The sequence below is a fragment of the Dendrobates tinctorius genome, unplaced genomic scaffold (genome assembly GCF_039654945.1).
Source record: "Dendrobates tinctorius isolate UK_male_01 unplaced genomic scaffold, ASM3965494v1 ptg000062l, whole genome shotgun sequence".
Taxonomy (NCBI): Eukaryota; Metazoa; Chordata; class Amphibia; order Anura; family Dendrobatidae; genus Dendrobates; species Dendrobates tinctorius.
The window spans coordinates 15854277-15998455 of record NW_027361730.1 but is presented as its reverse complement, the minus strand read 5'-3'; the positions used below and the strand labels follow the sequence as shown (position 1 = coordinate 15998455).

The following is a 144179-nucleotide window of genomic DNA, read 5'->3' as shown; positions in this document are numbered from 1 at the left end:
ATTGAGGAAAATGTTTTTTCAAACGCAAATTGCGCAAAAACTCCAAATCCGATCTACATGAAAAATACTTAGCACACCACTCGTGGACGCTGGCTTCGAAGCAAGGCCTCAACGGAGTCTGTGCGTGTAGCGGTTCAGGCCGCATTAATTGCGGAAATCAACTGAATAGTAATAATAATACTAGATGTGTATTTCCTGAAGGAAGTACAGATAGTGGTTTGAAATGGTGCCCGGGCTGCCCCTTTAAGAGAGACTTGCCTGCTGTCACTGCAAGACTTTCAACTCAGGATCTGTTTTAACTGTGAGTGCCTCTCAGGGGCCACTTTGGCCTCAGTGTCTGATTTGGTGGGTGGGGCCCCTAAGGATCCGATTCAGTGGCCTGGGCTCCTCTTGGCTTGAATTCGTGGCCAGGATCCCTCAGGGTCTGATTTGGTGGGTGTGGCCCCTCAGGGTCTGATTTTGTGGGTGGGGCCCCTCAGGGTCCGATTTTGTGGGTGGGGCCCCTCAAAGCTGATTTTGTGGGTGGGGCCCCTCACGTCCGATTTTGTGGCCGGGGCCCCTAAGGGTCTGACTTTGTGGGTGGGGCACCTCAGGGTCCGATTTTGTGGCCGGGGCCCCTCAGGGTCCAATTTTGTGGCCGGGCCCCTCAGGGTCCGATTTTGTTGGTGGAGCCCCTCAGGGTACAATTTGGTGGACGGGCCCCTCAGGGTCTCATTTGGTGAGTGGGGCCCCTCAGGGTCCGATTTGGTGGGCCGGGCCCCTCAGGGTCCGATTTGGTGGGGCGGGGTCTCTCAGGGTCCGATTGTGTGGGTGGGGCCCCTCAAGGTCTGATTTGGTGGGGCGGGGCCCCTCAGGGTGCAATTTGGTGGGCGGTGCCACTCAGGGTCCGATTTGGTGGGCGGGGCCCCTCTGGGTCCGATTTGGTGAGCGGGGCCCCTCAGGTCCGATTTGGTGGGCCGGGCCCCTCAGGGTCCGATTTGGTGGGGCGGGGCCTCTCAGGGTCCGATTGTGTGGGTGGGGCCCCTCAAGGTCCGATTTGGTGGGGCGGGGCCCCTCAGGGTGCGATTTGGTGGGCGGTGCCACTCAGGGTCCGATTTGGTGGGCGGGGCCCCTTTGGGTCCGATTTGGTGAGCGGGGACCCTCAGGTCCGATTTGGTGGGCGGGGCCCTTCAGGGTCCGATTTGGTGGGCAGGGCCCCTCAGGGTCTGATTTTGTGGCCGGGGCCCCCCAGGGTCCGATTTTGAGGGTGGGGCCCTTCAGGGTCCGATTTGTTGGGCGGGACCACTCTGGGTCCAATTTGGTGGGCGGGGCCCCTCAGGGTCCGATTTGGTGGGCGGAGCACCTCAGGGTCCGATTTGGTGACCGGAGCCACTCTGGGTCCGATTTGGACGCCAGGGTGGCTCAGCCTCCGATTTGTAGGCCAGGATCGATCATCCTCCGATTTGGAGGCCGGGGCGGCTCAGCCTCCGATTTGGAGCCTGGGGTCACTCAGCTTTCGATTTAGCACGCTGGCCCTTTAAGACTCATTTCGGTGCACCAGCCCCTTAAGAATCACTTTGGCGTGTCGGCCCTTTAAGAGCCAGTTTGGCTTACTGGGCTTCTAAATCCACTTTGGCGCACATTCTCTCTCAGGGGCATGCGTCATGTGATGAAGTTAGATTTGCATTTGTGCTGTAGGTTTTGCTTTAAGAGCAGAAATTATCTGCCAGAAACTGTGTCCTGGAAAGGTCATGTTACGTTCGAAGGCGTTGGCATAGTAACTGGGTGTGCCTGCGCATATCAATGAGCATAACTGCCATTTCAATCGCCTCAGGGCATGTTTTGTCTGTGGCAACATTTCCCCATTGAAATGCGTTGAGGAAAATGTTTTTTCAAATGCAAATTGCACAAAAACTACAAATCCGATCGACACGAAAATTACTTAGCACACCTCTCGTGGACGCTGGCTTCGAAACGACACCTCAACGGAGTCTGTGCGTGTAGCGGTTTGGGCCGCATTAATTGCGGAAATCAACTGAATAATAAGAATAAGTTAGCTGCGTTCGGATTACAACATTAATACTAGATGTGTATTTCCTGAAGGAAGTACAGATAGTGGTTTGAAATGGTGCCCGGGCTGCCCCTTTAAGAGAGACTTGCCTGCTGCCCCTGCAAGACTTTCAACTCAGGATACGATTTAACTGTGGGTGCCTCTCAGGGGCCACTTTGGCCTCATGGTCTGATTTTGTGGGTGGGGCCCCTCAGGGCCTGATTTTGTGGGTGGGGCCCCTCAGGGTCCGATTTTGTGGGTGGGGCCCCTCAGGGTCCGATTTTGTGGTTGGGTCCCCTCAGGGTCCGATTTTGTGGTTGGGTCCCCTCAGGGTCCGATTTTGTGGCCGGGGCCCCTCTGGGTCCGATTTTGTGGCCGGAGCCCCTCTGGGTCCGATTTTGTGGCAGGGGCCCCTCTGGGTCCGAATTTGTGGGTGGGGCCCCTCTGGGTCCGATTTGGTGGGCGGGACCACTCTGGGTCCAATTTGGTGGGCGGGGCCTCTCAGGGTCCGATTTTGTGACTGGGGCCCATCAGGGTCCGATTTTGTGGCCGCGGCCCCTCAGGGTCTGATTTTGTGGCAGGGGCCCCTCTGGGTCCAATTTGGTGGGCGGAGCCCCTCTGGGTCCAATTTGGTGGTCGGGACCACTCTGGGTCCAATTTGGTGGGCGGGACCACTCTGGGTCCGATTTGGTGGGCGGGACCACTCTGGGTCCGATTTGGTGGGCGGGGCCCCACAGGGTCCGATTTGGTGGGCGGGGCCACTCTGGGTAAGATTTGGAGGCTGGGGTCGCTCAGCCTTCAATTTGGAGGCTGGGGTCGTTGAGCTTCCGATTTGGAGGCAGAGGTCAAAGAGCCTCTGATTTGGAGGCCGGGGTCGATGAACTTCCGATTTGGAGGCCGGGGTCGATGAGCCTCCGATTTGGAGGCCGGGGTGGCTCAGCCTCCGATTTGGAGGCCGGGGTGGCTCAGCCTCCGATTTGGAGGCCGGGGTGGCTTAGCCTCCGATTTAGAGGCCGGGGTGGCTCAGCCTCCGATTTGGAGGCCGGGTTGGATCAGCCTCCGATTTGGAGGCCGGGGTGGCTCAGCCTCCGATTTGGAGGCCGGGGTCGATCAGCCTTCTATTTGGAGGCCGGGGTCGATCAGCCTCCGATTTGGAGGCCGGGGTCGATCAGCCTCCGATTTGGAGGCCGGGGTGGATCAGCCTCCGATTTGGAGGCCGGGGTGGCTCAGCCTCCGATTTGGAGGCCGGGGTCGCTCAGCCTCCGATTTGGAGGCCGGGGTCGCTCAGCCTCCGATTTGGAGGCCGGGGTGGCTCAGCCTCCGATTTTGAGGCCGGGGTGGCTCAGCCTCCGATTTTGAGGCCGGGGTGGCTCAGCCTCCGATTTTGAGGCCGGGGTGGATCAGCCTCCGATTTGGAGGCCGGGGTCGATCAGCCTCCGATTTGGAGGCCAGGGTGGTTCAGCCTCCTATTTGGAGGCCGGGGTGGCTCAGCCTCCGATTTGGAGGCCGGGGTTGATCAGCCTTCTATTTGGAGGCCGGGGTAGATCAGCCTCCGATTTGGAGGCCGGGGTCGATCAGCCTCCGATTTGGAGGCCGGGGTGGCTCAGCCTCCGATTTGGAGGCCAGGGTGGCCCAGCCTCCTATTTGGAGGCCGGGGTCGCTCAGCCTCCGAATTGGAGGCCGGGGTCGCTCAGCCTCCAATTTGGAGGCCGGGGTGGCTCAGCCTCCGATTTGGAGGCCTGGGTCGATCAGCCTCCGATTTGGAGGCCGGGGTGGATCAGCCTCCGATTTGGAGGCCTGGGTGGATCAGCCTCCGATTTGGAGGCCGGGGTGGATCAGCCTCCGATTTGGAGGCCGGGGTGGATCAGCCTCCGATTTGGAGGCCGGGGTCGATCAGCCTCCGATTTGGAGGCCAGGGTGGCTCAGCCTCCGATTTAGAGGCCGGGGTGGCTCAGCCTCCGATTTGGAGGCCGGGGTGGCTTAGCCTCCGATTTGGAGGCCGGGGTGGCTCAGCCTCTGATTTGGAGGCCTGGGTCAATCAGCCTCCGATTTGGAGGCCGGGGTGGATCAGGCTCTGATTTGGAGGCTGGGGTGGATCAGCCTCCGATTTGGAGGCCGGGGTGGCTCATTGTCCGATTTGGAGGCCGGGGTGGCTCAGCCTCCGATTTGGAGGCCGGGGTGGCTCAGTCTCCGATTTGGTGTGTCGGCCCTTTAAGACTCATTTGGGTGCGCTGGCCCTTTAACAATCACTTTGGCGCGTTGGCCCTTTAAGAGCTAGTTTGGCTCACTGGGCTTCTTTTAAATCCACTTTGGCACACACATTCTCTCTCAGGGGCATGTGTCATGTGATGAAGCTAGATTTGCATTTGTGCTGTGGGTTTCGCTTTAAGAGCTGATATTATGTGGCAGAGGCTCTGTGCTGGGGTTCAAGTGAAGTTCGTAGGCGTTGGCATAGTAACTGGGTCTGCCTGCGCATATCAATGAGCTCAACTGTCATTTCAATCGCCTCAGGGCACATTTTGCCATTTCCTATTGAAAAGCATTGGAGACAGTGCATTCCAATGACGGGAAAAAAAATTTTCAAACGCAAATTGCGCAAAAACTACAAATCCGATCGACACGAAAAATACTTAGCACACCTCTCATGGACGCTGGCTTCGAAACGACACCTCAACGGAGTCTGTGCGTGTAGCGGTTCGGGCCGCATTACTTGCGGAAATCAACTTAATAATAATAATAAGAAGAAGAATAAGTTAGCAGCGTTCGGATTACAATATAGTGGTTTTTTCAAACCACTATAACTAGATGTGTATTTCCTGAAGGAAGTACAGATAGTGGTTTGAAATGGTGCCCGGGCTGCCCCTTTAAGAGAGACTTGCCTGCTGCCCCTGCAAGACTTTCAACTCAGGATCCGTTTTAACTGTCGGTGCCTCTCCGGGGCCTCTTTGGCCTCAGGGTCCGATTTTGTGGGTGGTGCCCCTCAGGGTCCGATTTTGTGGCCAGGGCCCCTCAGGGTCCGATTTTGCGGTTGGGGCCCCTCAGGGTCCGATTTTGTGGCCGGGGCCCCGCAGGGTCCAATTTGGTGGGCGTGGCCCCTCAGGGTCTGATTTGGTGGGTGGGGCCCCTCAGGGTCCGATTGTGTGTCAGGGGCCCCTCAGGGTCCGATTTTGTGTCAGGGGCCCCTCAGGGTCTGATTTTGTGGTTGGGACCCCTCAGGGTCCGATTTTGTGGTTGGGGCCCCTCAGGGTCTGATTTTGTGGCCGGGGCCCATCAGGATCCGATTTTGTGACTGGGGCCCATCAGGGTCCGATTTTGTAGCCGAGGCCCCCAGGGTCCGATTTTGTTGGGGCCCCTCAGGGTCTGATTTTGTGGCAGGGGCCCCTCAGGGTCCGATTTTGTGGGTGGGGCCCCATAGGGTCTGATTTTGTGGGCGGAGCCCCTCTGGGTCCAATTTGGTGGGTGGGACCACTCTGGGTCCGATTTGGTGGGCGGGACCACTCTGGGTCCAATTTGGTGGGCGGGGCCTCTCAGGGTCCGATTTGGTGAGCGGGGCCACTCTGGGTCCGATTTAGTGGGCGGGGCCCCACAGGGTCCGATTTGGTGGGCGGGGCCCCTCAAGGTCTGATTTTGTGGGTGTGGCCCCTCAGGGTCCGATTTTGTGGGTGGGGCCCCTCAGTGTCCGATTTTGCGGGTGGGGCCCCTCAGGGTCTGATTTTGTGCCCCGAGCCCCACAAGGTCCGATTTTGTGACCGGGGCCCCTCAGGGTCCGATTCTGTTGCCGGGGCCCCTCATGGTCCGATTTTGTGGCCTGGACCCCTCATGGTCAGATTTTGTGATTGGGGCCCCTCAGGGTCCGATTTGGTGCTTGGGGCCCCTCAGGGTCCGATTTGGTGGGCGTGGCCCCTCAGGGTTCGATTTGGTGGGCGGGGCCCCTCAGGATCTGAATTGGTGGGCAGGGCCCCTCTGGGTCTGATTTGGTGGGCAGAGCCCCTCTGGGTCTGATTTGGTGGGCAGGGCCCCTCAGGGTCCGATTTGGTGGGCTGTGCCACTCTGGGTCCAATTTGGAGGCCAGGGCTGCTCAGTCTCCGTTTTGTAGGCCAGGGTCGATCAGCCTCCGATTTGTAGGCCAGGGTCAATCAGCCTCCGATTTAGAGCCTGGGGTCACTCAGCTTTCGATTTGGCGCGCTGGCCCTTTTAAGAATCACTTTGGCGCGTCGGTCGTTTAAGAGCCAGGTTGGCGCACTGGGCTTCTAAATCCACTTTGGCGCATATTCTCTCTCAGGGGCATGCGTCATGTGATGAAGCTAGATTTGCATTTGTGCTCTGGGTTTCGCTTTAAGAGCTGATATTATCTGCCAGAAACTCTGTCCTGGAGGGTCATGAAAAGTTCATAGGCGTTGGCATAGTAACTGCGCATATCAATGAGCTTAACTGCTATTTGAATCGCCTCACGACTGCCCCATGTTTTCCCTATGGCAAAATTTTCCAATTGAAATGCATTGAGACAGTGCATTCCAATGACAGGAAAATGTTTTTTCAAACTCAAATTGCCCAAAAACGATAAATCTGATCGACATGAAAAATACTTAGCACACCTCACGTGAACGCTGGCTTCGAAACGAAACCTCAACGGAGTCTGTGCGTGTAGCGGTTCAGGCCGCATTAATTGCGGAAATCAACTGAATAGTAATAATAATACTAGATGTGTATTTCCTGAAGGAAGTACAGACAGTGGTTTGAAATGGTGCCCGGGCTGCCCCTTTAAGAGAGACTTGCCTGCTGCCCCTGCAAGACTTTCAACTCAGGATCCGTTTTAACTGTTGGTGCCTCTCCGGGGCCACTTTGGCCTCAGGGTCCGATTTTGTGGGTGGTGCCCCTCAGGGTCCGATTTTGTGGCCAGGGCCCCTCAGGGTCCGATTTTGCGGTTGGGGCCCCTCAGGGTCCGATTTTGTGGCCGGGGCCCCGCAGGGTCCAATTTGGTGGGCGTGGCCCCTCAGGGTCTGATTTGGTGGGCGGGGCCCCTCAGGGTCCGATTTTGTGTCAGGGGCCCCTCAGGGTCCGATTTTGTGGTTGGGACCCCTCAGGGTCCGATTTTGTGGTTGGGGCCCCTCAGGGTCCGATTTTGTGGCCGGGGCCCATCAGGATCCGATTTTGTGACTGGGGCCCATCAGGGTCCGATTTTGTAGCCGAGGCCCCCAGGGTCCGATTTTGTTGGGGCCCCTCAGGGTCTGATTTTGTGGCAGGGGCCCCTCAGGGTCCGATTTTGTGGGTGGGGCCCCATAGGGTCTGATTTTGTGGGCGGAGCCCCTCTGGGTCCAATTTGGTGGGTGGGACCACTCTGGGTCCGATTTGGTGGGCGGGACCACTCTGGGTCCAATTTGGTGGGCGGGGCCTCTCAGGGTCCGATTTGGTGAGCGTGGCCACTCTGGGTCCGATTTAGTGGGCGGGGCCCCACAGGGTCCGATTTGGTGGGCGGGGCCCCTCAAGGTCTGATTTTGTGGGTGTGGCCCCTCAGGGTCCGATTTTGTGGGTGAGGCCCCTCAGTGTCCGATTTTGCGGGTGGGGCCCCTCAGGGTCTGATTTTGTGCCCCGAGCCCCACAAGGTCCGATTTTGTGACCGGGGCCCCTCAGGGTCCGATTCTGTTGCCGGGGCCCCTCAGGGTCCGATTTTGTGACCTGGACCCCTCATGGTCAGATTTTGTGGTTGGGGCCCCTCAGGGTCCGATTTGGTGGGCGGGGCCCCTCAGGGTCCGATTTGGTGGGCGTGGCCCCTCAGGGTTCGATTTGGTGGGCGGGGCCCCTCAGGATCTGAATTGGTGGGCAGGGCCCCTCTGGGTCTGATTTGGTGGGCAGAGCCCCTCTGGGTCTGATTTGGTGGGCGGGGCCCCTCAGGGTCTGATTTGGTGGGCGGGGCCCCTCAGGGTCCGATTTGGTGGGCTGTGCCACTCTGGGTCCAATTTGGAGGCCAGGGCAGCTCAGTCTCCGTTTTGTAGGCCAGGGTCGATCAGCCTCCGATTTGTAGGCCAGGGTCAATCAGCCTCCGATTTAGAGCCTGGGGTCACTCAGCTTTCGATTTGGTGCGCTGGCCCTTTTAAGAATCACTTTGGCGCGTCGGTCGTTTAAGAGCCAGGTTGGCGCACTGGGCTTCTAAATCCACTTTGGCGCATATTCTCTCTCAGGGGCATGCGTCATGTGATGAAGCTAGATTTGCATTTGTGCTCTGGGTTTCGCTTTAAGAGCTGATATTATCTGCCAGAAACTCTGTCCTGGAGGGTCATGAAAAGTTCATAGGCGTTGGCATAGTAACTGGGTGTGCCTGCGCATATCAATGAGCTTAATTGCTATTTGAATCGCCTCACGACTGCCCCATGTTTTCCCTATGGCAAAATTTTCCAATTGAAATGCATTGAGACAGTGCATTCCAATGACAGGAAAATGTTTTTTCAAACTCAAATTGCCCAAAAACGATAAATCTGATCGACATGAAAAATACTTAGCACACCTCACGTGAACGCTGGCTTCGAAACGAAACCTCAACGGAGTCTGTGCGTGTAGCGGTTCAGGCCGCATTAATTGCGGAAATCAACTGAATAGTAATAATAATACTAGATGTGTATTTCCTGAAGGAAGTACAGATAGTGGTTTGAAATGGTGCCCGGGCTGCCCCTTTAAGAGAGACTTGCCTGCTGCCCCTGCAAGACTTTCAACTCAGGATCCGTTTTAACTGTGGGTGCCTCTCCGGGGCCACTTTGGCCTCAGGGTCCGATTTTGTGGGTGGGACCCCTCTGGGTCCGATTTTGTGGCCGGGGCACCTCAGGGTCCGATTTTGTGGGTGGTGCCCCTTAGGGTCCGATTTGGTGGACGGGGCCACTCAGGGTCCGATTTGGTGGGCGGGGCCACCCAGGGTCCAATTTGGTGGGTGGGGCCACTCAGGGTCCGATTTAGTGAGTGGGGCCCCTCAGAGTTCAATTTGGTCAGCGGGGCCCCTCAGGGTACGATTTTGTGGGTGGTGCCCCTCAGGGTCCGATTTTGTGGTTGGGGCCACTCTGGGTCTGATTTGGTGGGCGGGGCCACTCTGGGTCCGATTTGGTGGGCGGGGCACTTCAGGGTCCAATTTGGTGGGTGGGGACACTGAATCTGATTTTGTGGGTTGGGCCCCTCAGGGTCCAATTTTGTGGCCGGGGCCCCTCAGGGTCCAATTTTGTGGGTGGGGCCCCTCAGGGTCCAATTTTGTGGGTGGGGCCCCTCAGGTTCCGATTTTGTGGTTGGGGCCCCTCAGGGTTCGATTTTGTGACCTGGACCCCTCATGGTCAGATTTTGTGGTTGGGGCCCCTCAGGGTCCGATTTGGTGGGCGGGGCCCCTCAGGGTCCGATTTGGTGGGCGTGGCCCCTCAGGGTTCGATTTGGTGGGCGGGGCCCCTCAGGATCTGAATTGGTGGGCAGGGCCCCTCTGGGTCTGATTTGGTGGGCAGAGCCCCTCTGGGTCTGATTTGGTGGGCGGGGCCCCTCAGGGTCTGATTTGGTGGGCGGGGCCCCTCAGGGTCCGATTTGGTGGGCTGTGCCACTCTGGGTCCAATTTGGAGGCCAGGGCAGCTCAGTCTCCGTTTTGTAGGCCAGGGTCGATCAGCCTCCGATTTGTAGGCCAGGGTCAATCAGCCTCCGATTTAGAGCCTGGGGTCACTCAGCTTTCGATTTGGTGCGCTGGCCCTTTTAAGAATCACTTTGGCGCGTCGGTCGTTTAAGAGCCAGGTTGGCGCACTGGGCTTCTAAATCCACTTTGGCGCATATTCTCTCTCAGGGGCATGCGTCATGTGATGAAGCTAGATTTGCATTTGTGCTCTGGGTTTCGCTTTAAGAGCTGATATTATCTGCCAGAAACTCTGTCCTGGAGGGTCATGAAAAGTTCATAGGCGTTGGCATAGTAACTGGGTGTGCCTGCGCATATCAATGAGCTTAATTGCTATTTGAATCGCCTCACGACTGCCCCATGTTTTCCCTATGGCAAAATTTTCCAATTGAAATGCATTGAGACAGTGCATTCCAATGACAGGAAAATGTTTTTTCAAACTCAAATTGCCCAAAAACGATAAATCTGATCGACATGAAAAATACTTAGCACACCTCACGTGAACGCTGGCTTCGAAACGAAACCTCAACGGAGTCTGTGCGTGTAGCGGTTCAGGCCGCATTAATTGCGGAAATCAACTGAATAGTAATAATAATACTAGATGTGTATTTCCTGAAGGAAGTACAGACAGTGGTTTGAAATGGTGCCCGGGCTGCCCCTTTAAGAGAGACTTGCCTGCTGCCCCTGCAAGACTTTCAACTCAGGATCCGTTTTAACTGTTGGTGCCTCTCCGGGGCCACTTTGGCCTCAGGGTCCGATTTTGTGGGTGGTGCCCCTCAGGGTCCGATTTTGTGGCCAGGGCCCCTCAGGGTCCGATTTTGCGGTTGGGGCCCCTCAGGGTCCGATTTTGTGGCCGGGGCCCCGCAGGGTCCAATTTGGTGGGCGTGGCCCCTCAGGGTCTGATTTGGTGGGCGGGGCCCCTCAGGGTCCGATTTTGTGTCAGGGGCCCCTCAGGGTCCGATTTTGTGGTTGGGACCCCTCAGGGTCCGATTTTGTGGTTGGGGCCCCTCAGGGTCCGATTTTGTGGCCGGGGCCCATCAGGATCCGATTTTGTGACTGGGGCCCATCAGGGTCCGATTTTGTAGCCGAGGCCCCCAGGGTCCGATTTTGTTGGGGCCCCTCAGGGTCTGATTTTGTGGCAGGGGCCCCTCAGGGTCCGATTTTGTGGGTGGGGCCCCATAGGGTCTGATTTTGTGGGCGGAGCCCCTCTGGGTCCAATTTGGTGGGTGGGACCACTCTGGGTCCGATTTGGTGGGCGGGACCACTCTGGGTCCAATTTGGTGGGCGGGGCCTCTCAGGGTCCGATTTGGTGAGCGTGGCCACTCTGGGTCCGATTTAGTGGGCGGGGCCCCACAGGGTCCGATTTGGTGGGCGGGGCCCCTCAAGGTCTGATTTTGTGGGTGTGGCCCCTCAGGGTCCGATTTTGTGGGTGGGGCCCCTCAGTGTCCGATTTTGCGGGTGGGGCCCCTCAGGGTCTGATTTTGTGCCCCGAGCCCCACAAGGTCCGATTTTGTGACCGGGGCCCCTCAGGGTCCGATTCTGTTGCCGGGGCCCCTCAGGGTCCGATTTTGTGACCTGGACCCCTCATGGTCAGATTTTGTGGTTGGGGCCCCTCAGGGTCCGATTTGGTGGGCGGGGCCCCTCAGGGTCCGATTTGGTGGGCGTGGCCCCTCAGGGTTCGATTTGGTGGGCGGGGCCCCTCAGGATCTGAATTGGTGGGCAGGGCCCCTCTGGGTCTGATTTGGTGGGCAGAGCCCCTCTGGGTCTGATTTGGTGGGCGGGGCCCCTCAGGGTCTGATTTGGTGGGTGGGGCCCCTCAGGGTCCGATTTGGTGGGCTGTGCCACTCTGGGTCCAATTTGGAGGCCAGGGCAGCTCAGTCTCCGTTTTGTAGGCCAGGGTCGATCAGCCTCCGATTTGTAGGCCAGGGTCAATCAGCCTCCGATTTAGAGCCTGGGGTCACTCAGCTTTCGATTTGGTGCGCTGGCCCTTTTAAGAATCACTTTGGCGCGTCGGTCGTTTAAGAGCCAGGTTGGCGCACTGGGCTTCTAAATCCACTTTGGCGCATATTCTCTCTCAGGGGCATGCGTCATGTGATGAAGCTAGATTTGCATTTGTGCTCTGGGTTTCGCTTTAAGAGCTGATATTATCTGCCAGAAACTCTGTCCTGGAGGGTCATGAAAAGTTCATAGGCGTTGGCATAGTAACTGGGTGTGCCTGCGCATATCAATGAGCTTAATTGCTATTTGAATCGCCTCACGACTGCCCCATGTTTTCCCTATGGCAAAATTTTCCAATTGAAATGCATTGAGACAGTGCATTCCAATGACAGGAAAATGTTTTTTCAAACTCAAATTGCCCAAAAACGATAAATCTGATCGACATGAAAAATACTTAGCACACCTCACGTGAACGCTGGCTTCGAAACGAAACCTCAACGGAGTCTGTGCGTGTAGCGGTTCAGGCCGCATTAATTGCGGAAATCAACTGAATAGTAATAATAATACTAGATGTGTATTTCCTGAAGGAAGTACAGATAGTGGTTTGAAATGGTGCCCGGGCTGCCCCTTTAAGAGAGACTTGCCTGCTGCCCCTGCAAGACTTTCAACTCAGGATCCGTTTTAACTGTGGGTGCCTCTCCGGGGCCACTTTGGCCTCAGGGTCCGATTTTGTGGGTGGGACCCCTCAGGGCCCGATTTTGTGGGTGGGGCCCCTCTGGGTCCGATTTTGTGGCCGGGGCACCTCAGGGTCCGATTTTGTGGGTGGTGCCCCTTAGGGTCCGATTTGGTGGACGGGGCCACTCAGGGTCCGATTTGGTGGGCGGGGCCACCCAGGGTCCAATTTGGTGGGTGGGGCCACTCAGGGTCCGATTTAGTGAGTGGGGCCCCTCAGAGTTCAATTTGGTCAGCGGGGCCCCTCAGGGTACGATTTTGTGGGTGGTGCCCCTCAGGGTCCGATTTTGTGGTTGGGGCCACTCTGGGTCTGATTTGGTGGGCGGGGCCACTCTGGGTCCGATTTGGTGGGCGGGGCACTTCAGGGTCCAATTTGGTGGGTGGGGACACTGAATCTGATTTTGTGGGTTGGGCCCCTCAGGGTCCAATTTTGTGGCCGGGGCCCCTCAGGGTCCAATTTTGTGGGTGGGGCCCCTCAGGGTCCAATTTTGTGGGTGGGGCCCCTCAGGTTCCGATTTTGTGGTTGGGGCCCCTCAGGGTTCGATTTTGTGACCTGGACCCCTCATGGTCAGATTTTGTGGTTGGGGCCCCTCAGGGTCCGATTTGGTGGGCGGGGCCCCTCAGGGTCCGATTTGGTGGGCGTGGCCCTTCAGGGTTCGATTTGGTGGGCGGGGCCCCTCAGGATCTGAATTGGTGGGCAGGGCCCCTCTGGGTCTGATTTGGTGGGCAGAGCCCCTCTGGGTCTGATTTGGTGGGCGGGGCCCCTCAGGGTCTGATTTGGTGGGCGGGGCCCCTCAGGGTCCGATTTGGTGGGCTGTGCCACTCTGGGTCCAATTTGGAGGCCAGGGCAGCTCAGTCTCCGTTTTGTAGGCCAGGGTCGATCAGCCTCCGATTTGTAGGCCAGGGTCAATCAGCCTCCGATTTAGAGCCTGGGGTCACTCAGCTTTCGATTTGGTGCGCTGGCCCTTTTAAGAATCACTTTGGCGCGTCGGTCGTTTAAGAGCCAGGTTGGCGCACTGGGCTTCTAAATCCACTTTGGCGCATATTCTCTCTCAGGGGCATGCGTCATGTGATGAAGCTAGATTTGCATTTGTGCTCTGGGTTTCGCTTTAAGAGCTGATATTATCTGCCAGAAACTCTGTCCTGGAGGGTCATGAAAAGTTCATAGGCGTTGGCATAGTAACTGGGTGTGCCTGCGCATATCAATGAGCTTAATTGCTATTTGAATCGCCTCACGACTGCCCCATGTTTTCCCTATGGCAAAATTTTCCAATTGAAATGCATTGAGACAGTGCATTCCAATGACAGGAAAATGTTTTTTCAAACTCAAATTGCCCAAAAACGATAAATCTGATCGACATGAAAAATACTTAGCACACCTCACGTGAACGCTGGCTTCGAAACGAAACCTCAACGGAGTCTGTGCGTGTAGCGGTTCAGGCCGCATTAATTGCGGAAATCAACTGAATAGTAATAATAATACTAGATGTGTATTTCCTGAAGGAAGTACAGATAGTGGTTTGAAATGGTGCCCGGGCTGCCCCTTTAAGAGAGACTTGCCTGCTGCCCCTGCAAGACTTTCAACTCAGGATCCGTTTTAACTGTGGGTGCCTCTCCAAAGCCACTTTGGCCTCAGGGTCCGATTTTGTGGGTGGGACCCCTCAGGGCCCGATTTTGTGGGTGGGGCCCCTCTGGGTCCGATTTTGTGGCCGGGGCACCTCAGGGTCCGATTTTGTGGGTGGTGCCCCTTAGGGTCCGATTTGGTGGACGGGGCCACTCAGGGTCCGATTTGGTGGGCGGGGCCACCCAGGGTCCAATTTGGTGGGTGGGGCCACTCAGGGTCCGATGTAGTGAGTGGGGCCCCTCAGAGTTCAATTTGGTCAGCGGGGCCCCTCAGGGTACGATTTTGTGGGTGGTGCCCCTCAGGGTCCGATTTTGTGGTTGGGGCCACTCTGGGTCTGATTTGGTGGGCGGGGCCACTCTGGGTCCGATTTGGTGGGCGGGGCACTTCAGGGTCCAATTTGGTGGGTGGGGACACTGAATCTGATTTTGTGGGTTGGGCCCCTCAGGGTCCAATTTTGTGACCGGGGCCCCTCAGGGTCCAATTTTGTGGGTGGGGCCCCTCAGGGTCCAATTTTGTGGGTGGGGCCCCTCAGGTTCCGATTTTGTGGTTGGGGCCCCTCAGGGTTCGATTTTGTGTTTGGGGCCCCTCAGGATCCAATTTTGTGACAGGGGCCCTCAGGGTCTGATTTTGGGGGTGGGGCCCCTAAGGGTCTGATATTGTGGTTGGCGCCCCTCAGGGTTCAATTTTGTAGGCGGGGCCCCTCAGGGTCCGATTTTGTGGCCGGGGCCCGTGAGGGTCCGATTTTTTGGCCGGGGCCCGTGAGGGTCCGATTTTGTGGCCGGGGCCCCTCAGGGTCCGATTTTGTGGTTGGGGCCCCTCAGGGTCCGATTTTGTGGGTGGGGCACCTCAGGGTCTGATTTTGTGAGTGGGGCCCCTCAGGGTCCGATGTTGTGGCCGGGGCCCCTCAGGGTCTGATTTTGTGGCCGGATCCCCTCAGGGTCTGATTTTGTGGGTGGGGCCCCTCAGGGTCCGATTTTGTGGGTGGGGCCCCTCAGGGTCCGATTTTGTGGCCGGGGCCCCTCAGGGTCCGATTTTGCGGATGGGGCCCCTCAGGGTCCGATTTTGTGGCCGGGGCCCCTTAGGGTCCGATTTTGCAGGTGGGGCCCCTTAGGGTCCGATTTTTGGCCGGGGCCCCTCAGGGACCGATTTTGAGGGTGGGGCCCCTCAGGGTCTAATTTGGTGGGCGGGGCCCCTCAGGGTCCGATTTTGTGGGTGAGGCCCCTCAGGGTCCTATTTTGTGGCTGGGGCCCCTCAGGGTCCGATTTTGTGGCTGGGGCCCCTCAGGGTCCGATTTTGTGGCTGGGGCCCCTCAGGGTCTGATTTTGTGGGTGGGACCCCTCAGGGTCTGATTTTGTGACCGGGGCCCCTCTGGGTCTGATTTTGTGGGTGAGGCCCCTCAGGGTCCTATTTTGTGGCTGGGGCCCCTCAGGGTCCGATTTTGTGGCTGGGGCCCCTCAGGGTCCGATTTTGTGGCTGGGGTCCCTCAGGGTCTGATTTTGTGGGTGGGGCCCCCTCAGGGTCCGATTTTGTGACCGGGGCCCCTCTTGGTCTGATTTTGTGGTTGGGGCCCCTCAGGGTCCGATTTTGTGGCCGGGGTCTCTCAGGGTTTGATTTTGTGGCTGGGGCCCCTCAGGGTCTGGATTTGTGGGTGGGGCCCATCCGGGTCAGATTTTGTGGGTGGGGCCCCTCAGGGTCCGATTTTGTGGGTGGGGCCCCTCATGGTCTGATTTTGTGGCTGTGGCCCCTCAGGGTCTGATTTTGAGGGTGGGGCCCCTCAGGGTCCGATTTTGCGGATGGGGCCCCTCAGGGTCCGATTTTGTGGCCGGGGCCCCTTAGGGTCCGATTTTGCAGGTGGGGCCCCTTAGGGTCCGATTTTTGGCCGGGGCCCCTCAGGGACCGATTTTGAGGGTGGGGCCCCTCAGGGTCTAATTTGGTGGGCGGGGCCCCTCAGGGTCCGATTTTGTGGGTGAGGCCCCTCAGGGTCCTATTTTGTGGCTGGGGCCCCTCAGGGTCCGATTTTGTGGCTGGGGCCCCTCAGGGTCCGATTTTGTGGCTGGGGCCCCTCAGGGTCTGATTTTGTGGGTGGGGCCCCTCAGGGTCCGATTTTGTGACCGGGGCCCCTCTGGGTCTGATTTTGTGGGTGAGGCCCCTCAGGGTCCTATTTTGTGGCTGGGGCCCCTCAGGGTCCGATTTTGTGGCTGGGGCCCCTCAGGGTCCGATTTTGTGGCTGGGGTCCCTCAGGGTCTGATTTTGTGGGTGGGGCCCCCTCAGGGTCCGATTTTGTGACCGGGGCCCCTCTTGGTCTGATTTTGTGGTTGGGGCCCCTCAGGGTCCGATTTTGTGGCCGGGGTCTCTCAGGGTTTGATTTTGTGGCTGGGGCCCCTCAGGGTCTGGATTTGTGGGTGGGGCCCATCCGGGTCAGATTTTGTGGGTGGGGCCCCTCAGGGTCCGATTTTGTGGGTGGGGCCCCTCATGGTCTGATTTTGTGGCTGTGGCCCCTCAGGGTCTGATTTTGAGGGTGGGGCCCCTCAGGGTCTAATTTGGTGGGCGGGGCCCCTCAGGGTCCGATTTTGTGGGTTGGGCCCCTCAGGGTCTGATTTTGTGGGTGGGGCCCCTCAGGGTCCGATTTTGTGGCTGGGGCCCCTCAGGGTCTGATTTTGTGGCTGGGGCCCATCAGGGTCCGATTTTGTGACTGGGGCCCCACAGGGTCTGATTTTGTGGGTGTGGCCCCTCAGGGTCCGATTTTGTGGCTGGAGTCCCTCAGGGTCTGATTTTGTGGGTGAGGCCCCTCAGGGTCCAATTTTGTGGCCGGGGCCCCTTAGGGTCTGATTTTGTGACTGAGGCCCCTCTGGGTTCGATTTTGTGGCCGGGGTCTCTCAGGGCCCGATTTTGTGGGTGGGGCCCCTCAGCGACCGATTTTGAGGGTGGGGCCCCTCAGGGTCTAATTTGGTGGGCGGGGCCCCTCAGGGTCCGATTTTGTGGGTGGGGTCCCTCATGGTCTGATTTTGTGGGTGGGGCCCCTCAGGTTCTGATTTTGTGGTTGGGGCCCCTCAGGTTCTGATTTTGTGGCTGGGGTCCCTCAGGGTCTGATTTTGTGGGTGGGGCCCCTCAGGGTCCGATTTTGTGACTGGGGCCCCTCAGGGTCTGATTTTGTGGTTGGGGCCCCTCAGGGTCCGATTTTGTGGCCGGGGTCTCTCAGGGTCCGATTTTGTGGCCGGGTCCCCTCAGGGTCTGGATTTGTGGGTGGGGCCCCTCAGGGTCTGATTTTGTGGGTGGGGCCCCTCAGAGTCCGATTTTGTGGCTGGGGCCCCTCAGGGTCTGATTTTGTGGCTGGGGCCCCTCAGGGTCTGATTTTAAGGGTGGGGCTTCTCAGGGTCTGATTTTGTGGGTGGGGCCCCTCAGGGTCCGATTTTGTGGCTGGGGCCCCTCAGGGTCTGATTTTGTGGCTGGGGCCCATCAGGGTCCGATTTTGTGACTGGGGCCCCACAGGGTCTGATTTTGTGGGTGTGGCCCCTCAGGGTCCGATTTTGTGGCTGGGGTCCCTCAGGGTCTGATTTTGTGGGTGAGGCCCCTCAGGGTCCAATTTTGTGGCCGGGGCCCCTTAGGGTCTGATTTTGTGACTGAGGCCCCTCTGGGTTCGATTTTGTGGCCGGGGTCTCTCAGGGTCCGATTTTGTGGGTGGGGCCCCTCAGCGACCGATTTTGAGGGTGGGGCCCCTCAGGGTCTAATTTGGTGGGCAGGGCCCCTCAGGGTCCGATTTTGTGGGTGGGGTCCCTCATGGTCTGATTTTGTGGGTGGGGCCCCTCAGGTTCTGATTTTGTGGTTGGGGCCCCTCAGGTTCTGATTTTGTGGCTGGGGTCCCTCAGGGTCTGATTTTGTGGGTGGGGCCCCTCAGGGTCTGATTTTGTGACTGGGGCCCCTCAGGGTCTGATTTTGTGGTTGGGGCCCCTCAGGGTCCGATTTTGTGGCCGGGGTCTCTCAGGGTCCGATTTTGTGGCCGGGTCCTCTCAGGGTCTGGATTTGTGGGTGGGGCCCCTCAGGGTCTGATTTTGTGGGTGGGGCCCCTCAGAGTCCGATTTTGTGGCTGGGGCCCCAAAGGGTCTGATTTTGTGGCTGGGGCCCCTCAGGGTCTGATTTTAAGGGTGGGGCCCCTCAGGGTCTAATTTGGTGGGCGGGGCCCCTCAGGGTCTGATTTTGTGGATGGGCCCCTCAGGGTCCGATTTCGTGACCTGGGCCCCTTAGTGTCTGATTTTGTGACTGGGGCCCCTCTAGGTTCGATTTTGTGGCCGGGGTCTCTCAGGGTCCGATTTTGTGGTTGGGGCCCCTCAGGGTCTGATTTTGTGGCCGGGCCCACTCAGGGTCCGATTTTGTGGGTGGGGCCCCTTAGGGTCTGATTTTGTGGGTTGAGCCCCCTGGGTCCATTTTGGTGGGCGGTGCCCCTCATGGTCCGATTTAGTGGGCGGTGCCCCTCATGGTCTGATTTGGTGGGCGGGGCCCCTCATGGTCCGATTTGGTGGGCGGGGCCCCCTTGGACTGATTTGGTGGGCGGGGCCCCTCTGGGTCCGATTTGGTGGGCGGGGCCCTTCAGGGTCCGATTTGGTGGGCGGGGCACCTCTGGGTCCTATTTGGTGGGCGGGGCCCTTCAGGGTCTGATTTGGTGGGCGGGGTCAATATGGGTCCGATTTGGTGGGCGGGGCTCCTCGGGGTCCGATTTGGTGGGCGGGGTCAATCTGGGTCCGATTTGGTGGGCGGGGCTCCTCAGGTTCCGATTTGGTGGGCGGGCCCCTCAGGTTCCGATTTGGTGGGCGGGGCCCCTCAGGGTCCGATTTGATGGGCGGGGCCCCTCTGGGTCCGATTTGGTAGGCGGGGCCACTCTGGGTCCGATTTGATCGGCGGGGCCCTTCAGGGTTCGATTTGGTGGGCGGGGTCACTCTGGGTCCGATTTGGTGGGCGGGGCTTCTCAGGGTCCGATTTGGTGGACGGGGCCCTTCAGGGTCCGATTTGGTGGGCGGGGCCACTCGGAGTCTGATTTGGTGGGCGGGGCCCCTCAGGATCCGATTTGGTGGGCTGTGCTACTCTGGGTCTGATTTTTTGAGCGGGGCCACACTGGGTCCGATTTGGAGGCCAGGGTGGCTCAACCTCCGATTTGGAGGCCGGGGTGGTTCAGCCTCCGATTTGGAGGCCGGGGTGGCTCAGCCTCCGATTTGGAGGCCGGGGTCACTCAGCTTTCGATTTGGCGCGTCGGCCCTTTAAGACTCATTTCGGTGCGCCGGCCCTTTAAGAATCACTGTGGCACGTCGGCCCTTTAAGAGCCAGGGTGGCTCACTGGGTTTCTAAATCCACTTTGTCGCACATTCTATCTCAGGGGCATGTGTCATGTGATGAAGCTAGATTTGCATTTGTGCTGTGGGTTTCACTTTAAGAGCTGATATTATGTGGCAGAATCTCTGTCCTTGGGATGTCATGTGACGTTCGTAGGCGTTGGCATAGTAACTGGGTCTGCCTGCGCATATCAATGAGCTCAACTGCCATTTCAATCGCCTCAGGGCACGTTTTGCCATTACCCATTGAAAAGCATTGGAGCCAGTGCATTCCAATGACGGGAAAAAAAATTTTCAAACGCAAATTGAGCAAAAACTACAAATCCGATCGACACGAAAAATACTTAGCACAGCTCTCGTGGACGCTGGCTTCGAAACAACACCTCAAAGGCGTCTGTGCGTGTAGCGGTTCGGGCTGTATTAATTGCGGAAATCAACTTAATAATAATAATAAGAAGAAGAAGAATAAGTTAGCAGCGTTCGGATTACAATATAGTGGTTTTTTCAAACCACTATAACTAGATGTGTATTTCCTGAAGGAAGTACAGATAGTGGTTTGAAATGGTGCCCGGGCTGCCCCTTTAAGAGAGACTTGCCTGCTGCACCTGCAAGACTTTCAACTCAGGATCCGTTTTAACTGTGGGTGCCTCTCAGGGGCCACTTTGGCCTCAGGGTCCGATTTTGTGGGTGGGGCCCTCAGGGCCCGATTTTGTGGGTGGGGCACCTCAGGGTCCGATTTGGTGGGCGGGGCCCCTCAGGGTCAGATTTGGTGGGCGGAACCCCTCAGAATCCGATTTGGTGGGCGGGGGCACTCTGGGTCCGATTTGGTGGGTGGGGCCACTCTGGGTCCGATTTCGAGGCCTGGGTGGCTCAGCCTCCGATTAGTAGGCCAGGGTCGATCAGATTTGCATTTGTGCTTGGGTTTCCCTTTAAGAACTGATATTATTTGGCAAAAACGCTGTCCTGCTGGGGTCATGCAAAGTTCGTAGGCGTTGGCATAGTAACTGGGTGTGCCTGTGCATATCAATGAGCTTAACTGCCACCTCACCACTGCCCCATGTTTTCCCTATGGCAAAATTGTCCCATTGAAATGCATTGACACAGTGCATTCCAATGACAGGAAAATGTTTTTTCAAATGCAAATTGCGCAAAAACTACAAATCTGATCGACATAAAAAATACTTAGCACACCACTCGTGGACGCTGGCTTCGAAACGACACCTCAATGGAGTCTGTGCGTGTAGCGGTGCGGGCCACATTAATTGCGGAAATCAACTGAATAATAATAATAATAATACTAGATGTGTATTTCCTGAAGGAAGTACAGATAGTGCTTTGAAATGTTGCCTGGGCTGCCACTTTAAGAGAGACTTGCCTGCTGCCCCTGTAAGACTTTCAACTCAGGATCCGTTTTACCTGTGGGTGCCTCTCAGGGGCCACTTTGGCCTGTGGGCCCCCTCAGGGTCTGATTTGGTGGGTGGGGCACCTCAGGATCCGATCCAGTGGACTGGGCTCCTCAGGGCTTGAATTGGTGGGCAGGGACACTCTGGGTCCGATTTGGTGGGCGGGGCCTCTCAGGGTCCGATTTGGTGGGTGTGGCCCCACAGGATCTGATTTGGTGGGCGGGGCCACTCTGGGTCCGGTATGGTGGGCAGGCACCACAAGGCCCAATTTGGTGATTGGGGCCCCACAGGGTCCGATTTGGTGGGCGGGGCCCATCTGTTCTGATTCGGTAGGCGGGGCCCCTCAGGATCCAATTTGGTGGGCGGGGCCCCTCAGGGTCCGATTTTGTGGGCGGGACCCCTCAGGGTCCGATTTGGTGGGCGGGACCTCTCATGGTCCGATTTGGTGGGCGGGACCCCTCAGGGTCCGATTTGGTGGGCGGGGCCACTCTGGGACGGATTTGGTGGGCGGCGACTCTCTGGGTCCGATTTGGTGGGCGGGGCCTCTCCGGGTCCGATTTGGAGGCCTGGGTGGCTCAGCCTCCGATTTGTAGGCCAGGGTCGATCAGCCTCCGATTTGGAGCCTGGGGTCACTCAGCTTTCGATTTGGCACGCCGGCCCTTTAAGGCTCATTTTGGTGCGCCAGCCTTTTAAGAATCACTTACGCGCGTTGGCTGTTTAAGAGCTAGTTTGGCGCACTGGGCTTCTAAATCCACTTTGGCGTACATTCTCTCTCAGGGGCACGCGTCATGTGATGAAGCTAGATTTTCATTTGTGCTGTGGGTTTCTCTTTAAGAGCTGATATTATCTGCCAGAAACTGTGTCCTGAGGGGGTCATGTGAAGTTCTTTGGCGTTGGCATAGTAACTGGGTCTGCCTGCGCATATCAATGAGCTTAACTGCCATTTGAATCGCCTCAGGGCATGTTTTCTCTAAGGCAAAATTTCCCCATGGAAAAGCATTGAGACAATACATTCAAAAGACGGGGAAAAAAATTTTCTAATGCAAATTGCGCAAAAACTACAATTCCGATAGACATAAAAGTTACTTAGCACACCTCTCGTGGACGCAAGCTTCGAAACGATACCTCAACGGAGTCTGTGCGTGTAGCGGTTCGGGCCGCATTAATTGCGGAAATCAACTGAATAATAAGAGTGGTTTGAAATGGTGCCCGGGCTGCCCCTTTAAGAGAGACTTGCCTGCTGCCCCTGGAAGACTTTCAACTCAGGATACGATTTAACTGTGGGTGCCTCTCAGGGGCCACTTTGGCCTCATGGTCTGATTTTGTGGGTGGGGCCCCTCAGGGCCTGATTTTGTGGGTGGGGCCCCTCAGGGTCCGATTTTGTGGTTGGGTCCCCTCAGGGTCCGATTTTGTGGTTGGGTCCCCTCAGGGTCCGATTTTGTGGCCGCGGCCCCTCAGGGTCTGATTTGGAGGCCGGGATGGATCAGCCTCCGATTTGGAGACCGGGGTGGCTCAGCCTCCTATTTGGAGGCCGGGGTGGCTCAGCCTCCTATTTGGAGGCCGGGGTCGATCAGCCTCCGATTTGGAGGCCGGGGTGGCTCAGCCTCCGATTTGGAGGCTGGGGTCGATCAGCCTCCGATTTGGAGGCCGGGGTGGCTCAGCCTCCGATTTGGAGGCCGGGGTGGCTCAGCCTCCTATTTGGAGGCTGGGGTGACTCATCCTCCGATTTGGAGGCTGGGGTGGCTCAGCCTCTGATTTGGAGGCCTGGGTCGATCAGCCTCCGATTTGGAGGCCGGGGTGGATCAGCCTCCGATTTGGAGGCTGGGGTGGATCAGCCTCCGATTTGGAGGCCGGGGTGGCTCAGCCTCCGATTTGGAGGCCGGGGTGGCTCAGCCTCCGATTTGGAGGCCGGGGTGGATCAGCCTCCGATTTGGAGGCCGGGGTGGATCAGCCTCCGATTTGGAGGCCGGGGTGGATCAGCCTCCGATTTGGAGGCCGGGGTCGATCAGCCTCCGATTTGGAGGCCGGGGTCGATCAGCCTCAGATTTGGAGGCCGGGGTCGATCAGCCTCCGATTTGGAGGCCGGGGTGGCTCAGCCTCCGGTATGGAGGCCGGGGTGGCTCAGCCTCCGATTTGGTGTGTCGGCCCTTTAAGACTCATTTGGGTGCGCTGGCCCTTTAACAATCACTTTGGCGCGTTGGCCCTTTAAGAGCTAGTTTGGCTCACTGGGCTTCTTTTAAATCCACTTTGGCGCACACATTCTCTCTCAGGGGCATGTGTCATGTGATAAAGCTAGATTTGCATTTGTTCTGTGAGTTTCGCTTTAAGAGCTGATATTATGTGGCAGAGGCTCTGTGCTGGGGTTCAAGTGAAGTTCGTAGGCGTTGGCATAGTAACTGGGTCTGCCTGCGCATATCAATGAGCTCAACTGTCATTTCAATCGCCTCAGGGCACGTTTTGCCATTTCCTATTGAAATGCATTGGAGACAGTGCATTCCAATGACGGGAAAAAAAATTTTCAAACGCAAATTGCGCAAAAACTACAAATCCGATCGACACGAAAAATACTTAGCACACCTCTCATGGACGCTGGCTTCGAAACGACACCTCAACGGAGTCTGTGCGTGAAGCGGTTCGGGCCGCATTAATTGCGGAAATCAACTTAATAATAATAAGAAGAAGAAGAATAAGTTAGCAGCGTTCGGATTACAATATAGTGGTTTTTTCAAACCACTATAATAACTAGATGTGTATTTCCTGAAGGAAGTACAGATAGTGGTTTGAAATGGTGCCTGGGCTGCCCCTTTAAGAGACTTGCCTGCTGCCTCTGCAAGCCTTTCAACTCAGGATCCGTTTTAACTGTGGGTGCCTCTCAGGGGCCACTTTGGCCTCAGGGTCCGATTTTGTGGGTGGGGCCCCTAAGGGCCCGATTTTGTTGGTGGAGCCCCTCAGGGTCCAATTTTGTGTCCGTGGCCCCTCAGGTCTGATTTTGTGGTGGGGGCCTTTCAGAATCCGATTTGGTGGGCGGGGCCGCTCAGGGTCCGATTTGGTGAGCGGGGCCCCTCAGAGTTCAATTTGGTGAGCAGGGCCCCTCACGGTCCAATTTGGTGGGCGGGGCCCCTCGGGGTCTGATTCGGAGGGCGGGGCCACTCTGGGTACAATTTGGTGGGCGGGGCCCTTCAGGGTCCGATTTGGTGGGAGGTGCTCCTCAGGGTCCAATTTGGGAAAGGGGGACAATCTCGGTCCGATTTGGTGGGCGGGGCCCCTCAGGGTCTGATTTGGTGGGCGGGGCCCCTTAGGGCCTGATTTGGTGGGCGGGGCCACTATGGGTCCAATTTGGTGGGCGGGGCCCTTCAGGGTCCGATTTGGTGGGCGGTGCTCCTCATGGTCCAATTTGGTGGGCGGGGCCACTCTGGGTCCGATTTGGTGGGCGGGGCCCTTCAGGATTCAATTTGGTGAGCGGGGCCCCTCAGGGTCCGATTTGGTGGGCGGGGCCACTCAGGTTCTGATTTTTTGAGCGTGGCCACGCTGGGTCCGATTTGGAGGCCAGGGTGGCTCAGCCTCCGATTTGGAGGCCGGGGTGGCTCAGCCTCCGATTTGGAGCCTGGGGTCACTCAGCTTTCGATTTGGCGCGCCAGGACTCATTTCAGTGCGCCGGCCCTTTAAAAATCACTTTGACGCTTTTTTCCTTTTAAGAGCCAGTTTGGCTCACTGGGCTTCTAAATCCACTTTGGCGCACATTCTCTCTCAGGGGCATGCGTCATGTGATGAAGCTAGATTTGCATTTGTGCTGTGAGTTTCGCTTTAAGAGTTGAAATTATCTGCCAGAAACTCTGTCCTGGAGAGGTCATGTGAAGTTCGTAGGCATAGTAACTGGGTGAGCCTGCACATATCAATGAGCTTAACTGCCACCTCACGACTGTCCCATGTTTTCCCTATGGCAACATTTTCCCTTTGAAATGCATTGAGGAAAATGTTTTTTCAAACTCAAATTGCGCAAAAACTACAAATCCGATCGACACGAAAAATACTTAGCACACCACTCGTGGACGCTGGCTTCGAAACGTCGCCTCAATGGAGTCTGTGCGTGTAGCGGTTCGGGCCGCATTAATTGCGGAAAATCAACTGAATAGTAATAATAATACTAGATGTGTATTTCCTGAAGGAAGTACAGGTAGTGGTTTGAAATGGTGCCCGGGCTGCCCCTTTAAGATAGACTTGCATGCTGCCCCTGCAAGACTTTCAAGTCAGGATCCGTTTTAACTGTGGGTGCCTCTCAGGGGCCACTTTGGCCACAGGGTCTGATTTGGTGGGTGGGGCCCCTCAGGGTCTGATTTTGTGGGTGTGGCCCCTCAGGGACTGATTTTGTGGGTGTGGCCCCTCAGGGTCCGATTTTGTGGGTGGGGCCCCTCAGTATCCGATTCTGTGGGTGGGGCCCCTCAGGGTCCGATTTTGTGGGTGGGGCCCCTCAGTATCCGATTCTGTGGGTGGGGCCCCTCAGGGTCCGATTTTGTGACCGGGGCCCCTCAGGGTCCGATTTTGTGGCCTGGACCCCTCAGGGTCCGATTTTGTGGTTGGGGGCCGTTAGGGTCCGATTTGGTGGGCGGGGCCCCTCAGGGTCCGATTTGGTGGACGGAGCCCCTCAGGGTCTGAATTGGTGGGCGGGACCCCTCAGGGTCCGATTTGGTGGGCGGGGCCACACTGGGTCTGATTTGGTGGGTGGGGCCACACTGGGTCTGATTTGGTGGGCGGGGCCGATCTGAGTCCGATTTTGTGGGCGGAGCCCCTCAGAGTCTGGTTTGATGGGCGGGGCCACTCTGGGTCTGATTTGGTGGGTAGGGCCCATCAGGGTCCGATTTGGTGGGCGGGGCACCTCAGGGTCCGATTTGGTGGGCGGGGCCACTCTGGGTCCAATTTGGTGGGCGGAGCTACTCAGGGTCTGATTTGGTGGGCGGGCACCTCAGCGTCCGATTTGGAGGCCAGGTTGGCTCAGTCTACATTTTGTAGGCCAGGGTCGATCAGCCTGCGATTTGTAGGCCAGGGTCAATCAGCCTCCGATTTGGAGCCTGGGGTCACTCAGCTTTCGATTTGGCGCGCCGGCCCTTTAAGACTCATTTTGGTGCCCTGGCCCTTTAAGAATCACTTAGGCGCGTCGGCCGTTTAAGAGCCAGTTTGGCGCACTGGGCTTCTAAATCCACTTTGGTGCACATTCTCTCTCAGGGGCATGCGTCATGTGCTGAAGCTAGATTTGCATTTGTGCTCTGGGTTTCGCTTTAAGAGCTGATATTATCTGCCAGAAACTCTGTCTTGGAGGGGTCATGAAAAGTTTGTAGGCGTTGGCATAGTAACTGGGTGTGCCTGCGCATATCAATGAGCTTAGCTGCTATTTTAATCACCTCACGACTGCCGCATGTTTTCCCTATGGCAAAATTTTCCATTTGAAATGCATTGAGACAGTGCATTCCAATGACAGGAAAATGTTTTTTCAAACGCAAATTGCACAAAAACAATAAATCTGATAGACACGAAAAATACTTAGCACACCTCTCGTGAACGCTGGCTTCGAAACGACACCTCAACGGAGTCTGTGCATGTAGTGGTTCGGGCCGCATTAATTGCGGAAATCAACTGAATAGTAATAATAATACTAGATGTGTATTTCCTGAAGGAAGTACAGATAGTGGTTTGAAATGGTGCCCGGGCTGCCCCTTTAAGAGAGACTTGCCTGCTGCCCCTGCAAGACTTTCAACTCAGGATACGATTTAACTGTGGGTGCCTCTCAGGGGCCACTTTGGCTTCAGGGTCTGATTTTGTGGGTGGGGCCCCTCAGGGCCTGATTTTGTGGGTGGGGCCCCTCAGGGTCCGATTTTGTGGCCGGGGCCACTCAGGGTCCGATTTGGTGGCCGGGGCCCCTCAGGGTCCGATTTGGTGGCCGGGGCCCCTCAGGGTCTGATTTGGTGGGTGGGGCCCCTCAAGGTCCGATTTTGTGGCTGGGGCCCCTCAGGGTCTGATTTTGTGGCCGGGCCACTCAGGATCCGATTTTTGTGGCCGGAACCCCTCAGGGTCCAATTTTGTGGGTGGGGCCCCTCAGGGTCCGATTTTGTGGCCGGGGCCCGTCAGGGTCCGATTTTGTGGGTGGGGCCTCTCAGGGTCCGATTTGGTGGGTGGGGCCCCTCAGGGTCCAATTTGGTGGGCAGGGCCCCTCAGGGTCCGATTTTGTGGATTGGGCCCCTCAGGGTCCGATTTTGTGGCCGGGGCCCCTCAGGGTCCGATTTTGTGGCCGGGGCCCCTCAGGGTCCGATTTTGTGTCAGGGGCCCCTCAGGGTCCGATTTTGTGGTTGGGGCCCCTCAGGGTCCGATTTTGTGTCCGGGGCCTATCAGGGTCCAATTTTGTGGCCGCGGCCCCTCAGGGTCTGATTTTGTGGCAGGGGCCCCTCTGGGTCTGATTTTGTGGGCGGAGCCCCTCTGGGTCCAATTTAGTGGGCGGGACCACTCTGGGTCCAATTTAGTGGGCGGGACCACTCTGGGTCCAATTTGGTGGGCGGAACCACTCTGGGTCCAATTTGGTGGGCGGGGCCTCAGGGTCCGATTTGGTGAGCGGGGACCCACAGGGTCAGATTTGGTGGGTGGGGCCACTCTGGGTAAGATTTGGAGGCTGGGGTCGCTCAGCCTCCAATTTGGAGGCCGGGGTCGTTGAGCTTCCGATTTGGAGGCCGAGGTCAAAGAGCCTCCGATTTGGAGGCCGAGGTCACAGAGCCTCCGATTTGGAGGCCGGGGTCGATGAGCCTCCGATTTGGAGGCCGGGTGGCTCAGCCTCCGATTTGGAGGCCGGGGTGGCTCAGCCTCCGATTTGGAGGCCGGGGTGGCTCAGCCTCCGATTTGGAGGCCGGGGTGGATCAGCCTCCGATTTGGAGGCCGGGGTGGCTCAGCCTCCGATTTGGAGGCCGGGGTGGCTCAGCCTCCGATTTGGAGGCCGGGGTGGATCAGCCTCCGATTTGGAGGCCGGGGTGGATCAGCCTCCGATTTGGAGGCCGGGGTGGATCAGCCTCCGATTTGGAGGCCGGGGTGGCTCAGCGTCTGATTTGGAGGCCGGGGTGGCTCAGCATCCGATTTGGAGGCCGAGGTGGCTCAGCCTCCGATTTGGAGGCCGGGGTGGCTCAGCCTCTGATTTGGAGGCCGGGGTGGCTCAACCTCCGATTTGGAGGCCGGGGTGGCTCAACCTCCGATTTGGAGGCCGGGGTGGATCAACCTCCGATTTGGAGGCCGGTGTGGCTCAGCCTCCGATTTGGAGGCCGGGGTGGCTCAGCCTCCGATTTGGAGGCCGGGGTCGCTCAGCCCCCGATTTGGAGGCCGGGGTGGCTCAGCCTCCGATTTGGAGGCCGGGGTGGCTCAGCATCCGATTTGGATGTCGGGGTCGATCAGCCTCCGATTTGGAGGCCGGGGTGGCTCAGCCTCCGATTTGGAGGCCGGGGTGGCTCAGCCTCCGATTTGGAGGCCGGGGTGGCTCAGCCTCCGATTTGGAGGCCGGGGTGGTTCAGCCTCCGATTTGGAGGCCGGGGTGGATCAGCCTCCGATTTGGAGGCCGGGGTGGATCTGCCTCCGATTTGGATGTCGAGGTCGATCAGCCTCCGATTTGGAGGCCGGGGTGGCTCAGCCACCGATTTGGAGGCCGGGATCGCTCAGCCTCCGATTTGGAGGCCGGGGTCGCTCAGCCTCCGATTTGGAGGCCGAGGTGGCTCAGTCTCCGATTTGGTGTGTCGGCCCTTTAAGACTCATTTGGGTGCGCTGGCCCTTTAACAATCACTTTGGCGCGTTGGCCCTTTAAGAGCTAGTTTGGCTCACTGGGCTTCTTTTAAATCCACTTTGGCGCACACATTCTCTCTCAGGGGCATGTGTCATGTGATGAAGCTAGATTTGCATTTGTGCTGTGAGTTTCGCTTTAAGAGCTGATATTATGTGGCAGAGGCTCTGTGCTGGGGTTCAAGTGAAGTTCGTAGGCGTTGGCATAGTAACTGGGTCTGCCTGCGCATATCAATGAGCTCAACTGTCATTTCAATCGCCTCAGGGCACGTTTTGCCATTACCCATTGAAAAGCATTGGAGACAGTGCATTCCAATGACGGGAAAAAAAATTTTCAAACGCAAATTGCGCAAAAACTACAAATCCGATCGACACGAAAAATACTTAGCACACCTCTCATGGACGCTGGCTTCGAAACGACACCTCAACGGAGTCTGTGCGTGTAGCGGTTCGGGCCGCATTAATTGCGGAAATCAACTTAATAATAATAAGAAGAAGAAGAAGAATAAGTTAGCAGCGTTCGGATTACAATATAGTGGTTTTTTCAAACCACTATAACTAGATGTGTATTTCCTGAAGGAAGTACAGATAGTGGTTTGAAATGGTGCCCGGGCTGCCCCTTTAAGAGAGACTTGCCTGCTGCCCCTGCAAGACTTTCAAGTCAGGATACGATTTAACTGTGGGTGCCTCTCAGGGGCCACTTTGGCCTCAGGGTCTGATTTTGTGGGTGGGGCCCCTCAGGGTCCGATTTTGTGGGTGGGGCCCCTCAGGATCCGATTTTGTGGCCGGGGCCACTCAGGGTCCGATTTTGTGGCCGGGGCCACTCAGGGTCCGATTTGGTGGCCGGGGGCCCCTCAGGGTCCGATTTGGTGGCCGGGGCCCCTCAGGGTCTGATTTGGTGGGTGGGGCCCCTCAAGGTCCGATTTTGTAGCTGGGGCCCCTCAGGGTCCGATTTTGTGGCCGGGGCCACTCAGGATCCGATTTTTGTGGCCGGAACTCCTCAGGGTCCAATTTTGTTGGTGGGGCCCCTCAGGGTCCGATTTTGTGGCTGGGGCCCCTCAGGGTCCGATTTGGTGGGCGGGGCCCCTCAAGGTCCAATTTGGTGGGCAGGGCCCCTCAGGGTCCAATTTGGTGGGTTGGGCCCCTCAGGGTCCGATTTTGTGGCCGGGGCCCCTCAGGGTCCGATTTAGTGTCAGGGGCCCCTCAGGGTCCGATTTTGTGGTTGGGTCCCCTCAGGGTCCGATTTTGTGGTTGGGGCCCCTCAGGGTCCGATTTTGTGGCCGCGGCCCCTCAGGGCCTGATTTTGTGGCCGCGGCCCCTCAGGGTCCGATTTTGTGGGCGGAGCCCCACTGGGTCCAATTTGGTGGGCGGGACCACTCTGGGTCCAATTTGGTGGGCGGGACCACTCTGGGTCCAATTTGGTGGGCGGGGCCTCTCAGGGTCCGATTTGGTGGGCGGGGCCCCACAGGGTCCGATTTGGTGGGCGGGGCCCCTCAGGGTCCTATTTGGTGGGCAGGGCCTCTCTGGGTCTGATTTGGTGGGTGGGGCCACTCTGGGTAAGATTTGGAGGCTGGGGTCGCTCAGCCTCCAATTTGGAGGCCGGGGTCGTTGAGCTTCCGATTTGGAGGCCGAGGTCAAAGAGCCTCAGATTTGGAGGCAGGGGTCGATGAGCTTCTGATTTGGAGGCCGGGGTCGATGAGCCTCCGATTTGGAGGCCGGGGTGGCTCAGCCTCCGATTTGGAGGCCGGGGTGGCTCAGCCTCCGATTTGGAGGCCGGGGTGGATCAGCCTCCGATTTAGAGGCCGGGGTGGCTCAGCCTCCGATTTGGAGGCCGGGGTGGCTCAGCCTCCGATTTGGAGGCCGGGGTCGCTCAGCCTCCGATTTGGAGGCCGGGGTCGCTCAGCCTCCGATTTGGAGGCCGGGGTGGCTCAGCCTCCGATTTGGAGGCCGGGGTGGCTCAGCCTCCGATTTGGAGGCCGGGGTCGATCAGCCTCCGATATGGAGGCCGGGGTGGCTCAGCCTCCGATTTGGAGGCCGGGGTGGCTCAGCCTCCGATTTGGAGGCCGGGGTGGCTCAGCCTCCGATTTGGAGGCCGGGTGGCTCAGCCTCCGATTTGGAGGCCGGGGTGGCTCAGCCTCCGATTTGGAGGCCGGGGTGGCTCAGCCTCCGATTTGGAGGCCGGGGTGGCTCAGTCTCCGATTTGGTGTGTCGGCCCTTTAAGACTCATTTGGGTGCGCTGGCCCTTTAACAATCACTTTGGCGCGTTGGCCCTTTAAGAGCTAGTTTGGCTCACTGGGCTTCTTCTAAATCAAATTTGGCGGACATTCTCTCTCAGGGGCATGTGTCATGTGATGAAGCTAGATTTGCATTTGTGCTGTGAGTTTCGCTTTAAGAGCTGATATTATGTGGCAGAGGCTCTGTGCTGGGGTTCAAGTGAAGTTCGTAGGCGTTGGCATAGTAACTGGGTCTGCCTGCGCATATCAATGAGCTCAACTGTCATTTCAATCGCCTCAGGGCACGTTTTGCCATTTCCTATTGAAAAGCATTGGAGACAGTGCATTCCAATGACGGGAAAAACAATTTTCAAACGCAAATTGCGCAAAAACTACAAATCCGATCGACACGAAAAATACTTAGCACACCTCTCATGGACGCTGGCTTCGAAACGACACCTCAACGGAGTCTGTGCGTGTAGCGGTTCGGGCCGCATTAATTGCGGAAATCAACTTAATAAGAAGAAGAAGAAGAAGAAGAAGAAGAAGTTAGCAGCGTTCGGATTACAATATAGTGTTTTTTTCAAACCACTATAATTACAATATAGTGGTTTTTTCAAACCACTATAACTAGATGTGTATTTCCTGAAGGAAGTACAGATAGTGGTTTGAAATGGTGCCCGGGCTGCCCCTTTAAGAGAGACTTGCCTGCTGCCCCTGCAAGACTTTCAACTCAGGATACGATTTAACTGTGGGTGCCTCTCAGGGGCCACTTTGGCCTCATGGTCTGATTTTGTGGGTGGGGCCCCTCAGGGCCTGATTTTGTGGGTGGAGCCCCTCAGGGTCCGATTTTTTTGGGTGGGGCCTCTCAGGGTCCGATTTGGTGGCCGGGGCCCCTCAGGGTCCGATTTGGTGGCCGGGGCCCCTCAGGGTCTGATTTGGTGGGTGGGGCCCCTCAAGGTCCGATTTTGTGGCTGGGGCCCCTCAGGGTCCGATTTTGTGGCCGGAGCCAATCAGGATCCGATTTTTGTGGCCGGAACCCCTCAGGGTCCAATTTTGCAGGTGGGGCCCCTCAGGGTCCGATTTTGTGGCCGGGGCCCGTCAGGGTCCGATTTTGTGGGTGGGACCTCTCAGGGTCCGATTTGGTGGGCGGGGCCCCTCAGGGTCCAATTTGGTGGGCAGGTCCCCTCAGGGTCCGATTTTGTGGGTTGAGCCCCTTAGGGTCCGATTTTGTGGCCGGGGCCCCTCAGGGTCCGATTTTGTGTCCCGGGCCCCTCAGGGTCCGATTTTGTGGTTGGGTCCCCTCAGGGTCCGATTTTGTGGTTGGGGCCCCTCAGGGTCCGATTTTGTGGCCGCGGCCCCTCAGGGTCTGATTTTGTGGCCGTGGCCCCTCTGGGTCCGATTTTGTGGCAGGGGCCCCTCTGGGTCCGATTTTGTGGGTGGGGCCCCTCTGGGTCCAATTTGGTGGGCGGGACCACTCTGGGTCCAATTTGGTGGGCGGGGCCTCTCAGGGTCCGATTTTGTGGTTGGGTCCCCTCAGGGTCCGATTTTGTGGTTGGGGCCCCTCAGGGTCCGATTTTGTGGCCGGGGCCTATCAGGGTCCAATTTTGTGACTGGAGCCCATCAGGGTCCGATTTTGTGGCCGCGGCCCCTCAGGGTCTGATTTTGTGGCAGGGGCCCCTCTGGGTCTGATTTTGTGGGCGGAGCCCCTCTGGGTCCAATTTGGTGGGCGGGACCACTCTGGGTCCAATTTGGTGGGCGGGACCACTCTGGGTCCGATTTGGTGGGCGGGGCCTCTCAGGGTCCGATTTGGTGGGCGGGGCCCCACAGGGTCCGATTTGGTGGGCGGGGCCACTCTGGGTAAGATTTGGAGGCTGGGGTTGCTCAGCCTCCAATTTGGAGGCCGGGGTCGTTGAGCTTCCGATTTGGAGGCCGAGGTCAAAAAGCCTCTGATTTGGAGGCCGGGGTCGATGAGACTTCAATTTGGAGGTCGGGGTGGCTCAGCCTCCGATTTGGAGGCCGGGGTGGCTCAGCCTCCGATTTGGAGGCCGGGGTGGCTCAGCCTCCGATTTGGAGGCCGGGGTGGCTCAGCCTCCGATTTGGAGGCCGGGGTCGATCAGCCTTCGATTTGGAGGCCGGGGTGGCTCAGCCTCCGATTTGGAGACCGGGGTGGCTCAGCCTCCGATTTGGAGGCCGGGGTGGCTCAGCCTCCGATTTGGAGGCCGGGGTGGATCAGCCTCCGATTTGGAGGCCGGGGTGGATCAGCCTCCGATTTGGAGGCCGGGGTGGATCAGCCTCCGATTTGGAGGCCGGGGTGGATCAGCCTCCGATTTGGAGGCCGGGGTGGCTCAGCCTCCGATTTGGAGGCCGGGGTGGATCAGCCTCCGATTTGGAGGCCGGGGTGGCTCAGCCTCCGATTTGGAGGCCGGGGTGGATCAGCCTCCGATTTGGAGGCCGGGGTGGATCAGCCTCCGATTTGGAGGCCGGGGTGGATCAGCCTCCGATTTGGAGGCCGGGGTGGCTCAGCCTCCGATTTGGAGGCCGGGGTGGCTCAGCCTCCGATTTGGAGGCCGGGGTGGCTCAGTCTCCGATTTGGTGTGTCGGCCCTTTAAGACTCATTTGGGTGCGCTGGCCCTTTAACAATCACTTTGGCGCGTTGGCCCTTTAAGAGCTAGTTTGGCTCACTGGGCTTCTTTTAAATCCACTTTGGCGCACACATTCTCTCTCAGGGGAATGTGTCATGTGATGAAGCTAGATTTGCATTTGTGCTGTGAGTTTTGCTTTAAGAGCTGATATTATGTGGCAGAGGCTCTGTGCTGGGGTTCAAGTGAAGTTCGTAGGCGTTGGCATAGTAACTGGGTCTGCCTGCGCATATCAATGAGCTCAACTGTCATTTCAATCGCCTCAGGGCACGTTTTGCCATTTCCTATTGAAAAGCATTGGAGACAGTGCATTCCAATGACGGGAAAAAAAATTTTCAAAAGCAAATTGGCCAAAAACTACAAATCCGATCGACACGAAAAATACTTAGCACACCTCTCATGGACGCTGGCTTCGAAACGACACCTCAACGGAGTCTGTGCGTGTAGCGGTTCGGGCCGCATTAATTGCGGAAATCAACTTAATAATAATAAGAAGAAAAATAAGTTAGCAGCGTTCGGATTACAATATAGTGGTTTTTTCAAACCACTATAATGACAAAACGTGCCCTGAGGCGATTGAAATGGCAGTTAAGCTCATTGATATGCGCAGGCAGACCCAGTTACTATGCCAACGCCTACGAACATCACATGACGCCCCAAGGACAGAGCTTCTGCCACATAATATCAGCTCTTAAAGCAAAACCCACAGCACAAATGCAAATCTAGCTTCATCACATGACACATGCCCCTGAGAGAGAATGTCCGCCAAAGTGGATTTAGAAGAAGCCCAGTGAGCCAAACTAGCTCTTAAAGGGCCGGCGCACCGAAATGAGTCTTAAAGGGCCGACACGCCAAATCGAAAGCTGAGTGACCCCAGGCTCCAAATCGGAAGCTGAGCCACCCCGGGCCACCGCGGCCTCCAAATCGGAGACTGAGCCAGCCCGGCCTCCAAATCGGAGACTGAGCCAGCCCGGCCTCCAAATCGGAGACTGAGCCAGCCCGGCCTCCAAATCGGAGACTGAGCCAGCCAGGCCTCCAAATCGGAGACTGAGCCACCCCGGCCTCCAAATCGGAGACTGAGCCACCCCGGCCTCCAAATCGGAGACTGAGCCACCCCGGCCTCCAAATCGGAGACTGATCCACCCCGGCCTCCAAATCGGAGGCTGATCCACCCCGGCCTCCAAAACGAAGGCTGATCGACCACGGCCTCTAAATCGAAGGCTGATCGACCACGGCCTCCAAATCGAAGGCTGATCGACCCCGGCCTCCAAATCGGAGACTGAGCCACCCCGGCCTCCAAATCGGAGGCTGAGCCACCCCAGCCTACAAATCGGAGGCTGAGCCACCCCGGCCTCCAAATCGGAGGCTGAGCCACCCCGGCCTCCAAATCGGAAGCTCATCGACCCCGGCCTCCAAATCGGAGGCTCTTTGACCTCGGCCTCCAAATCGGAAGCTCATCGACCCCGGTCTCCAAATCTTACCCATAGTGACCCCACCCACCAAATCAAACCCAGAGGCCCCGCCCACCAAACCAGACCCTGAGGGGCCCCGCCCACCAAACCGGACCCTGAGGGGCCCCGCCCACCAAACCGGACCCTGAGAGGTCCCGCCCACCAAATCGGACCCAGAGTGGCCCCGCCCACCAAATCGGACCCAGAGTGGCCCCGCCCACCAAATCGGACCCAGAGTGGCCCCGCCCACCAAATCGGACCCAGAGTGGCCCCGCCCACCAAATCGGACCCAGAGTGGCCCCACCCACCAAATCGGACCCAGAGTGGCCCCACCCACCAAATCGGACCCAGAGTGGCCCCACCCACCAAATCGGACCCTGAGGGGCCCAACCACAAAATTAGACCCTGATGAGCCCCGGCTACAAAATCGGGCCCTGAAGGGCCCCACCCACAAAATTGGACCCTGAGGGGCCCCACCCACAAAATCGGACCCTGAGGGGATCCGGCCACAAAATCACACCCTGAGGGGCCCCGGCCACAAAATCGGACCCTGTGGGGCCCCACTCACAAAATCGGACCCTGAGGGGCCACACCCACAAAATCGGAGCCTGAGAGATCCCCGCCAACAATTCAAGCCCTGAGGAGCCCAGGCCAAGGAATCGGATCCTGAGGGGCCCCACCCACCAAATCAGACCCTGAGGCCAAAGTGGCCCCTGAGAGGCACTCACAGTTAAAATGGATCCTGAGTTGAAAGTCTTGCAGGGGCAGCAGGCAAGTCTCTCTTAAAGGGGCAGCCTGGGCACCATTTCAAACCACTATCTGTACTTCCTTCAGGAAATACACATCTAGTTCTTCTTAATATTATTATTATTAAGTTGATTTCCGCAATTAATACGGCCCGAACCGCTACACGCACAGACTCAGTTGAGGTGTCGTTTCGAAGGCAGCGTCCACGAGTGGTGTGCTAAGTATTTTTCGTGTCGATCGGATTTGTAGTTTTTGCGCAATTTGCGTTTGAAAATTTTTTTTACCGTCATTGGAATGCACTGTCTCAATGCTTTTCAATGGGAAACTTAAAACGTGCCCTGAGGCAATTCAAATGGCAGTAAAGCTCATTGATATGCGCAGGCACACCCAGTTACTATGCCAACGCCTACGAACATCACATGACGCCCCCAGGACAGAGCTTCTGCCACATAATATCAGCTCTTAAAGCGAAACACACAACACAAATGCAAATCTAGCTTCATCACATGACGCATGCCCCTGAGAGAGAATGTCCGCCAAAGTTGATTTAGAAGAAGCCCAGTGAGCTGGGTGACCCCAGGCTCCAAATCGGAGGCTGAGCCACCCCGGCCTCCAAATCGGAGGCTGAGCCACCCCGGCATCCAAATCGGAGGCTGAGCCACCCCGGCCTCCAAATCGGAGGCTGAGCCACCCCGGCCTCCAAATCGGAGGCTGAGCCACCCCGGCCTCCAAATCGGAGGCTGAGCCACCCCGGCCTCCAAATCGGAGGCTGAGCCACCCCGGCCTCCAAATCGGAGGCTGAGCCACCCCGGCCTCCAAATCGGAGGCTGAGCCACCCCGGCCTCCAAATCGGAGGCTGAGCCACCCCGGCCTCCAAATCGGAGGCTGAGCCACCCCGGCCTCCAAATCGGAGGCTGAGCCACCCCGGCCTCCAAATCGGAGGCTGATCGACCCCTACCTTCAAATCGGAGCCTGAGCCACCCCGGCCTCCAAATCAAAGGCTGATCGACCCCGGCCTCCAAATTGGAGGCTGATCAACACCGGCCTCCAAATTGGAGGCTGATCGACCCCGGCCTCCAAATTGGAGGCTGATCGACCCCAGCCTCCAAATCGGAGGCTGATCGACCCCGGCCTCCAAATTGGAGGCTGAGCCACCTCGGCCTCCAAATCGGAGGCTGATCGACCCCGGCCTCCAAATCGGAGGCTGATCGACCCCAGCCTCCAAATCTTACCTAGAGTGGCCCCAACCACCAAATCGGACCCAGAGAGGCCCCGCCCACCAAACCAGACCCTGAGGGGCCCCGCCCACCAAATCGGACCCTGTGGGGCCCCACCCACCAAATCGGACCTTGAGGGGCCCCGCTCACCAAATTGGACCTTGAGGGGCCCCGCCCACCAAATCGGATTCTGAAAGGCCCCAACCACCAAATTGGACCCTGACGGGCCCTGCCCACCATATCCGACCCTGAGGGGCCCCGCCCACCAAATAGGACCCTGAGTGGCCCCGCCCAGCAAATCAGACCCTGAGGGGCCCCGCCCGCCAAATCAGACCCTGAGGGGCCCCACCCACCAAATAGGACCCTGAGGGACCCCACCCAGCAAATCGGACCCTGAGGGGCCCTGCCCAGCAAATCGGACCCTGAGGGGCCCCACCCACCAAATTGGACCCTGATGGGCTCCACCCACCAAATCAGACCCTGATGGGCCCCACCCTCCAAATAGGACCCTGAGGGGCCCCACCCACCAAATCGGACCCTGAGGGGTCCCACCCAGAGGCTTATCTAAGCTTCCTGGCACCCGGGGCAAGAAATTGGTTTGGCGCCCCCCCACTCCAAATCCCCCACACATTAATCCCATCCCCACTCATTAACCCCCATCCCCAATCCAAATCCCCCACACATTAAATAACCCCCATCCCCACTCCCAAATCCCCCCACACATTATGTACCCCCCACTCCAAATCCCCCACATATTAACCCCATCCCTACTCATTAACCCCCCAAACAATAACCCCCATCCCCACTCATTAATTCCATCCCCACTCATTAACCCCCGTCCATACTCCCAAATCCCCCAACACATTATGCACCCCCCACTCCAAATCCCCCACTCATTAACCCCCATCCCCACTCATTAACCCCCCAGATATTAATTCCATCCCCACTCATTAACCCTCCACAAATTAATTCCATCCCCACTCAATAACCCCCATCCCCTCATTAACCCCCCACACATTAACCCCCATCCCCACTCATTAACCCCCCACACATTAACCCCATCCCCACTCTTTACCCCCCACACAGTAACCCCCATCTCCACTCATTAGCCCCCCCACTCATTAACCCCCATCCATTAACCCCATCCCCACTCTTTAAGCCCCCCACACATTAATCCCCATCCACACATTAACCTCATCTCCACTCATTAATCCCCATCCCCACTCATTAACCCCCCACACACATTAACCCCCATCCCCACTCATTAACCCCACACACATTAACCTCCATCCCCACACATTAACCCCCATCCATTACCCCCATCCCCACTCATTAATGCCACTACACATTAACCCCATCGCCACACATTAACACTCCCCATCTTCGGTGGTTTCATCAGCTCCACATTGGAGCACACTTACCACCAGCGCTGAGCGTTCACTCTGGGCGCCGGGGAGTGACGTCAGCAGCGTGATCACATGACATGTCACGCTGCTGACGTCGCTCTGGCCCGGTGGTCAGAGCTGCAATTGTACTGGCGTCTATACAGACATCAGTACAATTGTTCCCTGGGAGCCGGCACACGCACCTTCTCTGCGCCAGCTGTCAGCTTGACAGCTGACACAGAGAACCGCTGACTCTCAGGCCAGGGGGGCGGCAGAACGCAGCCGCCAGGGAGGACACTGCGGACCACAGCATTCGGCGGCCCGACTGTGCCCCCCTGCTGGCTGCGCCCGGGGCAGCTGCCCCGGTTGCCCCCCCTAGATACGCCCCTGCGCCCACCAAATAGGACCCTGAGGGTCCCCGCCCACCAAATAGGACCCTGAGGGACCCCACCCAGCAAATAGGACCCTGAGGGACCCCGCCCAGCAAATCGGACCCTGAGGGGCCCGCCCACAAAATCAGACCTTGAGGGGCCCCGCCCACCAAATCGGACCCTGAAGGGCCCCGCCCACCAAATCGGACCCTGAGGGGCCCCGCTCACCAAATCGAACCCTGAGGGGCCTCACTGACCAAATCGGACCCTGATGGGCCCTGCTCCCCAAATTGAACTCTGAGGGGCCCCGCTCACCAAATTGGATTCTGAAAGGCCCCAACCACAAAATCGGACCCTGAGGGGCCCCGGACACAAATTTGGACCCTGAGGGGCCCCACCCATAAAATCGGACCCTGAGGGGCCCCAACCAAAAAATCGAACCTGTCGAGGTAGCTATTTAGGGAGTGCTAAATTAACCCTTCACGGTTGAGCCAGTGATTTCCAAATTATTCCAGTGTTGCTAGCAACTCAAATGACCACACGGAGACTGGGGTCTCTGTACGGGAGGATCGAGGCAGATCACTAAGCCCCTTTATTTTAGTCACATCTTTTATAATCTTTTGCTTAATTATGCAAGGTTCTCAAGTACCAATAGCATCATTTCACTTTATAAGCCAATAATATTGCAAGAAAACCGGAAACTACATATATGTCTGTATCTAAATAGCGTAGAAAGTAGTATAATGGCATATTCAGAGCAATGCACCCCCCCCGAGCCCCTTATCTTTGTACTTGATGAGAGCAGTCTGGTTTCATGACAGCCCATGCCAATTATAAAAATTTATCTTACAGCTACAAAAACGGAGAAACGAAACCTTACAGAGAATGGATAAAACGAAACTTCAACTCTGATTTTAGTATTAACCCTTCACATTCCCCCCCAGATAAATTTTTTTAACACATATGCAGCATCACAGGTGCTATCCCAAGCTAACAGCTTGAGGGGTACTGGTCTTCACATGACTGATGCCGTGTTACCAGTCATGGCTGTCGCGGCGCACCCGTCCCCCCTGTATACTGCAGTTCACAAATAACAATTTTTGATGACGGTGGTGGGGATCTTTTGTAGGTAGGCATGTGCTTGGCTTCAACATCTTCATCAAGTAGCCTTTTGAGATCGGTGCAAAGAAGAGCAGGGGCAACGACACCTTTGGTATCATCATTAGCTGTCTTAGTGCAGAATTTCCTAATACATACAGAAATACACCAAAGAACAAGTTTTAGTATCACATATACAACAAGGATACAGGCAGCAATGTGTAACAAGCTCTGTAAGATCTCAGCTATCCAGCCCCCAATTCCCTTAAATCAATTGGCTGGATTGAGAAAGGAGATGGTGTCTGACCACCAACTGTCCTTAATACGATCATTGTCTTTATTGTATTGATCTCTGAGTCTTTGGATATCTTCTAACTTTAACTTTAACTTCTACCAATAATAATATGGAAAATGCGAAAAACCAAAACATTATGTCCCTTCATTTGCAATTTGCTTGTTGGGTGTTGAGGAGGACTTGATAGGGACCGTCATACAAGGGTTCTAGTCCATGCTTCCTGACATGCCTCTTCACGACTACCAAATCACCAGGCTTCAGGTTATGACAGGTGTCAGTTTCTGCTGAATCTGGAAAAGAAAAGGAAACTAGAACATAGGTGTTAGCAAGATTTTTACTAAGCAGAATAACATATTGAACAACACGGTCAGTTTCTTCTGATAACTGCTGAGGCTGGAAATATGCACCTGGGGGCCTAGCACCAAACAATATCTCATATGGTGACAGGCCATGTTTTGCAATAGGGGTAGTACGAATGTGGTATAACACAATGGGTAGGAGCTCTGGACATGGAGCCGTAGTCTCCTGCATCATTTTGGTCAATTGTCCCCTCAGTGTGCCATTCAGCCTCTCAACTTTTCCACTGGATTGTGGGTGGTACGGAGTATGGAGGGCTACAGTGGATCCAAGCATTGTCAGAACTTCTTGGTACACACGAGAAGAAAAGGCTGGGCCTTGATCACTTTCAACATCTTCTGGAACCCCATATCTGCATATAACTTCCATCACCAGTTTCTTCGCTGTGATCTTTGCAGTCATGTTGGTAACAGGGAATGCTTCCGGCCAACTACAGAACCAGGGCCCAGTAGAATTTTTGCACCAGTGCGAGGGCCTGATTCTTTCCTCGATGTGTAGGCCCATGTGGCAATAGCAGGGTACATCCGCTTAGGGAGACACACAAGTCGCTCCTTTTTCCAGAGACCATTATCCATACGTGCCCCATCAGTCTTCCATTGCTTCACCTCTTCCTTTGGAGACATTCTATGCATCGTCATTGAGCGGTCTTGCAGGGTCCAACAGAAAACTTCAGTCTGTTGTAGATCATCAGGTTCTTGTAGGGTCAATGCTTCTTGTAACTGTTTACGCTGAGAGCGTGTGGTCACCATAATTGGTATGGTTGGTTCAACGGGTAAGAGAGCGGCGGCTTTTGCTTGCATATCCGCAAATGTGTTGCCAACGGTCTGTGGACTGTTCCTAGGACCGTGCGCCTTAACTTTGATAATGGCCACCTGAGTAGGTAATTTGATTGAGTCCATGAGGGTTTTAACAGCTTCAGCATTTTTCACTGGGGTTCCGGCAGTAGTAATAAACTCTTGATAGGCCCATAGAGCCCCAAAATCATGAGCAATACCAAATGCATACCGTGAGTCCATGTATATATTAGCCCGTCTGTTCTTGGCCAAAGTACATGCAGTAGACAGAGCCTGGAGTTCTGCTTCTTGTGCTGACTGTGAGGGCGGGAGCGCAGCTGCGTGCACTACAGTGTCCTCTGTGGTAACAGCGTATCCCGTGTGGAATCTACCAAACTCGTCAGCATATCTTGAACCATCCGTGTATAACACCAGATCAGGATTTGGGAGTGGATTCTCACTGACATTTGGTGGAGTAGCTGTTACTTCTATCAGAAATTGGGAACAATCATGTTGGAGGTAATCCTCATCACTGCCATCTGTCCTTATAGTTCATTATACCGTTTTTCAAGGCGTTGTAAAGGGGTTGCGTTATGCGGGATGCATCCGGTATCCACTGACAAAAATAAGTGCATAAGAAAACGCTGGAGTTCAGCTTCATCTTTTGGGAAAGGAAGGGAGCTGACAGCTATTTTTCTTTCTTCTGCGAGGTGTCTGACACCCTGAAGGAGACAGTGACCCAAGAATATCACTTGACCAAGGCAGAACTGAAGTCCCGAGGCCGAAACCCGACAGTTCAGTGCTGACAGATACTTAAGGAGACTAACAGTGGCAGAAATGGCAAAAGACACCTGCTCATATTTTTTGCAAACTGGTTGGGACTGTTTTGTGCCCCTTGTGGCATAACTGTCCATATTAACTGTCGTCCCTGCTAAGTGAATGCAAATAGAAACTGGCAGTCTGGGTGTAACGGAATGCTAAAGAAGGCATTGGTAAGATCAATAACTGTAAACCAAGCAGCATCCTGGGGTATTTGGGACAAAAGAGTATGAGGATTAGGCACCAGGTTTGAGAAACACTTTTACTGGTTCTACGGGCATTTTCCCTATATCATTTGACCAGAGTTTAGATAGTATCTCTGAGAGGTATGGGGTGAGTCACTGATCCTCAGGCAATATTGGGGGTGGATCTGGGCCTATCAGGGCCATCATAACTGTAAGAAGGGCATGCAAAATACAGATTTCCTCATTGTCTTCATCTACATAGGGATTATATAACAAAAAAAAAACCATCTGACCATCATCTTGGAATTGTATTCTGGAGCGGAACTGTGATAATAAATCTACCCCTAGTAAATTTACAGGACATATGAGAGAGATCACAAACTGAGCAGTAACGAGAATTAGCAGGGAGGGGCTGAGGAGCAAGATTCCCACTAGCTGAAGTCGTGGAAGGGGGGGCAGAGTTTGCTGTGTGGGCTGAAGGGCACACTGTGTGATCGCAGCTGCGGTGGGGGCTAGAGGCTGCTGTTTGCTCTTTTTTTTTTTTTTTTTCTCTCTCTCTCTCCTGAACAGAGCAGGTTAAAGTCTGAAAACTTTTTTTTTTTTCCCTCTGGAGCTGGTAAATGGAAGGGGTGGCTACTCATAACCACTAGCAATAACGGGGACTAAGGCTAGCGGTGGATGATAATAGGTGCCGTTAGCAGAGGTGGGGGCTGCAACTCTCAGTCTTCTTGTGCCACAATTATAACAGACCTCTCCACAGAGGATTAGTAACTACACATACAGCACAGATCCACCCGGCAGGATCATAGGGTGGGGGCATACTGAGTTTCGGTAGTCCAGGATACATTGGTGCCTTAGGCCGGAGTCACACTGGCGAGGAATACGGGTGCGTGAGAGGCGCAAAAAGCACGCATTAGACACGGACCAATGATTCTCTATGGGGTCACTTGCACCAGGCGTATATTTCTCCTCAGTATCCTACGCTCCGTGCCACTCGCAGCATGCTGCGATTGTCAGCGTACTACGCCCGTAATACGCCAATGCAAGTCTATGGGTGCGCAAAAAATACGGATTTCACACGGAGCACACATGTGACCTGCGAGAAATACGCACCCGGTGTCTTTTAGCAAAGCCGGCAATTCAGTGCACGATACAGTAAACTCACACTGACTGTTTTAATAAAGAAATGAAAGAATAGATATAGACACATAGAATACATATATATATATATATATATATATATATGCATTCTATGTGTCTATATCTATTCTTTCATTTCTTTATTAAAACTGTCATAGGGCTCCATTATATGTCCATTTTGCAAGCCTGCGAGAAAATCTCACCATACGGATGCCATACGGATTACATACGGATGCTGACATGCGCAAAATACGCGACCACACCTTGATTACGGATGACATACGGAGCACTGTTTAGGGGTCTGTCATCCGTATTACGCATGTAAAATACTGACCGTATTTTACGCAGGTTAGTGTGACTCCAGCCTTAGGGTTAAGGGATTTCCTGGGGAGGGACCTTATCATCTAGCAGGGAAACTTCTTGTTTCAAATCATCACTTTTAACTATTTCCCTGACACATTAATATCAATCTTAGTTCCTTCTTTAATCAATCACATTCTCATACCACAGTCACTTTCTTAAACCACAAATCATCCCGTCCCTGTCATAATAGACAATTTTTCCTTCTTCAACATAGCAGTAACAGAAACAATCAGAATTCACTTGCTGTTCAATGTCCACATAACCTTCATTATACAATTCATGTGCCAAGCCACGGAATACCTCAGCGCCTTTAAGTAATCCATCATCAGTCAACCTTTTAACTCCTTCATCCCATAGCATAGGCTGCAACCTCCCGCCCTTAGGAAATCCCAGAATCGAAAATATTTTTCCTGCATTCCTGACAGATTTCTTTCCTCGTCTTTGAATCATAAGACTAACAGTATCTGATCCTTCACACAATTCCAAACTTTTCTTTTTCTTCCACAGAAACATAATTCTCTCCTTTAGAGCTAAATATCCTGACAAATTGTGCACAATACTGGAGCAGCCGTCTCCGTTTGTTCCACAGGGTCAACCCCCTCTGGGAAGCCCAAAATTTGCGGTACTCAGTGAAAGGAGGAGGGCGTCTCAGACTATCCCTCCGGACACCTCTGGTTATATATATATATATCTTTCTATATATACCTGAGTTACGTATCCTACCCAGTCTTCGATCACATGACCACGCCTAATAACTAACAATGACCAGGAATTCAGGATATTTTGACTATAAAGAGAGTCACAATCACTGGTCAATCCGGGGTGTCAGTCCCTTATGAGGTACGGTTCGAGCACTGGGCCCCCAACGGGACTACACCTCTATATGATTCCACCCATGAATCACCCCACCAGGGGACAAACCTCAGATCCTCTTTGCAGCAACAAGCACAGGAAAACCACACCAACAGTCAGAATCATAGAATCATAGAATCGTAGAGTTGGAAGGGACCTCCTGGGCCATCTGGTCCAACCCCCTGCTCAAAGCAGGATTCGCTAAATCATCCCAGTCAGATGTCTGTCCAGCCTCTGTTTGAAGACTTCCATTGAAGGAGAACTCACCACTTCTCGTGGCAGCCTGTTCCACTCATTGATCACTCTAACTGTCAAAAAGTTTTTTCTAATATCTAATCTGTGTCTCTTCCCATTCAATTTCATCCCATTACTTCTAGTTTTTCCTTGTGCAAATGAGAATAAAGTTGATCCTTCTACAATGTGACAGCCCTTTAGATATTTGTAGACAGCTATTAAGTCTCCTCTCAGTCTTCTCTTTTGCAAACTAAACATTCCCAAATCCTGCAACCTTTCCTCATAAGACAGGGTTTGCAGACCGGTCACCATTCTGGTCGCTCTTTTCTGAACTTGCTCCAGTTTGTTGATGTCTTTTTTAAAATGTGGTGCCCCAAACTGGACACAATATTCCAGATGAGGTCTGACCAAAGAGGAGTAGAGGGAAATAATGACTTCACGTGATCTAGACTGTATGCTTCTGTTAATACATCCTAGAATTGCATTTGCCTTTTTTGCTGCTGCATCACACTGTTGACTCATATTCAGTCTGTGATCTATTAGTATACCCAAGTCTTTTTCACATGTGCTGTCACTTAGCCCTATTCCTCCCATTCTATATATGCTTTTTTCATTTTTATTGCCCAGATGTAGTACTTTGCATTTCTCCCTGTTAAAAACCATTCTGTTAGTTGCTGCCCACTTCTCCAGTTTATTTAAATCTTTTTGAATCCTCTCTCTCTCTTCTCTAGTATTAGCTATCCCTCCTAGCTTTGTGTCATCAGCAAATTTAATCAGTTTACCCTCAATTCCTTCATCTAAATCGTTGATAAAGATGTTGAACAATACAGGGCCCAGGACAGAGCCCTGTGGTACCCCACTTGAGACATTCTTCCAACTGGATGTGCAGCCATTTACGACCACTCTTTGGGTCCGATCACTAAGCCAGTTATGAATCCACCTAACAGTTGCCTTGTCCATTCCATACTTAGTCATTTTTTCAATAAGGATTGTATGAGAGACTTTGTCAAATGCTTTGCTGAAGTCAAGATATACTATATCTACAGCATTTCCTTGATCCACCCAATCAGTGATACCGTCATAGAAGGAAATTAAGTTAGTCTGACATGACTTATTAGTTAGAAACCCATGCTGACTCTGTTTAGTCAGTCTGAACAGTATAACTGCCAACTTACCGTGGTCGTGGGGAGGGTGATCAGTCCCAATTTTCCAGCACCTGTGTCCGCTCCGAGGGTCCTTTGTCTTGTTGTCCTCCGGGGGCAGAGGCGTCCCTGTCCGGGGGGCCCACGTTGCGTGCCACTGTCGAGGTAGCTATTTAGGGAGGGCTAAATTAACCCTTCACGGTTGAGCCAGTGATTTCCAAATTATTCCAGTGTTGCTAGCAACTCAAATGACCACACGGAGACTGGGGTCTCTGTACGGGAGGATCGAGGCAGATCACTAAGCCCCTTTATTTTAGTCACATCTTTTATAATCTTTTACTTAATTATGCAAGGTTCTCAAGTACCAATAGCATCATTTCACTTTATAAGCCAATAATATTGCAAGAAAACCGGAAACTACATATATGTCTGTACCTAAATAGCGTAGAAAGTAGTATAATGGCATATTCAGAGCAATGCACCCCCCGAGCCCCTTATCTTTGTACCTGATGAGAGCAGTCTGGTTTCATGACAGCCCATGCCAATTATAAAAATTTATCTTACAGCTACAAAAACGGAGAAACGAAACCTTACAGAGAATGGATAAAACGAAACTTCAACTCTGATTTTAGTATTAACCCTTCACAAACCCAGAGTGGCCCAGCCCACCAAATTGGGCCCTGAGGGGCCCCACCCTCAAAATCGGACCCCGGGGGGCCCCGGCCACAAAATCGAACCCCGAAGGGCCCCGGCCACAAAATTGGACCCTGAGGGGCCCCACCCACAAAATTGGACCCTGAGGGGCCCCACCCACCAAATCAGACCCAGAATGGCCCCCGCCCACCAAATCGGACCCTGAGGGGCCCCGCTCACCAAATCGGACCCTGAAGGGCCCTGCTCACCAAATTGAACTCTGAGGGGCCCCGCTCACCAAATCGGACCCTGAGGGGCCCCGCCCACCAAATCTGATTCTGAAAGGCCCCAACCACGAAATCGGACCCTGAGGGGTCCCGCCCACCAAATCCGACCCTGAGGGGCCCGGCCCACCAAATCCGACCCTGAGGGGCCCGGCCCGCCAAATCCGACCCTGAGGGCCCCGGCCCACCAAATAGGACCCTGAGGGGCCCCGCCCACCAAATAGGACCCTGAGGGTCCCCAACCACAAATTCGGACCCTGAGGAGCCCCACCCACCAAATCGGACCCTGAGGGGCCCCACCCACCAAATCGGACCCTGAGGGGCCCCACCCACCAAATCGGACCCTGAGGGGTCCCCCACCAAATTGGACCCAGAGTGGCCCCGCCCACCAAATCAGACCCAGGGGGCCCCACCGACCAAATCGGACCCTGAGGGGCCCCAACCACAAAATCGGACCCTGAGGGGTTCCGGCCACAAAATCGGACCCTGAGGGGCTCCGGCCACAAAATCGGACCCTGAGGGGCCCCAACCACCAAATCGGACCCTGAGGGGCCGCGGCCACAAAATCAGACCCTGAGGGGCCCCACCCACCAAATCAGCCCCAGAGGGGCCACAGCCACCAGATCGGACTCTGAGGGGCCCCACCCACCAAATCGGACCCTGAGGGGCCCGACCCACAAAATCGGACCCTGAGGGGTTCCGGCCATAAAATCGGACCCTGAGGGGCCCCACACACAAAATCGGACCCTGAGGGGCCCAGCCACCAAATCGGACCCTGAGGGGCCCGACCCACAAAATCGGACCCTGAGGGGTTCCGGCCATAAAATCGGACCCTGAGGGGCCCCACCCACCAAATCGGACCCTGAGGGGCCCCACCCACCAAATCGGACCCTGAGGGGCCCCACCCACAAAATCGGACCCTGAGGGGTTCCAGCCATAAAATCGGACCCTGAGGGGCCCCAACCACCAAATCGGACCCTGAGGGGCCCCGGCCACCAAATCGGACCCTGAGGTGCCCCGGCCACAAAATTGGACCCTGAGGGACCCCACCCACAAAATCGGACTCTGAGGCCAAAGTGGCCCCTGAGAGGCACCCACAGTTAAAACGGATCCTGAGTTGAAAGTCTTGCAGGGGCAGAAGGCAAGTCTCTCTTAAAGGGGCAGCCCGGGCACCATTTCAAACCACTATCTTTACTTCCTTCAAGAAATACACATCTAGTTATTATTATAGTGGTTTGAAAAAACCACTATATTGTAATCCGAACGCTGCTAATTATTATTCTTCTTATTATTATTATTATTAAGTTGATTTCCGCAATTAATACAGCCCGTACCGCTACACGCACAGACTCCGTTGAGGTGTCGTTTCGAAGCCAGCGCCCATGAGAGGTGTGCTAAGTATTTTTCGTGTCGATCAGATTTGTAGTTTTTGCGCAATTTGCGTTAGAACATTTTTTTTCCCGTCATTGGAATGCACTGTCTCCAATGCATTTGAATGGGGAAATGGCAAAACGTGCCCTGAGGCGATTGAAATGGCAGTTGAGCTCATTGATATGCGCAGGCAGAACCAGTTACTATGCCAACGCCTACGAACGTCACATGACATCTCCAGAACAGAGCTTCTGCCACATAATATCAGCTCTTAAAGCGAAACCCACAGCACAAATGCAAATCTAGCTTCATCACATGACACATGCCCCTGAGAGAGAATGTGCGCCAAAGTGTATTTAGAAGCCCAGTGAGCCAAACTGGCTCTTAAAGGGCCGAAGTGCAAAAGTGATTCTTAAAGGGCCGCCGCACCGAAATGAGTCTTAAAGGGCCGACGCGCCAAATCGAAAGCTGAGTGACCCCAGGCTCCAAATCGGAGGCTGAGCCACCCCGGCCTTAAAATCGGAGGCTGAGCCACCCTGGCCTCCAAATCGGACCCAGAGTGGCCCCGCCCACCAAAAATGGACCCAGAGTGGCACAGCCCACCAAATCGGACACTGAGGGGCCCCAACCACAAAATCGGACCCTGAGGGGCCCCGGCCACAAAATCGGACCCTGAGAGACCCCGGCCACAAAATCGAACCCTGAGGGGCCCCACCCACAAAATTGGACCCTGAGGGGCCCCACCCACAAAATTGGACCCTGAGGGGGCCCGCCCACAAAATTGGACCCTGAGGGGCCCCGCCCTCAAAATCAGACCCTGAGAGGCCCCGCCCACCAAATCGGACTCTGAGGGGCCCCACCCACAAAATCGGACCCTGAGGGCCCCCAACCACAAAATCGGACCCTAAGGGGCCCCGGCCACAAAATCGGACCCTTGAGGGGCCCCAACCACAAAATCGGACCCTGAGGGGCCCCGGCCACAAAATCGGACCCTGAGGGGACCCACCCACAAAATCGGACCCTGAGGGGCCCCGGCCACAAAATCGGAACCTGAAGGGACCCGGCCACAAAATCGGACCCTGAGCGGCCCATCCACAAAATCGGACCCTGAGGGGCCCCAGCCACGAAATCGGACCCTGAGGGGCCCCGGCCACGAAATCGGACACTGAGGGGCGCTGGCCACAAAATTGGACCCTGCGGTGCCCCAACCACGAAATCAGACCCTGAGGGGTCCCGGCCACAAAATCAGACCCTGAGGGCCCCCAACCACAAAACCGGACCCAGAGGGGCACCACCCACAAAATTGGACCCTGAGGGCCCCGCCCACAAAATTGGACCCTGAGGGGCCCCGCCCTCAAAATCGGACCCTGAGAGGCCCCGCCCACTAAATCGGACCCTGAGGGGCCCCGCCAACCAAATCGGACTCGGAGGGGCCCCGCCAACCAAATCGGACTCGGAGGGGCCCCACCCACAAAATCGGACCCTGAGGGCCCCCAACCACAAAATCGGACCCTAAGGGGCCCCAAAATCGGACCCTGAGAGACCCCGGCCACAAAATCGAACCCTGAGAGACCCCGCCCACTAAATCGGACCCTGAGGGGCCCCGCCCTCAAAATCGGACCCTGAGAGGCCCCGCCCACTAAATCGAACCCAGAGGGACCCCACCCACAAATTGGACCCGGAGGGCCCCACCAACAAAATTGGACCCTAAGGTGCCCCGCCCTCAAAATCGGACCCTGAGGTGCCCCGCCCACCAAATCGGACCCTGAGGTGCCACGCCCACCAAATCGGACCCTGAGGGGCCCCATCCACAAAATCGGACCCTGAGGGGCCCCACCCTCAAAATCGGACCCTGAGGGGCCCAACCAACAAAATCGGACCCTGAGCGGTCACGGCCACAAAATCGGACCTTGAGGGGCCCCACCCACAAAATCGGACCCTGAGGGGCCCTGGCCATAAAATCAGACCCTGAGGGGCCACGGCCATAAAATCGGACCCAGAGGGGCCCCGGCCACAAAATCGTACCCTGAGGGGCCCCACCCACAATCAGCCATGGGGGCCCCACCCACAAAATCGGACCCTGAGGGGCCCCACCCACAATATCGGACCCTGAGGGGACCCACCCACAAAATCGGACTCTGAGGGGCCACACCCACAAAATCGGACCCTGAGAGGCCACACCCACAAAATCAGAACCTGAGGGGCCCCACCCACAAAATTGGACCCTGAGGAATCCCGGCCACTAATTCAAATCCTGAGGAGCCCAGGCCACCGAATCGGATCCTGAGGGGCCCCACCCACCAAATCAGACCCTGAGGCCAAAGTGGCCCCTGAGAGGCACCCACATTTAAAACGGATCCTGAGTTGAAAGTCTTGCAGGGGCAGCAGGCAAGTCTCTCTTAAAGGGGCAGCCCAGGCACCATTTTAAACCACTATCTGTACTTCCTTCAGGAAATACACATCTAGTTATTAAGTTGATTTCTGCAATTAATACGGCCCGAACCGCTACACGCACAGACTCCGTTGAGGTGTCGTTTCGAAGCCAGCGTCCACGAGTGGTGTGCTAAGTATTTTTCGTGTCGATCGGATTTGTAGTTTTTGCGCAATTTGCGTTTGAAAATTTTTTTTCCCGTCATTGGAATGCACTGTCTCAATGCATTTGAATGGGAAACTTAAAACGTGCCCTGAGGCAATTGAAATGGCAGTAAATCTCATTGATATGCGCAGGCACACCCAGTTACTATGCCAGCGCCTACGAACGTCACATGACGCCCCAAGGACAGAGCTTCTGCCACATAATATCAGCTCTTAAAGCGAATCCCACAGCACAAATGCAAATCTAGCTTCATCACATGACGCATGCCCCTGAAAGAGAATGTGCGCCAAAGTGCGCCCCCGCCCACCAAATCGGACCCTGAGGGGCCCTGCCCACCAAATCGTACTCTGAGAGATCACGCCCACCAAATCAGACCCTGAGGGGCCCCGCCCACCAAATCGGACTCTGAGAGATCCCGCCCACCAAATCGGACCCTGAGGGGCCCTGCTCACCAAATTGAACTCTAAGGGGCCCCGCATGCCAAATCTGACCCTGAGGGGCACCGCACACCAAATCGGACCCTGAGGGGCCCCAACCACCAAATCGGACCCTGAGGGGTCCCACCCACCAAATCGGACACTGACGGGCCCTGCCCACCAAATCCGACCCTGAGGGGCCCCACCCACCAAATCGGACCCTGAGGGGCCCCACCCAGAAAATTGGACCCTGAGGGGCCCCGCCCAGCAAATCGGACCCTGAGGGGCCCCGCCCACCAAATAGGACCCTGAGGGACCCCGTCCAGCAAACAGGACCCTGAGGGACCCCATCCAGCAAATCGGACCCTGAGGGACCCCGCCCACCAAATTGGACCCTGAGGGGCCCCGCCCACCAAATTGGACCCTGAGGGGCCCCGCCCACCAAATTGGACCCTGAGGGGCCCCGCCCGCCAAATCGGACCCTGAGGGGCCCCGCCCACAAAATCAGACCCAGAATGGCCCCCGCCCAGCAAATCGGACCCTTAGGGGCCCCACCCACCAAATCAGACCCTGAGGGGCCCCACCCACCAAATCAGACCCTGAGGGGCCCCGCCCACCAAATCCGACCATGAGGGGCACCGCTCACCAAATCAGACCCTGAGGGGACCCGCTCACCAAATCGGACCCTGAGGGGCCAGGCCCACCAAATCGGATTCTGAAAGGCCCCAACCACAAAATCGGACCCTGAGGGGCCCCGGACACAAAATCGGACCCTGAGGGGCCCCAACCACAAATTCGGACCCTGAGGAGCCCCACCCACCAAACGGACCCTAAGGGGCCCCACCCACCAAATCGGACCCTAAGGGGCCCCGCCCACCAAATTGGACCCAGAGTGGCCCCGCCCACCAAATCAGACCCAGGGGGCCCCACCCACAAAATCGGACCCTGAGGGGCCGCGTTCACCAAATCGGACCCTGCCCACCAAATCGGATTCTGAAAGGCCCCAACCACAAAATCGGACCCTGAGGGGCCCCGGACACAAAATCGGACCTTGAGGGGCTCCACCCACAAAATCGGACCCTGAGGGGCCCCAACCACAAAATCAGACCCTGAGGGGCCCCGCTGACCAAATCGGACCCTGAGGGGCCCCGCTGACCAAATCGGACCCTGAGGGGCCCCACTGACCAAATCAGACCCTGAGGTGCCCCGCTCACCAAATTGAACTCTGAGGGGCCCCGCTCACCAAATCAGATTCTGAAGGGCCCCGCCCACCAAATCAGACCCTGAGGGGCCCCGCCCACCAACTTGGACCCTGAGGGGCCCCGCCCACCAAATCGGATTCTGAAGGGCCCCGCTGACCAAATCGGACCCTGAGGGGCCCCGGACACAAAATCGGACCCTGAGGGGCCCCACCCACAAAATCAGACCTGAGGGGCCCCAACCACAAATTCGGACCCTGAGGAGCCCCACCCACCAAATCGGACCCTAAGGGGCCCCGCCCACCAAATTGGACCTAGAGTGGCCCCACCCACCAAATCAGACCCAGGGGGCCCCACCCACAAAATCGGACCCTGAGGGGCCCCGGCCACCAAATCAGACCCTGAGGGGCCCCGACCTCAAAATTGGACCCTGAGGGGCCCCGGCTTCAAAATTGGACCCTGAGAGGCCCCACCCGCAAAATCGGACCCTGCGGGGCGCCACCCACAAATTCGGACCCTGAGGGGCCACGGCCACCAAATCGGACCCTGAGGGGCCCCCCACTCAATTGGACACAGAGTGGCCCCTCCCACCAAATCAGACTAAGGGGGCCCCACCCACAAAATCGGACCCTGAGGGGCCACGGCCACCAAATCGGACCCTGAGGGGCCCCACCCACAAAATCGGACCCTGAGGGGCCACGGCCACAAAATCGGACCCTGAAGGGCCCCACCCACCAAATCGGACCCTGAGGGGCCACACCCACAAAATAGGAGCCTGAGGGATCCCGGCCAACAATTCAAGCCCTGAGGAGCCCAGGCCAACGAATCAGATCCTGAGGCCAAAGTGGCCCCTGAGAGGCACTCACAGTTAAAACGGATCCTGAGTTGAAAGTCTTGCAGGGGCAGCAGGCAAGTCTCTCTTAAAGGGGCAGCCAGGGCACCATTTCAAACCACTATCTGTACTTCCTTCAGGAAATACATATCTAGTTTATATTTAACATTCACTATTTCTTTCTACTTTTTATATTGTGCTCTTATCAAATTTGATCTACTTTATTGTGATCAGTTTGATTTATCCGGTACTTGACTATGGGTATTACCATTAACATACTATGTACATGTGTATCCTACACCGTTTTTCTTTTTTCAAATAAAGGGCCTGTCACACTAAGCGATATCGCTAGCAATATCGCTATAACGTCACTGGTTTTTGTGACGTTATAGCGATATTGCTAGCGATTTCGCTATGTCTGATACTTACTTCCGACCGCTCCCCCGCTGGTTATCGCTGATCACGCGAGAACGTCCCGGACTGTTTCTCGTCGTCAGCTTCCTGCTGGGCTTCCTGTGGAGAGACGAGCGACGCGTGGACGCGGGCAGGAGGACGTCAGGATCGCCTAGTGTGAGAGGTAAGTAGCGACCCCCGTCCCAAGCGATGTCGCTGGTGAGATCTGCCTGTGTGGCAGCTCACTAGCGACCACTTAGCGATGTACCAGCGATCCTGACCGCGTCATATCGCTGGTCGGGATCGCTGGTATATCGCTAAGTGTGACAGTACCTTTAGATTACGTCATTCATGTGCTTTTTCACTCAACATTATTATAATGATGTAATCTCATTTTATTAAATTGTTTCCTTCACTTTGTTCTTGTCATTTTCACTTTTATATATTTTCCATCACTAATAGTTTCTCATATTTTTATTGCTATTTATATTGATGTGTACTCACATTATTCACATACATATATATACTACAGGTCTATTCTCTATAATTTACTACGATGGGCTTTGATGGGTTTACATTTACATCTATGTAGGTACTATAGGCTTCTCCTTTATACTAGTTTAAGATGGGTAGTTACCATATTGCCCATAGTCTTTTACTTTTTGTTATATATATTTTTGCAAATAATTTTGTATATTATGGGCTTTCCTGATGCATACACTCTTTCCTGTCATGATATTGATAAATCTTTATAATTCTGTAGCGTATCCTCTTCTTTCCTTCACAGGCTTCTCCTTTTGTTTGTAATGGATCCAGCATGCACACGTGTCGTCATGCTGGGTGTGCGCATTCCTGGCAGTATCTTCGATGGTCGGTGACCTGACTCGTGCTCATGTGACCATGTGGGCATGTTCTTGGGTCGCGTGATCGGCTATGTCACCCCTGTACAGTCGTCATTGGTTAGTATCTAGCATTAATTATAATAAGAATACGATATGTGACCCACCCTCTACCTCGATTTGAAAGTTTTTACACCTTACAATTAGCCCATTCATGTGTATCTACTAACTGACTGGTTGGTTCAAGATATAAATGGTTGCCCTTGATGATGTGATGCCACCTCTGGACGAAGGCAATACGTCACGGTTTTAGCCTTGGGCTTGGCGTCACATTCCTGCATAGCTATATTCTCTAATTTTTGTCTTTATCACTCATGAGTTGTCCATAATTTGCCATATGAAGATTCTGTGACTATCTTGTTATACCCAATATATACTGTACAGCATGGATCAGACACTGATGGTAATATACCTGATATAATTTAACAGTTCAGATGACTGTTTTTGTTGCCTGTAGTGTTCTATATATGTGGAACTGTGGCTCCACCTTGTGGTTTCCCACTGTTTTATATGTTTTTAACTAATATGCGTTTATATTATTATTAAAAATGTGATATTTTGCTTATAAATATGGTTCTTTTGTACACTTTTTTATATTATTTATGTTGTTCTGTGTATTGAACCCTTCATTTTGTCCATGCCAAACATTTAATCTGACATCCATTTGTGTTTTTTATATTTGTGATGTGATTGTGGACACACTTGCTAGATTCAGCAGCCTGTCTACAGTGACTCCTTTTTTAAACTTTGTGTTTATTTTATAAATAATTGTTATAAAATTGACATATTATTAACATTATTGGTGGATCTTTTCCATTTTCCTATATTTCTATAAATTTATCGGTTGGTTGTTATAATTTATTTGAAGTGCCCCCACCCCCTATTTGGGACCTTGTTGAATCAAGATTCAGGAGTCTGTCTACAGTGACTCTATAGATTGAGCAGCCTGTCTACAGTGACTCTATACATTCAGCAGCCTGTGCACAGTTACTCTGTAGATTCAGCAGCCTGTCTACAGTGACTCTATAGATTCAGCAGCCTGTCTACAGTGACTCTATAGATTGAGCAGCCTGTCTACAGTGACTCTATAGATTCACCAGCCTGTCTACAGTGACTCTATAGATTCAGCAGCCTGTCAATAGGGACGCTATAGATTCAGCAGCTTGTCTACTATACAGGGTGGGCCATTTATATGGATACACCTGAGTGGGCCATTGATATGGATACACCTAAATAAAATGGGAATGGTTGGTGATATCAAATTCCTGTTTGTGGCACATTAGTATATGTGAGGAAGAAAACTTTTCAAGATGGGTGGTGACCATGGCGGTCATTTTGAAGTCGGATATTTTGGATCCAACTTTATAAATGGCCCACCCTGTAGATTCAGGAGTCTGTCTACAGTGACTCTATAGATTGAGTAGCCTGTCTACAGCAACTCCATAAATTCACGAACAGCCTGTCTAGAGTGACTATATAGATTCAGGAGCAGCCTGTCTACAGCAACACTATAAACTGTGTTCCAAATTATTATGCAAAAAGAGTTTAGGAGTGATAAGGTTAGAATTTTTTTGTTTGTCATTTAAACTCATTGATGGTGATGTGTGTCAGGGCTCTTTATATCACTGAAAGCAATTGCAGATACCTGTGCAAATTAGTTTGGCAGGTGTGTCCAAATAAAGGCAAGACTACTTAAGAAGGCTGTTCCACATTATTAAGCAGCCTACATTTTTTGGCAAAATGGGAAAGAAAAAGGATGTGTCGGCTGCTGAGAAGCAACAAATTGTGGAGTATTTAGGTCAAGGCATGACTACAATCAACATTGCCAAGACACTTCATCGTGATCATCGCACAATCAAGAAGTATGTAGCTGATTCCCAGCACACACGTGTGCGTGCTGATAAGGAAAAATTGAGGACTCTTTCCAACAGGCAATTGCATCAGGTTAAAAGAGCAGCTGCAAAAATGCCTTGTCATAGCAGCAGACAAGTTTGTGAAGCTGCTGGTGCCTCCAACGTCCCCCGAACAACAAGATGCAGGGTCTTTCAGAGGTTTGCAGCTGTGCGTAAGCCATCCTGTCGACCACCTCTATCCACTGCACACAAGCAGAAACAGCTCCAGTGGGCCAAACGATACATGAAGACTGACTTCCAAACTGTTTTGTTCACCGACGAGTGCCGTGCAACGCTCGATGGTCCAGATGGATGGAGTGGAGGATGGCTGGTTGATGGACACCCCATGAAAACACGGCTAAGGCGCCAACAAGGAGGAGGTGGAGTAATGTTTTGGGCTGGAATCATGGGGAGAGGGATTGTCGGCCCCTTTAGGATCCCTGAAGGGGTAAAGATGAACTCCATAATCTATGTGGAGTTTCTAAAACAGCACTTCCTGCCATGGTTCAAGAGGAAGAACCGTGCTTTCCGCAGCAAGATCATTTTCATGCATGATAATGCACAGTCTCATGCTGCAAATAACACATCTGCATCTCTGGCTGCTATGGGCATAAAAGAGGACAAACATATGGTGTGGCCACCATCTTCCCCTGACCTCAACCCCATTGAGAACCTCTGGAACATCATCAAAAGGAGTGTCTATGATGGCGGGAGGCAGTTCACATCTAAGCAACAACTCTGGGAGGGTATTCTGTCCACATGCAAAACAATTGAAGCACAAACCATCCAAAAACTGACAAATTCAATGGACGAGACAGTTCAGAAGCTTCTTTCGAACAAGGGGTCCTATGTGCAAATGTAACATCACCTAGAATAAAGTTTTGACTTGAAAACTGTTTGATTTCATTTTGTAATAAGCTGATAATGCTAATAATTTCACAATTGACCATTTTTTGTTCCAAATAAAAATAAAATGGTTGAAAACTCTGCTGTGCATAATAATTTGGAACATGCATTTTGAGTGTTTATTTTTTAAAATATACTGTTCTCATAGGCAGTTTGTTCAAAAACATTGCAATTATACTAGAATATTAGATGACTGGAAAATAACAATGACTGCAATTCATATAGGTAATTTAGAGAAAATATGAGGAAATATTTTTGCATAATAATTTGGAACACAGTGGTAGATTCATATTTGTTCACCAGCCTGTCTGGTGACTCATGATTTTCTATTTTGTACACTTGTCTGCATGTTTGTACTCTTATGTGCATATATACATTAGGGACCACTTCTGGTCTTCAGTAGCTAACCACCTACCAGTATTCATTACCTTACATTTTACCAGGGGATGTTATGTATGTCACTTATTTGTGTGATTTTTATGTGGTTTTAATGGTCTGTCATTAGGTGTAATAAAGTTATATATTTTTTATACTTGAATATTCCAGGTGTGCGCACCATATTGCATATTCTTACATAGTTGTTTCATGCAGGACGCAGCACCCTCTTCTCAGTTTCTGTCCTATTAGTAGTGCACCCACTTTTCTGTGTTTACTCTAATGTTTTCCTTGCACACAGTCCAAGGAAAAAAATTGCAGCATGCTAAAGTTTGATCTGATATTCGTATCACACTTGTCCATGCAAGTCAATGAGAGCATGGAAACCACTGAACTTCATTCAAATGACATCTGAATGCTGTCCAATTTCCATGGACTGACACAATGGTGAAGATGGAGACTTTTTTACTCCATCTTCTCCTCATCTGAGAGAATCAGATCACACTGTGCTCACACTCTGATCAAAAGCTAATCAGAATTTGATCAGAATGTGATTTGCATAATTGGCCCCGATTCTCTCAGATGAAAGAATACACAATCATCCGCTCTTAACCTTAAGCCCCCGTCACACACAAGTTTTGTGACGCAACAGCGATCTCACCAGCGATATCGCTGTGTGTGACATGTATCCGCGACCGCCCACCCCGCCGGGTATCGCTGATCGTGCTCAAAAGCCCTGGACTTTTTTTGATCATTGGTCTCCCGCTAGTGAGCATGCATCGCTGCGTGTGGCAGGCGGGAGACCAGCAATCAACGAGCTGGAACTGGTATCCAAGGTAAACCGCGGGTTACTAAGCGCACGCGTCACTTAGTTACCCGCTGTGTTCCTTAGATACCAGCGTGCTGGCGCTGGGAGCTGGTATCCAAGGTACACAGCGGGTAACTAAGCAACGCGCGCTTGTTACCCGCGTCGTCGCTGGTCCTGATCGCCGCTGAGATCTGCCTGTTTGGCAGCTCACCAGCGATCATGTCAGCGATCCTGACAACGTCATATCGTTGTCAGGATCGCTGGTGCGTCGCTATGTGTCACGGGGGCCTTAGAATGCTCATTTGTGGCTTATCAGATTGAACAAACATGACGACAATCACCCAACAAACAAGCAAAACACCATTTCATCCACTGAGTGGATAGTTCATGTTGGCTTTAAAATCATTGTTATCAGCAGGACAATATTCTGTGTAAACAGGCGATATGTTGTGGATAACATGACATTTTTTATGCACAGAACGATTGTAATAACACACAGAATTCCGGTTGGCCTGTAAGCAGGCCATTATATGACGGCCAAATGACTTGTACATTGCCAATCATTATTTGGTTAATGGCTGTGGTTGGCAGGTGCAAATGTGCTTTTACACACAAGATAGTGCTAAAACACAGGACATATGTAGTCTTTTTAGGATATTTACAGTTTATTTATAGAAAGCAGCCATTTATTTACAGCTTACAAAGGCACAAACATGCAAAAAACACAAAGACAGAATGCCCAACGGAGAGCACTCTAAGTAATATCCAACACATACTGTGATTATCCACTCTCCTTATGGGAATAGATAACGGTGAAACCACTAAACGTTATTGAGAGATGGAAATGCCAAAATGATACAATAAATCACGTCATTTCATACACGTTATTTACACTTTGTATTACCATTGTAAAAGCATAGATAAACTACATAATAATTTGAATGCTGCCAAAGATTGCTTCAGATGTGCTGCTGGTCCTTCTCTGTCAGACTTTAACATAATTTATCATCTCTGTCGAGAGCTTTTTGAAAATTGGGGGAAAATAGTGCATCTCTGCTAAGACATGACTGCAGTGTGTGAATGCATCTTTGACAGTCATTGCAGAACTTCAGCTCTCCGACCAGCACCCATCTCCAGAACAGGGTTCCCTTGATGGGAATACCTATTTGAAGAATACTTTAGGCACAAATGATGCAAGTGGTTATGCTCAGTGCACAATCAATCAGAAGGGGGATGCATGATTTCAGTGTATGCTATTTGTATCATGGCCCACCCCCTCAAGCTTGGCACTAGGCATAACACATTGATTCATTTTTGCCTTAGGCGCTGCCTTTAAAGAAATGTACCTGTAGACTTGTTGCAACATGCCACGAACAAGTACCCACAGTACATCCATATCATACATTTAGAAATCTTCCTGTTTTGATAGTGAATGCTACTCATTAATATTGCATCATGGCTCAGATCTTTATTAATGATAGTAATTGGATAGATCTTTGTTCTTTTTGGTAGCTATGCATAAGCTGTGAGTCAACTTATTTTTTATGTGATTCCACATTCACACCCATGGAATGTCTCATCTACCTTGACATGGTATCAGACATCTGAAATGAGTGAGTACTGGCACATAGACTTCATTTGTACTGAATCCATAATTTTAGCTGGATCTCTGATGACTCTTTAAGGGCTCCTTCTAATATGCACAGTGAGTCTTAACTTCCCATGTTATCTGCAACATATATCCTGAACCATCTCAAATAAAAGCCTTTCCTTGACTCCTACAAATCACACACTGTGCCTTCGGTTGTTAATCATGGTCACTATATGGGTCAGGTCCAGACTCTTCATCATCACATCCATAAATTCTTCATCTTTACGAGCACCCTCCACAAATTCCTCCAGAGACAGCTCCCCTGTGAAAAAAAAACATTTTAGTGTTTAGTTCATACAACAATAAAGACACATTGGCACGGTAGTTGTGCCTATACTGCCTACTGCTGCCACTTTCCTTCAACACTAGGCAGATTGCAGTTATTCTGCATCCAAACTGATGGCCAGCTCTGGAGGACATGGTCCTTGCTCCTCCATTATACTCATTGTAATTGAGTATCCTTGCAGTTTTCTTCCTTTTATTATTTTACATGTTAATTGAATATCGACATAGCCCCCTATTTTTCTCTGTATAGGTACATAATTCTTACCATCTCCATTGACATCAATCTTGTCAAAAACTCGATTAGTAAACTCTTCTACAGTGCTGTCTTGATCGCAGCCATTAATCGCTCGCACTGCCTGCAAAAGAAAAGGAACAATAAATCAACTTTAGATAAGGAATTGCTATGATCACCAGGTTTTTGTAACAGCCCAACCAATCCAAACAGGCAAAGAACTCAAACCATCGAAGTCCATAAAATAACTTATGTGTAATAATGAGAAATGACACAGGGAAAAAGTATTGTGCATGCTTACTGAAGGTTATTTAGTACAAAAGCCTTTGTTGGCAATGACAGCTTCAAGACACCTTCTGTATATAGAAACTAGTCACATGCATTGCTCAGGTGTAATTTTGGACCATTCTTCCACACAAACACTCTTCAAATTCTGAAGGTTCCGTGGGCTTTTTCTATGATCTCTGAGCTTTTGTTCCTTCCATTAATTTTCTATTTGATGCAGCTCAGGTGATTGGCTGGCACATTCCAGCAGATGTATTTTCTTTCTCTGAAACCAGATGAGAGTTTCTTTGGCTGTGTGTTTTCGATCATTGTTTTGCTTAAATGTCCACCCTTGTTTCACCATCATCCTGGTAAATTGCAGCAGATTTTTATCAAGAATGACTCAGCACATTTGCACATTCATTCTTTCTTCAATCATATGAAGTTTGCTAGTGGTATTGTGGGAGGAACGGCCCCCGTCGAGTGTCCAGGCCGGAACCAAGGGAGCCGTCATCTGGGCTCCGGGGGAAACTGTCCCCGGAGGGCAGAATTCGGGGACGGACAGATGGGCTGGGGGAGGGACCAGTATAAAGGAGGCGGGGAATTCCCGGCACAATGAGTCAGCAGACCGGGACAGAGACAGCAGGAGACCGTGGGAGCGGCTGAAAGCGAGAGCGACTCACCAGTGTCAGGGAGGACGCTCATTGAGGACTCCAGAAGGACGTTACCGAGGCGATCATCCGAGACTTGCTGCCCCGCTCCACCCCGCGGCCACTGCGACCCCAGTTCAGCCCGCGGCCGCTGCCACCTCCCCTCAGCCCACGGCTGCGGCCTACCCGCGGTCACCCGCAGCCGCTGCCGTCTCGCTCCAGTCCGCGGCTGCGGCCTGTTCCCCGCCACCCGTAGCCGCCCTGTTCCCACCAGTGGCCGCGGCCAGTACAGTGCCGTCGGCGGCCACCACTGTCCCGCTCCGGTCCGCAGCAGGGACCAGGCCTCTGCTGACCGTGGACTCCCCGTCGCGGCCATTAGCTACGCAGGTGGCCTGTCATTCACCACCACACATCGCTGCCACTTGCCCCAGGCCAGGGGCTGCGGCCCAACCGTCCAATGACTCCTCCGGAGCCTGTGGGGCTCCAGTGTCATCAGCACGCCGGAGCGCGCGAAGACTTCGACATCGCCTCAGCAACTGGGCCCAGCAACTACTACGTTGAAAGACCACCAACCCGAACGGCGAGGGACGACTGGACGGCTAAGTTGACTTTATAATTAAGGACCCGTAGTCGGCCATACCGTGGCACAATAGTGACCGGCTATTGCTGGAAGTAGTCTTGTTTTACCCGTTTGTGTGTGCTTGTATAGAACCCCTGCGAGGGCAACCCGTGTTACCCCTTTTGGTGATCAGGCCGGGACTGAGAAAAGTTCCCTCTAGTCTTATAAACATTATTATAGAAAGCACCAAATTATCTTGCGACTCGTCACTGCATCCTGCGTACCTGCAAACACCACATTTGGCGTAGTCGGAAGGATGCAGTCTCCGGGCGCAGACGGCGGTGCGCCTGATCAGAATGGGGCTGCGGGCGCTGTTGATGATGGGGGTCCCCGCTCCAGTATCTCCCTGGGGGCTATGCTAAGTAATTTGTTTTCTGGCTCCAATACGCTGTTGTGGAGCTGGACCGAACGTATGCAGGGCTTCTTCCGCATGCACCCCATGACCCCCGATTTAGAGGCTGAGGTGGCCCTTATGACACTAGATGGGGAAGCCCAGAAGTCAGTAATGTTGAGACCCCCGGGGCGTCGCAACAGCTTCGCCAGGGTCTTACAGATCCTGGAAGAGACCCACGGGGATCCAACAGACGTGGGGGAGTTGAGAACCCGGTTGTTCAGTCAGATGCAGGGGGAGGGGGAGACCATCACCCAGTATATGAACGCCCTCCAGGAGCTACACACCGCTATGGAAAGGAAGGACGGAATAGGGGTAGGGCCCATCGACATTACCCTGCGTGACCAGCTAGTGACTGGACTCCGGGACCCGTTAATCAAGCAGGCATTGCGGAAACAGGTCCGAGTGAACCCTAATTTAGCCTTCTCCGAAGTGGGGAGTCAGGCCCGGGTGCGAGAGCAAGAGCAGGGGATGATGGCTTCTGTAGGGAAGGACCGGAGCCTGGAGTCTTCCGTAAGCGTTGTCAAAGAACCTCGATGGATCGAGGAAATGAGACAAGAACTGAAGAGTATCCGGGGTGAGCTGGCTGAAGTGAAGAAAAGAACGGAGCCTGCGCCTGGCCAACCTGGCTACAATTCCAGGCCCTGGGGGCCTCGCAATACCCGGCGTGGCCGAGCCTCCCCGCCCCGGTGTTATGAGTGTGGAGAACTGGGCCCTTCGCACGGGAGTGTCCGCGGCGTGGGAAATACCCACCCCGGCGGACATTAAACTAGAGGGCTCCGGGCATGGGGGACGCCGCTCGGAGCCGGAAGCCACAACGAGAGGTGGTGGAAGTCCCGAAGAACTGGTCGCTAAGCGTCCAATAGTATGGGCGGAAGTCGAGGGTCGTGCTGTACGGTGCCTAGTGGATACAGGGTCGCAAGTAACGACCATGCCGGCAACGTACTTCCGGCAGCATTTTCCGTAAGCGGCAAGGCCCCAATGGGGGCCCTTGATACGACTAATGGCCGCAAACCAACTGCCGGTACCTGTCGCTGGAGTGGTGTGGCTTCAGATGACATTATGTGGTAAATTCCTCGGCCGCCGGGGAGTGGTCCTAACTAGTGTTGAGCATTCCGATACTGCAAATATCGGGTATCGGCCGATATTCGCGGTATCGGAGTTCCGATACTGAGTTCCGATATTTTTACAATATCAAATACCGGAATTGGAAGTTCCCATAATGCAATGAGCCAGTTGAGGATCCTAAGAAGTGTGGGCACATCCTGTTAGGCATGCTGAAATGATGTCAGTATGATGTGTTATAATGAAGTGTGGGCGGTGCGTGGGCGGAGACTGCGTGTCTGAGTGCGTGGGCGGGGTCTGTGCATGACCGTGGGGGGTCTGTGCGGGCCTGCCGGGGGTCTGTACAGGCCTACCGGAGGTCTGTGCGGGCCTGCCGGGGGTCTGTGCGGGCCTGCCGGGGGTCTGTGCGGGCTGCCAGGGGTCTGTCGGGGGTTGTGTGTGTGTGCAGACATCGTCCGATGGGACTACAAGTCCAAGCCTGCTACAATGACAGTGATTGACACATTAGCCAATGATGGGACAGTAGTAGTCCCATCATCCGGCTAATGTGTTGAATGTAAAAAAAAAAACAAAAACACAAACATACATACTACATACATACTACATACAACATACTACATACATACTACATACAATACATTCATACAATACATATAACATAGAGTACATACTCACCATCACTTGTCACTTTGATCCCCGAAGCCAGTGTCATCTGTAAAAAATATTAAAATAACAAACAACCAATATACTCCCTGATTCCGCAGAAATCCACGAGTGTCCCATGACGATCTCCCCTATAGAACAGTGACATCTATAGGACCTTCAGTGACACACTGACAGGAGACAATGGCTCCTACAGTGCATCACTGAGAGGTTACTATAGTTCACTGGTCTCACTTTATGGCAAAAGCTGCGTGGGAACTTTCTCACACAGCAATGCCAAAAGTGAGACTAGGGACTATTTTTTTACAGTGGTGGAGGAATACAGTGCGGAAGGATACCTTCCTCCCGTCATTGTATTCCTGGAGCCCCTAGAGAGCGGTCGCATCAGCTGATGCTGCTGTTCTCCAGGGGAGATCGTCGTGGGACACTCGAGGTTTTCTGCGGGTCAGGGAGTATATTGTTTGTTTGTTATTTTAATATTTTTTACAGATGACACTGGCTTCGGGGATCAAAGTGACAAGTGATGGTGAGTATGTACTCTGTTATATGTACTGTATGTCTATATGTATGTATTGTATGAATGTATTGTATGTAGTGTGTATGTAGTATGTATGTAGTATGTAGTATGTATGTATGTATTTAGTATGCATGTAGTATGTATGTTGTATGTAGTATGTATGTATGTAGTATGTATGTTTGTGGGTTTATTTTTTTACATTAAACACATTAGCCGGATGATGGGACTACTACTGTCCCATCATTGGCTAATGTGTCAATCACTGTCATTGTAGCAGGCATAGATGCCAGCACACAGACACAAAGACACACAGACACAAAGACCCCCGAGAGGCCCGCACAGACCCCCGGCAGGCCCACACAGACACACACAGTCTCCGCCAACGCACCGCCCAAACTCTTCCCCCCTCCCCAACTGGATGTGCAATGAAAGAAAGGGTTTATTTTCATTCCGATATTTGTGTCCCATTGACTTGAATTGGTTTCCGGTATCGGAATCGGCGATACCTGATATTTTTGGGGTATCGGTCCGATCCAATCCGATCCGATATTTCCCGATATCGGAAGGTATCGCTCAACACTAGTCCTAACCCAAGAAGAGACTAACGACCGTCATCCGATCATTTTGGGCATGAACATACTGCGAGAGTTCAGCAATCTACTCCTCAACGATTCCACGCAGGAGACCCTAAGTCAGTGGGGTTCTCGCACGGCCCAGGGGCAGGTCTTCCAGCGGTTGGTGCGGGAAGCGCGAGTGCTCCAGGAGTGTTAGGAGGGTGAGGCACTGGGCAAGGTCATCGCACCGGCGGCCCCTCCGCTCATGCTTCCTCCGGGCCAGACGGTGGTGGCAGTGCCGATCCGTGCCCCGATACCACTGGAGGGCGTGGAGGTGCAGGTGGAACCATGTTACTCGGAGCGCCTGCACCCTGGCATCCTGGTGGCCCGCTCCCTGGCCACAGTGGGGGAAGGGACCGTCTTGGTACGTTGTGTCAACCTGGAAGATCAGGATGTCGCCCTGAAGCCCCGGGCCGAAATGGCCAAGCTAGTAAGGCCATTGGAGGAGATGCTGCCGGACCCCGCGGTCCATTTAAGGGTGCAACCCGAAGATCCCTGAGCAGTAACGGTATGAACCCAACAGGCTGCCACATCCTCGGCCCAAGAAAAAGGTCGAGTCATCCTGGAGAGAATGTGGGCCGAACTTTCCGGCCTAACGCCAGCCCAGCTTCTCCGAGTAGAGACACTTCTTGGACAATTTTACAGTGTCTTCGCCAGCCACGAGGACGACTTCAGATGTACCATGGCCATCACGCATGGGATCCCCACGGAAGGGGCAGCCCCCATCCGGGAGCGATATCGGCAAATATCACCACAGCTATACCAGGAAGTGAAAACTCTGTTAGCCCAAATGGTCCGGAAGGGGGTCATACGAGAAAGCCAAAGCCCTTTGGCGGCCCCTATTGTATGAGATTGAGATAAAAGATGGCACTCTGCGCTTTTGCGTGGATTATCGGAAATTGAACGCCTGCACCATCAAGGATTCGTTTCCACTGCCCCGCATAGAAGAGTCTCTGTCCGCCCTGGGGAACGTGACGTACTTTTCAATCCTTGACCTGGCCAGTGAGTACTGGCAGGTGCCGATGTCGGAGGAAGACAGGGCCAAGACGGCATTCATTCTTCCCAAGGGACTGTTCGAGTTCAATCGGATGCCGTTTGGGCTGGCCAACGCCCCAGGAACTTTCCAGCGGCTGAAGGAGCGGTGTCTAGGAGACCTCAACTTTGAGGCCACATTGATATACCTGGACGATATTATCATCTATTCCGCCACGTTCGAGGACCACCTGAAGCGGTTGGGGCAGGTGCTCGGCCAGCTGCAGAAGTACGGGTTAAAGGTAAAGCCCCAGAAATGCCACCTGTTCCGCACCCAAATCGAGTACCTGGGGCATACCGTCTCAGCAGAGGGCGTCCGACCATCCCAGGCAAAGGTCGCTGCCATCCAGGGGTGGCCTACCCCCGAGACGGTGAAGGATGTGCGGGCCTTCTTGGGGTTGGCCGGCTATTACCGTCGGTTCGTGAAGAATTTTGCATGCCGAGCTCGAGCCCTGCAACAACTGCTGAAGGGGGCTCCCGCCGAGGCGTATGGATGGAAGATCCAGTGGCAGCAACCGCAAGAGGATGCGTTTCAAGATCTCAAGGCTGCTTTCTCGGACGCCCCGGTATTGGCATATGCGGATTTCTCGCAACCATTCATCCTGTATACCCACGGGAGCCTCCAGGGACTAGCAGCTGTGCTGTCACAGGTACAGGACGGCCGGGAGAAAGTGATCGCCTATGGTAGCCGGTCGCTGCACGACTCAGAACGCAACCCAGACAATTACAGCTCCTTTAAGCTCGAGCTTCTCGCGGTAGTGTGGGCAATGACAGAGCGGTTCGCAGAGTACCTGGCGGGCTCCGAGGTAGTAGTGCAGACCGATAACAACCCGTTAGCCCATTTGGAGAATGCCAAACTGGGGGCCCTCGAGCAGTGGTGGGTGGCTCAGATGGCCAAATTTAATTATAAGATCATCTACAAACAGGGAGCTGAAAACGTGCACGCCGACGCGCTCTCCAGAATCTGACACACCACCCCAGTGAGAAGTCGAGACGACGAATTAGAGGCAGACGAGACGCCGTTCGCCCTCACCACCACCGCACTTACAGTCCACACGCAAGAAGCGCCTCATCCGGGACTCCTAGGAGGGATGCTGGAACAGCCTCGAGACAACTGGATCCAGCAGCAACAAGAAGATACAGAAATTGGACTCCTGCGCCGATGGGTGGCCACCGGTAAATTGCCCACGGGCTCGCAAAGACAGACTTTGACCCAAGATATGTTGCTGATGTTGCACCAGTGGGAAAAACTAGCCATCAAAAAGGGTCTTTTATATTGAAAAGCCATGTCACGAACCTCGTGAGCTACGATATGGCAGGTGATCGTGCCCAGAGCACATCTCGACCAACTGGCCCGGGAAGCCCATGAAAAAGGGGCTCATTTTGGTGCTCAAAAGACTTTACAATGGTTGCAGCAGATAGTGTACCACCCACGCTTGCACGCTGCTGTAGAAGTAGTTTGTTGAACCTGCCGCCCGTGCGAGCTCGCTAAACCCCCCCACGCAACGAGCCCCGGTGCAAACTATTGTAACATCAGCCCCTCTGGAGCTTCTTACGGTGGACTTTCTGACCATGGGTCCTGCCTATCAGGGATATGAACATTGTCTCGTTATGGTGGACCATTTCACCAAGTTCGCCGTGGTTACCCCCACCCGAGACCAAACAGCGGAGTCGGCCGCCTATGCAATTTGTAAGAACTTTATTCAAGTGTACGGCTGTCCACAATGAATACATTCGGACCAAGGGGTGTGCTTCCTAGGAAAAGTCATGGAAGAGCTACACCATCTTTACGGTATTGATAAATCGCGGACTACGCCATACCACCCGCAGGGAAGCGGAGCCTGCGAAAGGTTCAATCGTACGCTAATCCAAATGCTGCGCACCCTGGAGAGCGACCGTAAGGCCCGCTAGCCTGAATATGTCCCCGAGCTGGTGTGGGTATATAACAATCGGGTGCGTCGAGTGACTGGTTACACCGCCTACTGCTGTTCAGACGGGAAGGCAAAGGAATTACGGAGGTGGAATTGAACCCGGAAGAACCCCAACCCTGGACCAGGGTATCCTCGTGGGTCTGCAACCACCGACACCGGCTGCAGACCCTCCACCGTATCGTCCATACAAAGCTCCAGGATTTAGAACACCAGGGGGAGCACTGCCCCCACCCATTGACTTTCAGACTGGGGATCGGGTACTCATATTTGATCAACGCCTCCAAAACAAGTTAGAACCACGGTGGGAGGTGAACCCGTACCGAGTGTTGCGCCGAATAAGCCCCGACGGGCCTGTGCACGTAATACAATCCGAAGGAAACAACGCGCCTCTCACTCAGGTTGTGCACCGTAACATGCTACGACCTTGTACGTCTACCAATCTCCCGCAGCTCGAACCAACCCTCCAGGTCCCCAACCCTCTGCCCCCGGTCTGGGACCTGGATGACGAAGAGGACTTCCCTATCGCATCTGCGGGTCGCCCTAGTGGTGGCACTACAGTAGACCCGGGCATCCCACCAGAACCAACTATTCGACCACCCTCCACCACCCCAGAAGACTCCACTACACCTGAGCTTCGACGCTCCGAGCGGTCAACAGCTGGCAAACCCCCTGAACTTTACGAACAGGACCAGTTCGTATGGCGACAAGGACTGTCGTCCCAAAAAACTAACCCGAATCTACGAAAACCCTCGCCCGAGGACTGGCGAGCATAAAGGACGGGGGGAGTGTGGGAGGAATGACCCCCGTCGAGTGTCCGGGCCGGAACCCAGGGAGCCGTCATCTGGGTTCCGGGGGAAACTGTCCCCGGAGGGCAGAATTCGGGGACGGACCGTTGTGACAGGCAGATGGGCTGGGGGAGGGACCAGTATAAAGGAGGCGGGGAATTCCCGGGATGATGAGTCAGCAGACCGGGGCAGAGACAGCAGGAGACCGTGGGAGCGGCTGAAAGCGAGAGCGACTCACCAGTGTCAGGGAGGACGCTCACTGAGGACTCCAGAAGGACGTTACTGAGGCGATCATCCGAGACTTGCTGCCCCGCTCAACCCCGCGGCCACTGCAGCCCCAGTTCAGCCCGTGGCCACTGCCGCCTGCCCTCAGCCTGCGGCTGCGGCCTACCCGTGGTCACCCGTGGCCGCTGCCGTCTCGCTCCAGCCCGTGGCTGCAGCCTTTTCCCCGCCGCCGCCCTGTTCTCACCAGTGGCCATGGCCAGTACAGTGCCGTCGGCAGCCACCACTGTCCCGCAGCAGGGGCCGGGCCTCTGCTGACCGTGGACTCCCCGTCGCGGCCGTTAGCTGCACAGGTGCCCTGTCATTCACCACCTCACATCGCTGCCGCTTGCCCCAGGCCAGGGGCTGCGACCCAGCCGTCCAATGACTCCGCTAGAGCCTGTGGGGCTCCAGTGTCATCAGCGCACCAGAGTGCGCGAAGACTTCGACATCGCCTCAGCAACTGGGCCCAGCAACTACTACGCCGAAAGACCACCAACCCGAACGGCGAGGGACGTCTGGACGGCTAAGTTGACTTTATAATTAAGGACCCATAGTCGGCCATACCGCGGCACTATAGTGACCAGCTATTGCCGGAAGTAGTCGTGTTCTACCCGTTTGTGTGTGCTTGTATAGAACCCCTGCGAGGGCAACCCGTGTTACCCCTTTTGGTGATCAGGCCGGGACTGAGGAAAGTTCCCTCTAGTCTTATAAACGTTATTATAGAAAGCATCAAATTGTCTCGCGACTTGTCACTGCATCCTGCGTACCTGCAAACACCACAGTATATGCTAAAAAGAGACCCACACCATGATGTTCCCACCTCCAAACTTCACTGATGGTATGGTGTTTTTTGGGGTGATATGCAGTGCCTTTTGGCCTCCAAAAATGTGTGTGTTATGGCATCCAAACAGTTGAATTTTGGTCTCATCTAATCAGACTATATTCTCCAGTATTTCACATTATTGTCTAAATGTTCTTGAGCAAACTTTAAACGTGCTCGAACATGCTTTTTGTTCAGCAAAAGAGTCTTGTGGGGTGAGCGTGCATACAGGCCATAGAGTTTGAGTGCATTACTTATTGATTTCTTTGAAACAATTGTACCTTCTGATTTCAGGTCTTTATTTAGCTCTGACCAGGTGGTCCTAGCTCTTTGACAACTCTTCTGATAATTCTTTTCACTCCTCTGTCTGAAATATTTCACTTGGTCTAGGTGAAATTATGTTCTTTCCACTATCCGATTACGGCCTCAATAGTGCTCACGGGAACCTTTGCCTTACTGACTAATGTCTTCAATAATGTTCACATAGAGGCAGGGAGACTGTAAAGATAAGCCTTAAATTACTGCCACAAGAACGCCTCCAATTAACTCAAATTATCTAATTTAACTTGAGATGGCTTCTAAAGCTATTAAATAGCTTTCTGGTATTTCTCAAACTACCGCATTTAGAAGAACAGTCACTTAGGTTTATGAAAAACTCTGACCCATTGAAGTTGTGATTTGAGAATTGTAAATGAAATGATCTGCCCATAAAAATTTGGTAGAACAATTGCTTGTGTTATGTATAAAGCTGATATACAAGACAACTAGAGTAAACTATGGTTTGTTGACCAGGAATCTGTGGTGGAGATAAATATGAATTTTATTAACTTCAAACTAAGTGTATACAAACTTATGACTTCAACTGTACATGATGGCCTCATTTTATCTAGTTTACATTACAACTTGCATTTTTGTCTAATCCAAAGTAAAGCTTGCCAGCCTTGCATTAGACAAATTTACATAAACCATATAATGCCATATAAAGGAAGTCAGTTTGTATGGTTCGTTAGGACAACAAACCGCAATGACATTGAAGAAGTGTATGGATCTTAATTGTAGTTGATTTCTTACTTAGCTTTAAATACCCACGTTACTAGGTCACATTCAAATTAATCTCCATATATCTGTTCTTTGGAAGATTAAGACACTTAGTAGGAGCGGATTAATGATATTTAGGCTTAAATGCAGGGGCGGCTCAACAACCACCTTGAGACATGACTAAACATCATCTGCAAGCCAGATGAAATCGATTTGAAGCAGAAATTAGGCTGGATTCATTCTGCCTATATGCCTGAAAAATACCACAAATCATATACAGTATAGCGGTATATATCAACGGTAGGACAAATAATGGATGAACTTTTCCTAAGCTAAAATGAAGTACAGCTAAAATGTTCCTGTCCTTTGCTAGAAAAAAATGTGTTAAGTACCTTGTAAAAATCCATGAGCTCCCCTGATTCAGCCATTTCTATCCACCTTGCTCTGGGTCAATCAATTTCAGAAATATTCACATTTGTTGCTTTAGGAGAGCAGTATGTGAGATCTTTTCTCGCAGTCGAATTTGGTGTTTCTGTAATCTTCTCTGGGGACGTGCGCTTTCATGCCTCCCATCCAGAAGCTGCCAATCACATCTCAGCTACTACACTGCTATATCAGTTTTGATTGGCAGAGTCTTGGAGGGAAGGGTGAAAGCGCACGTCCCCAGAGAAGACTACAGAAATACCCTATTGGTCTGCAAGAAGAAATCTCACTTACAATGCTCCAAAAGCATTAACGCACCACTCCAGCATTTTTTTATTGCACCGCTGGAGTGGTGCTTTAAAGGTAATTTCCCTGCGCCTGGTCACACACTCACCTGCCACCTTCATCCTTTTCCAGCGTCACTCCTGTCAATCTCCGGCAAAAAGTGACCTGTCAGCATCTCCGCTGTTTCATGGAGTGCGACGGAAGTCACTTTTCAATACATCTCTGAGAGCCTCGTTCTGGCTCTCATAGAGTTGCATTGAGCTCTTGTGTCATATTTTCTGACTTTTGGCTAGTCAGCAGTTATGGGCACAAGAAGGTGTTGTTTGACAGCGTCGATAAAAGGTGAAGCCGCCGAAAGGTAAGTACAAAAATGGGCGCAGGGGACTTACATTTAAAGCGCCACCCCAGTACTGAGAACAAATGCTGGAGTGGTGCTATAAAAGTGAATTTCTCTGCAATGGGGTGACATACAAGATGGAAGGAAACGGAAGAATCGCTCAAGGTATTTAACTCAGTTTTTTGGAACAAGAATATTTTGGGACAACATCTTCAAATTCTAGGCAATACAAAGTCTCTAGGGTACAGTGGAAAGTAGTAGAAGCAGCAGGAGAAGTGTACCATAATACTCCCATGTGCCGAGTCCTAAAGGCAATGCTACTGGAGTAATCCATATGATGTATAAGTAAATTTGTCATAGAGCACACAGCTGTAAAATTTTTGAATTTTTACTTTAATAAGAAAATAAAATATACAGAAGTATAACTTTGCTATACATAAGTCAAAAATTGGCAGATCGGGATAACATTTGCACAATGTTATTTGAAAAAAAAAGAATCCCCCACATTTTTATAGATCCAAAGGTTTGCTTCAAAAGGCTCAAGTTTCAATCCTATTTTGTATGCACTTTTCCTAAACTAAACCAATATTCATATAAAGAATGAAAAAGTAACTATAAGTGATGTGAAACTGGCAATAATATTGTTATAAGTATTCATTAAAACAAAATATTAACCTCATAAAAACCAAGTGCTGTAAATTTATGGCACATGGTTCTGAGATTTAAATTCTTTGTTCACCCTACCGTACATGTTTGTCACAGTCAGGGTGCACATGTACAATGCGGGCTCAAGAACTGTGCCTGGTCCATACAGGACAGATGCCAGCTATGTATTACAGCTGAAATAAAAGCTATCAGCAAAAAGTATAGAGGTTTAGATCACTCCCCCATTTCCGAGTTTTAAAATAAAGGAATTAAAAAATAATAATAAATAGAATTGGTATCAACGCATCCTTAAAAGTCTAGTCCATCAACCTACAAAAGTATTAAAAAGAAAAATAAAAAAAACAGATTTGAGACTTTTCAGTCTCAGCAATCCCCCCCAAAAAAACAAACTAACAGTGTTCTATATATCGTATGTACCCCAAATTAGTATGAATGAAACATCAAATCGATATGCAACAAGACAAGCCTCTCACAGCTCATTCGACAGAAAAAAACACTAAAAAAAACCTAGCAAGGTAAAAAAAAAAAAAGAATGCTATAGGAGTTTAGTATTGACATAATTGTACTGTCCTGGGGAATCATGTTGCCAGTTAATTTTCACTGCACAGTGAATGCCATAGAAACAAAACCATGATGCATGATATGGTACCATGAATGGTGTTACACAAAACTACAACTTGTCCACAAAATTTTGCACAGTCACACGTCTGGACCCCGAGAGCGTCATAGGCTATGTTGTGAGGCGAAATTTTAACCCCGCGCGTTCCAATTCACCAAACAATTTGGCTTATTATTCTTATCATTTATATGGTGTTATCGTCCTTCTGTAAAGCTGGAAATAACACAATTTATTACTGTGCAGCCACAGACCACCCTCTGACACAGACAGCAGGGGAAGCCCAGTATCACACAGGATAGGATTAGATACACGGCTCAGCAGTCAGTATCCCACAGGATAGGATTAGATACACAGCTCAGCAGTCAGTGTCACACAGGATAGGATTATATACACAGCTCAGCAGTCAGTATCACACAGGATAGGATTAGATACACAGCTCAGCAGTCAGTATCACACAGGATAGGATTACATACATGGCTCAGCAGACAGTATCACACAGGATAGGATTAGATACACAGCTCAGCAGTCAGTATCACACAGGATAGGATTAGATACACAGCTCAGCAGTCAGTATCACACAGGATAGGATTAGATACACAGCTCAGCAGACGGTATCACACAGGATAGGAGTAGATACACTGCTCAGCAGTCAGTATCACACAGGATAGGATTAGATACACAGCTCAACAATCAGTATCACACAGGATAGGAAAAGATACACGGCTCAGCAGTCAGTATCACACAGGATAGGATTAGATACACAGCTCAGCAGTCAGTATCACACAGGAGAGGATTAGACACATGGCTCAGCAGTCAGTATCACACTGGATAGGATTAGATACACAACTCAGCAATCAGTATCACACAGGATAGGATTAGATACACAACTCAGCAGTCAGTATCACACAGGATAGGAATAGATACATGGCTCAGCAGACAGTATCACACAGGATAGGATTAGATACACGGCTCAGCAGTCAGTATCACACAGGATAGGGTTAGATACACAGCTCAGCAGACGGTATCACACAGGATAGGAGTAGATACACTGCTCAGCAGTCAGTACCACACAGGATAGGATTAGATACACAGCTCAACAATCAGTATCACACAGGATAGGAAAAGATACACGGCTCAGCAGTCAGTATCACACAGGATAGGATTAGATACACAGCTCAGCAGTCAGTATCACACAGGAGAGGATTAGATACACAACTCAGCAATCAGTATCACACAGGATAGGAAAAGATACACGGCTCAGCAGTCAGTATCACACAGGATAGGATTAGATACACAGCTCAGCAGTCAGTATCACACTGGATAGGAATAGATACATGGCTCAGCAGACAGTATCACACAGGATAGGATTAGATACACAGCTCAGCACACAGTATCACACAGATTAATATTAGATACACGGCTCAGCAGACAGTATCACACAGAATAGGATTAGATACACGGCTCTGCAGTCAGTATCACACAGGATAGCATTAGATACACAGCTTAGCAGTCAGTATCACACAGGATAGGATTAGATACACGGTTGAGCAGTCAGTAACACACAGGATAGGATTAGGTACACTGCTCAGCAGTCAGTATCACACAGGATAGGATTAGATACATGGCTGAGCGGTCAGTAATGCACAATAGGATTAGATACACAGCTCAGCAGAAAGTATCACACAGGAGAGGATTAGGTACACAGCTCAGCAGACATTATCACACAGTATAGGGTTAGATACACAGCTCAGAAACAGGATGTGCCAAAGGAGAGGACATTTTCACTCCAAGAATTCCACTCATTCCATATGATTTGTTTTTTTATTTTAAATGCCTCCAGTTTCCAGTTCAACTGCTATTTGCAATGTCCATTAACAATGCTCAGGGACAGTCCTTGAAAGTAGTAGGGATCGATTTGCAATCTCCATGCTTTTCTCATGGTCAACTTTACGTGGTCTGTTCAAGAGTTGGAACTGCCAAAAATCTGTTCATCTTTGCACCGAAAGGAAAAAACAAAAATCTTCAATGAGTTGAAAATAAAATACTATCAATACTTGGGTAATCGTTTAGTTAATTTGTGCTGAAAATTTGTAGTGTTGAATATATGTGTTGTGAGTTCATTCTCTGGTTCACCAGTTGTGAGTTCTCCTTCCAGACTCCCTCTGGTGGTAACAGTAGGTAGTGAGGCTGATTTGATCGGTGGAGATCTGACACCTGAGAATGAGGATGACGATTGGACCTCAGGAGGCTCAGATTGGATTTAAGACAGCCGACGCCCTATTCAGTTGCTGGTGATTCCTTCTGGCTTGTCAGCTCTTGGTTTTCAGCTCTGTTCCAGTCATCTAAAGATAAGTTTTTCTGCTAATGTTCACACTTGATTTTGTTGGTCTACTCAGTTTTTGGTGTGGTCAGCCAGCCCCGGCTGGGGGCTTTGCTGAATTTCCACTCTTATTTATCAGTATTTTGCCAATTTGCTTTTTGTCCCTTACTAGTTTGGTCTCTTTTTGCTCTGTCTCAGAATATTTCAGTGTTGATATAGTGGGAGAAGTCTAGTGACTTCAGGGTTAATTTTGCTATCAGAAGTGTTGGACATTATGTTTATAGGGTTTTTTGCAGGTTGCAGACAGTGTCTTTCCTTTCCTTTCCTCTCTAGTTAGTTTGGGCCCCATCGTTTGCTCAGCCTATTTTCCTGCCTGTGTTTGTGCCTTCATCTTGTATAACCGTCAATACATGTGTGGGGGCTATCTACTCCTTTGGGGTCTGCTCTGGGTCAGTTAGTTTTCCTCTTTTCATGCTTCAGGCTTATTTAGTCCTCTGGCTGTGACGAGGCGTCTAGGAACATCGTAGCTATGCTCCACGGCTGCTGCTAGTTGTGTGGTAGGATCAGGGATCTGCAATCTGCATAGTTACCAACCTCTCTGGTTTTCTGTGACTTAGCTTGTTTTGCTTTTTTCTCCTCGGTGACCCATTCATAACAATATGACGTGAAATGTTTTTATGTGCAATATACCATATTTTTCGGACTATAAGATGCACCGGACCATAAGACGCACCCCAATTTTCAGTAGGAAAATAGGGAAAAAAAAATAATGTGTCAAATGGGGGTCCGCCTTACAGTCCGAATTCAGCTTACCTGGGAAGGGATCCAGCACAGGTGGAGAAGTAGTCACAGGGGTCATTCAGTGGTCCAGGATCGTGCGGTGGCGGCTCTGTGCTGGGGCAGGTTGGTTGTGCTGGGGCAGCTGCACTGGGGTAGGGGCAGCTGTGCTGGGGCTGGGGCAGCTGTGCTGGGGCAGGGGCAGCTGTGCTGGGGCAGCTGTGCTGGGGCTGGGGCAGCTGTGCTGAGGCAGGGGCAGCTGTGCTGGGTCAGGGGCAGCTGTGCTGGGGCAGGGGCAGCAGTGCTGGGGCAGGTGGGGTCTGCGGTGGTGGCAGCTGCGCTGGGGCAGGGGTAGCTGTGCTGGGGCAGCTGTGCTGGGGCAGGGGCAGCTGTGCTGGGGCAGGGGCACAGCCCGCTGCCACCACCGCAGAGCGCCGCCCGCTGTGCTGGGGCAGGGGCAGCTGTGCTGGGGCTGGGGCAGCTGTGCTGGGGCAGCTGTGCTGGGGCAGGTGGGCTCTGTGGTGGTGGCAGCTGTGCTGAGGCAGGGGCAGCTGTGCTGGGGCAGGGGCAGCAGTGCTGGGGCAGCGGCAGCTGCGCTGGGGCAGGGGCAGCAGCGCTGGGGCAGGGGCACAGCCCGCTGCCACCACCGCAGAGCGCCGCCCGCTGCCACCATCGCACCGCAGAGCCCCGCCCGCTGCCACCAGCCAACAGGTTAGACCGTGTATTGCGACCATAAGACGCACCCCCCACTTTCCCCCAAAAGTTTTTGGGAAAAAAGTGCGTCTTATGGTCGGAAAAATACGGTAATCATTATAATTTGTTATAACTAACCACAGTTGGTTACTATGCCCAGACAACGCCGGGCTCTTCAGCTAGTGGATGAATAAAAAGTTATTGGGACAAGTGGAGGAAAAAAGCTAAAGTGAGAAAATATGCCAGTCCCAAAGTGGTTACCACAACAATATTGTAAATTTACAATGTGGGGTTAAAGCTCTTGCAATGCTGTAGGGGCAGGTCGGGTATCCGGCTATCGGACACAGTTCGGGAACTGGGGAGAAGACCAAAGCAGTTTTTTGCCTTTTCTGCTCTCTATTTCACAGCTACATAGCACTCCATCAGAACTATGTAGTGTACAGAAGCATCAGCACTGCTGATCCTTCCATAGGACCTGGCGATCATATGTTTGCCATGTGTCTGCAGACATAGTACAGTTGCTGGGTCATAGCAGGCTCAGATTAGCGCTGATATTTTCATGCACTTTATTTGCTTCATGGTATTTGCTTATGTTGTTTTTATCTTAGGTTTTGTCTTTTTAGTGGCCAGTGTGAACAAGCGCCTAAACGCTTCATGCATACCAATTTATATTCCAGTTTATTTATTTATTTTTTTGTTTCAGGTTTTTTGCACTCCAATTTCATTATGTTTATACAGCTCCCGTTGGCTGGTGTCCATTATTGGAGGTCTTGGTCCTACTCGGACCTTGTTCACATTTACGTCATTTGACATATGTTAAAGTTTTAATACTAGAGGTTAGGACCGCTCCGAATAGGGTCACCTTGACGCGGTGGGATGGCTTTTACTTTTTTTTAATCAAAATTCTGTTCACTAAGAACTATGTGTTATCTTCATGCACTATTGTTATTTACTGCAGGGTATTTGCTTATTTTGTTTTTTATCTTAGGTTTTGTCTATCTAGTGGCCAATATATACATGTGCCTACATGTTGTATGCATACCAACTTATATTCCAGTTCATCTCTTCAGGCTTTTGTTTCTGATTTACTCTTCCAGCGACTTTTCTCAGTTTAGGCCACATGCAGACGCTGAGTATTTGGTGAGTCAATTACCTAAATATTTGTAAGCCAAAATCAGGAGTGGAACAATCAGAGGAAATGTATAATAGAAACACGTCACCACTTCTGGATTTATCACACATTCCTGGTTTTGGCTTATAAAAACTAAGGTAAAAAAACTCATCAAATACTCAACGTTTGCACGTGGCCTCTGTTTTTTTTCCCCTGTAACTGCGGTTCCTATGTATGCAGTTACAGAGAAACAAATAATCAATGAAGAAAAAAAAAAGTGTTCCCTAGAAATCTTTCTTGACTGATTGGGGAACAAATTGTGTAAACATGTACACAAAAACATGCGCAAAATGTAAATAAAAAAAATTGTAAAAAGTCCTCACCATAAGGCCATGGTCACATTGCATTATGCAGCTGGTACAACGCATAGCGTTGACGGTCTGCATTAATGCTATAGCATTAACGCGATCGCGCTCATGCTGTACTGCTAGCACAGATGCTGTATCTGTGCTAGCGGTGACGGAGCCTCAGACGCTGCAGCCCGCATCCAAGGTTCCGTCACTGAATGACGGCACATCGCGCACGCGTGCCGCTTTACGGCATACATCGCGATGCGCCTGACAATGGAGGGCAATGGCAGCGTTAACGGACTGCGTTACACCGCGTTATGCCGCGGTGTAATGCAGTCCGTCTAATGGACTGCCTAAACGTAATATGAACCCAGCCTAAATAAAAACAAAATATTTATTACATACAGTGGGGAAAAAAAGTATTTAGTCAGTCAGCAATAGTGCAAGTTCCACCACTTAAAAAGATGAGAGGCGTCTGTAATTTACATCATAGGTAGACCTCAACTATGGGAGACAAACTGAGAAAAAAAAATCCAGAAAATCACATTGTCTGTTTTTTTTTTCATTTTATTTGCATATTATGGTGGAAAATAAGTATTTGGTCAGAAACAAAATTTCATCTCAATACTTTGTGATATATCCTTTGTTGGCAATGAAAGAGGTCAAACGTTTTCTCTAAGTCTTCACAAGGTTGCCACACACTGTTGTTGGTATGTTGGCCCATTCTCCATGCAGATCTCCTCTAGAGCAGTGATGTTTTTGGCTTTTCGCTTGGCAACACGGACTTTCAACTCCCTCCAAAGGTTTTCTATAGGGTTGAGATCTGGAGACTGGCTAGGCCACTCCAGGACCTTGAAATGCTTCTTACGAAGCCACTCCTTCGTTGCCCTGGCGGTGTGCTTTGGATCATTGTCATGTTGAAAGACCCAGCCACGTTTCATCTTCAATGCCCTTGCTGATGGAAGGAGGTTTGCACTCAAAATCTCACGATACATGGCCCCATTCATTCTTTCATGTACCCGTATCAGTCGTCCTGGCCCCTTTGCAGAGAAACAGCCCCAAAGCATGATGTTTCCACCACCATGCTTTACAGTAGGTATGGTGTTTGATGGATGCAACTCAGTATTCTTTTTCCTCCAGACACGACAAGTTGTGTTTCTACCAAACAGTTCCAGTTTGGTTTCATCAGACCATAGGACATTCTCCCAAAACTCTTCTGGATCATCCAAATGCTCTCTAGCAAACTTCAGACGGGCCCGGACATGTACAGGCTTAAGCAGTGGGACACGTCTGGCACTGCAGGATCTGAGTCCATGGTGGCGTAGTGTGTTACTTATGGTAGGCCTTGTTACATTGGTCCCAGCTCTCTGCAGTTCATTTACTAGGTCCCCCCGCGTGGTTCTGGGATTTTTGCTCACCGTTCTTGTGATCATTCTGACCCCACGGGGTGGGATTTTGCGTGGAGCACCAGATCGAGGGAGATTATCAGTGGTCTTGTATGTCTTCCATTTTCTAAATATTGCTCCCACAGTTGATTTCTTCACTCCAAGCTGGTTGGCTATTGCAGATTCAGTCTTCCCAGCCTGGTGCAGGGCTACAATTTTGTTTCTGGTGTCCTTTGACAGCTCTTTGGTCTTCACCATAGTGGAGTTTGGAGTCAGACTGTTTGAGGGTGTGCACAGGTGTCTTTTTATACTGATAACAAGTTTAAACAGGTGCCATTACTACAGGTAATGAGTGGAGGAAAGAGGAGACTCTTAAAGAAGAAGTTACAGGTCTGTGAGAGCCAGAAATCTTGATTGCTTGTTTCTGACCAAATACTTATTTTCCACCATAATATGCAAATAAAATGAAAAAAAACAGACAATGTGATTTTCTGGATTTTTTTTTCTCAGTTTGTCTCCCATAGTTGAGGTCTACCTATGATGTAAATTACAGACGCCTCTCATCTTTTTAAGTGGTGGAACTTGCACTATTGCTGACTGACTAAATACTTTTTTTCCCCACTGTACATGTAAGAAGTAAAACTACCAAAAAATGTACATATATTAGGTATCTACACAAATGAAATCACCTGGAAAATTCATACAACAGGTTATTTGTATTGAAACATGAACCGTAAAAAAAAAATTAAAATAAACCAAAAATGGAATTTTTACAGGGAAACGTAAAAAAACAAAAGTTGCTTTTCCCACATTTGTGTCTCCCCAAATATTATTTTAAGTTCACAGTAATTTATGTGTACCCCAAAGCAGTGCTAAAAACTAATACAATTTGTTGCACATAAGGGCTCACTCACACTGGTAAGCACACTAGTACTCATTCCAATGTTATACCATAGAGAAGAAGAATCATTGGATGCTACTCGTCAGTGTGAATAAACCATAAAAAGTTTTGTACAGCCACATCAGTGGGAAATGGAGAAATGATGGCTGTTGAAAAGCAGAGAAGAAAAAAAACTAAAAAAAATAGGTTGGTCATTAAGGTCATAGACTGTTTTAGTGGATAATTACTGTATTTTCTTCTTCTAGCAAAAAGCAGTATATTTATAATCTACTATATAATTGTCTAATTCTGTCTGTAACGGAAATCCCGCGTCGATGATTGGTTGTGGCCGGCCAGGCGCGACCAATCAGCGACAGGCACAGTCCAGCCAAGAATTGGCGTGGAATTTGAACAACGCACGCCACTGCTACCATCGGGAGATCTGCGGCGCTAGCCGCTGATCTTCCGACGGTTGCCATGGGTCATCTCCTGCCGCACAGATTTGCCGCAATCAACGATATTGACGTGCAATTTAAAGGGGATCTGTCACCCCATTTTAGCCCTATCAGCTGCAGCCACTGCCATCAGGGGATTATCTACAGCATTCTGTAATGCTGTAGATAAGCCCCCAATGAAACCTGAAAGATAAGAAAAAAGAGTTAGATTATACTCACTCCGGCATTCGGTCCGGTCCGATGGGTGTCGCCAGAGTACTGCAGTGCTCAGGCGCCGGACCTCTCTGACCTTTCCCGGCGCCTGCGCACTGCAATACTTTACTCTGCCCTCAACAGGGCAGATAAAGTACGTGTGCGCAAGAGCCGAGGGAGAAGCAAGGAGGAGGACATCATCGTATGAAGATGGGAGTCGCCGGACCGCGACACCCACCGCACCCGCCCCCACCAACCGGGGAGTATAATCTAACGTGTTTTTCTTTATTTTTCAGGTTTCATCGGGGGCTTATCTACAGCATTACAGAATGCTGTAGATAAACCCCTGATGGCGGTGGCCCCTGCTTATGGGCAAAAATGGGGTGACAGATTCCCTTTAAATATACTACATACATATTCTAGAATACCCGATGTGTTAGAATCGGGCCACCATCTAGTATTAACAATACTGGATCTCTGACAGTAGAATTGTAGTGCTGACCCTCAACTTTAAATGTACGTTGGTTCTAATCAGGGCACAGTAATTTTATTATTTCTTTAAGAACTGATTTCATTGAAATTAACCCTGTGTTAAAGACGTTGTCCAGGACTAATATAATGATGACCTGTCCTTAGGATAGGTGATTAGGTTAACATCAGATAATCTATGTGGATCTGACACATGAAACCCCCACCCATCCGCAGTTATCAGCTCTGGTGGTGGCCAAATGCAAACAATCCACAGAGATGGAACTAAGCTGTTCAGTGGCCTTTCTTTGGTTTTGCAGCTTAGCTTCTATTGACTTCAGTTGGAAATGAGGTGCAGTTTCTGAGAATGGCTACTACATAGTATACAGAGCAGAACGGTTTCATTTTTGTACGCTGTTCACATCCAGCATTGCTGGAGATGATAACAGCAGATCTGTACTGTGCGGGGTTTCAGTCCTCAACCAATCTAATATTCATGACTAATCCTTTAACAACTACAGGATAAGACATGAAAAACAGAATCGCTGTCACAATCCATTTTTGAATGTGTGGCAGCTCTGGTTCCACTCTAATTCAAATGTAGCTTTTTTCCCTTTCAGGCCAGCATGCGTTAATGTCAGTTTTCCTTGCTGGCGGGATGCTGAATTGCTAGGTCAGCTGATGTGGGTGGTGACCACTCCCACCATCTTTTAAATAGCCACATGACGCATCAGCTTACAGCGCTGATAGAATTTTCTATGGAGACCAGCCGATGAGTGAAAAGCTCTCTGGTGTCAGCGCTGAATCTACTACTTCTGTGGAGTTTGGGGTCCTATTTCCATATCCTCTGTGGTGGGGAGCTTGGCAGCCGAGCCTGGAGCTAAGTTACTGTTGTCTTTACTTTGTCTGTCTTGCGCTTTTTATTACCTCCTGTGTTTACATCATCTGCAGTGGTATGCTAGCGTCTTTGCCGGCCAGTGCACTAGCCAGGTTATAGTGAGGTGACAGCTAGAGAAGAAGGTTTGTGACGGCGGTAAGGGGAAGGACCCGCATAGGGCGTTAGGGGAGCTTAGGGATAGGCACAGGCTGTTAGGAGGTGGCCCATCCCTCACGCCCAACTATTAGGGCCTTCCTCCACCTTTTCCCATCCCGTTGTTGGTGTTCGTGGTGGCATCTGCTGGACCGACCCTTGTAGTCGTGACAATCCCTGATATTTCACATACATGTTATTGATGACTTTATTTAGTTTAATTTACTTAATATAAAAAAATTATAATAAAATTTAGTACCATTGCAGAAACAGTATATATCCTATTTTACCTACTTTGAAAAACACAGTCAAGTATGTTTTTTTAATGCAAGTTTACCCATAAAAATAGTACACTAGGCAGTATTATTTTTTTCATAATTTTTTTGTCAATGGCAGACCTATGCTAAGTAGACTTTACCAAAAAAAAGAAGAAAAAGAAAGAAATCCAAACATATACTAAAAAAATATTATTAAGGGCACTGATGTCACATTGACAGCGTGGCAGACAATCAGTGAACTCAGTGACTCTTAGGGGGCGTTCCATCTACACGACAGAGCTGCTGAGATCTCTGGCTGTCACATTGTCAGCATGACTGTAGGGAGGTGCAGATGCTGTGCACAGCCATTGAAGAATCTGTGCTGAAATAATGCATTTTGTTGTTTTGCACATTCAGTGTATTGCATGTTTAGTAATCTGCATTGTCATGTGATGAAGATGTAGCCTACGCAGCAACAGGTAGTTAGTAGGGATAGACAAGTTAATAGTTGGGACTAGCCCAGAATGGAAGGAGCTACATAGGGACACAGGACATGATTTCCTGGTAGTAAGGCAGAGAGCCCAGTATCCAGCAGCACTAGACCTAAGGTCAGATAGTTGGCAGATTTGCATGTTAATGGGTGTTTGAGGGAGACTAAAGACCCAGATAGTAATATTATGAGGAGACTAAAGGGCATGTCACACTAAGAGATATCGCTAGCAATATCGCTATAACTAGTGACGTTATAGCGATATTGCTAGCGATATCTCTGTGTCTGATACTTACCTACGACCGGCTCCCCCGCTGGTTATCGCTGATCGCGCGAGAACGTTCAGGACTGTTTCTCGTCGTCAGCTTCCTGCGGCGCTTCCTGCTGTGAGGACGAGCGACGCGTGGAGCTGGACGGGAGGACGCAGGATCGCCTGGTGTGACAGGTAAGTAGCGATCCCCGTCCCCAGCGATGTCGCTAGTGAGATCTGCCTATGTGGCAGCTCACTAGCGACCACTTAGCAATGTACCAGTGATCCTGACCGCGTCATCTCGCTGGTCGGGATCGCTGGTACATCGCTAAGTGTGACAGTAACTTTAGGAAGCAGAGGGAAGTCGAATTGCAGACAGGAGACCTAAAAGAAGTGAAAAGAAATAAAAAAGGACTGAGGACTAGACCTGGAAGCCCATCAGGACCGTGTGGAGTTTTAACTGAGAAATAACAGAAGGCAAAAGTAAAGGGAAGCAAGAGGAAGAGAATACACATAGCATTGTAGCTACTAAACCACGTAGTCGCCATATTGGGACACATCCTCTACTACGGAGAAATTAATGGATGTGTTTCTACAGGATGCAGCCCATGACTCTTGTCGACTGAACTTTGGAAGTCTAGTTGAGGAGTCATATGAAGAACCCCACCCGTGAGGTCCTAATTAGTCAACTGGGAACTGAGAGTAGCTGTGAGGTGTAGTGTTACATCTAAGGAGAAATACGGAGGCTCCCAAGATAGTTTGCTGGGCTGTAGTGAGAGCAGAGAGAGACAGTATAACATTGTATGTGAAGGCAAAATGTACAATTCTGCTTATTGCTAAAGAAACATCCGTAAATCTTTGTACCCACTATCTCCTGGAGGTAGTTCTTACTACTTTAATGTTTAGCAAAAAGTTTGTTTTTGAACTGTGGTCTCCCTCCCTAATCTCCAAAATATCTGGTCCTGTCCATCCGAATACAGCAGCACCATGCAATCTGCAGAGGCATATCGCCAATGTAATACAATTAAACACATCAAGCCAGAACCCCCATTTTCATGTAGTGTGCTGAGGCCTGGAAAAGAAATACCTTGCCCTCAGTTACTGCCCTGTGCCATATTTTTTGAAAGGACACAACCACTTTAAATTTACTATAACAGCCAAATATACAGGGTGGGCCATTTATATGGATACACCTAAATAAAATGGAATGGAATGGTTGGTGATATAAACTTCCTGTTTGTGGCACATTAGTATATGGGAGAGGAAAACTTTTCAAGATGGGTTGTGACATGGCAGCCATTTTGAAGTTGGCCATTTTGGATCCAACATTATTTTTTCCAAAGGGAAGAGGGTCATGTGACACATCAAACTTATTGAGAATTTCACAAGAAAAACAAAGGTGTGCTTGGTTTTAACGTAACTTTATTCTTTCATGAGTTATTTACAATTTATGACCACTTATAAAATGTTTCCAAAGTGCTGCCCATTGTGTTGGATTGCCAATGCAACCCTCTTCTCCCCCTCTTGACACACTGATAGCAACACTGCAGAAGAAATGCTAGCACAGGCTTCCAGTATCCATTGTTTCAAATGCTGCACATCTCGTATGTTCACAGCATAGAAAATTGCCTTCAGATGACCCCAAAGATAAAAGTCTAAGGGGGTCAGATCAGGAGACCTTGGGGGCCATTCCACTGGCCCACGACGACCAATCCACTTTCCAGGAAACTGTTCATGTAGGAATGCTCGGACCTGACACCCATAATTGATGGTATGGTGTGGCATATGGGGCACAAAGATAGTGGGGTCATTCTTCATCAATGGAAACCTCAATGCCACTGGATATCTAAAATTACTACATGATGATGTGTTGCCCTCTTTATGCACTGAAGATGGCACATTCCCTGAGTATTTACAAGATGGTGCACCACCACCTTATGGGAGTCAGGTCCGAGCATTCCTACAAGGAATCTGACCACCTTAGACTAGCATTTCTTCTGCGGTGTTGCTATCAGTGGGAGAAGAGGGTTGCATTGACAATTCAACACAATGGGCAGCACTTTGAACACATTTTATAAGTGGTCATAAACTTGTAAATAACTCATGAAAGGATAAAGTTATGTTAAAATCAAGCACACCATTGTTTTTCTTATGAAATTATCAATAAGTTTGATGTGTGACCCTCTTTCCTTTAGAAAAATAACGTTAGATCCAAAATGGCCAACTTCAAAATGGCCACCATTGTCACCACCCATCTTGAAAAGTTTCCCCCCTCCCATATACTAATGTTTCACAAACAGGGAGTTGATATCACCAACCATTCCCATTTTATTTAGGTGTATCCATATAAATTGCCCACCCTGTATAGGAAATATCTTAACACGAAAATATATGAGAGTACAAGGAACAGCCTAGATATAGGAAGTAGATACAAAGATACAACATTCACTTACCTTAATTATATTAAGAAGTTCATGTCGGTCAATGCAGCCATTTCCATCCACATCATAAAGTTTGAAATACCAACGTAGTTTTTGTTCAATCTTTCCCCGGAGAACAAGGCTCAGTGCAGCCACATACTCCATGAAGTCTATATATCCATCCTGTAATAATTAAATATGTAGATGAATAGATACACAATTTTAACACTGAAAGTGTGAACATGTTAAAGTCATTAGCTCATCTGTAGCAGTATGACTGGAGAATACTAAGCCAAATTAATTTAAAAAATGCATGACGTTTATTAATGTGGAATATTCTAAAGTTTGAAAAATGAAGGCAGAAATATGCCAAGGTGTTTCCACTAAAAAGAGGCATATTTTGCCACATGTCAATATGTCACAAAAATTGTGACTTTTTATACTTTTGAAACATGGGTGGACATATGGGTGTGGGTAGCCAGGCAAATAGGACCAAGCTTGAATAAAAAAAAACCTGGCTAGACCTCCAGTACTCCAGACCAGACCAGTATAACTTCCTCATAGGCCTATATGAGGCAATTGGGCCGGGTCTTCCGATCATAACACGGTTGTAGCTCACGGATGCGTGAAACCAGACATTTATCAATATATTTCCCCTAAAGTTAACATTTTCTAGCTTTAGGCTTTAAAAAAAAACAGTTTAAAAGCTCTTGGCTATAATTTAACCTCGTGCACCGCGCCCACTTTTTCATCTTTTCTGTGGCAAAATTGAGGTTCATGATGAAATATATAAAGACTTGCTTTATACAATTAGTGAAACGCGCGTCGGGTAGTTGGTGGGTGAGTGTCCATGCACTTATGTACTTAGTTTCTTACATGTCCTGATTATTATTTGCATTATTGCACTTTAATTGTACTTGCACTTTTCAGGATGTTTAATTAGTGCTGTCACTTTAACCTTATGTATACAAATATATTTCGTCTTTGATTACTTCTACAGTACATCTTTGTGACATGTACCTTTTCATACACCTTCTGTTTTGATTGTTGGTACTAACCATTACCTTCCCTTACTATTGTTATATATTAATGTACTTTTCATGTAATTTACAAAACAAGTATTTCTCAACAACTTCAGCTCAACCATTTTTTTCAACGCTCACCCACTTTCCGCATATCTGTGTTTACTATGTTGAATTTTTATCTTTCCTACTTTTTTCCCTTGTTTTTATTATAATTAATAAAGATTTATACTATTTATATTGAACCGCTTCTTAGCACAATTGTTTTCTTTCTTTGGTTTTCATATCAATTCAGTGCAAATTGGACATTTACCCAAACTTGGATTATAACCTTTTTCGTTCAAATTTACTTTGCAGCAGGACAACAACCTTAAACATACAGACTATATCATTAAGAATTATCTTTAGAGTAAAGAAGAACAAGGAGTCCTGGAAGTGATGATACCCTTTTAACTGATTACCAATTTTATCAGTTAAAGGGCTATTCACATCTCCAAGATCCTTGCCCAATATGTAGTAGGTGTAATAATAATGTTAGCAGATACCTAAAATTTGTAATGTAGTATAGTTCTTCTGATTCGCTTTGTGTCTTTCCTCATGTGAAAGCATTGCAGGACCTTAGGTATCCATGGTTACAACAACTGATATAGTGACAGTTAGCTAGTTGCCAGTGGTTGTAACCATGGATACCTAAGGTCCTGCAATTCCTGCACATGATGAAAGAGACATAGCAAATTAGAAAACCTTTACTACATTTGTAATTCAAAGGATTTACTAATATTATTATTATTTGGCTATGTGCACACGTTGCGGATTGGGCTGCGGATTTTTCCGCGCGAATTTGGAAAAATCTGCAGGTAAATCCGCAGGTTTATCTGCGGATTAGCCTGCAGTTTAGCCCTGCGGTTTCACACCTCTACAATGTTAAAGGCGTGAAACCGCTGCGGATTCCGCACAAACAATTGACATGCTGCGGATTGTAATCTGCGGAAAAAACGCAGCGTGGGCACAGCGGAGTTTAAAATCCATAGGCTAACATGGTACTGTACCTCCTGACGAAGAAGCGAAATGCGCGTTGGGGCGACGGGGAAGCCAGCGCCATTTACTTTAATCTTGTAAGTGCCCTTTTGGGGAATGTCTTTTTAGTCACACACCACTTTTTGGGATTAGGAGGTATTTACTAATAGTGTAGCGATACAATTTGGGCACTTAAGCTCTATATAAAATAGTAGATAGGCCATGCCTGTTTCCATTATGGAAAGCTCCTATAGTCCTGATAAGTTTATATGGATTTAATCCCAATGTGTTTATTGACATTTTAGTATAGCATATATATGATGTCTCTCCATGATATACCATTTAGTATTTCTTATAGTACTTTATGAATGTATGCTAATTTGGGCAATTGTGCAATATAGGCTCCCTGTTTTGGATAGCAGTGTCCTTGTCATTTCTTGTTTCATTAAATACTGTATGATATGCTATTGCATTTAATAAAATTTGTAATTTTTGGCAATTTATACTTTTTTCTTGTGGTTTATGAATGGTACTGTACCATGTCAGCAGAACTGCTGCGGATCCGCAGGGCCAAATCTGCTGCGGATCCGCAGCAGAATCCGCAACGTGTGCACATAGCCCACCTGCTACATATTCGGATATGATCTTAGAGGTGGGAATACCCCTTTAACTGATAAAATTGATAATTGGTACAGTATTTAAATTATGCAAATTGCCAACTCTCACCTATTGGTCTGTGCATTTTCTCTCATGGCTCTCGTAAGGCCCAGCGCCTCTGACTTCACATTCCCATTTGTCTTTCAAATTAACTATTACCTAAACTTATTTTGTGTTGCAATTAGGCTACTGATGCCATCTACTCTATACACTCACTGGCCACTTTATTAGGTACACCATGCTAGTAAGGGGTTGGACCCCCTTTTGCCTTCAGAACTGCCTCAATTCTTCGTGGCAGAGATTCAACAAGGTGCTGGAAGCATTCCTCAGAGATTTTGGACCATATTGACATGATGGCATCACACAGTTGGCGCAGATTTGTCGGCTGCACTTCCCTGATGCGAATCTCCCGTTCCACCACATCCCAAAGATGCTCTATTGGATTGAGATCTGGTGACTGAGGAGGCCATTTGAGTACAGTAAACTCATTGTCATGTTCAAGAAACCAATCTGAGATGATTCGAGCTTTATGACATGGCGCATTATCCTGCTGAAAGTAGCCATCAGATGTTGGGTACATTGTGGTCATAAAGGGATGGACATGGTCATCAACAATACTCAGGTAGGCTGTAGCGTTGCAACGATGCTCAATTGGTACCAAGGGGCCCAAAGAGTGCCCAGAAAAAATTCCCCACACCATGACACCACCACCACCAGCCTGAACCGTTGATACAAGGCAGGATGGATCCATGCTTTCATGTTGTTTACGCCAAATTCTGACCCTACCATCCGAATGTCGCAGCAGAAATCGAGACTCATCAGACCAGGCAACGTTTTTCCAATCTTCTACTGTCCAATTTCGATGAGCTTGTGCAAATTGTAGCCTCAGTTTCCTGTTCTTAGCTGAGAGGAGTGGAACCCAGTGTGGTCTTCTGCTGCTGTAGCCCATCTGCCTCAAAGTTCGACGCACTGTGCGTTCAGAGATGCTCTTCTGCCTACCTTGGTTGTAACGGGTGGCAATTTGAGTCACTGTTGCCTTTCTATCAGCTCGAACCAGTCTGCCCATTCTCCTCTGACCTCTGGCATCAACATGGCATTTCCGGCCACAGAACTGCCGCTCACTGGATTTTTTTTCTTTTTCGGACCATTCTCTGTAAACCCTAGAGATGGTTGTGCGTGAAAATCCCAGTAGATCAGCAGTTTCTGAAATTCTCAGACCAGCCCTTCTGGCACCAACAATCATGCCACGTTCAAAGGCACTTAAATCACCTTTCTTCCCCATACTGATGCTCGGTTTGAACTGCAGGAGATTGTCTTGACCATGTCTACATGCCTAAATGCACTGAGTTGCCGCCATGTGATTGGCTGATTAGAAATTAAGTCTTAACACACAGTTGGACAGGTGTACCTAATAAAGTGGCCAGTGAGTGTATGTCACTTGTACCATGTGATTTTTCGTTGGGATAAGCTGCAATAAAAATAAAATAATGCCACACAGATTCAATCTGTAGGAAGTAAAAACCCCTGCTGATGACAAATAATGAAAACGGTAAATTGTAATCTTTCTATTCACTTCACACCAATTGAATTCTAAAAATGTCCCTTTTTAAATAAAAACAATTCTACATTAATTTGCTATAGATATACTGTATTTAGTAAAAAGTGTGGGTTTCCCATTCCCTATTTCAATCAGCTCTTTAGAAAATTATTTTGAAGTGTTCGCTTTAGATTTGTTGTGGTCTGGTTGGAAAATTGAATAAGAAATAGAATAGTATGGACCTAACGATGATCATAGACAAACCAGAATCCTAACAGGAAAATTAAGGTCTGAAACACTGGTCAAAGTTATCCGAGCACACAAATCTCCAAGGCTGCCCAAACTTTTGCATCAGCCTATTTTCCTTTTTGTCAATTTTAAAATGTAAAGGATGAATATATTATTATTTTATTTTTTTAATTTTTTTTTTGCCTAAAATGCAAAGGAAATTTATCATCCTTAACTTTAGGCCTTTTAGAGATCATTTCATCTTCAACTTGGTCAACTGTTCATAATTATAGTAATTTTGACCAGGGGTGCCCAAACATTTACATGACACTGCATGCCAAGTTGATTGCCTTTAGAAACAATGTGATTTTTTCTGGAAACTAATAAGTCTAAAAAATGGATGTTGAGACTAAAAATAGCATTTGGGAAATATTTATGTGGGAGATACTGATTCAAACAAAATTATTTGTTTGATCACCTGTGATATATAAAATTATGAAGCAGATTTATCAAACTATGCTATTTTGTATTTATGGCAAAGCCCTCCATGGCTCAGCACCACCCTACATCTCCTCCCTTGTTTCAGTATACCACCCTACCCGCGCCCTCCGTTCTGCTGATGACCTGAGGTTAGTATCCTCAATAGTCAGAACCTCCCACTCCCGTCTCCAAGACTTTACACGTGCCGCGCCAATTCTTTGGAATGCACTTCCCAGGTCAATACGATTAGTCCCCAATCCCCACAATTTTAAGCGTGTCCTGAAAACGCATTTATTCAGACTGGCCTATCGCCTCAACACATTAACCTAACCTATCCCTGTGTGGCACAGCCAAAAGTTTTACCATAACCAGATTTCCCGCATCATGTTCCCACATGCTTTATGCATCCATTAGCCCTCTGTGTCTGGACTGTCACACACTTAACATTATGGCTGGTCCATACAATCAGGGCAACTGTTACCACCCACCTTTCGTGTCTCCCTCTTTCCTCATAGACTGTAAGCTTGCGAGCAGGGCCCTCATTCCTCTTGGTATTTGTTATAATCTACTGTATGTGATTATTGTTATGCTGTAATGTCTATTGTCTGTACAAATCCCCTCTGAAATGTAAAGTGCTGCGGAATATGTCGGCGCTATAAAAATAAAATTTATTATTATTATTATTATTATTATTATTATTATGGCACATTCTGTGCAACCTTTTCCTTTGCATATGAATGTGTTATGTCTCACTCTGATAGACACTGGCACAAAGCTTAGGCTTGTTTCACATTAGCGTACCAGGGCTTTGCGGGGGGGCTGTGTACTTCCTCCCTGAAGCTCCGCCCACTTCCGCACTTCTTCCATTTAGGTCTGCCTACTTCTGCATGCGTCCTGCGAACCTATCTTTAAAATTGGGTACGCAGGACATGCGGATGTATGCGGATATATGCGGATGCGTCATTTTGACACGCCCACCGTCTGTGCAAAACACTCACACTAACACACTCACTCACACACTCACATGCTCACATACTCACGCATTCATGCAGGCGCAGTGATTCATTCCACTGATCCTGGCGGCAGATGCGCGACGTGTTTACAGGCAGAGGAAGCCGGTCACATTAAAGGGGTTTTCCCATGAATGAAAGTACATTTTAAAATTGTCTTTGTCTGACCGTGTACAGAGCATACCACATCTCCTGGGCTAGGGAGGAAGCAAAAGACAATACTGACATTACAGCTGGGTATCACAGAGGATTCATTTTGTGAGCTAAACTATTTCACTGACTGTTTTTGAACATTTTACATCACAAAATGTATCCTCTGCTATCTCCTGCTGTAATGTCAGTATTGTCTTTTGCTTCCTCCCCTGCCCAGGAGCTGTGGTATGTTCTGTACATGGTCAGACACAGGGGTGAGAGAGACAGTGTACAGGGAGGAGACAGCTCAAATTGGACAGCACATGAGGGGAGAACACAGCACAGGAAGGAGAGAGACAGCAGACAAGGGGGATAGCACATGGGGTAGACAGGTCAAAGAAGAGAGCACAGATGAGACAAGTCAGCACTTGGGGAAAGAGAGAGTGGATAGGTGGGTGAGCACATGGGGGGAGATTCTCAATGCTGCAAAACCTGCCCCCATCGTGTCATTACCGCTCTCCCAATGCGATAGCATCGGGCCTCCATCTAGTATATATACACTACCGTTTAAAGGTTTAGGGTCACTTTGAAATTTCCTTATTTTTAAAAGAAAAGCACAGTTTTTTTGAATGAAACTAACATTAAATGATTCAGAAATACACTCTATACATTGTTAATGTGGTAAATGTGGAAACCATCTGCAGAGACTTTGAAGACTTAGGCAAGAAAGTGAAAGAACTGGGAGCGCAGGTGGTCTTCTCTTCCATCCTCCCAGTGGATGGCCATGGAACAAGGAGGTGGAATAAGATTCTGCAGGTGAACAACTGGCTACGTCGATGGTGCCGTCAGCAACGATTTGGATTTCTGGATCACGGAGTGAACTACTTATACGATGGACTACTTGCTAGAGATGGGGTGCACCTTACGAAGACTGGAAAGCAGGTATTTGGAAGTCGCCTTGCTACACTTGTAAGGAGAGCTTTAAACTAGAACAACATGGGAAGGGAAGCAAAAGACCAGAAAAAGCCATACACCTGACAAATGCTACTGAGAACTCTGCTATTAGAAGTGGAAAGGAAGAACAAAGACGAAAGAATCTAATTAAAAAAAATATTGGAGAAGGAGAAACCAATCACAAACTAAAATGTTTCTATACTAATGCACAAAGCATGGGCAACAAACAAGGAGAATTGGAACTACTAACACAGGAAAAGAAATATGATGTCATTGGAATCACTGAAACTTGGTGGGACAATACACATGATTGGAATACAAGACTAGAAGGATACAACTTATTTGCAAGAAACAGACTTGATAAACGAGGAGGGGGTGTCGCATTGTATGTTAGAAATGCGTATATCTGCACAGAGATTGAAGCTTCAGAGACTGGGAGTTCTGTGGAAACTGTTTGGGTAAGAATACAAGGACAGAACAATGGAAAGGACACCATTGTAGGCATTTACTACAGGCCGCCTGTGCAAGCTGAAGATATGGATGAACTCTTTATGCATCAAATGGCCAAGTTCTCCAAAAAATATGACATAGTTGTCATGGGAGATTTCAACTATCCAGACATTTGTTGGGAATCTCTCTCAGGCAAAACTAACAGGTCAAGGAAATTCTTATCCTCTCTTGCTGACAACTTTATCTTCCAAAAGGTAAAGGAGAAAACAAGGGGAACTGCTACCTTGGATCTAATCCTTATAAACAGGGAGGAAATGGTTGAGGAGGTAAAAGTGGCTGGGACCCTAGGAGGTAGCGACCATGCTATTTTAGAATTTTGGATAACTAGAGGCGGAAGACCTGTGAAGACTCAGACGTCAAGGTTAGATTTCAGAAAGGCAGATTTTAAGGGATTCAGAAAGAGAATTGGAGGGATCCAATGGCTGGATATCCTTAAAGACAAAAATGTCCAGGAAGGATGGGAAATCTTGAAAAATGAAATTCTCAAAGCACAGTTGTTAACAATTCCGAAAAGAGGGAAGAATAGGAAGCATTTAAGGAAACCAGGATGGATGAACACAGAACTTAAGCACATGCTAAAAAGGAAGCAAAAAATGTTTATAAAATGGAAAGAAGGAGGCATATCTAAAGAAGAATATAATGCTGTCTGCAGAACCTGCAAGGCACAAATCAGATTATCTAAAGCTGAAAATGAATTGAGGCTTGCAAGAGATGTCAAAAGCAATAATAAAGGATTTTGGGGATATGTCAAAAGTAAAAGAAAAGTCAAAGATGCTATAGGATTTTTACAGGATGAAAATGATGAAATGGTAAGACAGGATGTTGAGAAGGCTAAACTTTTAAATTCCTATTTTGCATCTGTTTTCTCTCAGAAAGGAAATGTAACATCAACTGTTATTCACTGTCCTATTAAGGGAATAGAAGAATCCAGGATATCTATAAACAGAAAGATAGTGAGGAAACACTTAGCTAACCTAAATGTATTCAAGTCTCCAGGTCCAGATGAATTACACCCCAGAGTACTGAAGGAGATAGCAGAAGAAATTTTTGAACCCCTCTCCATAATCTTTGAAAATTCTTGGAGAACAGGAGAAGTGCCAGAAGACTGGAGAAGAGCAAATGTTGTTCCTATCTTCAAAAAGGGGAAGAAGGTGGACCCAGGCAACTATAGGCCGGTGAGTCTGACTTCTATACCAGGAAAGATCTTTGAACAAATTATTAAACAACATGTATGTCAATACCTGGATAAGAATGAAGTGATTAAACAGAGTCAGCATGGGTTTGTAACTAATAAGTCATGTCAGACTAATTTAATTTCCTTCTATGATGGTATTACTGATTGGGTGGATCAAGGAAATGCTGTAGATATAGTATATCTTGACTTCAGCAAAGCATTTGACAAAGTCTCTCATACAATCCTTATTGAAAAAATGACTAAGTATGGAATGGACAAGGCAACTGTTAGGTGGATTCATAACTGGCTTAGTGATCGGACCCAAAGAGTGGTCGTAAATGGCTGCACATCCAGTTGGAAGAATGTCTCAAGTGGGGTACCACAGGGCTCTGTCCTGGGCCCTGTATTGTTCAACATCTTTATCAACGATTTAGATGAAGGAATTGAGGGTAAACTGATTAAATTTGCTGATGACACAAAGCTAGGAGGGATAGCTAATACTAGAGAAGAGAGAGAGAGGATTCAAAAAGATTTAAATAAACTGGAGAAGTGGGCAGCAACTAACAGAATGGTTTTTAACAGGGAGAAATGCAAAGTACTACATCTGGGCAATAAAAATGAAAAAAGCATATATAGAATGGGAGGAATAGGGCTAAGTGACAGCACATGTGAAAAAGACTTGGGTATACTAATAGATCACAGACTGAATATGAGTCAACAGTGTGATGCAGCAGCAAAAAAGGCAAATGCAATTCTAGGATGTATTAACAGAAGCATACAGTCTAGATCACGTGAAGTCATTATTTCCCTCTACTCCTCTTTGGTCAGACCTCATCTGGAATATTGTGTCCAATTTTGGGCACCACATTTTAAAAAAGACATCAACAAACTGGAGCAAGTTCAGAAAAGAGCGACCAGAATGGTGACCGGTCTGCAAACCCTGTCTTATGAGGAAAGGTTGCAGGATTTGGGAATGTTTAGTTTGCAAAAGAGAAGACTGAGAGGAGACTTAATAGCTGTCTACAAATATCTAAAGGGCTGTCACATTGTAGAAGGATCAACTTTATTCTCATTTGCACAAGGAAAGACTAGAAGCAATGGGATGAAGCTGAATGGGAGGAGACACAGATTAGATATTAGAAAAAACTTTTTGACAGTTAGAGTGATCAATGAGTGGAACAGGCTGCCACGAGAAGTGGTGAGTTCTCCTTCAATGGAAGTCTTCAAACAGAGGCTGGACAGACATCTAACTGGGATGATTTAGCGAATCCTGCTTTGAGCAGGGGGTTGGACCAGATGGCCCAGGAGGTCCCTTCCAACTCTACGATTCTATGATTCTAAATGACTATTCTAGCTGCAAACGTCTGGTTTGTAATGCAATATCTTCATAGGTGTATAGTGGCCCATTTCCAACAACCATCACTCCAGTGTTCATATGGTACTTTGTGTTTGCTAACTGTGTAAGAAGACTAATGGATGGTTAGAATACCCTTGAAAACCCTTGTGCAAGTATGTTAGCACAGCTGAAAACAGTTTGGCTGATTAGACAAGCTATAAACCTGACCTTCCTTTGCGCTAGTTGAGAATCTGGAGCATTACATTTGTGGATTCCATTAAACTCTTAAAATAGCCAGCCAGCAAAAAAGAACTTTCATGTGAATCTTGACAGTCTATTCTTGTTCTTAGAAATGAAGGCTATTCCATGCGAGAAGTTGCCAAGAAACTGAAGACTTCCTACAACGGTGTGTACTACTCCTTTCAGAGGAGAGCACAAACAGGCTCTAACCAGAGTAGAAAGAGAAGTGTGAGGCCCCGCTGCACAACTGAGCAACAAAACAAGTACATTAGAGTCTGTAATTTGAGAAATCAATGCCTCACAGGTCCTCAACTGGCAGTTTCATTAAACTGTACGCGCAAAACGCCAGTGTCATGGAAAACTCAAAATTGTCTGGGTGACTCCAAACTTTTGAACGGTAGTGTGTGTGTGTGTGTATATATATATATATATATATATATATATATATATATATATATATATATCACAAAAGTAAGGACACTACTTTCATTTTTGTAAATAATTTATTATATATTTTTATGGTACAACACTGAAGAGATGACCCCTTCATACAATGTACAGTAGTCAGTGTACATCTTGTATAACAGTGTAAATTTGGTGTGCCCTGTAAATAACTCAACACACAGCCATTAATGTCTAAACCTCTGGCAACAAAAGTGAGTACACTCTTAAGTGAAAATGGCCAAGTTATGCCCAATTAGCCATTTTCTCCCCTTGGTGTCATGTGACTCATTAGTGTTACAAGGTATCTGGTGTGAATGGGGAGCAGATGTGTTAAAAATGTGTTATTACTCTCACATTCTCATACTGGTCACTGGAAGTTCAGCATGGCACTTCATGGCAAAAAACTCTCTGAGGATCTGAAAAAAGAATTGTTGCCCTACATAAAGATGGGCGAGGCTATAAAAAGATTGCCAACACCCTGAAACTGAGCTGCAGCATGTGTAGTGGTTCAACAAGACAGGTTCCACTCAGAACCGACATCGCCATGGTCAAACAAAGAAGGTGAGAGCATGTGCCCAGTGTCATATCCAGAGGTTGTCTTGTCAGAATGAGTGCTGCCCTCATTGCTGCAGAGGTTACTGGGGTGGGGAGGGTCCACCTGTCACTGCTCAGACTATACACTACCCACTACATCAATTGGTCTGCATGGCTGTCCTCCCAGAAGAAAGACGCAAAAACTTTGCTGAACATAAGCAGACTAAGGACATGGATTAGTGGGAACATGTCCTGTGGTCTGATGAGACCAAGATAAACTTATTTGGTTCAGATGGTGTCAATAATGTGTGGTGGCAACCAGGTGAGTAGTACAAAGACTTGCCTACAGTCAAGCATGGTGGTGGGAGTGTCATGGTTTGGGCCTGCATGAGTGCCGAGTCTGTGGAGAGCTACAATTCATTGAGGGAACCATAAATACCAACATATATTGTATCTTAATAAAACACAGTGGATGACATAGCTCCCCAAACCATCACTGATTGTGGAAACTTCACACTAGACCTCAAGCAACTTGGATTGTGTGACTCTCCACTCTTCCTCCAGACTCTGGGACCTTGATTTCCAAGGTTAAGTGTGAAGTTTCCACAATCAGTGATTGTTTGGGGAGCTATGTCATCTGCTGGTGTAGGTTCACGGTGTTTTATCAAGACCAAAGGCAGCGCAGCCGTCTACCAGGAATTATTAAAGCACTTCATGCTTCCCTTTGCCAACAAGCTTTTTGGAGATTGAAATTTCATTCTCCAGCAGGACTTGGCACCTGTCCACACTGCCAAAAGTACTGATACCTGGTTTAAAAACAACAGTATAACTGTGCTTGATTGGCCAGCAAACGCACCTGACTTTAACCCCATAGAGAATCTATGGGGTATTGTCAAGTGGAAGATGACAATGCAGACGAGCTGCTATCAAAGCAACCTGTACTTCCATAACACCTCAGAAGTGCCACAGGCTGATCATCTCCATGCCACGCCGCATTGATGCAGTAATTGATGCAAAAGGAGCCCTGACCAAGTATTGAGAGCATTTACTGAATATACATTTCAGTAGGCCAACATTTTGGATTTTAAAATCATTTTTTAAGCTAGCGCTATAAAGTATTCTAATTTACTGAGATAATGACTATTGGGTTTTCATTGGCTGTAAGCCATAATCATCAACATTAACAGAAATAAACACGTGAAATAGATAACTCTGTTTGTAATGACTAGAGTTGAGCGATACCGTCCGATACTTCAAAGTATCGTATCGGATGGTATCGGCCGATCTTTAAAAAAAGTATCGGTATCGCCGATTCCGATACCGGAAGTCCCATTCAAGTCTATGGGACTTCCGGTATCGGAATAAGAAAAACCCTTTCCTGCCCTTGTACAGCCTCTCTGGGGTCTGTACGGGCCTTTCGGGGGGCTGTGCCGGCCTGCCAGGGGGTCTGTGCAGGCTCCGGTGGTCTGTGCCGGCCTGCCGGTGGTCTGTGCAGGCTCCGGGGGGCTGTGCCGGCCTGCCGGGGGGCTGTGCCGGCCTGCCGGGGGGCTGTGCAGGCTCCGGGGGGCTGTGCCGGCCTGCCGGGGGGCTGTGCCGGCCTGCCGGTGGTCTGTGCAGGCTCCGGGGGTCTGTGCAGGCATCGTCCGATGGGACTACAAGTCCCATCGGGCGATGCCTGCTACCATGACAGTGATTGACACATTAGCCAATGATGGGACAGTAGTAGTCCCATCATCCGGCTAATGTGTTGAATGTAAAAAAAAAAAAAAAAAATTACATGCTACATACATACAACATACTACATACATGCTACATTCATACTACATAAATACTACATGCAACATACATACTACATATATACTACATGCATGCTACATACATACTGCATGCTACATACATACTACATGCTACATACTACATATATACTACATGCATGCTACATACTACATACATACTACATATATACTACATGCATGCTACATACATACTGCATGCTACATGCATGCTACATACATACTACATACATGCTACATACATACTACATACATACTACATACATACTACATGCATGCTACATATATACTACATGCATGCTACATACTACATGCTACATACATACTACATATATACTACATGCATGCTACATACATACTGCATGCTACATGCATGCTACATACATACTACATATATACTACATACATACTACATACATACTACATGCATGCTACATGCATGCTACATACATACTACATATATACTACATGCATGCTACATACATACTACATGCTACATACATACCACATATATACTACATACATACAATACATTCATACAATACGTACATAGACATACAGTACATATAACATAAAGAGTCCCTAGTCTCACTTTATGCCATTGCTGTGTGGGAATTTCCCACACAGCAATGGCATAAAGTGAGACTAGGGACTTTTTTTTTTTAAGTGGCGGAGGAATACAGTGCGGAAGGATACCTACCTTCCGTCATTGGATTCCTGCAGCCCGTAGAGAACGGCAGCATCATCTGATGCTGCAGTTCTCTACCCAAGATCGTCGTGGGACACACTCGTGGACTGCTTCGGATCGTGGGTGAGTATTTTTGTGGTTTGTTATGTTAATATTTATCCCGGAAAAGACAATGGCTTCGGGGAACAATGTGACAAGTATTGGTAAGTATGTTACTCTATGTTATATGTACTGTATGTCTATGTATGTATTGTATGAATGTATTGTATGTATGTAGTATATATGTGGTATGTATGTAGCATGTAGTATGTATGTAGCATGCATGTAGTATGTATGTAGTATGTATGTAGTATGTATGTAGCATGCAGTATGTATGTAGCATGTATGTAGTATGTATGTAGTATATATGTAGTATGTATGTAGCATGCATGTAGTATGTATGTAGCATGCATGTAGTATGTATGTAGTATGCATGTAGTATGTATGTAGCATGCAGTATGTATGTAGCATGTATGTAGTATGTATGTAGTATATATGTGGTATGTATGTAGCATGTAGTATGTATGTAGCATGCATGTAGTATGTATGTAGTATGTATGTAGTATGTATGTAGCATGCAGTATGTATGTAGTATGTATGTAGTATATATGTAGTATGTATGTAGCATGCATGTAGTATGTATGTAGTATGTATGTAGTATGCATGTAGTATATATGTGGTATGTATGTAGCATGTAGTATGTATGTAGCATGCATGTAGTATGTATGTAGTATGTATGTAGCATGCATGTAGTATATATGTGGTATGTATGTAGCATGTAGTATGTATGTAGCATGCATGTAGTATGTATGTAGTATGTATGTAGCATGCAGTATGTATGTAGTATGTATGTAGTATGTATGTAGTATATATGTAGTATGTATGTAGCATGCATGTAGTATGTATGTAGTATGTATGTAGTATGCATGTAGTATGTATGTAGCATGCATGTAGTATGTATGTAGTATGTATGTAGCATGCAGCATGTATGTAGCATGTATGTAGTATGTATGTAGTATATATGTAGCATGCATGTAGTATGTATGTAGTATGTATGTAGTATATATGTAGTATGTATGTAGCATGCATGTAGCATGTATGTAGCATGCATGTAGTATTTTTTTTTTTTTTTTTTTTTTTTTTTAACATTTAACACATTAGCCGGATGATGGGACTACTACTGTCCCATCATTGGCTAATGTGTCAATCACTGTCATGGTAGCAGGCATCGCCCGATGGGACTTGTAGTCCCATCGGACGATGCTTGCACAGACCCCCGGACATCAGCACAGCCCCCCGGCAGGCCGGCACAGCCCCCCGGCAGGCCGGTACAGACCCCCACAGGGTGCACAGACCACCGGCAGGCCGGCACAGCCCCCCGGCAGGCCGGTACAGACCCCGGGCAGTCCACACAGCCCCCCGGCAGGCCGGCACAGCCCCCCGGCAGGCCGGCAGAGACCCCCGGAAGGCCCGAAATGACGGCGCATCATGATGCGCACACACCGCGCATCATGATGACGTCAGGCCGTCAATCAACTGAACTTCCGATTCCGATGCCGAATTCCGATATTGAAAAAATATCGGAAGTCGGTATCGGAATTCCGATACAGCAAGTATCGGCCGATACCCGATACTTGCGGTATCGGAATGCTCAACACTAGTAATGACTCTATATATGAGTTTCACTTTTTGTATTGAAGAACTTAAATAAACTTTTTGATGATATTCTATTATTGTGAGAAGCACACACATATATATATATATATATATATATATATATATATATATATATATATATATAAAAGAGAAGAGCCAGCACTGCCGGTGGTCAGAACGCATAACATGAGGTGCATATGCACATATCTAACTGCATTCAAAATGAGACATTTAGCAAAATATTGATCAATATATTGAGCCACCCCGCCACGCCAAGGCAATCTCATATGGGGGGTCCTACTCTACATTTTTGTTATTCACTGTGCCATTACGGCCTCCTAAATATTTTAAAAGCAAGACCATATCAAATGCAATCCATACCTGAAGCATATCTGCATCACTCCCGTGCAGCCAGATGAAGCAAGTGCAGATGAAGGCCAACCAGGTCTGAACATAGACATCTCAGGTTTGACCTCCACACACTGCCTGACCAGCAAACACAGATGAAGGGCAATGCAGGCTCAGACATAGGTGCAAAAATTAAATAAAGCCTGGGGCAGGGCGGGGCTGCTGTGAGTGTGCACAGCAGTCAAGATCAATCACAATAAACACAGAAAAGATGGCGAACATGACCCAGCGTGCACGGCAACAGTGGTGGTCAGCCACAAACCAATTAGCAATAAAAAAAAGAGAAGAGCCAGCACTGCCGGTGGTCAGAACGCATAACATGAGGTGCATATGCACATATCTAACTGCATTCAAAATGAGACATTTAGCAAAATATTGATCAATATATTGAGCCACCCCGCCACGCCAAGGCAATCTCATATGGGGGGTCCTACTCTACATTTTTGTTATTCACTGTGCCATTACGGCCTCCTAAATATTTTAAAAGCAAAACCATATCAAATGCAATCCATACCTGAAGCATATCTGCATCACTCCCGTGCAGCCAGATGAAGCAAGTGCAGATGAAGGCCAACCAGGTCTGAACACAGACATCTCAGGTTTGACCTCCACACATTGCCTGACCAGCAAACACAGATGAAGGGCAATGCAGGCTCAGACATAAGTGCAAAAATTAGGAGGCCGCAATGGCACAGTGAATAAATAAAAATGTAGAGTAGGACACCCATATGAGATTGCCTTGGCATGGTGGGGTGGCTCAATATATTGATCAATATTTTGCTAAATGTCTCATTTTGAATGCAGTAAGATATGTGCATATGCACCTCATGTTATGCGTTCTGACCACTGGCAGTGCTGGCTCTTCTTCTTTTTTTATTGCTAATTGGTTTTGTGGCTGACCACCACTGTTGCCGTGCACGCTGGGTCATGTTCGCCACCTTTTCTGTGTTTATTGTGATTGATCTAGGCTGCTGTGCACACTCACGGCAGCCCCGCCCTGCCCCAGGCTTTATTTATTTTTGCATCCATGTCTGAGCCTGCATTGCCCTTCATCTGTGTTTGCTGGTCAGGCAGTGTGTGGAGGTCAAACCTGAGATGTCTGTGTTCAGACCTGGTTGGCCTTTATCTGCACCTGCTCCATCTGGCTGCACGGGAGTGATGTAGATATGCTTCAGGTATGGATTGCATTTGATATGGTCTTGCTTTTAAAACATTTAGGAGGCCACAATGGCACAGTGAATAAATAAAAATGTAGAGTAGGACCCCCCATATGAGATTGCCTTGGCGTGGCGGGGTGGCTCAATATATTGATCAATATTTTACTAAATGTCTCATTTTGAATGCAGTAAGATATGTGCATATGCACCTCATGTTATGCGTTCTGACCACTGGCAGTGCTGGCTCTTGTCTTTTTTTTTTTATATATATATATATAGTAAAATAGCCGCCAGACGAGTCCTTGAGGAGATATGTGTTTCATCGCTGCTATTAGCTGTGGTGATGTGAGCTCAGAATTATGCTCCAGCAAGTATAATGCTGTGTGAGTTATTAGGCCAGTTCGGGGCCGGGTTTTATGAGCGGCCATAAGAGATGGGTGGGAATGACCGCTCATATATCCCAAACCCAGGGAGGTGGTTTGGCTAATAAAATGGACGCCAGATGTCTCATTCAGTGTTGGGCAGACCCCCAGGGCTATATGGTCTACTTGTTTCCTATTTGATTTCACTTAGTGCCAGAAAAGGCTGTTTGTTTGTTTTTCTATCCAGAGCAGTTTATGCAGGTTTAATAAACTTGCTTGGAAATTTCAGCAGTACCGCTTCCTGTGCCTACCTCAACCGAGCCGAGTGAGCAGAGATCTCTACGATCAGCGTCGGACTGGCCCACCGGGGAACCGGAGGATTCTCCGGTGGGCCCTGGCATCTGGTGGGCCCTGGCACCTGCTGGCATACAGGGTCAGCAGTTGCCTAGGGCCCCCGCTGCTCCAGGGGCCCCCAGCCAGTGGTGTGTCGCACACCATGCAGCTGCTATGGGGGCCCCTGCCAGCGGAGCAGCAGCGGGTGTCAGGAGGCAGGAGCCCCTGTCCCCGCTGCTAAAGAGAAATGAATATTCACTGCGAAGCAGTGAATATCATTTCACAGTCTCCACCCCCAGAGGCCCCGCCCCCAGCCCAGTAAGCCGCTCTGCAGACTACAGCTGTAAATCAAGGCCGGCGCCGCCCTCAGTCCTCTCTGCTCCTGACTCACAGCCAGTGCGCGATGACGTCACTACATCGCACACCCGCTGTGTGTCTGGCAGAGGGGGCAGCTCCTGACACTGAAGCCAGGATCAGCGTGGGAGCGAGGAGGAGAGGTGAGTATTGTGTTTTGTTTTGTTTTTTTATATCTCTCTCGCTCTCTCTATCTGTCTCTCTCTATCTATCTATCTCTATTTCTCTATATATCTCTCTCTCTATCTCTCTTATATCTATCTATCTTTCTTTCTATCTCTATCTATTATCTATATCTATCTATCTCTATATCTATCTCTATCCATTATCTATATCTATCTATTTCTATATCTATCTCTATCGCTCTATCTTTATATCTATCTTTCTATCTCTACATCTATCTCTATATCTATCTATCTCTATATCTATCTATATATATCTCTATATCTATCTATTATGTCTATCTATCTATCTCTATATCTATCTATCTCTATATCTATTATCTCTATATTTATTATCTAGCTACCATCTATATCTATCTATCTTTAGATATAGATATTAGATAGATATATATATAGATATCTATCTCTGTACCTATCTATCCGTTATCTATCTCTATATCTTTTCTCTGTATCTATCTATCTCTATATCTATATCTCTCGCTATCTATCGCTCTATCTCTATATCTATATCTATCTCTATATCTATCTTTATATCTATATCTATATATCTATCTCTAGCTATCTCTATATCTATCTCTATTTCTCTCTATATCTATCTCTATATCTCTATAGCTATCTATCTATATATCTCTATCTATCTCTATATCTATCTCTCTGTATATCTATCTATCGCTCTATCTCTATATCTATCTTTCTATCTCTATATCTATCTTTATCTATTTATCTCTATATCTTTTCTCTGTATCTATCTCTCTCTATATCTATATCTATCTATCTCTATATATATCTATTATGTCTATATCTATATCTATTTCTCTCTATATCTCTCTCTATATCTATCTATCTATTTATCTCTATCTCTATATCTATCTCTCTGTATATCTATCTATCTTTCTATCTCTATATCTATCTCTATATCTATCTATCTTTCTCTATCTATCTATCTATTTATCTCTATTATCTATCTCTATCTATCGCTCTATCTCTATATCTATCTTTCTATCTCTACATCTATCTATTATGTTTATCTATCTAGCTATCTCTATTATCTATATCTACCTATCTCTATATCTTTCTATCTTACTCTATCTCTATATCTATCTGTTATCTCTATATTTATTATCTATCTTTATCTATCTATCTCTATCTATTATCTATATCTATCTCTCTATCTATTTATTGATCTCTGTATCTATCTCTCTCTATATCTATCTCTCTCTCTATCTACCGCTCTATCTCTATCTATCTATCTCTATATCTATTATCTCTATATCTATCTACCTATCTATCTCTATATCTATCTCTATATATATATATATATATCTGTTTCTGTCTATATCTCTATATCTCTCTCTCTATAGCTATCTATATATTATCTCTATATCTATCTATCTATATATTATCTCTATATCTATCTATCTCTATATCTATCTATCTATCTCTATATCTGTTATCTCTATATCCATATATATCTCTATATCTATCTATCGCTATATCTATCTTTCTAACACTATATCTCTATATCTATCTCTATATCTCATTATCTATCAATCTCTATCTCTATCTCTCGCTCTTTATCTATCTATTGATCTATCCATCTATCTCTATATCTATATCTATCTATTATATCTATTATCTCTATTATCTATATCTATCTATCTATCTATCTCTATATCTCTCTATATCTATCTTTCTAACTCTATATCTATCTATCTCTATACATATCTCTATATCTAGCTATTATCTCTATATCTGTCTCTATATCTATCTATCTCTATATCTATTATCTCTATATCTATGTATCTCTATATATCTCTTTATCTATTTTTATTTATAGCCATCTATATATATTTATCTCTATATCTATCTATATACACTCACTGGCCACTTTATTAGGTACACCATGCTAGTAACGGGTTGGACCCCCTTTTGCCTTCAGAACTGCCTCAATTCTTCGTGGCAGAGATTCAACAAGGTGCTGGAAGCATTCCTCAGAGATTTTGGACCATATTGACATGATGGCATCACACAGTTGGCGCAGATTTGTCGGCTGCACATCCCTGATGCGAATCTCCCGTTCCACCACATCCCAAAGATGCTCTATTGGATTGAGATCTGGTGACTGAGGAGGCCATTTGAGTACAGTGAACTCATTGTCATGTTCAAGAAACCAATCTGAGATGATTCGAGCTTTATGACATGGCGCATTATCCTGCTGAAAGTAGCCATCAGATGTTGGGTACATTGTGGTCATAAAGGGATGGACATGGTCAGCAACAATACTCAGGTAGGCTGTGGCGTTGCAACGATGCTCAATTGGTACCAAGGGGCCCAAAGAGTGCCCAGAAAAAATTCCCCACACCATGACACCACCACCACCAGCCTGAACCGTTGATACAAGGCAGGATGGATCCATGCTTTCATGTTGTTTACGCCAAATTCTGACCCTACCATCCGAATGTCGCAGCAGAAATCGAGACTCATCAGACCAGGCAACGTTTTTCCAATCTTCTACTGGCCAATTTCGATGAGCTTGTGCAAATTGTAGCCTCAGTTTCCTGTTCTTAGCTGAGAGGAGTGGTACCCAGTGTGGTCTTCTGCTGCTGTAGCCCATCTCAAAGTTCGACGCACTGTGCGTTCAGAGATGCTCTTCTGCCTACCTTGGTTGTAACGGGTGGCAATTTGAGTCACTGTTGCCTTTCTATCAGCTCGAACCAGTCTGCCCATTCTCCTCTGACCTCTGGCATCAACAAGGCATTTCCGGCCACAGAACTGCCGCTCACTGGATTTTTTTTCTTTTTCGGACCATTCTCTGTAAACCCTAGAGATGGTTGTGCGTGAAAATCCCAGTAGATCAGCAGTTTCTGAAATACTCAGACCAGCCCTTCTGGCACCAACAATCATGCCACGTTCAAAGGCACTCAAATCACCTTTCTTCCCCATACTGATGCTCGGTTTGAACTGCAGGAGATTGTCTTGACCATGTCTACATGCCTAAATGCACTGAGTTGCCGCCATGTGATTGGCTGATTAGAAATTAAGTCTTAACACACAGTTGGACAGGTGTACCTAATAAAGTGGCCAGTGAGTGTATGTCTATATTATTATTATTATTATTATTATTATTATTATTATATCTGTATATCTCTATCTATTATCTATATCTATTATCTATCTCTATCTATATATCTATCTATCTCTATATCTTTCTATCTATAGCCATCTATCTCTATATCTATCTATCTATCCATTATCTATTTTCTATCTATCTCTATATCTATCTACCTATCGATCTATCTATCTATATTTCTTTCTATATCTATCTTTATATCTATCTCTATCTATCTCTATCTATCTCTATGAATCTTTCTATCTATATCTATCCATTATCTACTTTCTATCCGTTATCTACTATCTATCTCTATATCTATCTATTTCTACATCTATCTTTCTATCTATATCTATCTAACTCTATATCTATATATCTATATAGCATTATACCCTATGAGGGGGTGCATTATTCCCTATGAGGGGGGCAGTATTATACCCTATGAGGAGGCAGCATTATACCCTATGTGGGGTCAGCATTATACCCTATGAGGAGGGCAGCATTATTCCCTATGAGGGGGTGCATTATACCCTATGAGGGGGTGCATTATTATACCCTATGAGGGGGGCAGTATTATACCCTATGAGGGGGCAGCATTATTCCCTATGAGGGGATGCATTATTCCCTATGAGGAGGGCAGTATTAAACCCTATGAGGAGGCAGCATTATACCCTATGAGGGGGGCAGTATTATACCCTATGAGGGGGGCAGTATTATACCCTATGAGGGGGGCAGTATTATACCCTATGAGGGGGCAGCATTATACCCTATGAGGGGGTGCATTATTCCCTATGAGGGGGTGCATTATACCCTATGAGGGGGGCAGTATTATACCCTATGAGGGGGGCAGCATTATACCCTATGAGGGGGTGCATTATACCCTATGAGGGGGGCAGTATTATACCCTATGAGGGGGGCAGTATTATACCCTATGAGGCGGTGCATTATACCCTATGAGGGGGTGCATTATTCCCTATGAGGGGGGCAGTATTATACCCTATGAGGAGGGCAGTATTATATTCTATGAGATGGCTGCCTTATATTCTATGAGATGGCTGCATTATACTATGTGAGGGGGCTGCTTTATATTCTATGAGGGGGCTACCCCAACTCCTGCTACATAATTAAGACATGTACAACCTTATACCCGGATATTAGCGTGTTTTACCGCATAATTGGTGGTCTGGTATTTAACTCTATGCAGCTACATAGTGGGCCCCAAGAATGATTTTCTCTGGTGGGCCCAAGGTGTTCCAGTCCGACGCTGTCTACGATATATATTAATTAAAAAAACATGTGAACGCAAATAATGCTATTTTAGAAATGGCACAAAATAAAAGAATTAGATGCAAATCAAAAATGGGCAAAAAAGACAGAAAACTGGACAGAAAAGGCCCACTGTGATTCAGCTCAGGAGGGCTAGCTCCACTAGTGTTTGGCTGTAGGTATATACATTGATGGTCAGTCTTTTGCAACTAAAAGGAAAAAAATGGGACCAGAGTATAAAGGGCTGAGTGAATAATGTTGACATCAATTTATCTTTTGGTCTATGTGCTAGAAAGGCCCAAAATACCTTGAGAATTAAAGGTTTAAAATAAAAAGACTAAATTGTCTACCCTCATTAAGACTTCTTTGCAGTGATGTGACCCCTCGGATTTAGTTACGTAACTTAGTCCGAAAGACACAAGTCTATAAAAGCTATCCACAACCTGTTCCCTCATTATATCTCTTACATAATCTCCTACTCTCTCCCCGCACGTAATCGCCGGTCCTCACAAAACCTCCTTTTTAGCTCTCGCCTTGCCTGCTTGTCACGCAATCATCTTAAAGAATATGAGAGAACTGTGTAAGATATCTTGAAGTCTCTACTCCAACTAAATAGACATTAATCCTCCCTTTAAAACCTTAAAATGCATCCCTACAATCTACAATAACCCTACTGCCACTACACCAATATATGAGCGGCTTCTACGGCTTCTACCCTCAACTAATGTCTGCTTCCTTGTAGATTCTAATCCTGAGTCTAAGAGCAATGTTTGCTCGAAAAGCGTTCAGAGGGTCTTGGATCATCCCCATGCGGTAAATTTTTCCGTTTACCAGCTCTTGATCACTAGCAGCCATGTATCCAATTTTAAATTGTACCAAATAAATCTTTGAATTTTACTCTTGGACGCTGGACGTTCTTTTTTTTCTTGACAGTATTAAAGTGACATGTAAAAGTTTGGGCAAAATTACTGTTACTGTGAACAGTTACGCAAGTTGAAGATGAAATGAATGATCTCTAAAAGGCCAAAAGTTAAAGATGACACATTTCCTTTGTATTTTAGGCAAAAAACACATATATATTGTCATTTTTTACATTTTTAAAATTACAAAAAAGAAAATGGGACGATGCAAAAGTTTGAACACCCTTGGAAATTTGTGTGCTCAGATAACTTTGACCAAGGTTACAGAACTTAATTAGCCTGTTGGGGTTATGGCATGTTCACTATCTTTGTTAAGTCCATAGTATTCTATTTGTTTTTCCATTTTCCAACCAGACAAAAATAAATCTAAAGAGAGCTGTTCAAAATAATTTTATAGAGAGCTTATTGTAATAGTTGAGAATGGGAAACCTACACTTTTTACCAAATATTTATATAGCAAATTAATGTAGAAATGCCAGGTGATGCAAATTTTCCCAGCTTTATAAAAACCCAGCCTGCTCTAAGCTTGTTCCAAAAAACAGCAGGAATGGGTTCTTCTAAGCAGCTACCTAGCACTCTGAAAATGAAATTGGTGGAGCCCCACAAAGCAGGAAAAGGCTACAAGATAGCAAAACATTTTCATTTGCCCTTTCCTCAGTTTGAAATGTAATTAAGACATACAGTTAACAGGAACAGTGCAGGTCAAGATAAGATCTGGAAGACCAAGCAAAATGTCAGTGAGAGCTGCTCGTAGGATTGCTAGAAAAGCAAATCAAAAACCCTGCTTGACTGCAAAAGTCCTTTAGAAAGATTTACCAGACTCTGGAGTTGTGGTACATTGTTCTACTGTTCAGAGACACCCTCACAAATATGACCTTCATGGAAAAGAAGAATACCTCTCCTGCCACTTCACCATAAAATTCAGCATCAGAAGTATATAAAAGAACATCTAAACAAGCCTGATGCATTTTGACCACAATGATCAAAGGTATGTGTCAAGAAAAAATGGCACAGAATTTCAGGAAAAGAACATATCGCCGACCATTAAGCATGGGGGTGGATCAATCATGCTTTGGAGATGTGTTGCAGCCAATGGCCTCAAGGATCAGTCCTAGGCCCCCTCCTCTTCTCCTTGTACACTGCCCCTATTGGTCAAACAATCTCTAAACAAACCTATTTCAACACCCTCATCACCTCACTGTCCAATAACCCGAAACGTCTCTGACACTTTTCATTCTCTACTCAACCCAAGAGTACAGGCCCCAACCTCGGAGCTCCGAGCTGATGATCTGGCCAATTACTTCAAAGAAAAGATTGACCAGATCCGACAGGAAATTATCTCCCAATCACCTCATACCATGCACTGTCCTCCCTCCCCCACTGCATCTAGCTCACTCTCTGATTTTGAACCAGTCACAGAAGAAGTAGTAAGCAGGCTCCTTGCATCTTCTCGCCCAACCACTTGCATCAGTGACCCATTTCCGTCACATCTCCTCCAGTCCCTTTCCCCTCCTGTCACCACTCACCTAACTAAAATATTTAACCTCTCTCTTCTGGTATCTTTCCCTCCTCATTTAAGCAAGCCATCAGACATCCACTACTTAAAAAACCATCCCTCGACCAAAACTGTGCCACTAGCTATAGACCTGTCTCTAATCCTCCCTTCATCTCTAAACTCCTGGAACGCCTGGTCCACTCTCGTCTTATCCGCTATCTCTCTGATAACTCTCTTCTCGACCCTCTCCAATCCGGCTTTCGCTCCCTACACTCTACTGAAACTGCCCGCACTAAAGTCTCTAATGATCTACTAACAGCTAAATCTAATGGTCATTACTCCATGCTAATTCTCTTGGATCTCTCTGCAGCATTTGACACTGTGGATCATCAGCTCCTCCTCACTATGCTCCACTCCATTGGCCTCAAGGACACCGTTCTCTCCTGGTTCTCCTCCTATCTCTCTGACCGTTCATTTACTGTATCTTTTGCCGGTTCCTCCTCCTCTCACCTTCCCCTTACTGTTGGGGTTCCTCAAGGATCAGTCCTAGGCCCCCTCTTCTCCTTGTACACTGCCCCTATTGGTCAAACAATCAGTAGATTTGGTTTCCAGTACCATCTCTATGCTGATGACACCCAATTATACGATTCTTCTCCGGACATCATGCCAGCCTTTCTAGAAAACACCGGCGATTGTCTAAACGCTGTGTCTAACATCATGTCCTCACTATATCTGAAACTGAACCTGTCAAAGACTGAACTCCTTGTGTTTCCTCCCTCTACTAATGTACCTATACCCGACATTGCCAATTCTGTGTGTGGCTCCACTATTACTCCCCAGCAACAGGCCCGCTGTCTTGGGGTCATGCTTGACTCCAAGCTTTCCTTTGACCCCCACATTCGATCACTGGCTCGCTCTTGTCATCTGCACCTCAAAAACATTTCTAGAATTCGACCTTTTCTTACTTTTGACTCCGCAAAAACTCTTACTGTTTCTCTTATTCATTCTCGTCTCGACTATTGTAACTCTCTTCTAATCGGTCTCCCTCTTACCAAACTCTCCCCTCTCCAATCTGTCTTGAATGCTGCAGCCAGGATCATATTCCTCACCAATCGTTACACCGATGCCTCTACCTTGTGCCAGTCATTACACTGGCTACCCATCCACTCCAGAATTCAGTATAAACTTATTACCCTCACCCACAAAGCCCTCCATGGCTCAGCACCACCCTACATCTCCTCCCTTGTTTCAGTATACCACCCTACCCGCGCCCTCCGTTCTGCTGATGACCTGAGGTTAGCATCCTCAATAATCAGAACCTCCCACTCCCGTCTCCAAGACTTTACACATGCTGCGCCAATTCTTTGGAATGCACTTCCCAGGTCAATACGATTAGTCCCCAATCCCCACAATTTTAAGCGTGCCCTGAAAACGCATTTATTCAGACTGGCCTCAACATATTAACCTAATCTATCCCTGTGTGGCACAGCCAAAAGTTTTACCATAACCAGGTTCCCCACATCATGTTCCCACATGCTTTATGCATCCATTAGCCCTCTGTGTCTGTACTGATACACACTTAACATTATGGCTGGTCCATACAATCAGGGCAACTGTTACCACCCACCTTTCATGTCTCCCTTTTTTCCTCATAGATTGTAAGCTTGCGAGCAGGGCCCTCATTCCTCTTGGTATTTGTTATAATCTATGTGATTATTGTTATGCTGTAATGTCTATTGTCTGTACAAATCCCCTCCGAAATGTAAAGTGCTGCTGAATATGTCGGCGCTATAGAAATAAAATTCTTTATTATTATTATAATGGCATGGGGAACATTACGCGGGTAGAGGGAAGAATGGATTCAATGAAATTTCAACAAATTCTTCAAGCAAGCATAACACTATCTGTAAAAAAGCTGTATTTTGAAAAGAGGATGGCTAAACAAATGGAAAAGGATCTTAACCACTCATCAAAATCCACATAAGATTACCTGAAAAGGCGTAAGCTGAAAGTTTTACAATGCCCCTCACAGTCCCCTTATCTGAACATCATTGAAAATCTATGGCTAGACCTCAAAATAGCAGTGTACTAGAAGAATTTTGAAAGAATTGATGAAATCCCTCAAACAATAATTGAAAGACTCTTGTCTGTCTACAAAAAGCATTTACAAGCTGTGATACCCATGCAGGGTGCACATAATTTTGCAATGGCCCATTTTCCTTTCTGTAATTTTTAAAATGTAAAAGATGAAAAAAAAATATTTATTTTTGCCTAAAATACAAAGGAAATGTGTCATCTTTAACTTTAGGCACTTTGGAGATCAATTTATCTTCAACTTGTTTAACTGTTCACAATAACAATCATTTTGATGAGGGCTGACCAAACTTCTACATGCCACTGTACATAACGTTTTGCGTGAACAAGCCTTCATCTGACGCATAGGCTATGTTCACGGCAAAGAGATCCAGTGTGAGGAGTAATCTTCCCCCAACAGGGACAACCAGGATCCAACTCTATCAAGGCAAGTGGTGTGATAGACGCCTTGATACAGTTGAATCCTAGTTGTATTTGTTTTGGGGAAGCCCACCCTGCATTCTGGATCACTTTACAGTGAGCATAGCCTACACGTCTCATGAAGGGTCTTCACCAAAACGTTACGCAATACTGTACTTACTCCAGGTAACCAATGGATATGAAATACTGCCAATAGATTCTATTTGAAGCATCTCCACATGCCTTCCTTCTGTCTACTATGGGAATCTGTGTCATACATTGTTGCTGATTTTTTGAACAAATTTTCCAAAGATACAATAGTGGTTGGCTCCAGTGGAACTAGTACCCATCTTAAGCTAACTATAATTTGCCGAATGTGCCACCTACCTGTTTGATTAGAGAGTTCCATAGTGTCACTGCTTCTGCAGTAAAGAATCCATGTCAATAGTAAGAGTGAAACCTTTTTTTCCTCTACCTGTATAGGATGCCTCCTTGTCATTGCTACAGAGCTAGGTAGAAATACTGAAGAACATTAAACAGACCTCTATATTGTCCATTGGTCTATTTGTATATAATGTATAAAATTCAGTGCCCCAAACTATGCAAAATATTCCATAAGAATTGTGACTATTGTATTGTAGAGAGGCAAAACTATGTTGACATCATTTACATCTATGACTAATTGATGGAAATGATTGATACTAAATTATGGGTTAAGCACAGCTAGCTTTGTGATATCATTCATGGTTAAACCACTGGATATTTAGAAAATATGTTGTACAGTCGTATCTGTATTTTTCCATTGGAGGCTTTAGTACATAGCTTGGTACTGCATAATTTATAAACCATTTAGACAAATTCTTCATGAAATGACAATGTATAAGTCATAATTATTATCTCCTGAGTGAACAAACAAGCCAGAGCCATCATTACAAACTAATAGCAACCAGACGAGTTGTGCTCCCTTTGACCAGAGGAATAAACAGTAGAACGTAATTAATTGATATTTGCCAATGCATAGATTGCATTGATGAAAGAGTAGAACGTAAGAATCCGTAGAATGGTAAAAGTAATTATCTTACCTTATTCATATCAAACGTACGAAACATTTGCTCTATGTAGCTATTGGCTTCTCCACTAAGTCCTCGCAATCCGAAGAACTGCTTGAATTCATGTAGGGTTAGCTGCCCCGATGGACATTCAGTCATGAACTTCTTGTACCAGTGGTGGATTTCCACTGCCTGCAGATCATCCACCGTAGAGCTGCTTGAGCTACCCATTACTTTTATGTTTTATTTCTTTCTAGAAGTAAATTTTTGTTGCAGCTACAACCGCTATTTACAGCTCTTGAGGCTTTCTTCGAAAGGTAAAGGCTTTGTGTTTCGGCAGAAGAGTAAGTTAGGATGTGGCTCTGCCAACTGATTAAGCAATTACACTTATGCTTTAAGTCCAGATAATTCGTTCAGCTTCTTTGTTCTATTTTGATACCAGATAAAAATAACTCAGGGTGCTCTGTATTCTGGGGTCTCTCCGTTACTGGCAGTCCCCGCAGAACAGATCCCCTACTATTGGTCTTTATAAGTGTTGTATAGTGGCTTTTAAACTGACCCCGGTATGTCGGGGCAGTCACAGGATGCTTAATCCAACCTGATGCCATCCAAAGAAGGAATGTATTCATGTACCATGTTAAGATATTAACAGTGTCAAGGTTAATCTTGGTCTTTACGAGATTACAAGACTCCTGTCAGAGTCCCTGGAATGTTTGTCTCAGGATATTCTTTGTCCCCATAAAAAAAATATGTTTCATAACACTATAAAGTGAATTCAATCTCTGCTACATTATCAACAGAAAAGGCGTTATCAACCATATAAGATGTATTATATTATGGTATATAGAATAATATAAAAAATATTAATTTAATTTTATGCAAAAAAAAACAAAATATAAGATATAGGTATATTACATGAATATACTAATGATGTACAGTTCAGATAATCCAAGAATAAGAGTAAACTTTACATGTGGCACTGAACTCAGAAGAGCAGATCATAGCTGCTCAGGTAAATCCGATAAATCTTTTCTCCACCTAAAAATAGTCTTGGATGGAAACTTAAATAGCCAGAGCATTACTAGACTAGAGTACAGTTCAGATATACTTCCCTTAGGGCAGAGAATCACTGCCTGCTTGGGGGCCACGTTGTCAGATTGAAATGATCTAACGAGAGTCTATCAGCATTATCCGCCTTCCCAACTGTTAAATGCTCATGTTGATCTCTGAAAGATAATGTCATCCACACCTTTATTGATGCAATCTGTAGCTCCTTGATAAAAAAAATAAGTACTGTTTATATTCCAATGCAAAAAAAAAGAAAAAAGGCTTAAAGGGGTTGTCCCATTAGCAAAGTATATTTTCATTAAAAGATCTTAGAAAAAAAATAAGTTCCACCATTGGATGTATTCAAAAATGTCCCTGTGCTGAGATAATCTTATAAAGGTGCCCCTGCTGTGTACTGTGTAATGGTCATGTCTGACCGTGCAGGGACATGGTCTGATCATACCACATCTCCTGGGCAGGTGAGGAAGCAAAAGAGTATACAGACATTACAGCATGGAATCACAGCTGATTCTTTCTGTGAGGTAAAGCAAGATTTAAAACAGGCAGGGAAATGTTTTTCCTTACAGAATCCAGTAGCTGTGATCCCATGCTGTCCTGCCTGCTCACTCGGCTTGGATCTCCCAGCTCCGGTTTCCGATCCTAGTCACACGGCTTCAGTCTTCTGGTTCCTTACTCAGATATGGTTTCTCTATTCCTTCACCCAGTCACTTGGTTGCTTTCAATCGGATCTGGTTTCTCGGTTTCTTTTGCTCAAGCCTGGTGACTTACAATGGCAGCTACAAGGCAACTATGCTGCCTCACACATTTGTCACGCCAGAGGTCCAGGCGTCAAGTCTTCTTCACTGCCCTCCTGGGCCTTTTAAAATTATTAACTGCCCCACAGCTATCACCTGACCTGGTGTCTCTTCCAGTTTCTACCCTCAAGGAACATGCACTTCACTCTTCAGTTCCTACTAATGTAATTCTCTCTGCTTTCTCTTTTCCTATCATCTTTGATCAGCAGATCGCTTGCAAACACTCAGTTAGGCAATAACTGTGTGAATTTTCACACCCGTCCATCTCCTTAAAGATTACCAGCTCCCTGGTTTGACTACACAGTCAAGCAGAGGAAGGTGTGGCTGGGTGGGGAATATAGCCAGGAAGGCAGAGGCTCGGGAAGTCTTTTGCCACTCCAAGAGCACTCAAGTCTCATTTACATATGAATTAAAACAGCTATTTTTCAGTCAGGTAGCAAAATAATGCACAAGCAAAGGGGTGGACGACATTATCTTTCTGAGATCAAAGTGACTAAGAAAGAAAAAATCAAAAAAACACACAACAAGATATGGCCTTACCAAAAACCCTGTCTGATGACAAATGCACATATAGCAGGATGCAGCTGGCCTCCACTAATAGAGGCAAGGGGCAGCTCAGGTGCAAACTACTGATAAAAACAACCACCCCACACCTAACAAACCATGGTGGGGTTGGCTGCCTAGTAGGAAAAATGCACTTAAATAAGGCTTGCATAGGACGCCAGTCACACATATATAAGTGCGATGCAAAGTGTATGGCTTGCAACCTATTAATGACGCCCATACAGGGCCGCATCTATAATGAGGCCACTTGAGCCATCTGCTCAGGCGGCATCAATTCCCTGAAGAGAGGGGTCGGCAGCGCGGCGCCGCCCCCTGCAGTCAGATAACGTGCCACATTGTGCTTGAGGTGAGGTGAACCACCTCTAACTAAAGGCTGGAACCGTTCTGCGGGCGGAACGTTGTGTACATTCCCCTGTTGCAGAGCGGGGAAGGCTTAAGATGGTGCACGGGACGGACTCCTGAGCAAAGAAGGAGGCGAGGAGTGAAGTGGAGCGTGTGATGAGTTTAGCCGCTCTCCGGCGGAATGACCCGTACATCAGCGCCATCATGGACATCACCGGGCAAGTGGCTCTCTACAGCTTCAGGGCTAAGGCTAACGAGTGGGTGAGTGGCCCGGAGCAGCAGTGACTGTGTGCAGGTGCATGACCTGCGTGCTGCTGGCTCCTGTGTTATGTGACCTGCATGGTGGCATTGGCGCAGGCACCTGCTCTAATACCCTCACCTGGTCACCTATCAAAATATTTCTGCATTAACCCCTTAATGACATGGCAAACTTATTTTTTCTTAATTTAATTCCATCTCTTGTTCCAAGAGCCGTAATACAGACTGTGGCTTATTAGAGGGGTCCTGTCAAATGCCTTCTGCTTTGCTGTTTTATTCTCGCAGCTTCTCCGGGTTCGCCATGTTTTTATTGTTTTTATTTAATCCGCAGACCATGCCGCTGATCCGAGCGATCAATCTTTAGAAATGTTACCCGAGTATGGGAGGCGGGGAATATCATGTGCTGCAACCCCTTTAAGGGGTTAAATGGATGCAATCCGGAGGTTGACGTGCAATGCAGCTATATGGACCAGGCTCGGCCGCTGCTCTATATAGTTGTTCTGTACGGCGGCCATCGCTAAGGGGTTATAAACAGCCGCTGATGTTATTAAAGGGGTTGTGCGCTCGGACGATTCCTTTTCAGTTGGTATGTTTTCCCCTTTTAAAGCAACAACACTTATTCTCACCTCCGGTGTCCTCTCGGTCTCTCCCGGCGATCATGTGACATCACCCGAACACTGCTGCCAGTCAGCGGCTGCTTTGATCTTGGACGTATCTCATAAGTAGGAGGAGAGTAGCAAGAGAGCGTGGTTTTGAAATTATGCATACCCACAGGATTGCGATTAATTGCCGTGAATGGTCACGACAACCAAACAGAAAATCCTGCTCGCTGCCCATTCGCTCCCCGGGCATGCACACAGCTTCATGTCAGATGGGCGCATGCACCAGATCCGGTCTGCATCAGTGGCTACATGACGCTTGGGTGCACACGCTATGTGCACCACTGTGTCCCCCTCAGTCTCATCCAGCTCATGAGCGCATCTGATATGATGACATTTCACTGACAAAAACTTGTTACTGATGCACATTGCTTACTAACGACACATTGGGGCTAGTTTAATAGCTAAAAACAAGGTGACAGGTTCCCTTTAAAGGGGCATTACCCATGTGAGACCTGTAATGACTGACAGTCTGCTCTCCTGATATGCATGTCTCACACTGGTTATACCTCCTTTAATTTAAAGTAAGCTCTGGAGACACTCTGGGAGATCTATGTTTGGCCCATAGATCTTAACTAGCGATGACCGAGTATATTCGTTGCTCGGGTTTTCCCCAGCATGCTCGGGTGACCTCCAAGTATTTGGAAGTGCTCGGAGATTTAGTTTTCGTCATCTCTGCTGCATGATTTGCGGCTGCTAGATAGCCTGAATACATGTGAGGAATGCCTGTTTGTTAGGGAATCTCCACATGTATTCAGCCTGACCAGCAGTCGCAAATCATGCAGATAAGACGAGGAAAACTAAATCTCCGAGAACGCCAAAATACTCGGACGTCACCCGAGCAACGAGTATACTTGCTCATCACTATTCTTAACATATAGCAACAATACAGCATCCTGGTTTTACAGATACATTAGTTATTAGTATTGAAAACTGTATTTGTTCTTCTACAATTTATTAACATCTGATGTATAAGCACAGACATAAAAGTAGCATATGGATGGCATACAGATAAAGAAAATGTAATCTGATAATTTTTTTAGAGGAAAATTTATGTTTTATATACGCTTGTGTGAACTTAGCCTTACGAAGTAGAAACTTTCTTATGACCTTTTTTTTTTTTTTTTTTTTTTATTCAATGCAGCAGAAAACTGACATAGAAGGGACATTATTTGTCTATGCAAGGTATGTGTTATCCCAGAGCTAGTTACTTCTTTCCCAGGTCTACACTTCCCTATTATAGTGGTTGGACCCTATGAGGTGTCAGAACACAGAAATTAGTGCCAAGACAGATGCTCCTTATTTATAAAGAGGCATATGGGATGACAATCATCTTATTTTCCAAATAAAAATCAGTCCTGATAGCTGTGTGGTCTAATTATAATAATAATAATTATATAATAATAATTACATTTTTATTGCTGGAAGCAAAGTGGTGGATTTATATTGTAGCAGTAAACTGACTTGATGCTTGTACATTTTCCTTAGGTCTCCTGATATTGCAGTTTATCAACAAAAAAAATCTGGACCGCAGCTGATGTGATTAAGTAAACTATGCGTGCCTCTTTTCTCCCCTGGCAATCTAGATTAACCCCTTCATGACCCAGCCTATTTTGACCTTAATGACCTGGCCATTTTTTGCAATTCTGACCAGTGTCCCTTTATGAGGTAATAACTCTGGAACGCTTCAACGCATCCTAGCGATTCTGAGATTGTTTTTTCGTGACATATTGGGCTTCATGTTAGTGGTAAATTTAGATCGATAATTTTTGCGTTTATTTGTGAAAAAATCAGAAATTTGGCGAAAATTTTGAAAATTTCGCAATTTTCAAATTTTGAATTTTTATTCTGTTAAACTAGAGAGTTATGTGACACAAAATACTTACTAAATAACATTTCCCACATGTCTACTTTACATCAGCACAATTTTGGAAGCAAAATATTTTTTTGTTAGGAAGTTATAAGGGTTAAAAGTTGACCAGTGATTTCTCATTTTTACAACAAAATTTACAAAACCATTTTTTTTAGGAACCACCTCACATTTGAAGTCACTTTGAGGGGTCTATATGGCAGAAAATACCCAAAAGTGACACCATTCTAAAAACTGCACCCCTCAAGCTACTCAAAACTACATTCAAGAAGATTATTAACCCTTTAGGTGTTTCACAGGAACTAAAGCAACATGGAAGGAAAAAAAGGACATTTTAATTTTTCCAACAAAAATTTTCTTTCAGCATCAATTTTTTCATTTTCACATGGGCAACAGGATAAAATGGATCCTAAAATTTGTTGGGCAATTTCCCCTGAGTACACCGATACCTCATATGTGGTCAAAAACCACTGTTTGGGCGCACGGCAGGGCTCAGAAGGGAAGGAGTGCCATTTGACTTTTTGAATGGAAAATATGCTGGAATATTTAACGCTTGCCATGTAGCGTTTGGAGAGTCGCTGTGTGCCTAAACACTGGAGCTCCCCCACAAGTGACCCCATTTTGGAAACTAGACCCCCCAAGGAACTTATCTAGATGCATAGTGATCACTTTGAACCCCCAGGTGCTTCTCAAATTGATCCGTAAAAAAAAGAAAAAGTACTTTTTTTCACAAAAATTATCTTTTAGCCTCAGTTTTTTCATTTTCACATGGGCAACAGGATAAAATGGATCCTGAAATTTGTTGGGCAATTTCTCCTGAGTACACCGATACCTCATATGTGGTCATAAACCACTGTTTGGGTGCACGGCAGGGCCCGGAAGGGAAGGAGCGCCATTTGACTTTTTGAATGGAAAATTAGCTCCAATCGTTATCAGACACCATGTCGCGTTTGGAGATCCCCTGTGTGCCTAAACATTGGAGCTCCCCCACAAGTGACACCATTTTGGAAACTAGACCCCTTAAGGAACTTATCTAGATGTGTAGTGAGCACTTTGAACCCCCAAGTGCTTCACAAAAGTTTATAACATAGAGCAGTGAAAATAAAAAATCATTTTTTTTCCTCAAAAATGATTTTTTAGCACGCTATTTTTTATTTTCACAAGGGTAACAGGAGAAATTGAACCAAAAAAGTTGTTGTCCAGATTGTCCTGAGTATGCTGGTACCCCATATGTGGGGGGGCCACTGTTTTGGGTGCACAGCAGGGCGCAGAAGGGAATGAGCGCCATTTGACTTTTTGAAATGAAAATTAGCTCCAATCGTTAGCGGACACCATGTCGTGTTTGGAGAGCCCCTGTGTGCCTAAACTTTGGTGCTCCCCCACAAATGACCCCATTTTGGAAACTAGACCCCCTAAGTAACTTATCAAGATGCATAGTGAGCACTTTGAACCCCCAGGTGATTCACAGAAGTTTATAATGCAGAGCAGTGAAAATAAAAAATCTTTTTTTTCCTAAAAAAAATTTTTTTAGTTGCCAATTTTTTATTTTCACAAGGGTACTAGGATAAATTGGACCCCAAAAGTTGTTGTCCAGTTTGTCCTGAGTACGCTGGTACCCCATATGTGGGGGGGAACCACTGTTTGGGCACACGTTGGGGCTCAGCAGGGAAGTAGTGACATTTTGAAATGCTGACTTTGATGGAATGGTCTGCGGGCGTCATGTTACATTTGCTGAGCCCCTGTGTGCCTAAACAGTAGAAACCCCCCCACAAGTGACCCCATTTTGGAAACTAGACCCCCCAAGGAACTTATCTAGATGTGTGGTGAGCACCTTGAACCCCCAAGTGCTTCACAGAAGTTTATAATGCAGTGCCGTGAAAATAAAAAATCATTTTTTTCCCTCAAAAAAAATGAATTTTAGCACGCAATTTTTTTTTCACAAGGGTAACAGGAGAAATTGGACCCCAAAAGTTGTTGTCCAGTTTGTCCTGAGTACGCTGATACCCCATATGTGGGGGATGACCACTGTATGGGCACACGTCAGGGCTCGGAAGGGAAGTAGTGACGTTTTGGTATGCAGACTTTGATGGAATGGTCTGCGGGCATCATGTTACATTTGCAGAGCCCTTGATGTACCTAAACTGTGGAAACCCCCCACAAGTGACCCCATTTTGGAAACTAGACCCCCCAAGGAACTTATCTAGATGTGTAGTGAGCACCTTGAACCCCGAAGTGCTTCACAGAAGATTGTAACGCAGAGCCATGAAAATAAAAAATCTTTTTTTTCCTCAAAAAATGAATTTTTAGCTCGCAATTTTTTATTTTCACAAGGGTAACAAGAGAAATTGGACCCCAAAAGTTGTTGTCCAGTTTGTCCTGAGTACGCTGATATCCCATATGTGGGGAGGGACCATTGTTTGGGGACACGTCGGGGCTCGGAAGGGAAGTAGTGACGTTTTGAAATACCGACTTAATCGAATGGTCTGCGGGCATCATGTTACGTTTGCAGAGCCTCTGATGTGCCTAAACAGTGGAAACCCCCCACAAGTGACCCCATTTTGGAAACTAGACCACCAAGGAACTTATCTAGATGTGTGGTGAGCAGCACTTTGAACCCCCAAGTGCTTCACAGAAGTTTATAACGCAGAACCGTGAAAATAAAAAATCTTTTTTTTCCTCAAAAAATGATTTTTTAGCCCGCAATTTTTTATTTTCACAAGGGTAACAGGAGAAATTGAACCCCAAAAGTTGTTGTCCAATTTGTCCTGAGTAAGCTGGTACCCCATATGTGGGGGGGAACCATTGTTTGGGCACACGTCAAGGCTCGGAATGGAAGTAGTGACGTTTTGAAATGCAGACTTTGATGGAATAGTCTGCGGTCGTCATTACGTTTGCAGAGCCCCTGATGTGCCTAAACAGTGGAAACCCCCCACAAGTGACCCCATTTTGGAAACTAGACCTTCCAAGGAACGTATGTAAGATGTGTTGTGAGCACTTTGAACCCCCAAGTGCTTCACAGAAGTTTATAATGCAGAGACGTGAAAATGAAAAAATCATTTTTTTCCACAAAAATAATTTTTTAGCCCCCAATTTTTTATTTTCCCAAGAGTAACACGAGAAATTAGTCCCCAAAAGTTGTTGTGCAATTTTTCCTGAGTACGCTGATACCTCATATGTTGGGGTAAACCACTGTTTGGGCACACGTCAGGGCTTGGAAGGGAGGGAGCACCGTTTGACTTTTTGAACGCAAAATTGGCTGGAATCAATGGTTGCACCATGTCGCGTTTGGCGACCCCCTGATGTGCCTAAACAGTGGAAACCCCTCAATTGTAACTCCAACCCTAACCCCAACACACCCCTAACCACAGCCCTAACCCTAACACATCCCTAACCACAAGCCTAACCCTAATTCCAACGCTAACCCTAATTCCAACCCTAACCCTAATTCCAACCCTAACCCTCTTTCCAACCCTAACCCTCTTTCCAATCCTAACCCTAACCCTCTTTCCAACCCTAACCCTCTTTCCAACCCTAACCCTAACCCTCTTTCCAACCCTAACCCTAACCCTCTTTCCATCCCTAACCCTAACCCTCTTTCCAACCCTAACCCTAACCCTCTTTTCAACCCTAACCCTAACCCTCTTTTCAACCCTAACCCTAACCCTCTTTTCAACCCTAACCCTCTTTTCAACCCTAACCCTAACCCTAACCCTAATGGAAAAATAAAAATAAAAATATTTTCTTTATTTTATTAGTTGTGCCTACCTATGGGGGTGATAATCGGGGAGTTTATTTATTTTTCTTTCATTTTGATCACTGTGAGAGTGATCAAAATGAAAGAATGGAATCTGCAGCCGGCAGATTTGGGCGGGCGCACTGCGCATGCGCCCGCCATTTTCTAAGATGGCGGCGCCCATGAACTGGACCCGCCGGACACCGGGAGCGACAGGGGGACTTAGAAGGTGCCGGGGGAGGTGAGAGGGGGTGAGGGGGTTATCGGAATCTGGCAGGGAGCAGAGGGAATGGGAGGGGGGCAGATGATGACAGCGGCGGCAGATCGCCGCTGTCATTCAGTTGCGGGGGGGGCGATCGCCGGGGGGGGTGGAATCGGTGTCTCCAGCCATGTCCGATGCTACAGCAGCATCGGCCATGGCTGGATTGTAATATTTCATCAATTTTCATTGATGAAATATTACTATCGCTCTGATTGGCTGTTTCACTTTTAACAGCCAATCAGAGCGATCGTTGCCACGTGGGGGCGAAGCCACGCCCCCTGTGGTGAAGAACAAAGCCCCCTGTATCTGCGGGTCGGGTGACCTTTCTGTGACCTAGGTCACCCGACCCGCAGGGGGGCTTTAAAGTCATGACGCCTCATAGGCGTCATGGGTCGTTCTGGCACGACTTTTCATGACGCCTACGTGGCGTCAAAGGTCGTGAAGGGGTTAAAAGCCTAAAGAGGCTGTCACTATTTGAGCGAGCATGCTTGGATAAAGTGTTATCTGAGCACGCTCGTGTGCTAATGCAGTACCTTTGGCATGCTCGAATAATATGTTCGAGTCGCCGAGGCTGCACGTCTCACGGCTTTTCGATAGCCACAACACATGTACGGATTGTCTGTTTGTTAGACAATCCCTGCATGTGTGAGGCTGTAAAACAGCCACGATACATGCAGCCACGGGGACTCAAACATATTATTCGAGCAAGCCAAAGGTACTGCATTAGCACACGAGCGTGCTCAGATAACACTTTATCCGAGCACAATTGCTCATCACTAGAACTTGTCTTATCTTAAATGGATAAATCTGCAAAGTGTTTGTAAAAACAAGCACGTTTACAATTTACCTCTTAATTAAAAATCCGTTTTGTGTTACCAAGAATAGAGTGATTTTCATTCTATAGTTTGACGGCTTGTTGCCAAGCGTCTCTGCAGTCTATCATCGGTGGCTGATCTCCAAGGCAAGAGTGCAATGCTTAAAAGCTCTTTGCTATAGACTATAAGGGCTGCTGTGAGGCTGGTTGGATTGCTGTATCTGACCCCCCCACATTTTTTAGTTTTAAAATACATGATTATAAGATGACCGCACACATAGCTGGTTTGCAGGTGCTTTCACATTGTGTTTAGGCACTGGTACAGTCCGAAGCCCCTGCAAATGTGTGACGTGATCATAGACTGTTGGTGCCAGCACAGTGAACGTGCACTTTGTTGTACATTATTTTTGGGAATGTTCGGCTACTGGAGACGGACACCCAGATGCAGTCTACTACGTCTGAATGTCCGCCTACAGTACGTGTACACTCCTGAAAATAATGTACGATAGAGCACACGTTCACTGTCGGCACATCAGGTTTTGCAGGGGATCGGACGCAAGGCCCGACAGGGAAACTAAGTGGGTGCCTGAACGCAATGTGAAAAGGCCCTTATCTGTGATTATGAAAATGCATAGCTCTGCATTGGAACTGTGTACTCAAAATGATAGCATATTTTTCAAAAGAGCCATTTGGAAAACTAGTTGCTCAATTTTAATGTAACATAATGAACAGGTTTTCACAATATTACAACTTATCACCTCTTCACAGGATAGGTGAGAAGTATCTGATTGCTTGGACCCTCACAGATCGCAAGTGTGGGGTCCTGTGACTGCCTTTCCATTTAAGCAGGCGATACAGAACCACAGCACCGACACAGTTGAAAGCAATGATGAGTGAGGGAGCCATCCGCAGATGCTCCCTCTCCCATTATTCCCCCTCTGTCTGAGCTCTGTGACGTCTTAGCTCAGAGGGCACAATTACATCACTACAGTGCATCCTATGTGCCAAGCAGAGCAAAGGGTCAGAATACGCTGAGGAGACCAGAGCAGTGGGGTACAGGGAGAAGTGAGTATTTGATGATTTTTTTATGTATGGAGTATTATGTAGGGGCCATTATACTGTATGAAGTAATATTTGGGGCCCATGATAGTGTATGGAGTAAGATATGAGGCCATTATACTGTATGGAGCAATATATGGGGCCTATCATACTGTATGGAGGCATATGTGATGCCCATAATACTGTATCGAGGACTATGCGGTGCCCATAATACTGTATGGAGGACTACGTGGTGCCCATAACACTGTTTGGAGGACTATGTGGTGCCCATAATACTGTATGGAAGACTATGTAGTGCCCATAATACTGCATGAACGACTATGTGGTGCCTATAATACTGTGTGGAGGGTTATATGGTGCTCATAAATACTGTATGGAGGGTTACATGGTGCTCATAAATACTGTATGGAGGACTATATGGGGCCTATTATACTGTATGGAGGAATATGTGGTGCCCATAATACTGTATGGAGGACTATGCGGTGCCCATAATACTGTATGGAGGACTATGTGGTGCCCATAATACTGTATGGACGGTTATATGGTGCCCATAACACTGTATGGAGGACTATGTGGTGCCCATAATACTGCATGGAGGACTACGTGGTGCCAATAATACTGTATGGAGGACTACGTGATGCCAATAATGCAGTATGGAGGATTTTGTGGTGCTCATAATACTGTATGGAGGGATATATGGTGCCCATAATTCTGCATGGAGGACTATGTGGTGCCCATAATACTGTATGGAGGATTATGTGGTGCTCATAATACTGTATGGAGGGATATATGGTGCCCATAATTCTGCATGGAGGACTATGTGGTGCCCATAATACTGAATAGAGGACTACGTGGTGCTCGTAATACTGCATGGAGGGATATATGGTGCCCATAATTCTGTATGGAGGACTATACAGTGCCCATAATACTGTATGGAGGACTATGTAGTGCCCATAATACTGTATGGAGGACTATGTGGTGCCCATAATACTGTATGGAGGACTATGTGGTGCCCATAATACTGTATGGAGGACTATGTGGTGCCCAAAATACAGTACTGTATGGAGGACTATGCGGTGTCCATATTTCTGTATGGAGGACTATGCGGTGTCCATATTTCTGTATGGAGCACTATGCGGTGTCCATATTTCTGTATGGAAGACTATGCGGTGTCCATATTTCTGTATGGGGGACTATGCGGTGTCCATATTTTTGTATGGAGGACTACATGGTGTCCCATAATTCTGCATGGAGGACTATGTGGTGCCCATAATTTTGTATGGAGAGATACGTTTTTCCCATAATACTTTATGGAGGACTATGCGGTGCCCATAATTCTGTATGGAGGACTATGCGGTGCCCATAATTCTGTATGGAGGACTATGCGGTGCCCATAATTCTGTATGGAGGACTATGCGGTGCCCATAATACTGTATGTAGGGATATGTGGTATACTGTATGCTGTGCCAGGCCTGCCATTGCCATTAATGATCCCTCTTCCGGATTCTTCTGTGTGGTTCTTGTATGTGCGGTGATGGCGCTGACATCCTTGTGTTCAGACATCTTTTCTCTAAATTAAAATGTCCACTATTGTACAAATTTTTACAGGATAGACATAAATCTGTATGAACCAGATTAATTTCTACCGATTTTAAAAATTCACTAGGGGGGGCGCCGTTGTGCAGTTCGCCTCAGGCGGCAGAGAGGCTAGGTTCACAGCTGCGCCCATAGTATTATCAGGCGGGTTGCTACAGCACTAAAATATGCAACAACACAGTGACAGACGCCCCAATAGACCAAGCCATGAAAAAGAGGCCCAACTGCATCCTGCAAAAGATAATATAAGTGCAAAAAATTAATGCATACAATGAGTACATTAAATGAGGTATTGGTTAATATTTTGGCCAAAATAGATAAAGCCTGCAAGCCACCGTCAAGGCTCCTCATGATATTGCAGGTCCCTAACACTAATATCAAAACAGCTAACATAGAAAAAATCAAAAAACTCACACAACAAGATATGGCCTTACCAAAAACCCTGTCTGATGACAAATGCACATATAGCAGGATGCAGCTGGCCTCCACTAATAGAGGCAAGGGGCAGCTCAGGTGCAAACTACTGATAAAAACAACCACCCCACACCTAACAAACCATGGTGGGGTTGGCTGCCTAGTAGGAAAAATGCACATAAATAAGGCTGGCATAGGACGCCAGTCACACATATATGTGTGATGCAAAGTGTCTGGCTTGCAACCTATTAGAATCATAGAATCATAGAATCATAGAATCATAGAATCGTAGAGTTGGAAGGGACCTCCTGGGACATCTGGTCCAACCCCCTGCTCAAAGCAGGATTCGCTAAATCATCCCAGTCAGATGTCTGTCCAGCCTCTGTTTGAAGACTTCCATTGAAGGAGAACTCACCACTTCTCGTGGCAGCCTGTTCCACTCATTGATCACTCTAACTGTCAAAAAGTTTTTTCTAATATCTAATCTGTGTCTCCTCCCATTCAGTTTCATCCCATTGCTTCTAGTCTTTCCTTGTGCAAATGAGAATAAAGTTGATCCTTCTACAATGTGACAGCCCTTTAGATATTTGTAGACAGCTATTAAGTCTCCTCTCAGTCTTCTCTTTTGCAAACTAAACATTCCCAAATCCTGCAACCTTTCCTCATAAGACAGGGTTTGCAGACCGGTCACCATTCTGGTCGCTCTTTTCTGAACTTGCTCCAGTTTGTTGATGTCTTTTTTAAAATGTGGTGCCCAAAACTGGACACAATATTCCAGATGAGGTCTGACCAAAGAGGAGTAGAGGGAAATAATGACTTCACGTGATCTAGACTGTATGCTTCTGTTAATACATCCTAGAATTGCATTTGCCTTTTTTGCTGCTGCATCACACTGTTGACTCATATTCAGTCTGTGATCTATTAGTATACCCAAGTCTTTTTCACATGTGCTGTCACTTAGCCCTATTCCTCCCATTCTATATATGCTTTTTCCATTTTTATTGCCCAGATGTAGTACTTTGCATTTCTCCCTGTTAAAAACCATTCTGTTAGTTGCTGCCCACTTCTCCAGTTTCTTTAAATCTTTTTGAATCCTCTCTCTCTCTTCTCTAGTATTAGCTATCCCTCCTAGCTTTGTGTCATCAGCAAATTTAATCAGTTTACCCTCAATTCCTTCATCTAAATCGTTGATAAAGATGTTGAACAATACAGGGCCCAGGACAGAGCCCTGTGGTACCCCACTTGAGACATTCTTCCAACTGGATGTGCAGCCATTTACGACCACTCTTTGGGTCCGATCACTAAGCCAGTTATGAATCCACCTAACAGTTGCCTTGTCCATTCCATACTTAATCATTTTTTCAATAAGGATTGTATGAGAGACTTTGTCAAATGCTTTGCTGAAGTCAAGATATACTATATCTACAGCATTTCCTTGATCTACCCAATCAGTGATACCGTCATAGAAGGAAATTAAGTTAGTCTGACATGACTTATTAGTTACAAACCCATGCTGACTCTGTTTAATCACTTCATTCTTATCCAGGTATTGACATACATGTTGTTTAATAATTTGTTCAAAGATCTTTCCTGGTATAGAAGTCAGACTCACCGGCCTATAGTTACCTGGGTCCACCTTCTTCCCCTTTTTGAAGATAGGAACAACATTTGCTCTTCTCCAGTCTTCTGGCACTTCTCCTGTTCTCCAAGAATTTTCAAAGATTATAGAGAGGGGTTCAAAAATTTCTTCTGCTATCTCCTTCAGTACTCTGGGGTGTAATTCATCTGGACCTGGAGACTTGAATTCATTTAGGCTAGCTAAGTGTTTCCTCACTATCTTTCTGTTTATAGATATCCTGGATTCTTCTATTCCCTTAATAGGACAGTGAATAACAGTTGATGTTACATTTCCTTTCTGAGAGAAAACAGATGCAAAATAGGAATTTAAAAGTTCAGCCTTCTCAACATCCTGTCTTACCATTTCATCATTTTCATCCTGTAAAAATCCTATAGCATCTTTGACTTTTCTTTTACTTTTGACATATCCCCAAAATCCTTTATTATTGCTTTTGACATCTCTTGCAAGCCTCAATTCATTTTCAGCTTTAGCTAATCTGATTTGTGCCCTGCAGGTTCTGCAGACAGCATTATATTCTTCTTTAGATATGCCTCCCTCTTTCCATTTTATAAACATTTTTTTCTTCCTTTTTAGCATGTGCTTAAGTTCTGTGTTCATCCATCCTGGTTTCCTTAACTGCTTCCTATTCTTCCCTCTTTTCGGAATTGTTAACAACTGTGCTTTGAGAATTTCATTTTTCAAGATTTCCCATCCTTCCTGGACATTTTTGTCTTTAAGGATATCCAGCCATTGGATCCCTCCAATTCTCTTTCTGAATCCCTTAAAATCTGCCTTTCTGAAATCTAACCTTGATGTCTGAGTCTTCACAGGTCTTCCGCCTCTAGTTATCCAAAATTCTAAAATAGCATGGTCGCTACCTCCTAGGGTCCCAGCCACTTTTACCTCCTCAACCATTTCCTCCCTGTTTATAAGGATTAGATCCAAGGTAGCAGTTCCCCTTGTTTTCTCCCTTACCTTTTGGAAGATAAAGTTGTCAGCAAGAGAGGATAAGAATTTCCTTGACCTGTTAGTTTTGCCTGAGAGAGATTCCCAACAAATGTCTGGATAGTTGAAATCTCCCATGACAACTATGTCATATTTTTTGGAGAACTTGGCCATTTGATGCATAAAGAGTTCATCCATAGCTTCAGCTTGCACAGGCGGCCTGTAGTAAATGCCTACAATGGTGTCCTTTCCATTGTTCTGTCCTTGTATTCTTACCCAAACAGTTTCCACAGAACTCCCAGTCTCTGAAGCTTCAATCTCTGTGCAGATATACGCATTTCTAACATACAATGCGACACCCCCTCCTCGTTTATCAAGTCTGTTTCTTGCAAATAAATTGTATCCTTCTAGTCTTGTATTCCAATCATGTGTATTGTCCCACCAAGTTTCAGTGATTCCAATGACATCATATTTATTTTCCTGTGTTAGTAGTTCCAATTCTCCTTGTTTGTTGCCCATGCTTTGTGCATTAGTATAGAAACATTTTAGTTTGTGATTGGTTTCTCTTTCTCCAATATTTTTATTAATTAGATTCTTTCGTCTTTGTTCTTCCTTTCCACTTCTAATAGCAGAGTTCTCAATAGCATTTGTCAGGTGTATGGCTTTTTCTGGTCTTTTGCTTCCCTTCCCATGTTGTTCTAGTTTAAAGCTCTCCTTACAAGTGTAGCAAGGCGACTTCCAAATACATGCTTACCAGTCTTCGTAAGGTGCACCCCATCTCTAGCAAGTAGTCCATCGTATAAGTAGTTCACTCCGTGATCCAGAAATCCAAATCGTTGCTGACGGCACCATCGACGTAGCCAGTTGTTCACCTGCAGAATCTTATTCCACCTCCTTGTTCCATGGCCATCCACTGGGAGGATGGAAGAGAAGACCACCTGCGCTCCCAGTTCTTTCACTTTCTTGCCTAAGTCTTCAAAGTCTCTGCAGATGGTTTCCAGGTCGTTTCTTGCAGTGTCATTTGTCCCCACATGTAGTAGCAGGAATGGGTAGTCATCTGTAGGTCTGAAGAGTCCTGATATCCTGTCAGACACATCTTTAATTTTTGCACCTGGAAGACAACACATTTCTCTTGAAGTTATATCCGGTCTGCAGATAGCAGCCTCAGTTCCTCTCAACAGGGAATCCCCCATGACCACCACTCTCCGTTTCTTCTTCACAACATTTTTCTTTCTCCATCCAGGAGGACTCTGAAGGCGTACAAGGTTGCTGCTTGTTGGCAAAGTCTTATCCTGATGTATTTCTTCATTGTTTTCCTGCGTGAGAGCCTGGTATTGGTTTCTGAGCAGTATGGGTGCTGACTGCCTCCTGATCCTCCTGCTTCTCTGGGTCACATGTCTCCATTCCTCTGTTTCTTCAGGTGCACTTCGAATTTCTTCTCTTTCTGTAACATGAAGAGATAATTCTGTTCTGTCCAAGAACTCTTCACCTTCCTTAATGATCTTCAACGTAGCTAACCTCTCTTCGAGATTTTGCAACTTTTCCTCCAACAGGGACACAAGCTCGCATTTGTGGCATGTAAAGTTTGGCTTTTCCACTGGTAAATCTGTGAACATGTAGCAAGAAATGCAGCTCACCAAATGGCTCCTGGCCTCTTCCATCTTGAGATTTCTTAAAAACGATGAAAGATGAGCCCAAATTCCGATTTCCTCTTTTCAGCTGCAACGGCCAAAACCCAGTGATCGTTGAGCTCGCGGAGACTCTTCACTTATCCCAGAAGGCACTGGGAATATGCAAATGATCTCCTCAAGACTCTTCCCCTGGTTTTCCGATTTCCTCTTTTCAGCTGCAACGGCCAAAACCCAGTGATCGTTGAGCTCGCGGAGACTCTTCACTTATCCCAGAAGGCACTGGGAATATGCAAATGATCTCCTCAAGACTCTTCCCCTGGTTTTCCGATTTCCTCTTTTCAGCTGCAACGGCCAAAACCCAGTGATCGTTGAGCTCGCGGAGACTCTTCACTTATCCCAGAAGGCACTGGGAATATGCAAATGATCTCCTCAAGACTCTTCCCCTGGTTTTCCGATTTCCTCTTTTCAGCTGCAACGGCCAAAACCCAGTGATCGTTGAGCTCGCGGAGACTCTTCACTTATCCCAGAAGGCACTGGGAATATGCAAATGATCTCCTCAAGACTCTTCCCCTGGTTTTCCGATTTCCTCTTTTCAGCTGCAACGGCCAAAATGACGCCCATAGTATTATCAGGCCAGCTGCACCATATATTATCTTTTGCAGGATGCAGTTGGGCCTCTTTTTCATGGCTTGGTCTATTGGGGCGTCTGTCACTGTGTTGTTGCATATTTTAGTGCTGTAGCAACCCGCCTGATAATACTATGGGCGTCATTAATAGGTTGCAAGCCAGACACTTTGCATTGTGGGGGAGTATTGGGTGTACTCAGTGGCGCAGCTAGGGTTTTGGTTCGGGGGGGCGAAGCTTCTACGTGGGCCCCTAACCAGGTAACCTTCATTACAACTGGATGACGCACCCCAATAGTGGATGTAGGACAACGTCAGCAGATGACTGTGCTGTTACTGAAAATAATCTCTATGTAAAGACCAACATTGATATTACCGCCATATGGTCAGTGGCAGATACCAGTCCTACAGAACATATAAGAGATCACAGCACAGTTACAGATGGAGACACTTACCGCTGACGTTCTTTCTGATGGAATTGTTCACTTTTCTCGTTTTTTCATCTGACCCAGACCGTCACAACATCTTCCAGCCAGGACTTGTATGCAGAGAATACAACAAAGACACATTTCAGGTCTAATATTTTCTGCATCGTCTCCATCTATTCCCAACTTGTATAAATTCCTTATCCTGCTGATACCCCAATGCTGAGCCACTGCTGCCGTATGTGTCCCTATTACTGCACCTGATACCCCAGTGCTGAGCCTCTGCTGCTGTATGTGTCCCTATTACTGCAACTGATACCCCAATGCTGAGCCGCTGCTACTGTATGTGTCCCTATTACTGCACCTGATATCCCAATGCTGAGCCGCTGCAGCCGTAAGTGTCCCTATTACTGCACCTGATATCCCAATGCTGAGCCTCTGCAGCTGAAAGTGTCCCTATTACTGCACCTGCTGTGTGGTTCTCTGTGTCCTCTAAATTCTAAAGCAACTCTCTAGAATATGGTAATGCTGGGCGCAACTGCCCTAGAAAACGGTGCCCACATCTTGCCCCCTCGAAAGTAATAGTGCCTTGTGTACCCCTTTGATAGGCACAGTAAACTGAATTCCCCTATAATAAGTGCCCAATTAACATTGAAAAGATGTCTTGGTGCTCTGAGTGTCCTCACATCTCTGGACTGCGGGCACCAAGTACTGACGTTATTGTACGGGGGTGCAGAGAGGAATTCATACCCCACACTCCTTACATATGTCCCTGCAGAACTGGTATATTTTGGGTGTCTGATATACTTTGTGTAATATCTTGTATATATCTATCTATAATAATAAATGCGCTAAGCAGCTTCCGTCTGGTTGTAACTTGGTGACATCACATCCAGACAGAAGCTGCCTTTGGCGGTAGGACGGTGCCTCTTCTGCCCCCCGCACACACCCCGACACCATATACCTTCCTAACACACACCTTCCTCACCATGCCAGCCGTCACCACACACCTCTTGCCATGTTAACCCTAAACACACACTCCTCCTCAACACACACACCTCCTCAACACACACTCCTCTCACCATCTCCACTCACGTCCCCCCCTCTTTCACTCCATATACGACCCTTTCTCTCACTCCGTCTCTCATACTCATGCCGTCATCGCCGCTGCTCCACGATCGCCGTCGGCATCGGCACGATCCCCGACATCTTCTTCCGCCGGCGCCATCCTGGACCCAGACGTTGTCCACGCTGGCGACATGTTCTTGCGGCGACGCCATCTTGGATAGGCAAAATCTTGCGATACTCAAGATGGTGTCGGCGAAATCTCACGAGATTTCGCCGACGCCATCTTGAGGATCGCGAGATTTCGCCGATCCAAGATGGCGTCGCCGCAAGAACATGTCGCCAGCGTGGACGACTTCGGGATCCAAGATGGCGTCGGCAAAATCTCGCGAGATTTCGCCGACGCCATCTTGGATCCCGCAGAATTTCGTCATTTACCTCACGCCGACATGCTGTGCGGACGTGTTGCCTTGCTCCTCTGCCTGTTCACTGCCGGTGTCTAATTACAGGGCCAATTTGCCTCTACCACTTCATATCTACTGCTGGGCAATTACAGGGCCAATTTGCCTCTACCACTTCATAACTACTGCTGGGCAATTACAGGGCAAATTTGCCTCTACCACTTCATAACTACTGCTGGGCAATTACAGGGCCAATTTTGCCTCGACTAGGAGGAGACCAGTTTCTTCAAATGTTAAGCATAACTACAGGAGGACCCCAGTTTGTCTGTTAATAAGTCATTTATCTCACGCCATTTATATGGCTGTTTTGCTGTACCCCACTTCTATAAGAAGACTATAAGTATCTGTTTACACTACAATACTCCAGGACGCCTTCTTCACTGCCAGATAACTGCCAAATAGACTCCTTTACCTGTACTAAGAGGGGAGATGTGTATCATCAAAATTATTTCATTTGGTGATATGAACCCGGAAGTCAAGGTCCAGCATCATATTTGCTGCTGAGATATGTTATTTCCTCTTTTAACAGGGCTGGGTTTTTGTGAACAGCTAAAGAGATAGGCGGGATGGTTGTTCATCACATCTCCTTCTCAAGGTGTGCTGCTCACAGTGCCGCACAACACATGGTCAACGCTACATCACTATCCTCCCGATGCGATAGCATCGGGCCTTAATCTAGTACCTCATATGTCTTATAATGCTGCTATAATGTATAATGCAATGTACATGTGTAGGGAAAGTGTAGGATTTAGATTAGCCCACTAGGGGGGCACAATAAAATACAATAGAGTAATATAGGAACAAGTTAGACCAATGGGATTTAGTTAGAAAGGGCCAACTGGGAGTACGTTAGAGAGTTTCCTGGAGGTAATCAGTCAGGGGCTGGGAGCCAAGACAGGACCGTTGTGTCCCGTAACGTTCAAGCTGGGAGCCCAGCCGTCCAGGGCCTATGGGCTGATAGTCACACGGTGGTGGAGGAATACAGGGCAGCTTCAATATGGTAGCGGCAAACTTCTTGGGAATGACCTTAAACGTCCGGGGTGAAACGGACAGGGAACTCCTATAGCGGCTTGGGCGGACCAGACAAGAAGTTGTGGTACCAAAGCTGATGGTTACGACCCTGTGATATTCCTGGAGAAGTAATGGACAGTACAGGGAACAGAATTGTGATGTTTTGTGAAGAACCTTGTGATGTTTCTGTGACAAAACTGAGCGAGCTGAGTAAACTTGTTTTATTAAAGTTGAACCTGGACTCTGACTGTCATGCGTGGTGCTTAAAGGAAAGAAGCCCCAGTAGACCGACGTCGATGCTGATGTACAAGTAAGTGGACCACCAAGTGCACCACAGAAGGGACAATGTGTTTATGTGACGGAGGGAAAGGGTGTGCCAGTACTGCCACCCTCAGTCAAGACTACCTCCTTGGTCCCTGTTACATTTGGAGTAGTACAGCAGGATTCGGAAACCTTGCAACGTGAAGATGCCTTTAATGTGACAAAGAAACATGTCCTGAATATGACTGATGCCCTGAATGTGACAAAGATGGCGGAAAATGACACGGAGATTGATGACAACTTCAACCCCACTCCACCCCTGATCTGAAAATGGAGCAAAATTCCGCCTGGAAAAGACTGTGGACTAGGCCTGAGATGCATCCCCCAGTGAGCGATGCCCGCCCATAGTGGGCGCGATGGAAGAAAAGAAAGCCTCGCCCCTTGCAACAGATTCCCGAAGAAAGGGTGGAGTCTGATGCTGAATGGGTGGAGCAACTGGAAATGGCTCCACCCTGGAACAGGTGGTGTCCAGAAGAAAACCCTGTGTGCAGCTGCGTGGCGCCATTGAAAGATAAGGCACCTGCAGTGATGACACACTCCTGCACCCGTTGCTGTGGCGGTGTCGTCGACATAGAATGGAAATGATGGCAAATGGAGGAGAAGACCCAGAAGGCTGTGGGGAGCTGCCGACAAGTATTGGCCCATCGGGTTCCCCTACCTGCGGAAGAGCGGTGCTGGCAGCTGCCAGAACCGGAGCGCCATCATTGCAAGCTGGAGGAGGCTGGCGAACCGGAAGAAGTGACTGCCCTGGAGGAGCCAGAAGCGGGAGTGGAGAAGCCTGAGCTAGAGGGCGCAGCAGCCATTGTGGAGGAATCTGACAGTCGTGGAGCGGCTACAGCCGGGATGCTGGAGGGCGATGATGGGCAGATGGCGGTTAGTGAATCCCGGTCACAAGTCCTGGAGCTTCGGTCCGTGTTCGGCGGCGCCCCATCCCTAGGTTCGTCACCTTACTACCAAGAGGTGGAGGATCCATTCCCATCCCCTGAGCAGGCAACCTGGTTCGCGGAGGTAATTGAGAAGAAGCAGCAGGAAAGGGAGATCTGGGTAAAGCTGTGCCGACCAGGAGGGGGCGCAATGGCCGGACTGCGTACCTGCAGCCTGCTCGTACATACTAACCCAACGCACAGCTACACTTCATCTGTGAGATGGACACCGATGACAAAGTATATGCGAATGCTAGTTCGGTGAAGTTCCAAATGCCCCTGAGGGAAGGCGACTGGGTCTCGTTCATTAAAGAGGACAGACCTCAGGGGTAACTGGGTGTGGCAGTAAGCTTGTGCTCGGAAGATGATCTGGAGCTGTATGCAGGCCCAGGACGGGCGGCCCCCTGCTCACTGGATGACCAAGGCCTGCCCATCCTCTGTCACTGCGGCTGGGGAGCACAACACCTGGGGTGGCGAAGCTGCCGTCATCAGCTGGAGCATGGGCGCAGAGCCCGATGTGGGATAGAGTGGCACGGGATGCATGCCGCTAGGACAATAAATAATATTTCTCCCTAAAAAGAACAAATTTGTGCTTGCTGCACTGGATCACAAAAAAGGAATGTGACTGTTCCGCGACGATGTGAGCAGAGGAGCCCTGTAGCACTGGAGTGGGGTGCAGTGTAGCTGGTACAGGCCATGGTGGAATGTTGAACCTACCTTTTCTTCTCCTCCCCAAGTTTTATTGCACTTGTTGCACCTCCCCTGCTGGATTGCAGGATCCTAACCCTAAGGGGTTATGTGCCCTTGGACTGAAAACGGACTGTACGTGGCTGCTGCAAAAGACTGTGTTTTAATTTGCTTAACCTGAACTTTATCCCTAGGTAGGAGCAGCACACATGTGTTAAAGGGCCATACTCTGTACAAAGGAGGGAGGAGGAAGAACTATGGACTGTGTCGGCTGGGACTGCGGTGAGTCCTAATGAGAACTGTGTACAGTTTAACTTTAAAAAAAAAAACATGGACTGCGGTAGAGCAAAGAGACTCTTATTTAGACTTGTCATGCTAACAGAAGGACTGATGCCAGGCACCTGTTTTAGAAAAACAGACTCTTACGTGGAGCCAAAAAGAATTTCTTCGGTTGTAAATAGGTTTTAGAAGATAAGTGTGTGTTTTACAGTTTGTCCTTTGTCTTTGAACTGAGAAATCTCCTATTACATTTAAAAAAATTTATTCTGCCAGCACTGTATGGTCAGGGACGACTATATTTAAAGGAGGAAGGTGTGTAAGCTGGTACAGAGATGAATTCATGCCCCACACTCCTTACATACATCCCTGCAGAACTGGTATATTTTGTGTCTGATGTACTTTGTGTAATGTCTTCTACAGTATATAGCACAGCCCACATATAGTATATAGCACATCCCACATAGTATATAGCACAGCCACGTAGTATAAAGTTGTTACGGGCTGACAGAATGCACCAAATAATAAAGAAGGGGTTTTGTTGCGTTCGCAGCCCGGGGTCCACCGTGCAGAGATGGTAACTGCTGCTCGGTAATGGCGGATGCTATATGGCGGTATATAGGAAGAACAGACGTGGGATAACATCACCCGGTGTGTACAGGGCGAACTCTGTTACCTCACAGAGCCGCACTACCGCAGAACATAGATGCCGGAGCCTGTTATGATTGGGTCACCGAGAAGGAGAGCAAGACCAAGCTAAGCCACAGAAAACCAGAGAGGTTGGTAACTAAGCGGATTGCAGACCCCTGATCCTATCCACACAACTAGCAGTAGCTGTGGAGAGTACCTACGATGATCTTAGACGCCTCGACACAGCCGGAGAGCTAAATAAGCCTAAAGCAAGGGGAAATCTAAACTGCCCCAGAGCAGACCCCAAAGGAATAGATAGCCCCCCCAAAACATATTGTTACGGTTTGAGGAAAAATAAAGATGTACCTGAAAGTGGACCCTCTGGGTCACGGCTCCAGAGCCCCCGGGGGCGAGTGCCCAGGTGAGGACCACACCTTATACAGGGAGCATTAGGGACAGGCCACCAGGGGATAGAGCCGGAACCAAAGGGACAACAGAGGCCAATAGAAAGAAGGCACTGACGTGGACAATAAGCGAGGCACCGGGCAAGGCAGGGACCCAGTGGGGTACAGAACTGGAGAGCCAGGGGAGCACAGGACTGGAGGCTGAAAGGTAAAGGAGCACAGTGATGAATAAGGAGTAGGACGGCAGATAACCGAAACGGAGGGGAGAGAGCAGGGAGCAGGACAGAGGGAAGAAAGCCTCAGGGAGACTGGGAGGGCAGAGCACTGGAAAGGCAGACCGGGAAAAGGCAGGCAGCGAACAAGGAAGAGCTAAGGCAATAACAAGCACGGACAGAGAACGAGAGGGGGCCTGAGAACAGTGAGCACCGCAGCAGACAGCGTCATCGCATAAGATAATCAGGCGTCTTACCTGAGCCGGCGCCGGGCATATGTAGCGGTGGGCGCCGCCATCTTGGGGGCGGAGCTAGCGCATCACATGATCCAGGAGGCCGCGCGCTGTGTGCTGGTACCCGTCGCCGAGGGAGCCGGAGGCCAGGCGCGGGGGCGCGCTGAGGAGCAGGAGCGCGCCGGACCGAGCGCGCAGCAAGGTAAGCAGGAGCAGGGACTGGCGCCGTGACACATATATTGTCGGTGAGACAAGATGAAAACACAAACACAGGTTGGAAAATAGACTGAGCAAACGATGGGGCCCACACTAACTAGACAGGAAAGGAAAGACACTGTCCGCAATCACGCAAAAAAACCTGCAAAAAATGTCCAACACGTCTGATAGAAAAATACTGAAGTCGCACGACTTCTCCCACTATATCAGCACTCTGGTTTATTCTGAAAGCAGAGCAAAAAGAGGCCAATCTAATAAGGGACAAAAACAAACTGGCACAAGCAGTAACATATGTGCTGTCCCATCTAAAGTTATCATTGTATGCTTATATAGTTGTGTTATGTTACCTTTCTTTGTGTTCAGTTTTGCTTTTGGTCTGCTGCCACCTGCTGTCCTTTTTCTGTATAGCAGACTGCAGCTAATTATTTCTAGTACATGCCTTCCACTTCCTGGTCAAGGTCACTGCTTCTCTTCCTGTTAGCTGCCATTATTAGTTTCATTTTCTCTTGGGAGAGACTTGCCTGTATGGACTGTGAAAGGCATCAGTTTTTTGACCACACACTTCGTTGCACTCACAATTTGCTAAACTTGCTGCACACATCTTGCTGTACTACCTGGGTTGTTACACCTGCATTTCTGGAGAAGTACTGCATTACCAATCTTACGCTGTATGTCCAGATTTCCAATAAACAAGTCTGGACTTCACAATACCTGGTGTGTATCATCTCTCCGGACGCATGAACAGCAAAACAACAATAATGGTCCTGTCTGCTCTGCACTGAGGAAACGGAAGGTAGGAATCTCTCCCAGCCCAATCAACTACACCTCCATTCGCCTCGTGTGGGGACAGAACAACATATGGATGGAGATTCAGCACAGCCCCAGCCGGAGGTGGCTGACAACACAAAACTGAAATAGACAAAACCAGATCAAATGTGAACAATAGCAAAAGAACACTTAGCTGAGCATGCAGGGACTGAGCTGGAAACTAAGACCTCAGGAGGCAGGAAAAAAATCACCAGCAGGGATAGAGGGAGTCGACTGTGTTAAATCCAGTCAGAAACTCCAGATCTCCAATCGTCCTCCTCATTATCAGGTGGCAAGCCTCTGTTAATCAGATCAGTTCCATTACCTCCAATAACCACCAGAGGGAGCCCAGAAAGAGAACTCGCAACCCCTCTGTTAATATAACCAGCTCCACTACCTTCTCTAGTAACCAGAGGTAGGTCAGAAAGCGAATTCACAACAGGGGCTTGTTTAGTTCACAGAGTTTGCAACGGAGCGCACAGTATGCGGTCACAGAACTCTGCCCCAAGGACACGGGGTCAGAGTCCCTCTAGACCTTCTGAGCGCGTGGCATCGCACCTGCGGACGCCACTATAGACGCTGACTATGGTGGAGTGTCAAGCACGTGCACCGTGGCAAGCAGAGCCACCGGTGGATACTGATGCCAGTCTCAGACTCTGCCTCTACCTATACCTAAGCCTGGGAGCTTAACAGGCTAGGCTGCACAACACATGCGTACCAAGGGTAGAGGTTTCTTAATGAGTCATTCACCAGAGACATTCATACATGCATACAACACTCACTCCTCATAGTCTGGTATTGCAGTCTATACTAGCGCATGGCCGGGCGGCCATGCGAACCTTTTGTAGCCGCGTCCTTCTGGGACCTTCCTGATGGTCCAATCCGAGCTGCAGAAGGACCTGAGCATGTGACCTCCGATCTCCAATGAGAGATCGTCCCACGGGCATGCTCAGTGGACCGAAAGGAGGACTTAGTCCCTGGATTAGCTCGCTGCTAACCAGCATGCGTTGCTATAGCTGGACCAGAGATGGCAGCAGCAACCAAACCTACAGAGCTGGTCTGAGCAGAGTGTCTGGATTGACGAGTCTGCGGAGCAGCCTCCTCTGCAGCCATAGAGGAATGGGAGACCGCCGAATGCAAGGCTAGGGATTCCTGCTGTGCAGCGACAGGAACCCGATGCCTAACATTACCCCCCCTCCTAGGGCACCCTCCCCTCTGAGCCTCGCTACGCTCAAATGCCGCAATGAGAAGTGGAGCGCGGATGTTCTCCACTGGTTCCCCGGTCCGAGCCTCTGGACCATGGCCCTTCCAGTCCACCAAATAAAACTTTTACCACGCATCATCCTGCATCCCACGATGACATTAACCTCAAACTCGTCCGAGGACAGGTCTGATGTCCCGGCAGATGACTCGGAGAATCGGGACATGTGGACAGGCTTAAGGAGGGACACGTGGAAGGTGTCAGAGATAGCCAAGTGTGGTGGCAGGGCCAGACGGTAGACCACAGGGTTGATCTGCTCAAGGACCTTGAAGGGGCCAATTTTGCGTACTCTACCCGCAGCTGGATGTTACGGGTGGAGAGCCACACTAAATCGCCAGGAGCAAATGTCAGAGCGGGGCGCCGGTGCGTGTCGGTGAAGGTCTTCATTCTCTCCTTGGAGGCCCGGATAGCATCCTGAGTGTGATCCCAAAAGTCACGTGCCTCCACCGCCCAGTCTGCCACCCTGGAATCAGTGGACGACACGGGCATGGGCACAGGGACGTGCGGATGCTGGCCGTAATTTAGGAGGAATGGGGTCTGGCTGGTGGAGTCGACCACAGCGTTGTTCAAATCGAACTCCACCCACGGCAGCAAGGAAGCCCAGTTATCCTGCCTGGCCGAGACAAAATGTTGTAGATATGGGTCTGGTTGGCTCTCTCTAGCAACCCGTTCGTCTCGGGATGATAGGCCGAGGAGAGATTTAGCTCAATGCTGAGCAGGCTACAGAGCTCTCTCCAGAACCGAGACGCAAACTGGGGGCCCCGGTCACTGACAATCTTGTCCGGCATGCCGTGCAGGCAGAAAACGTGCTTAATAAACAACGCTGCCAGGCCCCGTGCAGAAGATAACCGGGAGAGAGGTACCAGGTGCACCATCTTGGAGAAGTGGTCGGTGACAACCCAAATGACCGTGCTGCCACTGGACTTGGGCAGTCCCACCACAAAGTCCATACCGACCATGTCCCAGGGCCTGTCCGCTACCGGCAGAGGGTAAAGTAGCCCAGCGGGCCGCTGCCGAGAGGACCTATTCTGGGTGCAAGAGACGCACGCCTGAATATAGTCCCTGACATCACGGGCCATATGCGGCCACCAGTACGTCCTCGCCAGAAGCTCAGGTCTGTCTTGTCCCGAAATGTCCACCCACCCAGGACGAATGAGCCCAAGAGAGGACCTCCGGTCGCAGACGGGCAGGGACAAATGTCTTGCCTGGAGATACTGACTCAAGCGCGACCGGAGCCACAGTCCTCAGGCTCTCAGACGGAACGATCAGCCGAGGCTCCTCCTCCGATGACACCACAGAGCGGGAGAAAGCATCGGCCCTGACCTTCTCACTGGATAGGAAATGGAGGGTGAAATGGAACCGAGAGAAGAACAAGGACCATCTGACCTGGCGAGAATTTAGCCGCTGGGCCGTCTGCAAATATACCAGGTTCTTGTGGTCAGTGAAGACCTGGAAAGGGTGGCGAGCCCCCTCCAAGAGGTGTCTCCACTCTGAGAAGGCCAACTTCATTGCTAGCAACTCCCTGTCCCCGATGGAATAATTCCTCTCCGCCGGTGTGAAGGTCTTGGAGAAGAAGAAGCATGGGTGCTTCCGACCTTGCACGTCCTTCTGGAACAGGAGTGCTCCAGCACCGACGGAAGAGGCAACCACCTCCAGAATAAAGGGTTTATCTACATCAGGGCGATGTAGAATGGGAGCTCTAGCGAAATGGGTCTTAATGGAGGAGAAGGCCTTGGAGACAGGTTCTGACCAAAACTTGGGATTTGCACCCTTCTTGGTGAGGGCCACCAAGGGGGATACCAAAGTCGAGAAGTGGGGAATGAATTG

At 48.6% G+C, this 144179-nt stretch overlaps 1 protein-coding gene across 1 annotated transcript; it reads right to left on the bottom strand.

Moving 5' to 3' along the window:
• Positions 1-59006: 59006 nt before the first annotated feature.
• On the bottom strand, positions 59007-115401 carry LOC141092949 (guanylyl cyclase-activating protein 1-like). The gene is made up of 4 exons (XM_073579325.1): positions 115204-115401; positions 86625-86774; positions 60564-60654; positions 59007-60275 (listed from the first exon to the last, which is right to left on the bottom strand). The coding sequence occupies exons 1-4, from the start codon at positions 115399-115401 to the stop codon at positions 60148-60150; spliced, it is 567 nt and encodes a 188-aa protein (XP_073435426.1). The 3' UTR covers positions 59007-60147.
• Between the last annotated feature and the right edge of the window lie 28778 nt (positions 115402-144179).

Excerpts from the sequence above, each read along its gene's own strand:
- LOC141092949 (XM_073579325.1), bottom strand. The coding sequence starts at position 115,401 with ATGGGTAGCTCAAGCAGCTCTACGGTGGATGATCTGCAGGCAGTGGAA. Across the intron at positions 86,775-115,203 it reads GTACGTTTGATATGAATAAG|GATGGATATATAGACTTCAT; the intron begins GTAAGATAATTA and ends TAATTATTACAG. Across the intron at positions 60,276-60,563 it reads GATTGATGTCAATGGAGATG|GGGAGCTGTCTCTGGAGGAA; the intron begins GTAAGAATTATG and ends TTTTTTTCACAG.